Raw genomic sequence first — 144,179 nt, forward strand, 5'->3', positions numbered from 1 at the left:
TGGGATCATTTTATTTGTCGAAAGGAAATGCAACTTTTTCCGACCTTCCTCCTTTGAAGACAATGTTCTCTTGAGCGTCTTTCGCTCATTTTTGTGAAGAAGGTACGTTGAATATTTCTGACTAAATTCAACTATTGTATTTGCTCGCGTACACCTCTGAATCGGCTTCTACGGCGAGATAGAACAGGGACGACATGGAATCACACAAATACAGCGCTGTGCTTTTGTGCCATCCGTGTTCTATCTTGCGCTGCAACAAGTTAATGTAATGATGAATCAAGAACAATTAGCCCGGCTATCAGTTCTGTCGCTTGTATATTACTAGAACCTCTTAGCACTAATTGACATTGACGAGTGTTAACTAGTGTTGGCTAGACATGGCTGAATGATTCCTAACGTTGGCTAAGCGTTGGCTGACGTTCCCTAGAGGGTCTGTTCCAAATCTGACCACTACCGTAGACAGTCTACCCTGAGAGCTCAGAAGTCAGCATCGATCCCCCGTCGTAGGAGTAATGGAAGACGTATGCATGACGTCTGTGCCACGGGACGCCACCTCACTACGACTGAGGGAAGAATGAAAACAAACATAATCTTTAGCTCATTAACTTCTTTCGTGTTCGAATCTATGAAATACTGAATGAAGCTGGCTCGGCGAGTGTCTGCTTATGTTTCAAACGACCTTACCGGCAAAATACCCCCCTTTCCGCTCAGCCGCCGTCTTGTTTGGACGGCAAAATAGCCTGCATAGTATTTATCTCCGACGCTTTCTGTTTGGCTACTGCGTGATAGTTGTAATCGGACTTAAGATGGCCGCTGTCCGCTTAGCCGCCTATGTTGACGTCTACGCCGAATACTGAAACACAGTGTTGCCAAGTTTTGGATGAATGTTGACAAATACTGACTGATGCTGCCTGCATGTTGGCTAGTGATGTCCTTATGATTGCTAATGTCGGCTAGCGTTGGATAACTATCAGGTTATGTCGACTGCTGTTGCCATATATTGGCTTAAAATGTTTAAATTACGCCAAGTACTTGTTAATGAGAGCCGGACGCTGTTGTGACACCGGTGCATTCTTCATTTGACCTCAGTCCAATTCAGTCCAATCACTCAGTTTCAAGTTTCTGCAACCACTTAAGATAGCAGTGCCCTCGTGTGTGTTCCTTTCGTTCGTCTCAAGTTTGCTGCAACACACTTAACATGCAAGATTACCACCTAGCCCAGATAGATAACAATCTTTAATGGTATCCCCGTTGATGTTAACCTGGTTTATCGCCAGGTTTGCTACTCCAGGTGTTGGGTGATGAATATGGTACGGGAATCACATATACACACAAATAATGCGCACAGTCGCAAACACGCGTATGTACGCAAAATAGTAATTCGTGATGTATCTTTCAGGTGTGTACTTCTTAAAAAAACACCAATCCAGGGATTGAGTTGCAATAGTCTGCCTATGTTCTTTGTACACTCGCTGGTATAAATCTTTGTCTCCAAATAAGGTCGTGACGACCATACATAAACTTCATCTCTATTCGACGCGAAAACCCAATTTGTGTCGGGATTCTCGGTCCAAGTAGCCGGCGAGGCGAAAGGGTGCAATCATTTATTTGTCGAGAGAGACGTCGCTTTCCGGCATTCTTTTCTTTCTTTATTTTTGACTATCAGCATTTTTCTTTTCTTTTTTCCTGTTGTAGCGGGCTTAGACATTCCCAAACAGCCACGTTCGATATGAAGGGGTGGTTATTTGGCGAGCGTATAGTAGTAGTTCTCTCTCGCTTTGCTGCGCTCGCGTCGTCGTGTTCGTAAGGGGGCTGGGTCGTGGCGATAGAAGCGTTTCCGTACGTCACTCGTGCGATGGCACAGGCAGCACACACACAAACACGCACACACACACACACCCCCACCCCGTGCCCGGCGTTGTCAGTGCGGCGTCAATTCCTTCGGTCGTCTTTGAAAAATAGATTACGTGTTTTTCCCATTTCCGGGCGAAACCCCCGCGTGAGCGGCCGTCTCCGGCGGGGCTCGCGACGGTACAGGATATATTCTTGTGTCTGCATCAAATCTTTCTTTCTTTCTTTTCTTTCTTTCTTTCTTTCTTTTTCTTTCTTCTTTCTTTCTTTCTTTCTTCTTTCTTTCTTCTTTCTTTTCTTTCTTTTCTTTCTTTCTTTCTTTCTTCTTTTTTCTTCTTTCTTTCTTTTTTTTTCTTTCTTTCTTTCTTTCTTTCTCTCTCTCTCTCTCTCTCTCTCTATAAGATATGTCTAGAAAATGTGGAAAAGAAAATGAGTACTTGCGCACCAGCTGTGCTGCCTGCGAGTCTACTTTTTCCTGTAACGGCGGCTTCACCTGGCAATAACATTTACTGAGGGGAAGCTGACACAGAATCGCATTGTGCTGTAAGTGCGCTTGCTTGCGTTGTGTGTGTGTGTGTGTGTGTCTGTGTGTGTGTGTACTTCTGTACCAGCGTTTCGTGCCTGTGCTTGTGTCGTTGTTCGTATGTATCAATCCTCTCGTTTAAACAGGTGAGTTGTTAGGTTTAAGTTAACGTGGTACTTCTTCAGCGTCACGAACTATGATTTTATAGAAGAGAAGATTTTATAGGTATTGTACTGAAGCGAGTGGGAGAATGAAAGAAGAAGAAGACGGAGAAGAAGAAGATTTTGAGTTAGTGCTGAAAGCTGGGCTCTTGTGGTTTTTACCTGGATACATTTTATCAGCGAGACAGGGACGAAAAAACATGCACACAGGAGTAGCAAGTGTACTGTGGGCATTTTTTAGGGCTGAAGCACCTTATGGCCTCGGCTTGTCGGCGTGTCATGTCGTCGTCACGGTAAATCAAGTTGTCAAGCTATGGTCAAAGACGAGTGTATAATTAGTCAAACCCAGCTCAGAATAAACTAACATGATGTAAACTAATTTAAAATCGAGGAATAATCAGGATTTAATTGCATTAATTAGCAGAAATTTGTTAAATACCGTCTCAAAATTGGTTTCGAATGCCAAGTTTCTTTTTCCTGTAAAGCATACTTTGTAGCATGTTGCGGTGTGTAACACGAAGACAACTTACGGCAAGTCTACCTCTCATTTAAATTATTTTACGTTCCTGTCTTATTCTGGCTGGTAAAATGATTAAAGGAGGGTTTGGCCTGCAATTTTCTGTTGCTGCTAATCTTCTCGCCCGTCTACAGACCTCTGTTATTTTCTTGCTGTGTTTCGTTAACTCTGATCGAACTTATAAGAACATATATTCACATGTTGCGCACCGGATTCTTATCAGTGAGAGCTTTATCTTTTCCAAGTAAAGTAATCTCTAAGACTAATCTCTATATGTCGGAGCTATGTCCACAAAGAATGAAAGAAATAAAAGTGATAAATGAAGCGGTTTTTCGGTAAACGAGAACTCAACACGGCTGTTTCTGGAGGCCGAACCGTTTATCTGTACGCTTATCAGGAACTTGGGAGCCATCAATTCACCTGTGACGAATAAGGCAAAAAAACAAAAAAATCCTAGAAGATAAGCACGAAATCAGAAAACGAAATCGAACGCGGCAAGATGGGGAATGGGAAAACTGGAAGTGCGCTGGAGTTTCTTGCTGGTCTAACGACTTCCGGGCCGAGTAACTCGTTTCCGGTCTCTCATCTTCTTTCGTGTTTTTTTCCAAAAAAAGTTTTTCCCAAGCTTATCTACTCGTGTTTACGTATTTGCCGGGCGTGTGCTGTTCTTTGTGTTTTTCAGACTAGGTGGCTAAAATGTGATTTGCGCGATGATCCGAAAGAATATGCTGGAATAAAAAAGAAGGAAGGAAATCAAAGCAAAGCAAAACAAAACAAAAAAAAAAATTTCGAGACACAATTCGTCCGTTCGTGTAGCAACTTCCTTGTTGCGACTTTGCTTCCGGCGTTAGCTTCGCTCGATAAAATATTCAACGAGGTTTCTTTTTTTCCAAATCTTCGACAAATCTGCAGAGCGAGGAATGCTTAGGAAGCTCGGGCCAGCAGAAAAAATAAAAAAAGTAAAAAGAAGAAGACAAAGTTCGAAAAGGGAGGAATTTGAAGTTCGACGAATCAGAGCTCGCCACTCGGACCGGCATGTCTGCCTTGCCAAAGCTTCGGTCTTCCTTTGTTTGCTCTGAGCCTGTTTTGTTTGGCGTCAACTTCCGGAAGTATTTCTGCTTCCGGTCCTATCGATTCCGTTGTCACTCCCGATTCTCGACGCTCGTATTCTCTGCGTTGCTTCCTGTGTATCTTACTATTGTCCTTCCGTCCGCCGCGGTGATTACAGTGGTTGCGGTGATCATGCCGCCGATCCGAAGGTCGCGGGTTTGATCCCGGCCGCGACGGTCTCACCTCGATGGAGGCGAAATGTTGTAGGCCCGTGTACTGTGCGATGTCGGTGTACTTTAAACAACACGAGTCGTCGAAATTTCCGGAGCCCTCCGATGCATTGTGCCTCGTAGTGTTATCGTGGCTTTGGCACGTAAAACTCCGCAGATTATTTGCGTTTGTTTTTGTCATCTACTTAGCTGTGCGTTTGTGCCTAATTGCGTGGGTTTGTGTTTCAAATCGTTTCGTGTTGAGGGCTGGTGTATTGCGCGTGCATTTATGCATGGTCGCGAGGACGTGTGTTTGTACGTGCGTGCTTACTTGAGTACGTAGGATTGGTTGTGTGCGCACTTGCATTTTGTACAGTAATTATGTATGGTAACTTTTTTTGTTGCATGCGCTTCCAGGGAGCTAGACAGTAAGAGGAATTGGCTTAGTGGATTTGATGCTACATTTCGATACTTTGGACATTTATTTTCTAAATATTTTTCTGGTTTCCTGCATGATTTGCGAAGTCAGACGAAAAGAAAGAAAACAAAAAACGAATTGCTCGTCTGTGTATGTCGATGTATGTGCGTGACACACACACGCACGCGCGCGCGCACACACACACACACACACACACACACACACACACACACACCACACACACACACACACACACACACACAAACACATCACACACATATATATATATATCACACATATTCACACACATATATATCACACATATATTATATATATATATATATATATATATATGTTTGTGATTGTGTGTGTGTGTGTGTGTGTGTGTGTGTGTGTGTGTGTGTGTGGGTCTGTGTAGAGAGAGAGAGAGAGAGACAGACGGATATATAGATAGATAGATAGAGAGATAGATAGATAGATAGATAGATAGATAGATAGATAGATAGATAGATAGATAGATAGATAGATAGATAGATAGATAGATAGATAGATAGATAGACAGATAGACAGACAGACGGACGGACGGACGGACGGACGGACGGACGGACGGACAGACAGACAGACAGACAGACAGACAGACAGACAGACAGACAGACAGACAGACAGACAGACAGACAGACAGACAGACAGACAGACAGACAGACAGACAGACAGACAGACAGACAGACAGACAGACAGACAGATAGATAGATAGATAGATAGATAGATAGATAGATAGATAGATAGATAGATAGATAGATAGATAGATAGATAGATAGATAGATAGATAGATAGATAGATAGATAGATAGGATGGGGGAGTGAGGTGGACAGCTGCGTCGCATTACCTCGTCGACTGGCCGGCTTAGGGTGTCCGCGTTCTCCTGCAATATTGCATAGTAATTTCTTTTCTTCCGGTGTTGAAATTTGTTCCTCTGCGGGTCGAGTTGCCACACGCTGCCTTACCAATATTGTTTGCTTGGACTCGGCTTAGAGAGAGTCATGTACTACAGGGATCTTCTTGGCTGTTGCTTCTTATCTAATCTTTGTCGAAGTTGTTATATTCTTTCTTCCACTGTCCTTCCGTGCATCCCGCGTGCAATAGATTACGTGTTGCTCGCTGGGCCGTTCCCGCTTGTTTGTCGAGGAGTCCGGTAGTCTATGCGGGACACTAAATCCGGATCACCAGCGATGATAAGGAAACACGATGCAATCTCGGACGCAACGTGTTGCGCAGTTCGGCGCAGCACTGCTGTAGGTGACGGGGCTAGCAGCCGCATAGCTTTCAAGAGATGCGCAGAACAGAAGTATGCGTCAAATCGTGGTTGTTTTGAAGATCACGCTTGATTTTAACTTAATTTTCGCCTCCTGAATATTCCTGAGATACCTAAAAAAAAATGGCGTGATATCAAAAAGAGAAAGAGAAAATCATGGGCGATTTAACGGTAAGCGCGACGGATATGCGTTAGCGATACGCTTATTTGCCTCTAATAACTTTCAAATACATTGGAAGTAACGTTTATTGGCATCTTCATGTAGCATGCCACTCACACTTTATCTGGCGCACTAACACAACAGAATGTAATGCACTTTCAAGATAGCGTATCTTCATTCCGAGCAATACCCGCCATGGTTGTCTAGTGGTTATGGTGGTCGGCTGCTGACCCGAACGTCACGGGATCGAGTGCCGGTCGTGGTGGTCGCATTTCGATGGAGCTTGAGGCCCGTGTACTTAGATTAAGGTGCACTTCAAAGAGCACCAGATGGTGAAAATTTTCGGAGCCCTCCACTACGGCGTTCCTCATAATCATATCGCGGTTTATAGATGTAAACCCCAACAATTACTATCATTATCATTCGGAGGAATAGTACTGGGATATAAACGATGTTCACCGTCAAACCCATCTTGGACTCTGCCGGTTCTGAACGCTATCTGTGACATTGGTGGCATATGCACACAAAAAAAAAAGTTAAAATGGCGCCTCGAGTTGCTGTGCAGACGGTGTTCCATGATTTTTATACAAGAAACAGTGGAAGGAGTACTGCACCGTATTAAGTGAAGTGCCGGAGCAAAATGGTTACGGGGGACCGGACCTGTATACCAAAAAGGACTTAGCGTGGTCGGCGGATGCGCGAGAAAGGCAAATAAATACGGGCAGAATGAAAAACAAACATCGTGAGAGAAGTTGTGGTGTAGGGCAGTGGGGAGGTGGGGTGACCCCCTGTCCTCTGGAATGAAGTGAGACGACGCACCAGACTAGCATAGAACGTAAAAAAATAACGAAAACAAATCTGACCGGCGAGGACAGGATTAGGGGAGGTCTCAGCTGCGATGCTCCTTCGTTTCTTTATTGTCGATATTCGTGTTTGTTCCTTAGTTTTTTTGTTGCTCGGAGTTTGGACTTCGTGTCGCTGTCAGAGGCGAACACGACGCATAAAGAAGGTTCAGTGAGGAAGAACACGAAGAAGGGATCAGTCTTGGGGGAGCTTCGAAGGATCTGGGACTTTGCTCGTGGTGGGACGCGCCTTGCTCGCTATTACCGTGTCCACTTGTACAAGGACAAGCGCTTTGTTATCCCGGGGAAATAAAAAAAGAAAGAAAACGAAAACAAAGAAACTCTTGCTTCTGGTGTTCGCGCGACGTAGCGAGTAGGGTGTTGTAGCTGTCGACAACGAGGAAGGATGGCTGAACACACGAAACAAAAATGAAAAAGAAAAAAGACAGAACATGGGAACGAGTTGTGGGATCGGGATACTGCTGGCTTAATGAAGGAAGGAGGACGGAAGAGGTATTTGTGTCCTCGACTTAGTTGGGCCTAGCTGACTGAGTTGTGACTTAGTTGAGCTTAGTTGTGTTCGCGGTGGACCCGCGCCGCACAAGAAACAAGAACTGTACACCCGTGGAGAGAGAGAGAGATAAAGAAAGTGAGTGAGAGAAAAAATGGATGGATATAGACAGGTAGATGAAGTGAGAAAGTGTGAAAGAAGTATGTAGATGCGTAGCTAAAAGAAGTGCAGTCCCATGTAGATACAAGTGACTCTGAAAAGGGCACATGGGGCCGTGTTGTGGGGTTTGGGATAGTGCTGGCTTCATGAAAGAAGGGCGAGGAAGCTAGATTTTTGTCTCGACTTAGTTGCGCATAGTTGACTTAGTTGCGCTTTGTGGACTTAGTTGTGTTGAGTTGACTTAGTTGGGACTTAGTGGAGCTTAGTTGTGATTGCGGTGGAACTGGGGCGCAGAAGGAACAAGATATCTGTACACGCATAGAGAGAAGAGAGAGAGAGAGGAGAGAGAGAGAGAGAGAAGAGAGAAATGAATGAATATATACAGGTAGATCAAGCGAGATAAAGTGAAAGAGGTTGATGTAGCCAGATAGAAGTACAGTCTGATATCTAAACAATGGCACGCCGACGCATAGTTGCATATAGACAGACCAAGTGGCAGACGGGCATACAGCTAACTACGTACGGTATTTGCGGATTGAAACGCGAAAGTTTAGGGCTAGGTAATGCAAGTACTTTCGTTTCCAGCGTCGACCGTTCGTGCCATATCCGTGTAATTTTGACTCGAACACTTGCATCAGAGCCAGCATTACCTTTAGCGGCCAGATTTGCAGCGACATGACACTGTTATTGCCAGCAATTGCTCATAGCAGTCCTTATACTGAAAAAAAGAAAACCCTGAAATCCCGTTTCACTCTTTGAGTACTGTACATTTCGATAAGAACATTACACCCTCCGTTGTGACGGTTGCAAAACAGGCGTTATGGGTTTAGTGGTTTTTTTTTTCATGCTGATTTCGGAGGTCAGAGAAGTTACATCATTGGCGTACAACAGTGGTGGCTTGTCCACGTTTGTCGCTTCGGCCAAACAGGCCACGCGTTTTCTGCGTGAACTGGAATGACCGTACCGAATAATGGCAGCGGTGGGTTAGCAACAGATGCGTCGTGGAATTGTATGAGAGAGGTACAGTCGGCATAGAAAGTTTAGAGACCACTAGGTCTAAAAAACACTAAATTTTTCAGCAATTTGTGACTGTATTCGGTAGAACTGCACAGTACATGTCGTTAGCGCACTTTAGAACAGTAGAACAGGCCAGCAATCTAAACTCAAGGCTGCCCGCAGAAGGAACGGGAATATGCAGTTTCTTTTGTCTCGTGCTCCATCAAGTTTTGACGCTGACCTTACGTTATAGACGATAGCATATTAACGTACGGCTACGCCGACGGAAGTGCTGACGCAGTCGTCGCGTCGTGGTGGGAAAATGATGCAAACGACACCAAAATGAACGGAATAGTGATGATGATAATTCTGGGATGACTGGCACCTACCCACTCAAGGGGCTCGGCCCAGAGTCGGGCGTATCATTTAGTCCGAAATTTTTTATGTGCTGCTAGAAGTTACGGTGTCAATTAGAATGAAGAGTGAGAAGCCTCGTCTTTAATGAGAAGTAACAGACAACTAACAGACGGCGAGTGTTCCACACTCGCCGCCTTGGCTGCGATTGACGCTAACACTCCTAGGTTTAAATGCACATATATACCCCATAAAGTGGACGGGAGGATGACCGCCGCCGTAGCTCAGTGGTAGAGCATCGGACGAGTTATTCGAAGGTCGCAGGTTCGGTTCCTGCCGGCGGCAAGTTTTCTTTTCGTCCACTTTACTTTCTTCACATTTATATTCTAAGTACTACAGATAACACCCCTATACTTTCCTTGGCATAATGTCTGTTAGTTCTCAATATATTGTGTGTAACAAAGAAAAACGAGCCCTTAAGAGTCCCCTCATTTCCTTCAAGCCTCGTCTTCGTCATTTATGCTGCTACAGCGTTTAGTATCGATGCTGCTGTGACGAAAACGTTACGAAATATCTGGGATGTAAGCGCGACGGCATCGTGCGTCGGCGGCGCCGTGGAACACGGGAAAAGCGTTGTTTGCCTGAGTGTGTGGCGAGAAGGACCGGGAGGCATTGAGAGGGAGAGTATGTCGGGGACAGAGAGCAAGCAATAGCAGATACATTCGCTCTAGCTAGACGAGAGAGGGGGAGGGGCATAGGGGAAGACTTGTTTCGCAGTTGCTCCTGCTGTGCGTGGCACATGGTCTGCATGTTCGATGCCCCGCGTCGCATGTCCGCCCGTAGTGGACATCGCTTTGTTCTTAAGCACTCCCAGGGTGCCGGCACGGAGTACAGCGCGGGGTGACGCTTTTTCGTTTGCCGCGTTCTCGCTTCTGCTAATAGACTTTCTTGTAACGTGCTTAGGTCGATGCAAACTCTCTTCGTTCCCTTTCGTACATATGTGTTTTTTTTTTGTTGTAGGGTGAGACAAGAGACTGTGGTGCTTCGTTGACTACGGTGCATCGAGTAAGAGTGACTACATCTGCGCAGAATCGCCGCCGAGTAACACATCAGCATAAACTAGTGTTTTTGCGAGTCGTATCAGGCGAATGCATAAGGGACTCTGAGTTTTTCGGCACCCAGCGGTAGCGAATATTTCGACCGCACAGATCAGGCCATTTAGGGACTTTGAAATAAAGGACGTGGATGTGGCTTATAGATATGTGATCGGTTTATTTTTGTTTTCAGGTTGGCGGATATACAAATTTTATATAGAAGCTAACTCTAGTTGATAACCAGAGCAAGCACGTAGGCTTAGCAGGATAGTGTACGTCAGAAGTTCGAACTTTCTTGGCTCCACTGGCACCGCTATCCCGTATGGTGTTACACTGAACGAGAACGGCTTGCTGCACTCCCATAGTGGAGTACAAATGGTACTCAAAAGCGTTCACCTTATGTTCTATGCTCGGTTAAAACCTAAAGAAAAAAAGCTCTCAAGTTCAGCGTTTAATGTAGCGCTAACGTAGTTCTTGTGTAGGCCTTGGTGTAGTGCTAAATCCCACGCTACATCCTGCGCTAATGTCGTGCTTGTGTAGGTCTTGGTGTAGTTCTAAATCCCGCGCTTAATGCAGCTCCACTACCGTGAAACCACACGAAGTGCGTAGCGCGGGCAACTCAGTGATTCCCTTGGCAATCGCGCGCTTGCCACCGCCTCGGCATGCCGAGGCGGTGGCGCCCTCTCTTGCGAAGCGCGGGTATCAGCCGGATGTTTTAGTAGCGTTCTTCGCGGTTTCAGGTAAATTATTGTGAATCATACTTGGTTATTTCTGTAGTTTATATTATCTTAGACCTTGTTAGTTTATTTTGAACTGGTGTTGAGCATTGCTAGCCTTGTTTTATGCCGGTGTTGACAACTGCGTGATCATACGACATGCGACAGTGGATGGACGGTAAGCTAGGCCCCTTAGGTGCTACGCACTTAAATGTAGCGAGTAAACTGACACCTCACGTTACCAAAAAATATTACCGTAAGTACGTTACCCGTTGCAGTTCCGGAATGGTAACGACTGCGTTACTAAATTACCGAAAAAATGTAGCACGTTACCGGTAACGCATTTACATGTAACGCGTTACCCCCAACACTGGTACTTGACCTTCGTTCTGGGCTGTCTGTGTACTCGGTGCTTGTCCTGGGCTGTGTGTGTATTTGATGCTTGTCCAGTTCTGTGTGTATTTGGTGCTTGTCCTGTGCTGCGTGTGTCCTTGACGCTTGACCGTGTTGTGCGTGTACTTTGTGCTTGTACTGTGCTGTGTGTGCTTGGCGCTTCTCCTGTGCTGCGTGTGTACTTCTGTTTCCCGACCTAATTCGCTGTCTGCAGTTTTCCACTACCTTCAGAGGTGTCGATGTCCTAATCAGAACTAACGGGGGTTTTGTTGGGTGCAAAAAAAAATGCTCAGTACGTGACACGAAAGCTGCTTTTAACGCCGCTGTTCGTCCTTAAAAATAAAGCGCACCTGCGCACGCGAAAGGGTAGATATCGATAAGCTGGCGCAAGCCGAGGGAATTGATCGAGCATGCGCTTGTCCTTGTTCTTTTTACCCTAACTTTCGGAAACGGTGGCACCCGAAGCGAGGCACGCCAAGAAATTAACGGTGAAAGTACGACCAGGTAAACGTAATCATGCGGGCGAAACGAGGGCGAGGGGAACCAACGTTCCAGCTAAGAGAAGAGTGACGCCCGGCTGCGAGGGGAAGGGGGCTTAAATGACGAGGGCGTACGGGAGAGGGCTATGAATTGATGTGAGAGAAAAGAGAGATGTAGAAGGATAGACAATGGGGCAGGCAAGGCACGCAATGGGAAAGCCGAGGAGCTTTTGGGGAAGCCAGCTGCCGAGTGCTTCGCGCGCTGTGGTAAGAGGAAGAGGGAGATAGGGATGATGACCTGAATATGGAGAGGGGGAAGGGCGACGCCTCTAAATGGAGGACTGGATGGGACGCCGTAATGATGATGGAACATGCTAAACGACTCGGCCGTGTGCGGAGACGGGACAGAAGCCGGCTGTGAGGTGTGGGGAACGACGGAAAGCCCGGCTCACAGGCTTGACGAAGAAAATGAACGTCGGAGCACAAATAAATGAGGAAAATGGGGAGTAGCGACGTGCGGAAAAGAGAAAGGAACTGACGAATTCTAAATGCATGAAAGAAACGTTGGGGAAGGGGTGCTAAGCTCGACTGATAAAAAAAGTGCGGATCGTGCAGAAGAAAAGCGTACGAAGGAGAGATGGGCCAACGACGGCTGTTTGGGGATTGGGGAAAGACAGGAAGCGAATCCAAGTAAGAGGAAGGACCGTCGAACACTCAATGAACGAGGAATGAGCGGATACATTAAAGGGGAAGATTGGGTGAGGGGAAGAAGAGGAGAAAAGTATGCGGAAATAGGGAGTTACCGTCCACCGAATGTTTGCATGGGAGAATCGGGAGAGGCGATGACATGAGGGATATGTCGAGTGAGGGAAAGCTAGGGATAGGCAACTGCGTAGAAAAGAGTATAGAATACAGAACGAAGGTGGGGGGGGGGGGCGCGAGAAAAACGGAACCACAGAAGGGAAGTGGTGGAGTGTCCTCCTGCAATGCGGAAGTACTGCGTTCGATTCCCAGTGCCTCGGGACACCCACCGGTACCTTCAATGGTGAGAGGGGTATCCCGACACGGCACTCCGTGGTTATTGATACTCGTTTCTAAAGGTGGCCTTTCCCATTCTCCCTTTCTATCTTTCGCTCCGCTTCTTGCTGTCCTTAACGACGCTGCTACGTGCTTCCTTGTCTGTGTGATAGTTTAAGTTTTGGCCTTACTGACAGTGTGTGTTATAGCAATTAGCCTCTCTCCTGGCCTCATATCGCTCTTTGAAATTAGACATAGCTCTACAAAACAAAAAAAAAAACGAAAAAAAAAGGGGAGTTGGGAAATTCGATACGGGATAAACTTGTCGGAGTTCGGGATTCGGAGGATGAGAAGAAGAAGAATACAGCAAAAGGCGAGGCACTCACTGGGGCTCTGGTCGAAGCGAGACAGGAGAGGTGTGAGGAGGAGCGTGGCCGGCGGACAAATGAAAAAAAAAAAATAAAACAGGGTGAGTTGGTGTCGATGAGAAGAGGCAATGCAGGGAAGAAGAGCAGTAGTGAGACAAAAGATGAAGGAAGACACGTCGTCGTTCGTCCCAGTCGTTCACTTCCCGTCGGGTCGATGGCTCGTCGCCGCCTTCCGCCACTTCTTCCGGGTTTCCCCTCTCCCTCTTCCCATTCTCTCTCTCTCTCCATCCTTCTCTCTTGCCCGGAAGCTTCTAGCGCTGAAATGATGATGAAAGCGGAGAGCAAGCTTTGCTGTTTTTTGTTTTGTTGAAGCCGCTCTACGGATGAGGAGGATATCTGTCTACGCCTTCGCGTTTGTTTTCGCGAAAGATTATTCGTGGCCATTTTTTTTTGCTCCGTCGTCGGCTTCCCTAATGAAGATGGCGACATAGAAAAGCGCGCGTTGTCGTCTCAGCGACTTCCGGGCTTGTTACACATTGTGTATGTATCTGCCCATCTACGAGGCTGGTCGCATTAGTACCGTGCAGCGTCTCATTGAAGCGCTTGTGTTGCGTATTCGGAGGCTTGAGCTTTTTATTAGCGCGCGCCTTCATGTTGGTGGTAAGATGCACGATAGTGAATGCACGGAAACGAGGTTTTCTAAAAAAATGATGCGTAGAAGTAAGGACACCTGACTCGATCAAGGTATATCGGGTTGCCCGTTTTGCTGCAAACATAACCTAACCTAACCTAACCGAACTTAACCTGGACATAACTCATTTTACCAGTGAGGAACTCCGTGAGCGTTCGTAGATCGAGCGCTTCCCTTCAGAAACAGCGGCGTACTTAGAAAAATAAATGAAAACAAACAACACAACAAACTGCAATGGTGATCTGTCGTTCAAAGGTACTTATATACAGGCTGTGCCATTTAACATTATTCGCTAATGTTTAAGTGTATTCGATTGCGGTAGGGGAGCAACTTAAAGCATTCCTGTGACGCAAGTTGTGCTGTGTTTTTATCTGGATTTTGTGCATTTGTATAAGCAGTCAGGATTAGTTAATAAACTTCGCAAGACTTAAGCGTTGAGAAAACTTCCGCGTACATTTGCACAATGTTCGCTACTGATATACAAATGAGTTCGTTAAGCCCATTGTCGTGACTGCGCTAGAGAGGTTTTCCCATTTTTGAACATTTGCACAAAAATAACCACAGCACTTTACAGTTCTATTAGGCAATTTCTGGCTGTAAAGCTTATTATTTAGGCAGTCAGCGCAACTAAAAATAAATGTTGTCATAGTTGCTCCCAAATTTGGCTCACACCGTAATTTCTTCTGCCGGCCGCATATGGACGGTCCGGCAGGAGAAACCTTGTTCTTAAACCTTGAAAAGCGGTAGCTAGTGCTTTATCTCGCAACTTAGTTGGCACTGTCTGCTCACGCGACTGTAACAACGATACGACACCTTCCAATCAGACCTTTCCTTGTGAGCGCACGTCGCCGTGATTACGGTTCCTGATTAGTTCACATAGCTTGCTCAAATTCCGTCTTCGTAGCGTCGCAGTGAACTGTCCCGTATCGGTGTTTTGTTAGTACACTCCGTGGCGCGTCTCGTTCATCTCTCTATTTGCGCTCCTTCATACGAACACAATAGAAAGTGGGGGAGTTGGGTGTTGACTCATGCGTGAAAAGGCAGCGAAGACGACGACGATGACGACGACAAGGAAATATACACTGCGCAGCGCGTCCTGTTTTGTTTCTATTCTGTCATCGTTTTTTTTTCTTATTTCGTGAGTTTTTCACGTCCTCGGTGATACGAGCCCATATGGGAAACAAGTCCTTGTTTTTCTTGTTGGAAAGGTTTCGTAACCTTGGCGCTGTCCCGTTCGCGCCCAACACGCGATTTAATAGCCGGAGAGGCTAGATCTCGAGATGGTCGCGGTATTTGATTATTGAGAGACAGCCCTTAGCCTCCGGTTTGTAATACATCTTTTTTTTTTTTTTCGTTTTTTTCTTGTTCGGGCGCGTGTTTTCTATTCCTACTGATGCGCTGTGTCGTGTCAGTATTTTTTTCTCGAACGGAAAAAGAGGAACGGATCAGTATAATAGTAATTTGTGAGGCTTTACGTCCCAAAATCACGATATCATTATGCGGACGCCGTAGGGAGGGATCCGGAATTTCGGCCACCTGGAGTTTTTTTAACGTGCGCCTAAATGCAAGCACACGGCCTCTAGCATATCGCTTCCATCAGAAATGGGGCCGCGGCCGGTATTCGACCCCGCGACCTTCGGGTCAGCAGTCGAACATCATAACCACTTGTACCACCGCGGTGGTTGGAGGAATGATCAAGGGCTCGTTTTCTTTGTTGGACACGCTCTAATAAAACTAAAACTAACAGGCGATAAATCCAAGGAAGGTATAAGGGGCAATAATTGTAGCCTTTTAATTGCAGTGCAGTAATTACGACGTAATGTAAAGAATTTTAAGTGGACGAACAGACAGCTTGTCGCCGGTAGGGACCGAACCTGCAACCTTGGCATGCCGCCTTGTTCTTTCTTTCCTCTTAATACTTCCTGTCTCCAGCTCGTAAATTTCTATCATGTCCGCCTTCGGCAGGATAGGAATTACTTGCATATCCATAAGGGAGTTCTGTGTGGCGTCTTTGGAGGGAGGGAAAGGGGCTAGTGAAAGAAGTGAGTTGAAAGGACAGGCTGCCTTCCCGAGCTTAGTACCCACACCCGCGAGTGAGCGCCGGGACGCGCACCTTTTTTTTTCCTCACTGGAAACACTGGTGGGTGCCAGATTGGACTGCGAATCGAACCCAATACCACACCCTATTTGAGGCGGGGACGCTCTGCCATTTCATAACGTGGCAGCTTTCTCCTCCTTAAAACTGGAGGCAAGGTCGTGCCTCTTTCGCTAACAGTGGGTTTTTCGTACCATATCGTGGCTGTGCAGCGCAAAACAGGAGACAATAATACGTTGCTTAAGAAGAACCTAAAAACTACTAGAATAGAGGGAACGTATTTTTTCGTCTTCGAACTGCACTGCTCCGCCAGAGGCTTGGTTGATTGGTTGTTTCTCAGTATGTTTGGCGCAACCACCCTGGGGTGTCTGCTATAAATAAGGTGCTAGTACATTGTTCTAAAAAAACAAGCGTGTTTAGGCGATAATCACATTTAGAAATGAATACTTTCTAAAATAGGTTATAAATAAAAAAAACAAGGGTCCGTTAAAGTGCCTATCGTCACTGTCGTCAGACTTTGGCACACGCGGCAACGTGATAATAATAATTCCCGTTTCCTAAACATCACGCTTCGAGCGTTCCGTCTTCTTCAGGCTTTGCGAATCTCCGGAGAGCTATGATTAAGTTGTACGAGTTCTCGAAAATCGAAGCGTGACAGTCTAGAACGAAGCACGTCATTATCCCCGCCCCTTTTTACTTCCCCCATCGAAGACTGAGCTAAGAAAAATGGCGAGTAATTTATCACTGGTACTAGAGCGTTCCCTTCCAGACCGGTTTGATTACTGAACAGCTTTTAAATCTTGGGGAAAAAAACTCAGTGTGTCCCTTATGCATTGCAGCATTGGCCTAAGACGACTCGAAGACGAAATCTCATCTTCTTCTTCTCGCTCGATGTATTGATCGGAAAGCTGTCTGCACCTAACGTGGTTTCGAAATGCCTTCAGTATCGGGGACATTGCAAGTTTCCAGCACCTCACCTGGTTTTGCACGGCCTCCGTGATCGGCCCACCTTTGACCAAGCGACGATGTCATGTGACGCCACGTTGTGTGACGTCACAGGGACGTCATGATGACGTCACTAGTTTCTCGATTGGTGACGTCATCATGTCATGATCATTTTTTACATCACCGTCTTAACGCCGACGGCCAATTTTTGGAGTATGATGAGGCAAATAAGGCTTTTGCCTTAAAAACCTTCTTCGTTATACTGAGCAACGAATCGTTTTACTTCTCTCTTATTTTGCCCTAGGGGACTCAAGGAAGATGGCAATTTGAGCGTGCCCTGATGTGAGGACTAATTGTAAACCCTTACATTTCTTAGTTAGCGAACTATTTGGCTCGGAGGGGCGGTGGAGGCCTTCAATGCGAATTGAAGCAGTAGCGAGAGATGAAAAGCAACAAATAACCATTGCTTGGACAACGTTGAACGTAGTGTTTCTCTTGTTTGTTTTTTGCTTGTTTGTTTGTGTGTGTGTTCCTGTTCTCGTCTACGCTATGTCTCAACCTTGTATTCAGTACGAACTACCTGCTTTGATTGACTGATTGATTTGTTTGTTTATCACAACATACGTAAAAGGCGAAGGGAAAGTCATTCAACGATGGTTGGCGGCAGTCCTCCGCCCGCGTATCGCAAAACAACACCAAAGGCACAGACGTTTGTTTACATTGTCGTACGCATTGACAAAACGTCATTACAACATAACTTTTGGCATGCGCTTTGACGAAACCACCAAATTACCTCGCCTGAATCAAGCTATTGCTACTTCACAAAACCTCTTGCGCTCGAAAGGAAAGAAAAGGTAAACAACTAATTTATTACAATGAGATCGAATGACTGTACAATGTCACTTTTGATAGCGGATAAGCAACACTAGTCGACACTAGCCTTAACTTTGCCAACATGGGACTATATTTCACCATATTTACCATAATTAGTCAGTGTTAGCCGTCATTTACTTATCTTTAGCCGTAATGTTAGCCACTTCCAATCAGTGCTGCTAGTATGCGAGTCTGTACGGTGGCTAAATTCAGTCACGAATTATCGTTAACATGGTGCCCCGTTACAGAGCGTGAGTGGACGTCCACAGAGAGATGATGATGATATAAACTTTATTTGGGTCCATAGAAGACGCAGGGAGAGAGATACCATTAAAATAAATGTGCATTATCTCGCATTTCGTGCACATTATCGTGCGTCGCTTCGCAGCTGCCGTGATGTTCGCCTTGATATCGTTTCAACGACTGCTTCTCTTTGGGCATCCAACCACCGTCCTTCGCAGAAGCTCTGCGATCCATTACATTTATTTATTTATTATTTATTTATTTATTTTTTATTTATTTATTTTATTTATTATTTTGTTGGCTGGCTGCTAAAAGTCTTCGTCCGTTCAACTTGAGAGCAGGAACAGGTTGAGCCAGCAAGTATTGAAACAAAGAATCACAGAAACCTCACACGTACGGGCACTCATCCGCTATTCCTGGAAGACAGCCGCGCAACCATCGACGATTCGCTTCTCGAAAGTCGACGAACCACGATGGACAGCGGCAGAAACGGCTTTGACGCAATTCCATATTCAGCTCACCCGACACTCCCTTCTTCCGCACTTCTAGGACGAAGCGGCAGTCATTCTGTATGTTTATAGATTTCAAGACTACTCCCCCAACTCTCTTTCTTTCTTCCTTTTTTTTCCCTTTTAAAAGCATTGACTTGGCTTAGCAGAGGCATCGCTCATATTCATGCCTGAGTTATATATAGAGACGGGAATAACGCGAATTGGTTACCATAGGGCGAGAACTTCAATATAGCCTCGTAGCTACATAGGCACTATCTATCTATCTATCTATCTATCTATCTATCTATCTATCTATCTATCTATCTATCTATCTATCTATCTATCTATCTATCTATCTACTATCTATCTATCTATCTATCTATCTATCTATCTATCTATCTATCTACTCTATCTATCTATCTATCTATCTATCTATCTATCTATCTATCTATCTACTATCTATCTATCTATCTATCTATCTATCTATCTATCTATCTATCTATCTATCTATCTATCTATCTATCTATCTATCTATCTATCTACTACTATCTATCTATCTATCTATCTATCTATCTCTCTACTATCTATCTATCTATCTATCTATCTATCTATCTATCTATCTATCTATCTATCTATCTATCTATCTATCTATCTATCTATCTATCTATCTATCTATCTCTATCTATCTACCTACCTACCTACCTACTACCTACCTACCTACCTACCTACCTACCTACCTACCTACCTACCTACCTACCTCTACCTACCTACCTACCTACCTACCTACCTACCTACCTACCTACCTACCTACCTACACCTACCTACCTACCTACCTACCTACCTACCTACCTATCTATCTATCTATCTATATCTATCTATCTATCTATCTATCTATCTATCTATCTATCTATCTATCTATCTATCTATCTACTATCTATCTATCTATCTATTTGTCTGCCGTCAAATAGATAGATATAGATAGATAGATAGATAGATAGATAGATAGATAGATAGATAGATAGATAGAGAATAGATAGATAGATAGATAGATAGATAGATAGGAAAGGCAGATCAGCATGTTCTGACTGTTTGCCTTGGTTAATGCTCAAGGTGTGAAGTCCTTTAACGCGCATTGACCTTCTGTGCCGAGTTCGTCGCACCGTGTAGTCGGAAGCGCGTAAGCTCTCCTTGTGTGCTGCTCGAGTGTTACGGAGCATTACTGCTTCTTCGGAATCCGCGCAGTCAATGTTTAACGTTCCCCTATTTTGATCGATGAAAGTGGAGCTCCCTTTCTTTTCTGTGCCATTTTTGTTGTATCTTCTCCATACACCTCGAGTTCTCACTTTTAAAAGTGTCACGAACAACGGCTTCAATTGCTCTTTTTTCATTTCGTTTTTTAATGCCTTCATGTTACGTTGAATGAAATAGAGTGAGAGAGAAGAGAGAGTGAGGGTGAGTCACGCCCTCCGCGCGATGGCACTGCATCTGTCCCCTGCACACAGTCACAAAAAATATAAATGAATGTAAAGGACAGTGGCGATCGAGCACGTCATGAAGGTACGTTGACTTTTGCTTGTAGGGAAAATAAAGAGTGGGGGCAGCGTTTTTCTTTCTGTTTCTTTTGTTTCAAAATATTTGCTTGTTCTTGCGCCTCTCGTTGCCAAGTGCCTTTGACTTACGAAAGGACGGTACACTGTGGGAAGGATGAATTGAATGTAACTTGCACTCTAAGAAAAAAAAAAGGTGCCTGTTGACTCTTCTTTGCTACACTTGTGACTCTCACATGTATACTCTCTTTAGAGAGTGACGTTGACTCCCTTTAGGGGAGTCGCGGGATGCACGACACTCCAAAAGGGAGTTAGCGTGCCTTTTTAAACAGAGTCATACATCCCACGACTCTCCTAAAGAGAGTCAGCGTGCCTCTCTGAAGAAAATTATACATGGGAGGTCAGTCACTGTGTGGCAAAGAAGAGTCAACGGACATCTTTTTTTTTTTCTAAGAGTATACGAAGAAAGTTGGATCTAGAAGAAAAGTAAAAGTACAGATAAAGATGGGCACGTGAGGACATTTGGAGAACGAATGAACAGTGTTTGTAGATGAAAGGAATTAACCGGAAAGCATAGAGAAGGAATGCCTTCGTCATCGAAAAAATGAATTGCCCAGAAAAAATGAAATTAACGAAGAAATAAGTATGGTGTGGAAGAAAGTAAGAACGATTGGTGTAGAAAAACATTTTGGAAAGAACTTATGAAGGATGTTTCCAGGATCAGTGATGTAAAAAGAAAGAATACAATAACGAAATAAAACGCGCAACGGAGTGCGAATATGTGAACTTCACGAAAGCAAGCCATGAAGAAAGTAGGACAGCGTGAAAGCGGAGATATGGAGTTTAAGATAAAAACATGTAACTTGCCATTGTTAGGAATTGAATCAAGGTAGGCTTGAGCGCCGACGCCTCCTTATACCATGTGAATAAAAAAAAACGGAAAAGAAAAGGAGAGAGAAAAAGTTAGGCTGCTTTTCTATAAAAGCCTGCGCTAATGTTGCTCTTTTTATGTCTTGGTGTAATTCTAAATACTGCGCTTAATGTAGTTCCTAGCGTGAAACATGAGGAAGTGCGCTGCACGGGTAGCCCAGCGATTCGCTTGGTAATCGCATGCTTGCTGAGGTGGTGGTGCCTTCTCTGACGCGGCGCGGGTATCAGCTGTATGTTTCGGAAGCGTTTTTCGCGATTTAAGGTGAATTATTGCGATTACTTCTTGGTTATTCTGTTAATTATAATAGTTTAGACCTGTTAGATAATTTTGCACCGGTTTGGGGCACTGTTACCTTGTTTTAGGCCGCTTTGATTACTGCGTGACCTTGCGACATTGGACAGTGTATGTACGGCACGCCGTGCCCCAAAGTGCTACGGCAGTTAAAAGAAAGACCTAAACGAAAATGCGTTTGTTTCGTTGTCAAATGGTTGTATCTATCAGCATCAGTCTGGGTTATTTTGGTGGTTCGGTGAACTGTTCTGCGTTGAGAAGACTTCTCGTTAATTGTTTTTTTTTCTTTTTTTTTAAATCATCGCCTCATACTCTTTTGTATTCGTTGTTTCAAATGGAACAGCACATTCAAGGTATCTGTGTCCGTTGTGCAGCAGCTTTTGTGAACTCACGTACGAAAGCTTGTGTTCACTTGTAGACTGCTTGCGCTGTGTTACACACCTGATGTCCCATTGCGGGCCATATTTTGCGAGAACGCCTTCCTTTCGTACGCTAACCGCAATCATAATGGTCGGCAATCAGAATCTCCAACATCAGCTATGTTATCATGTTTATATATACTGTCAACCCCGAAGAAGGCTTTCACAGGATGAGAAAAAGTCACAAGGAAACTAGAATGTTTTACTACAAGTCGAGCAAGTAATGACCAGGCATTATTTATAAAAAATGACACGCAGCGAAGAGAGACAGATACTCTTACATTGTGCGCATTTGAAAGACGAATAAGAACGGAAAAACGGGAAGCAGCGTAGTTTGATCACAAGTCAAAATGCACTGATATTGCACACATCAGAAGAAGAAAATACGCATGCTATGACGTATTCGTATTTTGAAGAAAAAAAAAGAGTAACTCTAAAGCTCTAGTGAAAACGCGGATGTAGGAAGATATGACAACAAGGCTTGCTTGTTCGTTCCATTCTTTAATTGCCCTCGAAAAAAAAAGCTTAATTTGAATCTCATTCTATATACAAAAATGAGACAAAATAATTCGAATCGAGGTTACGTTATGGAGTGGAGAGTTTGTAAGCAGATGGCACCAACACCACAGCGCATACACATCCTGCGGCATCCCGGATGACGTTTTTTTGCCAGTGCGGCCTATAGGGGCGCTGCGTAAGTCACCGCATCAAGAGTAAGCGCGTGCGTCTTGCTGTCGGAAATGGCTTTCCCGTGTCGTGCGCTGCATCTACGTAACCTTTTTTTGCTTCTTTCTCTTCCTACTATATCTCTGCCTTCCGCCGGCTTTCTAACCCTTCCTGTACAGCGCCGGCGGGTTCGTTGATGTCGCTAGAGGGATTGTTGGAAGCGATCACACTGACGCCGAAGCTTGTGGCGGCTCTCGAAAAAGAGCCGCTCTCAGACAAACGGGCGCAGTAGACGCCGCCGTGCACAAACACGTTTTCATTCATTATAAGATTTTGCATAACGGAGAGCTCGCCAGTCGAATCTAATAAATAACTGAAGTAACATGCCAAATACCCAACATTATGCCCAATTACAACACACACAACATAAAAGCATCAGTGCACAGCGAATAATTCTGGGATTTAACGTCCCAAACCACTATATGATTATGAGGGACGCCGTAGTGGAGGGCTCCGGAAATTTCGACCCCCTGGGGTTCTTTACGTGCACCTAATCTAAGCACCACGGGCCTCAAACATTTTCGCTCCATCGAAAATGCAACCGCCGCGGCCGGATTCGATCCCGCGACCTTCGGGTCAGCAGTCGAGCGCCATAACCATAGACCACCGTGGCGGGGCAGTTACCGCGAATGGGTGTCACCTACGTTCGACTCACCGCATGAGTCCGTGGGACCGAGCCGCGGAATCGCCTCCACGGACCACGCGAGAGACGTCCGTCCACGAACGCTACCAAACCCAAAAGTGACAAAGATCACTCCCTGATGCGCCCGCATAACCTCGCTCCCCGCCAGGCTGCGCGACTGCGCGCCACCGCGCGAGCACAGCGCCATCTCTTGCTCGGCGGCGAGAAAGCTAACTACGCTAGCTAACTACCATGCGCGGGCGTCATGAGGTGCGAAACGACTTTACAGGGGGTGATAGCGCCCTCACAAGCTGGAGGGCACAAGCTTCGTTGCTTAAGGTTTGACGTCACCCTATACCAGCTCACGTCTCCCTCCGTCCCCCTTTCATTAGATTGATTAGTAATGTAGAGCATAGTTAGTGAAAAACTGCAAACACGACCGGTAAAGGCTTACAGCATTCCTTGTACATTCGCATAAGACGACTCGAAGGAGCAAGTCACCTTCTTCTTCTTTTTCTGCGCAGTCTATACAATAATACTTATAAGTACTAATACTTGAAGAATTTCAAGTTACAGAAACAGCATAACGTTGTATAGCTTGTGTTCACTTTAATCTTTATGTAGACGTGCGTAATGATATACATCGCCATACGTACGTAACGTTCCATCACCAAAGTATTCCACGCAGAATGAATTCCACTTACCCTCAGCATCTATTGAGTGTTCTAAGCTTTGTTATTTATAGACACATTTTGACTCAGCGCAAAGTCGCGGTGCGTGACGGAAAGCTGTCAAAGTTCGTAGAGTATATTTCGCGCATTACTGGAGCCCTCTCAAAGTGTAAAAAAGAAAAGTTAGAACCTAAACTCTGAAATATCGAGACGAAAAAATAAGAGAAAAAAAAGCGGGGCAGAGCGATTGTTTAATTATGTATTCTCTCTCTCTCTTGCTCCTCCTCTATTTCTTTCTCTCCTTGCGGCGCATTTCTCGCGTGTCCAGTCGCTAACTCTCGCGGGATTTAGAAGTTCAGAGCCGCCGGCGGCGCGAGGCCGGCGATTTGCAAGGCTAATTTGGCCACGCCGCGCGCACTTAAGACTCCGCACATATTTATGCCGCAATATGCGGAGCCAGGCGGCCAACCTTTAACGTATCCTTCCCTCCCCTTCGGCTCCTCCCGACTCCTTGCTATTCCCACACCATCTTTTATTGATACGTTATAAGATGGCGCAGAAACATGACGCCGACTACTCCTTGGCTCTTAAGTAGGTGGACATACAGCATACAGGGTTGAAGATAACCATCAAATTTACGTCACCAAGGTGGCATTCCACTTATATAGTTATCTGTTTACAGCGAGTTCTTAGTCTAACCTGTGCCATGTCGTCGTCGTCGTCGTCGTCGTCGTAGTAGTAGTTAGTAGTAGTAGTAGTAGTAGTAGTCGTCGTAGTAGTAGTAGTAGTAGTAGTAGTAGTAGTCGTAGTAGTAGTAGTAGTAGTAGTAGTAGTAGTATAGTAGTAGTAGTAGTAGTAGTATAGTAGTAGTACTCACGCCGGTCATGTTACTAGGTGGGGGAGTTAAAAGTTGATGGTGATGCTCAAATTATGATGATGATGGTGATACCGTAACTGATAGGGATGGTGATTCTACATGGTGATGATGGTAATGGTGACGCAAGTTATCTCGCTAGCCAATCACACATACTGAAGGCGCGGAAGTGGCTGAACATTTCCCTTCTTAAAATACCTCACACTTTAGAAGAGTTCGTGGTTACCACCGCACGATATCGATAGCATTAACTATAGCTGTGTCTAAGAAAACTTCATAAGGGGAGGGGGGGGGGCTTAGGCGCGTCGAATATTCAACTTTTTCTTCCACTTTATTCTCGCAAGTTTATTCCCTAGAGGTTCGCCAAAGGAAAAAAAAAAACACTGGCTGCCTTTTTTTTCCCAGGTAGGCGTAAGGCAATCCTCCTGTTTTCGCCGGAGCCCGCAGCGTCTGGAGGCGCGCGCTCTATCCCTTTATCCTGCCGAACGGGACGGAGTGGATTTCTTGGCGAGCGTAAGTTTTATCCGCGCAGGCAAAGCCCGTGGATCGAGGCTTCCCGCATTGCTTCGAGGGTCAATATAGCTTCGCCTGCGTCGCCGGCGAGAGGACGAAGGCTTCTGAATAAAATGAAAATATATGTGTAGGAAACACTTTGAACTGTCTTGCGTCAGCGGCATCGCGTGTTTATTCCAATTTAGTCCCAAGTTCTCAGCGGTGTGTACCATGTACAGCTTTTTTCCTGTGTCGTGCCGGACTTTTCTGCTGAGTCAGCAAGCGAGGACTTTAGTGATCTTCCGGAGGACTGGTATATCCACGGCGTTAGCGAGTCGCTGCGAATGCGAATGGAAATGTCCTTCTCTGGGTCGCTCGCAGTAGATTCGTGTATGCAGTGGCTGTTGAGTCCTTAACGTGAAACCTGTTTTAGTTGGTCGTCTTATTTGTGGAATTGTTTCGTTTGCGCGGCCGTTTGAACTTGTTAATGAGGGGTTGACTAAAGGGAGCGTGGTAGACTGTGACTGCTCACGATTGCCTCGCAAGTTCGTTCGTTCGTTCGTTCGTTCGTTCGTTCGTTCGTTCGTTCGTTCGTTCGTTCGTTCGTTCGTTCGTTCGTTCGTTTCGTTCGTTCGTTCGCTCGCTCGCTCGCTCGCTCGCTCGCTCACTCACCTCACTCACTCACTCACTCACTCACTCCTCACTCACTCACTCACTCCCACTCACTCACTCACTCACTCACTCACTCACTCACTCACTCACTCTCTCCCAAGAATGATTCAATCAATGAAGCTGTTACTCATTCACTCATTCAGGTCAATCAATCAATCAATCAATCAATCAATCAATCAATCAATCAATCAATCAATCAATCAATCATCAATCTCATCGGTCGATCAACTCATTCATGGCTCTTTGTTGAGGGTGCATAAATAAGCAATGTCGCTTACACGTAGTGCAAGGAGGGAATATCGAGCAAGGTTCTCCGGAATGTCGTTTAACACATTGTCACAATCTTATTTCTTTGCGCGCGGAAACAATTCGTATGTTAATCTCGACAAGTATACGCTCCCTTCGTGGGCGGAGCTATCGCAGTGAGGACAACAGAGAGTTTAGTGCCAAGGACCCGGTGCCCTAGCCGCCCTAGCCGTTAGGTCCCCGCGTCGTTACCTTCTTTCGTACTCTCAACGCTTTCTCCGCAAGCCTCATGTGGTCCTCGGCACTAAAGCTCTACAGTAAAAGCTCGTTAATTCGCCACCCTTTCACTCGGAAAATCGCATAATTCCGACTTCTTCTCTGGTCCCCCAGCATATGTACTGTTAATGGCATTTAACTGGTTAATTCGGTCATATTTGGCCGCACTCCTGGTTAATTCGGACGATCCTGGGAGCGCGCCGAGCGCGAAGCGCCGCAGACGTGCGACGCGAAAGAGCGAAAACGACATTCGTGCACAACCGAAACGGTGCGGCGCAGTTTCCGTCGCCAACGTCATCAGCGCTAACCGTACTGTAACAACGGTAACGACGTTTCTGGTTAATTTCGGGTTAATTTTAGTAACGACGTTTCGCGTTAGGACAGGGAGGTCTTGAACCACAGTCACATTCTGAACAAGGTCGCGAGTGGCGATAATTGCGAATTTCACCCCGATACTATGCAAATTAAACGCAGGATTTACGTATTCATCAGGGAAATGAAAGCGCATTGACGTCATGGACATTTGTTTACTGTTTTCTTGATACTTTCGATAATTCGGAATTCTGTTAATTCGGACACTTTTTTTCCGAATTAACGAGCTTTTACTGTATTACTTTATGAACGTAACGTTCTTACGTTCTTCTCCGCAAGCCTCTTGCGGGGATACTACTCTAAAACTCTCTAATACTTTATGAACGTAATGCTCTTAAATTTGGTTTCAAAAACTAATACATAAGTCTTCCTTAAGTGACAAGTACAGCATTGTCTCGACCTTGTCACACTGAAGCGCAGGTCATGTGTCATGGTTGCTGCTTACTGAATGCACAAAACCCGCCAAAACCTATCCATGTAAAGTTACATTCGGACGGGCGTGCTCGCCTTTTGTTAATTTTTCTGCCTTCTGATACTTCCTCGATTAAACGTCGTACTTCTTATTTCTTTGCACGAATCAACGAGAGTATCAAAGTGAAGCGTTCCCGACTTTTAATGCTCACTTCCGACAGCTCTTCGACCGGAACTCGTATCGAGTTTTTTTTTTATCCTACGCGTCGCTCTCGCGATTTCTCGTTACATTCGATGGCTCGACGACGCTCGATTTATCTCCTCGTATAATCCTCGTTTTACTGCTCGCGGCACCCGCGTGGTGCAGCGCTGGCTCTGTCGACGGTGACGACGTGTTTTATGGCTGTCTGGGAACATATTCGTTCGTACGGCCGCCTCTCTTGCCGTTGAAGCAGTTCACTAGAAGAGAAGGGGAAAGATAGAAAGAAAAAGGCGAGAGAAGAAAGAAGAAAAAAAAAGCAAGGAAACGCACGTAGATATAGACAGAAGTGGAAAGGATATAAAGAAAGAAAGAAAGCAAGAAAGAGAGAAGAAACAAAGAAGATAGATAGATAGATAGATAGATAATAGATAGACAGAAGATAGATAGATAGATAGATAGATAGATAGATAGATAGATAGATAGATAGATAGAAAGATAGATAGATAGATAGATAGACAGACAGACAGACACAGACAGACAGACAGATAGATAGTAGATAGATAGATAGATAGATAGATAGATAGATAGATGATAGATAGATAGATAGACAGACAGAAGAAGACAGAGATAGATAAGATAGTAGATAGATAGATAGATAGATAGATAGATAGAAAATTAGCCCTTCAGAGCCTCGAATGCTGCTGGACATCGAAGCTGTAAGCCGGAGTGTGTTCTCATTTCTTCCTTACTTTGGGTTTTGTCTTAATTAAGGTATTCAAAGGAGTATGGCAGGGTACTGAAGTAGAATGAAGAATGAACAAGACGACGCAATAGAATGTAAACAATTCAAATAATTTAGGATTAAGCTGGCATGAAGTAGAAGGAAGAAAATGTGCGGGAAAGGAAGAAAAATGAGGGAGAGAGAAATGAGGTAAACGTGAAAGGGGGAAAGAAGAAATGTGAAGTAAAAGAATCTCAGGATACGCAGAACGATTTATGGAAAAGAAGATTTATGGAGTAGAATGTCATGCAGATAATGTATTCAAAGAGAAATAACATTGTCCGTTCTGTGTTTTACAAGTACTTTGGCGGGGCCTGCAAATTTTTAGCGGATGGTCTCGAGCACCATATATACGCGTTCCTGCCAGCCTTCTGCGCCGATATCTTTTTATCGTTTCTATACACTGCGATAAAAGGAACGTCCTTTAGCGCTTAAGCGTGTGCCTAAAAATGACCGTAAAACGAAGCGATTCTTTTGCTTTCCCTCATTCTTTTGGGGTATAAAAAGGCCCGTTCTATGCCCCCGTTTTTGAAGGAAAGAAGACCTAACGCACATGTAGAACGTAGGCTCATCAATATAGAGTCGCGATGACTCAACACGCACACACGCTGATATATATATATTATATATATATATATATATATATATATATATATTATATATATATATATATATTATTATATATATTATATGTGTGTGTGTGTATATATATATAATAATATGCACAAGAAGGTTCCTGGTTATTCGGTTAATTATAGGAATAAAGATCACAGTGAAAAACGCCATGTTTATTTCTGACGAGAAAAGGGCTGGTCTCTAGTAACTCGAATAGAGCACATCAGTGCTGAATATTCTGCTCCAGCACATTAGTGCGCAGACACGCCAAGTCTGTTCAAACGCGAGTCATCTTTGTGAGACGCGTCGCTATTTGAGTTAACAAGTCTTCGTACCATGCGGGAACACGTTAACCTGACTAGCAATGCGTTTTCATGAGGTGTCGCGCGCCTATTCACTGTCTCTGCACTGCAGTGAATCGTCCTGTAAAATGAATCGCGTTGCTTATGAACACATCATATCCTTCCCTCTGACGCCGCTAGGTTATTCTTCTAGGTTATTATCTCCGCTAGGTTATTCAGTTCACTTGCGCGTTGTTTTGCATACGCTCTGTTTCTTCGCCTCTTCCGCGCCACCTCTCTCCCACGCTTTCTCTTCACCTCTCTCTCCCCAACGTCTCTTTCGCCCCTGTTCCCATCAAGCTTCAGTTTCATTTGAACATTGTATCATTGTAGCTTGTCCTAATTTCTTTCTCTTCCCCTCTTCCACACCCCTTCTTTGTCGCTGTCCCCCTGCATTCTTTCCCTCAGTTTTCTCTCTCTCACTCTCTCCCCTCTGCCTTTTCTGTGCCCATCTCTGTTACGCTCTCCTTCCCCTCCCTCTCCTAACATATCCTTCCCCTTCTCATGCTATGAAGCTGTTCAGCTCATTTGAGCAATGTGTCATTGTATGCATCTCCTCTATCTTCTCCTGTCTTTCTCTCGCCCTCCTCTCCGCCGTCTTCTTATCGCTGTCCCGGTCTCCCCCCCTCTTCCCCATCTCTCTCCTCCTTTCCTTCTCTCTGCTGTCCTTTTGCTACATATTGGTTTCCTCTCCGCCGAACCTTATTCACATCCCAGCCTCACATACTGCGCCAGAACGGCGGGTTTTGTTTGCCCCGGACCCCCCGTGCAGACAATGCATATGCACGCGCGCCTCTGAGTGCCTGCGCATTGTGCGCCTGCGTTTTGTGCTCATCTCGCCTCGCGTATGGATGCGCCGGTAATCTAAATCGCTCGCTGTTTGCAAAAAGAGGTCCCCGGTGATGCGCGTTCCGTGTTTCTTTTTTTGTTCTCTCCGCTAAAACACAAACGAGTATTCTTATAGGACCGAGTTTTCTTCGTCTCGTATTGCTTCTTTCTTCGTTCGTTTGCCTCTTTGTCTTTGTAACGCGTTGAAGCCGGGAACTGTACGGTACGAGCCCGATCTATGGAACGAGCACTCGTGTGCCCACATCTCGACGACAGCGTTTTTATCGGCTTCTCCATCCTCTCTGTCTCCCAGCGTCAGTTGAAGAAGTGCTTCGCGATTGTATCGGCATCTTTCGCGTTGCGAACACAAGGCGGAACTCTAAGGGAGACCGTAATGTACTGCTTTAGAACAAGGATACGGCGTGCGTTTGTGCTTGGTTCCCTTCCTCTCTCTTTCTTTGTCCTCTCTCTCACTCTCTTTCTCTGTCAGCGGAAGATTTGCTACACGGCGCTACCCTTTGTAAAGGAGTGGTTTTCTGAGAGTTGGGTAACAAAAGGACGCCACGTTCGTTCTTGAAGACCGGCAATCTAATTTCAGCGCCTCGACGCTTCCCTAGAAATGCGAGCTTGAATGAGAAATAGTATCTATCTATCTATCTATTATCTATCTATCTATCTATCTATCTATCTATCTATCTATCTATTCTATATCTATCTATCTATCTATCTATCTATCTTATATCTATCTATCTAATCTATCTATCTCTCTATATATCTATCTATCTATATCATCTATCTATCTATCTATACTATCTATCTATCTATATCTATCTATACTATCTATCTATCTATCTCTCTATCTATCTATCTATCTTCTATCTCTGCGGTGTGTGTGTGTGTGTGTGTGTGTGGTGTGTGTGATGTGTGTGTGTGTGTGTGTGTGTGTGTGTGTGTGTGTGTGTGTGTGTGTGTGTGTGTGGTGTGTGTGTGTGTGTGTGTGTGTGTCCGGCCGTCCGTCTCGTGGAACTTTCAAAATGCTTATAATCATATTGTGGTTTTCGGCGCCTAAATCCCCAGTGTTGAGTATTTTCTCACTTTATAAGTGTTTGTGTTTTTTTCTGTCGCAATTATAACTCGGCAAACATTTTTATTCTTTTTTCTGACCCAGCAATCGCTTCTGAAACCGAAGTTTATTTCCCGAAGGATTCTTCGGGCAATAAATGCACAGTGGACGGCACATGTTCTCTTCTGTGTGTGTGTATAGCGTGACACTGGCTACGAACGAAGGCGCGTGCGAGCGAATACTATTACGGTCGCCATCTCACGCGCGCATTGCGAATCGAAGCGCGCCCAGTGCGCCATAAACGAAGAAACAAAGTGATGAAGAAAAACAAACGAACAAAATGATTGAGAGCCGTTATACAAAGTGCCGTGCTTCGCGGCGAGGTAAGTGTTCCATCCTCGCAAATAATGGCCAGTTAGGCGGGACGCGCGCGTTGCCGGCACCTGACGCCGTTCTCATGTACCACATACAGCGTCGTGCGAGCGCGCACGCTCGCTCCAGCGCTCGATTCTAGCATTAAAGCTGTGCAGCGCTGCCGAAGCTTTGCACATTTGAATATAGGTTCGCGAACTCTGTATTCCTTGTTTCTGTAGATTCTGTAAACTTTGTATATTCCTTAGACTTTATTAAGTTTGTTGACTATAGCGTCGTGAAAAGAGGTAATAGAGTGTACACAACGGAAATTTAAATGCAACTTTATATCTGTGCATAGACTTTTAGTGATCAGCGTTAACTTCACAATAGCGTGGAGAATAAGAAAGGAAGGATTACAGCCCATCTACTACTCGGAAAATGGAAGCCAGAGGCTGCGCCTGCACGTTGCGCGGCAGGGGCTTCGCGTCATTTTCGCGCCTAATCGCGCTTCTGTGCGCGTCGGCGCTTCTTCATTTCCCGCTCTTCTTCCTCCGAGCGAACCACACGCATCCGTCCCATAGGGAGTCCAAAAAAAGGCAACTGCTGATAACAGTGCGAGCGCCATTTCTACGTCACGAGACAAAAGAGGCACAGCGATTGGCGAGAAGTGCCGCCGCCGAGTATCGCAGCGAACTTGCGAATGAGGCTCGGCGGTTGCGAGGGGCGCTGAAAATTGTTGTTCTACGCTTCGGTTTTCGCCAGAATCTACCCATATACAGGTTCGCTGTAGAACGGAAGACACGGCCGAAACTCTATTGCGAAGTGCCGCCGCCGAGTGTCGCAGCGACACTTGCAAAAGAGGTGTCGGCGGTAGTGAGGGGCGCCGAAAAACTGTTCTTCTGCGCTTCGGGTTGTCCGCGGACGCGAGTCGCCAGAATCTAGCCATATACAGGTGCGCTGTAGACTAGAAGGCACGGGCGAATCTCTACTGCGATAGTTGAGTGTTTGCGCTCGTGTCGTCTGTGTTGTTTTAATCCCCGTGTAGTATCGCAGTTTCTACAGTCGCAAGGGAAAAAGATTAGCACAAGTTACTGGTGGCCGGAGCAGCAATAATACGACACGTGGCGCTGTTGTTCTCGAGCGCGTCGATCGCGAAAGTACTAAGCACATTCCATTTTCCAAAGCAGGGGTTGCCGGCAGGAAGCTCTCCAACAAACAGCTTTTTCGAGCAACTTCGATACAGGGCAGTTGCTCGCAACTCCAGCGAAAAAAAAAAACAGAAATCATGTGCATAACCAGGTCTGCCGATAAGAAACGCAAAGTGTTTATCTAAGATTTAGGCTTTTGGAACGCAAAAAAAAAAAAAAACAAAACGGGCTGCTTTCTGCCAGTTAACCCTGCTTTGGAAAATGGAATGTGCTTGGCGCTCTCGCTATCGGCGTGCTCGGGAGCACCGCTCCGCGTGCCGCAATTTTGCCGCTTCGGCCATCAGTTACTTTTGCAAATCATTTTCTGCGGCTTCTGTACGAATTCGAATAGGCGACCTCACCTCCGTGTTTGCCCTCCGTCCTCCATACTGCCCTCCATACTGCCCTCCATACTGCCCTCCATACTGCCCTTGTCCTCCATACTGCCATTCTTATTGCATTGGTTATCCACCTCACAGAGTGTAATTGCTCATGTGTTTTTTTTTTAATATTGCTTAGGTTACCAATTCGAAGGTGTCTTCGCTCGTCAGCGGTCTTCGTTGTTGGCGGCAGCCGGTATTGCCACTGTGTTTATAAAGATATCGTGAGGATTTAGAGTTCCATGTACAGTGATCACGGAATGACACGCGACATGAAATATTTGTGTGTAAGAAATCGTCTACGCTATTGTTCGCTAGAAACACGTCTTGTCGAAACGTCGCACGCTAAAAAATTTTGTTAGAGATTATTTCAGCCAATCACGATGCGGGGCATAACGTTAGCGAAGCCAGCTGACCAATAGGAAAACGCACTTACGAAAGAGAGTTTTCTGAAGTCAGCCCCTGCCACTAAAGATATCGTTGGCCCTATCTAAGTGTACTCTCCAATATTATGCCGATGCGGCACGCAATGAAGAAGGTGGAATGGAAAGTACGTGCATTGCTCAACACTAAATTACTCGTTCCATTACGCGAGCACCGCACTCTACTACGGGAGGTGCGGTAAGGCGTCCCTATATATACGTTCACGAATAAAACTGATAGTTGAGTGCTGTACGTAAAGCCTCGGGATTACACGAAATTTTCTCGTGTACGAAGAATTCATAGCTTCAACGTTTCTGTGAATTCCAGCCCATGCGTTCGCTCCTCTTTAGGAGCACCTGTTTTCACCGCAGTTTCGAAGTTATTGCTGCTTCGTCATTATCCATCCAGGTGCAACAAACACTTCTTTTTTTCCATCCAGGTGCAGTACTTAGCTATCCATTCAAGTGCTTCGTATTTAAGTACTGCACTATCTCTGCCTTCATATTTCTTTCAGCTTTCAGTACGAGCTTGCCGAAATACGGGGGCTATAACAAACCAGAAGATTCAGAGCGCGCACGTTCGCGTGTTCGGACGGCATCTTATTTCGCCATTTGTGAAATCACGCTTTTTGTTTTTGCGTCGGAGTTTCCCATTAGTTAACGATTGCCGGCCGATTTAAGAGCACCCACTTAATGGGTACATATCGCTAAGCGCGCCTGTTGTATTCCTCGGAATTGTTTTTATTAGTTGTTTTCGTTGCAATTCGGAGAAAGAAGGTGATTAGGGAGCCATTAATATTCTCGATTATTTCTTTTGGAGCTGCGCACATTTGCTGCAGCTGTGGCGAACTACGTCGCTAAAATTAAGCTTGAATCTTTGATCGCGATCTTAAGTCCGGAGAAAAGATGCGAAGCGTGCTTTTATGGTGTTAGAAGTGGGGGAACGCGTTCACTAAAGACGCGAAAAGTGCGGAAAGGCGCTCTCTAGAATCGTTTTACACTCTTAATGATGTTCCGTTGTCTCGTGAATAAGAACCTTTACGCGTGTCAAAATTTTATTACACATAACGGCGTAACTCTAACTTTTGTGCGATGATAAAAAGCATCGTTAAAAACTTGTGAGGTCGCATTGATAATTGTGCGAATTTGTGAAATCCTAGCGTGCGTACTGTGCATTTCAAGTTCATCACCAGTAGCACGCATACGGTGCGCACCCTCATGCACGATCGCACACACCAGCGAAATGCACCAGATGACACACGGCGTTGTGATAGCATTGTATGGCAGTGCCGTAAGTAAAACGCTCTATAGAAGTTTGCAGGCATACTTGGGCTGCGCTGGATGTTTTATTGCGATAGCCAATATATGAACATTCTCGGCAGGATCTTTCTCGGCATTCTCGGCATTCTCGCCGTCGCTGTCATGGTTCCGTATAAAGTATAAAGTGATAACATTCCCCAGCATTGTATGTTCTACGCGCTGGTAAAAGCGCACGAGCGCTGGGGACGAACCCGGCTGAAGTAGAGATGAAACGAGCCGTCAATCTCCGTCGCACCAAGGGCGTATGTGATAACAACACCCTCGTATCAAGCTTGTAGTCGACGACTCCGAAAGGAAACACGACACCCGTCTTTCGTCAGCGGAAGGAGCATGAAGGGGTGGGGTGGGGGGTGGGGGAGGGCTGCGTCGCTCGAGCAGCAACTGCGAACTTAGATCGTGAGGGGCGCGGTCGCGAGAGGCGGCACGCGACCTATCTCGACAGACATCAGTAGATGGCTCGTATAAGTGCTGTGCTCTCACCGTGTACTTTGCGCTGAGATGACAGGCAGCACGAAAACCGCTTCGCTCACTGGGGCGGCCGTATTCGCTTACACCAGCGTATTGTAGAGTTACGCGAAATCGGATCCGAAAGCGTTAGCCGCTAGCCTTACCTCTTATAACATTCGAATTTCTCGCTATCGTATTCACTGCTTCTGCCTTGCGGGAAACTGATTTTTTTTTTGTGCCTCCGTCTCTTTATCGGCGTGACGTGTGAACGGCTGTGGAGGAGGCACCGGGCTGCCAAGTATCGCGTACTACGATGCCGGTTTCAGCACAAAGAGCAGCCGTCTTTGAACCGTGCGCGATCAAAGGGGGAATGAGGAACGCCTTCGGGCACAAAGGAGCTTTTAATGTTGAACGTGATGGAAATGCCGCGCAAAGGGACGCACGAATGTAAGTGAATTGGAATGCCGCTTCGAATGTTTGTTGTCAGGAAGTGGAAGTTAGAGAGAAAGATAGATTGATAGCTAAAGCGATTCTGTGATAGATAGATAGATAGATAGATAGATAGATAGATAGATAGATAGATAGATAGATAGATAGATAGATAGATAGATAGATAGATAGATAAAAAGAGAAAGAAGGTTTATCTTGAGCGAAACGACATCAAAAGTTTTTCTTCAAAAGGAAGAAAACTTGGCGGACTTTCTTTTTCCTCTTTCTTTTTCTTTTGGCGGGGCGGGGTTACGATTTTCTTCTCAGCAAGCGTTACGTTCTCTTTTTCTTGCCTTCTTGCCTTCTTTGTTTGGACGTCCACAGTCGCTTCTGTTGGGTAGATGACGAAGTGAAAAGACGAAAGGCTTCAGTTCCCCGGCGGCCTTTGCGGGCGTATTTCTTTGAAGAAGGCGTCTGCCTTACCCGTCAACAGACACTTTCTGTCTAAAAATTCTTTTTAACAGTTAAGGAAGGTTTTCCAGATTCTGATGTTGAGCGTGTGCATTTTAATGACGCTTATGTGTGCGTGATACTTTAGCGAGATACAGACGGTCTCAGAACTGGCTAACCTCCCTGTTTTCCGTCTGTTTCTCCTCCTTTGCGGGATACGATATCGGAGCACGGTAATCCTTCGAGGTGTTTGTAACTCGCCAAGAGCTTGGCGTTGGCATTATAGGACAATTAAGCAGTGCGCTTATATGAAGTTGCCAATTTGGTTTGATGAACGTTTCTTTTCGTAGCTGAATGTTTACTATGAGTGGAAGGAAATTATACAACAAGCATTCTCAAATTCTGCGTTTAAATCGCATCCCTGTTATGTCAGTTCGACGCAAGTTTTCCTAATGTATTCTATATCGTGCACATCAGTGGGCCGTAGCTGAGTCAAAGTTTTAAAATGTCGATACGCTCTTTGAGAACGAAAGGGCTTAACAAATTCGTAAAAGCAGGAAATATAAGCTCATTATCGCAAGAACAAAAAAAATCAAACCCTTATTCTTGAGACCTTCAGATTATACAAATAGCTCTTTCATAGCCGTACGTAAATATGCGCTCGATGTTGACGGCGCGAGCGCTCGTCTAAAAGGGCTTTCATGTTTGCTACCGATCGGTGACGCTTTGCCTGCGGTCTTTATTTTTATTATGTTTTTTTTATTACTAACTGAAATGGAAGGCAACACGTTTTCACCTGCTGAGGTTGGTGATGTTTAGTCAACGCGCTTTTTGCTGGTTCGCGCGATCGGCTCCTGGCGTGGCTTATGCCGACGAAGGCTCTTAAAATCTTCCAAATCCCCCCCCCCCCTCACCCCTCCTCACTTCAGGAAGCGGCGGCTCCAGATTTCACTTTCCCGTCTCGTCCTTGTTGCACGTGTGATTTGAATGCGGAACTTATCACGAAGCTTGTGTTTGTTCGGCAAATGTTATCATCGGCCGCATTCATTAGGTAATGTTGTGTACTTTGTCGCGAGTGGGTAAACGCCGCCTGCTTCTTTGAAACGCACTGAAATAGCTAGGTGTTCGCGGCGGACTGTGAGGCTGAACCTTCAGTATAACGAATTTTTTTTCTTATTTTGCGGTGGTCACTGAAAATTTTCAACGCAAATCTGTCCTTCCATGTCATGTCCGTAATAAGAAATCTGTCGATGCCCCCCCCCCCCCCCCCCGAGACTTTTCAGTTTGCATATGTACAGGGTCGACCGCATCTAAGAAGGTGAATACCTCATTAGTATTCAAGACGGCAAAGCTGGAACGTTTGTTCTACATGACGAGGGAAATGCTCGCTATTTGACTGCCAACTGTGTCGATAAACACAATAATAACAAATTTCCGAAATATGTATTAAACATTAGCTTCTAGAAGGGCTTGAATACTAATGAAGGGTTAATTTTAGGTGTGGACGAGCGTCTACATATACACGCACATACTCACGTTCGAACATACATAAACTGTAGTTGAACGCCCCCCTCCCCCCCCCCCCTCCAAAATAAATAAAGTTCTGGCTTCGCCCCTGCTAGAGTACCCCACTCAATCGTATGGCTCAATCATATCCTGGTTTTGGCGCGTAAAACTTCAGCGATGATCATACTTTGTTATATAAAAGCATCTCTTTTGTGTTTTTTTTCTTTTTAATTAGCGTACATAAGCGTGAACAAAAAATCAGCATGAACGGAAGGTTTCCATTGTGCTTACGTTATAACTCCTTGTAAACTCAGAGAAATTGCTCAAACAGCTGGTGCTGTATTGTATGTGCTGTCAGCATAAATTATGTGCTATAACAACATAATTGATGAGAACGCCACTTACAATTTATTACGTGAGATAACTTCTGGTCTTTTTGTAGCCAGTTTCCAGATATGTAGCCTAGTCTGAAGTCTATGCTTTAAAGGCTAAATAGAGCCGCTCTTAAATGCAGCAAAATACTTGACATGTATCAACAGGTTGAAGTATAGAGTTAGAATCATCGCCTTTTATTCAATGCTGACATTGCGTTTTGTTTAACGTGCAATTCCGTGCTAATATATTTGATGTTCTTTTTTTTTTTTCTTACAATGCAGCAACCGGGTTCCACGGTGGTTCTCGAGACCGACGCCGACGGCGTGGTCCACGTGAAAGTTGTCGGTGAGTGTTCATCGTTCTCCCCTTTTGTCTCCGGGCACTGCATGTTTAACAGTGAACCAATGCGTACAGTCTTCAGCGCTTTAGATGAGCTCAGCTCGTTCAAAGCCGATGAACTGAGCCTTGCCACTTGTAGCATTGTCAGAGTGAAGCATTGCCAGAGTGTGCACGAAGCTGAGCTCGTCCAAAGTAGCAATGCTTCGCTCTGGCAATGAGTTGGCAATTTTGGTTGCCACTAACTTCGCTCTGGCAATGAGTTGGCATTTTGAGTTGTCACCAACTTCGTTGTGCAATGCTTCACTATGGCAGTGCTTTGCTGAGCGCGTCGAAAGTTGCATTCCTTGTTTTGAACGAGCTAAGCTTGTCCAAGGCATTACGATAAGAGAGCGAAAGAGAGAGAGAAGGAGAGATGTGTAAATGATAACCGGAAAGTGAAGACGATATTGTCCATCTTAAGTTTCCAATAACTTTGCTTTATGAGAAATAGGACCAACGATTCAATGAGCAGGCAACAACGACGGCCATGCGTGAATCAATGAAACTCGACAATGAGAGGCAACAATGCAATGGGGCGACAGAAATGATGAGTGACCTCGATAAAACATCAGATTGCTATATCAGAGGCAGCTTATCGCTGACGAGCCCACGAGTGAGAGAACATCAATTATTCGGAAACGGAGCATACAAAATGCGCATGTGACCGGCTTACCTTAGCGGGCCTTATTCGTGTGCACCGGCATTTCTGCACACTCGCCTGGCGCCGGGTTTTTCGCGAACTATGCCGCCGCCAACCCCGCTGCCTCCACCGAAATCTGTAACTCGTAGAAGCTTCGCTTAAAAGAAAGCTTTAATAGTATGTGCAGATAATGTAATGCATTATCTTAGTCCTTATGGGTTGACCTAATATACATTTACACGACTGTTCATCATGAAACTGAAGAAGTTAGACAAGACTTTCAAAAGCAGATGTTATCTATTTAAATTTCATACCAAAAACTTAGCGTACCGTATGACACATCCAGTAGTACATCGTTTGTGCTGTTCTCCGCATAGGGTTACTGCTTGTCTCAGTATTCCCCAGCGCATAAAAATTATTCTCATCTCACACAGACACTGAGACCTATGTACTCGTCGTGGTAGTTTATTAGGTGCGATGTCGCACTGCTAAGCTCGAGGGCGCGGGTTCGATTCCCGGCCCATTTGCCTTGGGGGACAAAAAGCGAAAAATACCCTTGTACTTATATTTAGGTGTACGCTAAAGAAAACCACAGGTGATGAAAATTGATCCGGCGTTCCCCACACTACGGCACGCCTCACAAGCATATCGTGGTTCTGGCGCATGAAACAACTCGATAGTTACGTTATTACTGAAACGAATGATATGGTAGACTGTTGTAAATAGCATGGGCTTGCGTCTGCTCCCGAATAACATTAATAGTTTTAGTCGCATTGCAAATAAGCGTGTGTCTTGTAATGTCTGTGTTCGCAAAAGTTTTCGAGGCCGCTGCAAATCGTACTGCCTATGTAATCGCCTCGCGAGCATTTTCGTTCTTTCAGCGTAATTTCGTTTTCATCAGATGAGTGCGCGCTTTTTAGGATAGCGCGTAGCCATAACGCATTACTCGCGCATGCGCGCATAAAAGCCGTGTTTAGTCGTCGATGTACGGCTGGTGTAATCGGAAACGCTAACACGCAGTTTTGAATTTATTGTGAATTTATTTTTGCTAGTCTGTACGCCTCGATCCGAAACGAACTTACGGGACGTTAAGGGCGCCGGCTAAATGCATAACGCATGACTGCCGGCGTTCACTTTGATGACGTTGCCAAAAATCATCATAAACAAACAAAAAACAAAAACAAAAAGGAAAGAAACACAGCTCGCGGAGGCCTTAGAATGAATGAAAGAAAAAAAAAAATATATATATATATATGCGCGAGTCACGCTGTGATATGCAAATCAGAAGCGGCATCAAATTTGGAAGCCAAATATTTCGACTTGAATCTTATATGCCGCATAAATGTATACCGCATAAAAAAAAAATCTCTCAGACGGCGATCTTTTCATCCGGGGCTCTGTGTAAACTGAAGCCGACTCAAGGATCGCCGCCATTAAGACTATTTTATACCTCGCGGCTCGTTTCGTTACAATTCAAACATTTCACAGAATCAAAGCACATGGTGCGTTTTGTGTGATTTCGAGGATTGGTGCTGTGTTCGAAGATCCTCGCGACTTGAATCCCTGGCATGTTGATTATCGCTTGAAACTTCCACGGAAGTCTGAACTGCCCGCTGCGGTGGTCTAGTGGTTATGGTGCTCGACTGCTAACCCGCAGGTCGCGGGATCGAATCCCGGCCGCGGCAGCCGCATTTTCGATGGAGGCAAAAATGATTTAGGCCCGTGTACCTAGATTTAGGTGCATGTTAAAGAACCCCAGGTGGTCAAAATCTCCGGAGACCTCCACTACGGCGTCTCTCATAATCATATCGTGGTTTTGGGACTTTAAAACCCAACGATTATTATGTTATTACGAAAGTCTGAACTGAAGACAGACCTATCCTAAGATTGCCACCACTATGTGATGGGTGACGCGTTTGCAGGGGCTTTGCTGTTAGTTGTTTTCGATGTGAAGCCCAGTTACAAGAGGTTATTTGACGTTCTTTTAGTCTTCATACGCCTTGATCGTAATATCCTCGTGAATAAAGAATAAAGAATACAGAAAGACTTCTTGCGTGACGTAATTTCGGCGTGCACAACCGGGCTGCATTCGGTAGCTGATACGTAGCTGCGAAGCTGCGAACTTCCAAAATATCTACCTTAAATTAGCACCAATGATATTAGGCCGTGGGCCTCTCAGTCTAAGGAAGCTTTAGGGCCCTTGGCCAAAAATTCTCTTGCAGGAGTGCGCTTCAAACTCATTAAAAACTTCTCTTGACGACAGCAACATTCTTGATGGTTATGAATGCATCTAATATTTGTTTTCTTTTAACGTCGCAGTGTATATGTATGTGACTGCTGACTATATTGTCTTAAATTTATGTCTATACGTGGTAATTCATCTAAATTATGTATGTGGCAATGGCTGACTACAGAACTTCTCACGGGGGACATTATTTGTATTTTTGGGTACTTATGATAGTGTCATGGTGTTTTTATGCAGTATATTTCATGTGCCACGTATTTGTTGTGTTCTGGAGTTACTGTGAGAACGCTGTTTTACCTGTATATAATCCTTAAACCATGAGTGGCATATGCTCGACCCCTTCAAGAGCTAAGGAGTGACTGACGCCTTATTTGTGCGCCAATATCACGTTATATTATATCAATAATTAAAAAATTACACCATTTCCCGCTACAGGGGACCATGATGCGATGCGAAGCTGATGCACTTGCACGATCGCGTTCCGTTGGCGTTCTTTGGGCATGCTACCGACCTCGCGTCGTGGAACGCGAAGAGGAACGCTACGCGCGTCTTGTCTTCCCTCTAGCCTGGCCGTTAATTCTCACAGGGCAAGCGGGGAACGCAGTCGGCAGGTATGCGAGAGGGGGGCAGCGTAGGAGAGGAGAGAAGGGGAGGGGACGCGCATGCGCTGGTGCTCATCGCGGCGTTGCGCAGGAGAGAATTTCGGCATGTCTAGCCCGCGTTTCAGAGGAAGAGTGGAAAGGGGAAAGGGGAGAGGGAAAGTAGAGAGGGGAAAGGGGAGAGGGAAAGTGGTGAGGGGTATGGGAGAAGGTATGCGCATGCGCAGTAAGGGTGGTCACGCCGCACACCACCACCACCACCGGTTGAACTCCGCCATAAGATACTTCGCATCTAAAGAGGAATGGTAGGCAAGCTACCACAGTTAGTGTTAAATCACAGCATGCTTACAGTTTTGAAGATGCGGCTTCCGCACCTGCATCTGCAGGCATGGCCATGAGGGGCGCTGGCTAATACTCCCAGGGCTAGGTGTCTAGTACACGCACGCCAATGTCGGCAGAGTGAATGTTAAACAGTCGCCGCTGTCGCTGAATGCTAAAATATCGCACGCGTATTGGAAAAAGTGTAGCTTCGACTTCGTCATGTTTCAAGTTGCCTTTGCATAATCACGTCGCCCTCATAATCATAACGTTGCACTCATAACCATATCGTGGTTTTGTGAGGTAAAACTGCAGCAGTTATTATACTTAACGTTGTTTATCCTGTAATTGCGTAGCAACATTGTTCTAATTCAATTTTTATCCAGTGACTGAGGTTATCACCTTTTTTGTTTACGACAGAGCAGGGTGGGACAGGGTAACACAGGGCAGGATTTTTCTCGTTGCCAAGACAGCATCGTTACTTTTCATCGCAATTGCACAGTTGTGGCCAATTCGTTCCCTTGCGTAATATTCTAAGCTCCGCGCGAGCGTCTCAAAAGCGTTTTCTCTGCGTGTATTGCTTCCCATTGTTCCGCCAGCTCCCAGCTGAATCCCCAAATACATCGCCGTCTCGCTCTGTGTTCCTTTCGAATTCTATGAGAAACTTCAACAGTAGCAGCCCCGCGAATAACAATGACAAAGTACGTTAAACGCGCCGAATGACGTCAGCCAGTGACGTCAGCCAGTGGCGAGACGGGCCTCCCGCTTTCTTTTTTCCCCGAGTGACCTTTTCAGCTCGTCTATTTGCACGGCGCTCGGTGAAGATGTGTAGAAGAGGTCTCGAGGAGATAAAAAAATGCCACGAATGGGAAAGAATCGCAGGACGATAAAATGAAAGCTAAAAAGAAGGCACAAGAGAATCGATATACGATAGCCAGGAGAAATGAAAAGTGAAGGATTGGAAAGAAGAGACGACGGATTCTTCGGTAAAAAATTTTTCTTTTTTTTTTCGGAAAGCAATGTGACGTCTAGAACCTCGTAAAAGCTCGTTCGAACGTTCTATAGAAATCCCGTAGGCGGGGCCCCGAGTTGCTGCAGGCTTTCTACACACATCCGGTAAGCTTCAAAGTTTGACCAGAATCTTTGTACAGAAGCATTCTTTTCTTAAGCGTGGCAACTTTTCTGGAGAGTGGACAAGCTGGTGACGAAAGAGGATCCTTCGCTAAAATTTATTTCTTTTTCTCGGAAAGCTTGACCATGTCTGTAATCATTAAAATGTCCTTGCAAATTATCTATAGAGACCCTGTAGATGTTTCAACAAGATGGCGAGATGGGCTAGTTGGTGGGCAATAATGTTTAAAGCGAAATCTTTTTAAGCGCACGAAAAAAGGGGACAGAAGAACACAGAATTTGATAGGACAGCGCTTAACTCACAACTGAATTTTTATTGTACAGATTAACATTTGAACTTTAACATTGGTTCTGTATTGCTTTTATATGTTAATCTGTTCAATGAAAAGCGCTGTCCTGTCAAATTCTTAGTTCTTCTGTCCCCGTTTTCGGGTGCTTAAAAAGCTTTGCTTTAAACATGACTGTATATGTTCTCGCGCTGTTTCTATCGACTCTACATACGCATCTCTTCTGCTTTTTGTTTCACATAGTAGGTCATCGGATAAATGTTCATGAACTATGTACGAACACTCTTTTCGCTAGTCTGCGGACTTCACGGTGTTGCAAAGGCGTATGACTCTTTGTAAACTTTTTGATATTTTATAAAAGTCGTGGAGTCATGACCCTATAAAGTCATAGAATGTTTGGTTAAGAAAACACACTTCAGGACGTGAAGACGTCACGCGATGGCGTCATGATAATGTCATGCGATATTGTCAAGAGGCATGTACGTCGGAATAATACGGACGTCGAAATAGTCGTCATACACAAACAGGAGGTGTTGTCGCTTTCAAAGGGTGTTAAGTGACTGAAGAGCTTCTGTGACTCTTTTGTTATTCCGGCTGTCAATATCAACTACGATTTCTTTGCCGGTAATGTAAATAGGTCTTTAAAAACTCCCGATGTTTTCTTCAACAGGAGTACGATATGTCAGGTTGTTCATATTATGTCAAAAGCCTTATTCATCTCATGCGAAACTGACCCTGAGGGAGAAGCCAGCGTCGACGTGAAGACGCACAGAAGGTCACATGACCGCCCGCGCGCCTCGTAGATCGAGGGGCGCGATCACTTCATCTTTGCTGCGTCCGTCTGAATACATAAATTAAAAAAATTGGCTTTCGTGTGATTTAAATTGCGCGGTAACATTTAAAGTGCACGAATCGAAGGCAAAAGTCTCACCGAATGGCTTATGCCTTCGATCCTTCTTCGGCAAATGTGTGGCGCAGTGAGGTTTCTTTTTTTTTTCTTTCTTTTCCGGCGCCACGCCATAATGCATCAGCTTCCCACGTGTGCCAACTTCGTTTGATGTTGCTGCGGATTCCAGCGTAAGCTAGCAAAGGAGCCTAGGCCCTGTTGTAGTGGTCTAACCGCAGCTTGTCTGGGTATGTTTTCTTTCCCGCGACTTTCTTCATCTGTGACTGAGGCTGCTTCAATTTTCTTTATACCTTTATAGATTTTTCGGGAATTCAGGAATATGAATATCTGTCCTGACTCCCTTCCAAGTCGCCGCCGGTCCCCTTTCTTTCAGTTTATGAGCTTATCTAATGCGAGAAAAGTATTAGGGAGAACAAAGCACTCGCGAGGCGCAAGAAAGGAGAAAAAGGGGTAAAGGAACTACTATAGACCCAAGAACTCTCCACGGGAACTAAGTTTAGGGAATGATCCATTTTCTACGTCAAGTCGGTGCTGGAATGTCTCGAGCGACGCGTTTTTATGAGAGCCGATAGTTCGGCGCCACGTGGAAGCAGCTCGAATTAGCGGACCTAGCGGGCAAGTGAGTCTGACGGGCTGATCGATATGACGTACTGCACATAGCGATGAATTATCTCATACACCTCACAGGTGCACCTTGGTTGCATTTGGTACTCTATGCTTCTACGCCAGAAAGACGCAAGGAACTATTGGGGGTACACCGAACTTTCGAGATTCGGTTAAGGCTACGTACTTGGCCTAGGCTTCCCTGCGTATCGGTCTCCGCGCACAACAGAAGTTCAAGGAAGATGCAGATATTGTAGTAAAAAACTCGCACGGTTAACGCTCTTATTCACTTGCCTAAGACGACTCGAAGGCGAAAGCCATCTTCTTTGTCTTGAGATTCGGTTGTATTGATTCCCACCCCAAACTTTCTGCACCCACCGTGGCTTTGCACTGCCTCCGAGATCGGAGGCATTGGGAGCTTTCTGCACTTCACGTTGTTTTGCAGTGCCTCCGGGATCGGCCCACTTTTGGCCAATCATTGACGTCTTGTGATGGCATCATCACGTGATGTCACATTGTGACGTCATCGCGTGATGCCATGATGTCGTCACGAATTGTGTGTGGCTACCTGTGACGTCGTAGGGTGACGTCATCTTGTGGTGATGATTTTTGCATCACTCATGTTGACGCCGTCGACGCCGACGGTCAGTTTTCGCGTTTGATGAGCTTCTGTTGTCCCGTACTGCTCCTTTTCAAAGGAAATAAAGTTAACTGATTGATTTATTAATTGATTTATTTATTGGTCGACCGAGTTAAGGCTTTCGCCTTAATAAGACGTTGCTGATCAGGGAATGTTGCTGGAAGTAACGTTTCGACGAGAGGTATTGCTCTCCGAAGGAGACAAGTCCTCTAGCGGAAACGTTTGCTCCGTGACTAATAGCCTGTTCCACGGTTGGCCTGCGTATTAAAGTTTGAATTTATATTTGCCGAGAAAAATACTCATGTGTTAGAAATACACGAGAAGCGTCAGAATTCTTCACATCATGCTAGTACGCCTTCATACAGATAGAGATACGTGTATGAACAAAATAGCTGTAATATTTTCTTTTTTTTTATATTCATGCATGCAGGCGACGTCTTGCGTCTGGTTAACTTTCAGCAGCTTATTAGGTCTTCATGATTGCACGTGAGCTGAACGAGGAAGAACAACGAAGTGTTGATAACGTTTTATGTACATTTTTTTTACTTATGCGAGAAGACATTTATCCCAAGAGCATTGCACTTTCCTATTTGGCTTATGTTGAATATGTTTGCCAGTGGCATTGCTTTTCATTTCGTCCATGTGCTTGGACTCTCTGGTTGTCTCGGTCCTTTCGTTTTCTCAGTATATCTTTTAGATGCGAAGCAGCTTATGGCCGAGTCCAATCCGGTGGTGTGCGGCGTGACCACCCTCACTGCGAAGGCGCAAACCCTCTCCCCTCCCTCTCCATTATTCTCCTTTTTTCCATCTCTATACTAAGGGTAGCAAACCTTATTATATACCACTTTGGTTTAACTCCTAGATTACCTTTCTTGCCTACATCTCTTTCTCTATCTCTCTATTGACATTTTTTTCCCCTAATAGCTTAGTTCGTTTGCCTAAGCATGCATCAAATATCGAGATTACTCGTTGTTAATGCTCTTAATCTTGTTTTTTTTTGACGTGTGCAGAATGCAGCGAGGAGGACGCGACGCAAGCCGCCCTGAAACGGCCGGCGACACTGAGCCAGTCGGAGTACAACCTCCTGCAAGGTAAGACCGATTGATTGGTTATTTGATTGATTGACTGATTGATTTGTAGCGAAGGGTAACGCTACAGTGGGGCACCCTCTCAAGTGCTTCCAAGTGGGTCTGTCTCTACCGTGCACTGCTCGTGGACGCCGCTCGTATATGGAATCAGTGTATTGAGTCGTTGCTCGACCCTCACGCCAGCGTGCAATAAACGCCTTTACAGATTTGATTGATTGATTGATTGATGATTGATTGATTGATTGATTGATTGGTTGATTGATTGATTGATACCTATGCTCTTGATACCATTTTCCGTCGTCGCCTTCCCCATAATTCAACTTTATCTAGTCTGACTACTTTTGTTCCAAGGTCAGCCAGTCATTTTGAAGGCTGTGTCATTATATTTAGCACACGTGGAAACGTCGCATTTGCAGGGAAAATAAACAAATCATTAGAGTGACTTTCAAAGCTTGAAAGTGACAAAGAAACAAAATGTTGATATTAAAAGAAAGAACACAAAAGAAAACGAGCAACATTGGCACTCTAAGTGATGACGCATGATATTACAGCTCCTAGCTCCTGCATAACGTTTCAAGAGCTGTTTTCATGGCGACTTTAAAAAGGCTAACCAAAATAAGATGAAATGAAAGAGAGAGAGAGAGAGAGAGAGAGTGAGAAAAATGACATATTGCACAATAAATAAATAAATAAAAATAAATAAATAATAAATAAATAAATAAATAAATAAATAAATAAATAAATAAATAAATAAATAAATACGAGGTGCCCAGATTTATAGAGTTTGCGGAATGCAGAAAGTTTCGCTACATTTCTCGGCTTCCCGAGGGAAATGATTTTCTTGCACTTTTTCTCACAGACACGCTACGCGCATAACGCGTCATAAATCGCGCCATCGAAAAAAAGAAAATAAAAGTGAAGAAAAGTTTATTTTCCCGCACTTCGTCGACGTCGTCCAGCCGGGGACGGATGCGGGGGAGTCAACCTCGTGGGGACAGGATCAAGAGAGGGAAAGGGTCGAAATGGCTATTTTGAACAGAATGCATGTGTGGACCGTCTCGCGGAATGGCCACTGCATGGCTGCGAAAAAAGCGCTGTTGAATGGCCGTGTCAAGAGGAATATATGGGGTCACAACGCATACGGAAGACAACTGCAGGTGGAGCCCGTCGTTTATCTGACGGATATCCTTAAAAAAGCAAACAAAATACAACGTGCTGCACTCCGTGAAAACCGTCGAAATAGCGAATCTTATGCCCCTCTTCGTCCGGCTGTTGCCTTTCTATTGCCTATGTCGGGCGGATTTTTCCTCGTGAGTACGGGCAGTCTCGACAATTCCGAAAGAGCGAACTCTCGTAAAACCGACACCCTTCTTTATGCTCTACCGAGAGGCTCCCAATGACCTACTGCTCGCAAACAGCTGGGTCCTGACGGGCTTTCCGCCGAGGCTCACCCTCGCCCTTCTTGGTGCGCCTCCCATTGGTTCCCCCTTTCCACCAAGCTTCACTCTCGCCTCTCTCGGCAAGGCACTGCCTTGCACCCTTGTCCCCAGGCCTCTTTCGAAATGGTGCAGCCCTCCGCCCCTTCCTACCGAACCTCATTTTCGCCACATTCAAGGCCACGTGACCAGCGCTACACCGGCGTTGGCGAAGGGTCGACTGAAAGTGCCTTCGCTGTTAAAACTCGAGACTATTCCACTCGGTGAAGGTGGAATGAATGAACAACTTTATTCTGGCATGGAATTCTCCCGGCGAAGGTGGAGCCCACAGTCAAGGGTATTGTGGCCTTTGCCATCTTGCGAGCTCTGTCGATCAGCTTGAGCTGTTCTTCAGGCTTTGGGCAGGACAGCGCGGCCTCACACTGCTCCGGTGTTGGTGTGCTGCTTATTGGCGGTTGACCAGCGGAGATGACGGGTGCCTAATCTACTCTTGGTGTTCACTGAGGAATGCTAAGCAAAGGGTTACATTGTAAACTGCGGTCTTTCCTGTTTCCATGCGGCATCGGTATTGCGTCTTCTATCCAGCGTTCGTCAGCATCTTGAGCGGGCGAGCGGGTCAAGGGTGCGCCGTGAAACGCATGTTTGGGATCAAATTTTCGTAAAGCCAGAATTTTTTCTGATATATGCAATTCTCCGCGTCGGCTTTACGTGTTGTCCTGCAGAAGCTTTTTCCGTCGCCAGTACACCACTGTACCACAATGGGCAGCAAACGCGACAGGCGCGCCGCCGCAGCGGCCGATGGCTAGACACAGCCACTGTTTTTAGACAACTGCTGTTTTAGTCTACGGGCTCGGTCTATTTTTAATACACAATCAGCGATCCACTGGAAGCTATAGCGTATAGACAGTTTTAACGGTTTTGCGATTTCGATAGTAGCAGATAGCGTTCGGCCCCAAGAAACGTCCGGTCACTTCATTTATCATTCTCTAACAGTGTAGCGGAGAGCGTGTATTTAAGTTGTCTAAAAGTAAGGAAAGTCTCTTTTTTACGTTTTAGGATAAAAGAGAAGCGCATGCAATTAAAGAGTACCGCTTATAATCTTCCGTATAGCTTAGAAGAATATTTATCTTAGATATTTGGTAGGGTTGTGCGAATAGTGATATTTCATCTCGAATCGAATTCGAATAGTGCCGAAGAGTGGTCAAAATTATCGAATCGAATAGCTATTAGACAAAATGTGTACCACCAGTTACGGCAGGACAAAGCAAGTCAACGGCTACGGCGTGCTCGCAGTTTTATTACGCACTTGTTCGGTGTGGCTTTTGTTTCAGTTTTATGGGCGTGCAAGCATGTTGATCGAAGAGCCTCCATTAGTCAGCAGCGCCACTCCAAACCTCCTAACGACTAACAGACGGGGGTATGGTATCTAATGTTCTTTCCCCATGGTCGCACAATACGGTTCATCTGACAACGGTAACGTGTTTCATCGCCGTGGGTGCTCCGGGCCCAAAAATCTTCGGGCTCCCGTTCACAGCAGCGTTTTACCTGCGCGTCGAAACGATGGAAGTGTCTGAACGAGCGGTTCGGTGCGGCAGTGGCGACTACCCAGCGTGAACAAATTTGTACATGCAAAGCCAATGACCGAGGGTTTCGCAGGCCAAAAGGACGTTTTACGGCGCTTGCGGCATACGCGACCAAACTACGCAAGAAGACCGTGCCTTCGTTTCTCGAACGAAGTTGTGAAGGGCTTGAAAGTTTTCTCATGTGTTTTTCTACATGCGGAAATGACATAATCTCCTTTAAGATCAGCATGCGCTCGCTTTGAACCAGGAGATGTCAGTGAAAGTTTTAACGAAGGGCCTACTGTAAGGATGTTGCGTTAGTTTTGGCCACCCCACCCTAACCAAGCTGCACCATTGGCCTTCGTGGCGTTTTACATATTCGACCTGTCGAATTATTCGAAACTTCGAATACTAGCAAAGCTATTCCAAAGTCGAATCGAATTATTCGATTAGGTACTATTCGATTCGAATTCTAAACTCGAATATTCGCACACCCCTATTAGTTTTGGCTAAACACAGGAAGCAAAGAAGTTGAAAGTCTGCGGAATACTCGCCAAGGCTTTTCTTCCCCGTCAATGCTAGTATGCTACGTTGGTGGACAAAACCGGAAGCCGTCCGGTTCATGTGTTTGTATACACTGAAAGTAAAAACAAGAACAACAAACAAACAAAAACAAAAGAAACAAGAACAGCAAGCAATGTGATAACCGCAGGCAAGGGACGGAATAGACCTTTGTGTAGATTAACCACCAAAAAAAAGGAATGAGAAAAAAAAATAATGGAATTGTCGCCTTTCTTGCCCACCTCAGCGGCTTGTAAATTTATATTAAAGTACGCCGTCTTTGGCTCGACCTGTTTGTGAATTTTCTTCTTCTCTTCTATACTTTCTGTTTACTTCAATCCAGCAAGAAGTGACAGGCAAACTTTCTTGAAGCATGTTTGTTTGGAGGGTGGGAGGAGCCTACGAAAAAATAAAGTATGCAACGGTAATCTAATACAAAGTTTTTTTCAACGAAAAAAAAAAAGAGACATAAACATACCTCGAATCAGGGAAACCTACGCCGCTCTCGCTCAAACACAAGCATATAACTAAATTCGCTCGCGCCTCGTTTGTTGTTGGTTGCCGTATCGGCGCGTTAGTCTTGTTTGACAGCATTTGTTCTTTAATTTACTTTATTTTTTGCCTTTTGAGATAAGAGGTTTACGCAAAAAGAGAGCGTGTCTCAATCGAGCTCAAATCACCGAATTCGCAGGTTTCGTTTCCGAAAACTCCCTTGGCAACCAACAGCGTTGTCAGGGTCCTGTATCGTGTTTCTTTTTCTATACTCTTCATAGAGCGTGAGGTTTATGAACAACAACAACAACAGCAGCAACAACAACAACAGCAGCAGCAACAGCAGCAGCAGCAACAACAACAAAACAACAAAAAATGCCTGCGCAAACACGACAACGGGTGGCTTCGCCCGGCTTCTTTCTTTGTGTATTGTTCACGAATCACTGTTCAAATGTACTGCGTTGCCCGCATTTATTCGTTTCACTTTGTTTGCGATAGATGGTTGTTTATGCGCAAGAAGGAACCATACACCTTAACGGTTGTGAGCATTCGCGTCTTAAGTTTTCCGCCATACATTCTCAGACGGCGGCCGAACGCCTTAAATTCGTATTACATTACTTTTGTTTCGTTTGTATTGTTTTCTGAATTCCAAGCTCTTTTACTAGCTAAGGATTTATTTAAACAGCCCCCCCCCCCTCCTTTCCCCTAGGCTTATGTGTTCGTGCACGTTATATGTTAGTTCGCATGTTCCGTGCACGTTTCGGTGCCGATTGAATTTCCCGCTCTCCCTGTCTGCGCACTTCGCTTGTTTATTTATTTATTTTTTGTTTATTTTTACATACTGCAAACCCGTTGGGGCTATTGCACGAGTTGGGATGTGGGGATCATACATAACATCAAGCGCCGACAAAAAAAAGAAAGAAAAAGAAACCTCACGATACGGCAATTCACGAACACCTCCTGGTAAAGTATTCCAGTGTTCAATTGTTGATAGAATGCCTCGCTGAGACCTCATTCCTGGACTTTATTTCTTTCTTTTTAAGACAACCTGTTTTCCGGCTATGGATTTATTCAAATTTCCTCCTGTCGAGCATACGTGTTACAAATATGTCAGTCCAGTTTTCCCGTGTCTCGTTAACTTTGCACCCGCCCGTGTCTGCAGACGTGAACCCACCCTCGTCTTCTTCTCGTCTGCTTCGTTCGGCTGTCGTCTGCTATTTTCGCGCCACTGATTCTAATGGGGAGCGACTGTTCTGACAGATATGGCGCTGTAGTCGAAACTTCGAGAAACGTAGGTGCGTTGCGTAGGGCTGCTGGAGAGATGATAGCGCTTGGATCCAAGCTTTGTTCAACTGCGGACGCTGCTTTGTTTTCGCGACATGCAAGCAAGGTGGCGCCGGCAGTGGAGATTCAAGCCGTCGCATAACCTGGCGCCTATGTGTCTATTTATTAAGGCGAAAGCCTTAGCTGCATTATTAAACGCGAAAATTGACCGTCGGCGTGAACACGAGTGATGCAAAAAAAGAGGAAAGCATTAGACGTACAAAAATTTTCACGGTCCTTCAAGCATTCACGCAAGGCGAAACGAAGGCGAAAGCCATTTTTGTTTTTCTGGCAGGCGATGTACTAAAAATTCGGCAGATCCCACGTACCGTGGGAATCGGTGTTATGCGAAGCATGCGTGGGATGGTGACTGTGGCGTAATTTTTCGCATTGAGCGAAACTTTACGGAATGACGCTAGAGAAATGTGGAAGTGGTATACGCACACTCATAAGTTGAAGAGTCGCATATGTATTATATAACCAGTTGTTTAGAGTTGCGTAAGGATGCCAACAGCAACTTGGGTGTTACCAACACCAGACGCGGTAAGCTGATATGTAGTGCTTATATTCGTCAATACTGGATAGCGCGAATCCGAACAGCACAAAGCAGAAGCACAGATGTACAGGACAGGCGTTACTCGCAACTAAGTTTCATTAAGGAAAGTTTCCTTAGATATATGGTACGCAGCCGAGTGGCATGTGCAGGCGCACTGCACGTAATACGTTAAGTCACAGTTGCAGTTGTTACAATTGCGTTACAGTTGCTATGCTTATACTTGTCCTTTATGACGGAGAACGCACGCACGCTTCACGAACCTGTGTATGTGTAGGAGAGGTTCTTGACAGCTCTTGAACAAGATCATCATCACCGTGATCAGTGAGCACCAGCAGCTGGACTGGACTTGTTATCCGATCCGTTCGTGATCGCGGCTATGACGGGTCTAAGTGTAGTCAAGTGCGAGGTATAGTACAGCTGGTGGAAATCCTGAATGCCTCTTACGATGAAATGATCTGTGATTCCTCTTGTCCTGGACGTGGCAGCGAGGTCTTTTGATGCCCTGTCCACATCCAAGCCGTCTTTCACACACTATAAGGGCCAGGCGTTGTTGAGTTTTGATATGTCAATGTTGAAGTCCCCGGTAATGATGAGAGGCCTGGTTCTCTCGGCAGATTTATTTAGGGAAGCATTCACCCCTGCTTTTTGTAATCCACGTATTCCACGTTGCGGACAACGTGGACGAGTGGAGGGTAGTTGATTCTCTTCCAGGGATGTTCTGTCTTCAGCTCCCTCACTTTCCTTGCATCGGCCGCGGTGGTGTAGCGGTTACGGTGCTCGGCTGATGACCCGAAGGTCGCAAGTTCGATCCCGGCCGCGGCGGTTGCATTTCGATAAATAAAATATGCTAGCTGCCCGTGTACTGTGCCAACTCGAAAATATGCTAGATGCCCGTGTACTGTGCCATCTCGGTGCACGTTAAAGAATACCAGATGGTCAAAATTCCGGAGCCCTTCGCAACGGCGTCTCTCATAATCATATCGTGATTGGGACATAAAACCCCAACAATTGTTATATTATCACTTTCCTTGCGTGTCACTGTGTGTGTTTGCGTTCACTGTGTTGGTTGAGACTTTGTATCACCTGTGGCACATACCCGCATAACATTAACTCTGATATGCGGGTATGTGCCACACGTGACTGAGAGAAAGGGTTTGATGACGTACGCGACAGGTGTTTTGCGTTATTCATGTCATGACCAGTGAATCGTGTGCGTCATACGCTAATCCACTGCTATGCCAATTTTGGTATATTACAAGTTATGGAGACGGCCAGGAGAGCGCCCAGACGTAGGCGGCTAGATAGATAGATAGATAGATAGATAGAGATAGATAGATACGTAGATAGAAACGGCCAAAGTGCTTGAGGTTCGCTAAGAAATGCTTCGCATTTAAAATCATCGCCACGTGATGGCGACAGGGATCGCCAAAATTTGTGACGTAACACAACGTGACGTCACGTGATGACGTCATCACATGGCATCGTCGCTTTGTCAAAGGTGGGCGGGCAGATCACGGAGGCCACGCAAAAATTCGTAGAGGTGCGGAAAGCTTAACAATGCCTCCGATTGAGGGAGGCAGGCAAGACCACGTTACGTGCCAGAAGCTTTCGAAGGGGGGCGAGGGAGGATCAATACATCAACTGATAAGAAAAAAAAAGAAGACGCATCTTTTGCCTTAGAGTCGTGTTAGGCGACTTTTTACATGTGACTTTTTACCGTAGTGTTTGCCTATTTGACTGGTGCGTTCTTCACAGTCGCAACCACGTGACTATGTACAAGGTTAGACGCGATTCTTCTTTCTTATACGTATGCGTTTCCGTTTAATTGGTAATCTCGTCAGCGCGCGCCGCTTGAATCTCTAATCAGTCGCCGTTGCGAACTTCGAGGTGCGATGCTCAGTATGACAGGCTTGTCTCCGCAAACAGGCGCGGAGTGGGTTCCACCGGGCGGCAGAGAAAACGAGCTTTAGGCAAAGCGCACTACGTCTTCACGGTCTTTAAAGAAGAACGCGACTGCAGGAAGATATTTGCTGGGAGATAAGTGCTGGTATCTGTGTTTAACAATACGGTAACAATACCGTATTTAACAATACAATAACAGGTAACGTTCGGTAGTTAATTAGCGGTCGCCACGTCTTTCTGGAGTAATGAAAGTGCACTTCGGTTTACGCGACCGTAAGCGACGGACACATTGTATAGATTGTCGATATTAGTTTATAGGAATTTACAGAAAAATTGATTATGGCGATATACGTCTAAGCGCCTGTGTTCGTCAGTTAAGGTGTACAATAAAGACTATTGGTCGTCGAAAATAGTGCGCAGTCCAACACTCCGGTGTGGCTTATAACCGCATCGCGGTATTGACACGCACAACCCGAGAATTAGATTTGAACGGTACAAATAAATGTGTTTCTGATAGGATGCGGATTCCGATAATACATATGACATTCCATGCTTGCGCACTTTCTTTTCTTTATGCCATTTCATGAAGACTTAATAGTTGGCTGTCTGATACAAGACGAACTATAGTTTGGGTGCGACATCTTGTAATTTTATTGTTCATGTCTTTGGCTTACATTAGTTCGTACTTTCTGTGAAAAGCTGCAGTTGGCGCCATTTTCATCACACATTAAAAAAATGTATGTGAGTGTTGAAAGCGATCGAAGGCGTAACTTCTATTTCATCGATGTAGCGGCCAGTGCCCACTACGCGTACCTTTTTTTTAAATACAGAAGGTAAAAAGTGCATCACTTTAGAGTAGGACAAGGTAGACACACTCAACTTGACTACAAACAGGATTACGACGGGCTTGAGTAAACATAGTGCCTCTTCAAGTTTCAAGGTAAAAAAAAAAGGTAGTATAAGCCGCTTTGGAAAGTTCATTACCCGAAAGGTTCCAAGGAAATGGTTTTAAGCAGTCATTCTTGCAAAAGTGAGTTCTGCATTATTCGAGCGTTATTTCGGACAGTATCTTTGCCTGTCACGTCCTTCAACCTTAGCAGGAAAGCGTTCGCTGTGATTAAGTTTAAACGCTGTAAATGTATTTCCCGGACGAGTTAGTACTCGAGAACTGACTGAAAAATGGATTTAGCTATTGGACTTATCGTAGTCGCTTCAGCGTCGAGGGTGTGTGTCCGCTGCACGTTGCATTTAATATACGTGCATGCTCAACACAGAATAATTTGTTATAATCCGGTCCGAGTAAGCTAATAAAGTTGGGGTGCATTAAGTGGCACGGAGTACAAAACTACGTTCTTTTTGCGAAACGACGGGCTTCACAAGCGTGAAAATCCTGGAAGTTTCTTAATTACGTAGACATTTCTTACGGGAGTACAGTGAAACCCGAACACAACGAACCCGGATAAATCGAATAATTCGCTATAGCGAACACATGGGCATTTACCCGACGTCTGTGTAAAACAACTCATGGTACCGACATGGTCATTTCAATACCTTGAACTCCGGAGACATTTCGCCTGCGCCATGGAACTGCGGGCGTGTCGCCAGTAAAGCTCTTATGAAATTTATTTTTACTGCTGATTTGAATGTTTCTTTTTTTGAATTATTGCGCGAGAAATTCGGGAATTGTGCCAGATTTGTATTAAAACATGATACTATCCGGTTTCTTGCACGTTTTCTACATAATCACCTCTGTATCATCACCACCACCACCACCGTCATCGTGATCATATGCCTTACCCGCCGCGGTGCTCTAGTGGTTTTGGTGCTCTACTGCTGACCCGAAGGTCGCGGGATCGAATCTCGGCCGCGGCGGCCGCATGTCGGTGGAGGTGAAATGCTAGAGGCGCGTGTGCTCAGATTTAGGTGCACGTTAAAGAACACCAGGTAGTCCAAGTTTCCGGAGCCCTCCGCCATGGCGTCCCTCATAATCATATCTTGGTTTGGAACGTAAAACCCCAACAACTAATATTATTATTATTATGTCATCGTGTACCACAGTCAAGCCGTACCTCTCGCGTAGCTCATGCCCTGTGGCTCAAGATGTGACGACAACGCGCTCGACATCTTGGCCAGGACCCCCCCCCCCCTGCCTCCCCCGCAAATTCGCATCCGTGTAAAATGTAGCAAAGAGGACACAGTTCATAAGAGGCACCCGTCAACTTTCACTGCATACAGCCCCATCAAGAAACATCACAATTCATGATGTCTAACAGCGCTACTAACGCTAACGAAGAAGGATTCTCACGACACGCGACCTTCTTTTTTTCGTCCGTGTTAGTAGCGATGTTAGCCACCATGAATCTATATCAACTCGGCCACAGTCAAGCGCTAAAGGCTTGGGCGAAAAGACACGGATTGGAGCTTCCTGTATCTTTTCGTTTACTCGTCCAAACTTCTTGTGCTCAACGGTGTTCAGGTACGGAGTACTAACTAGCTCGAACTCACACGTTGTTAAATTATACTAACTATCACAGCATCCATTCCATTCTTTAATATTGACAAAAGTAAAGCACTCGGGGACTGAAGCGCGAAATATTAGGGCTAAGTACTGCACCTACTCTCGTTTCCAGCGTCCACATTTCGTGTCGTAGTGGCGCATTTTTCACTCGCGCACTCGAATCAGGACAAACATTAGCTTTAGCGGCCGGATTCGTAGCGACATGACGTGGTTATCATGAGCAATTGCTCATACTAACAAAATTAATGTCACGTTTCAATCCGCGAGGGCTGCACATGCGCAAACCTACCGCGCGCACGGTAGTTCTGTTTCTTAATTGCTTCTGTTCGTTGAATGAAACGATTCCTTGGGGTCAGTAAAGCTTCAAAAGTAATAAAGGCATGTTTGAGTTGGGGCGTGCGTGAGCAAATCGAATCACCCGTTATATCGAACTATCCTTGGCACGTGAAACTGTTCGTTAATGTCAGCGTCGGACTGCGCATTCACTTAGGTTGGATCTTTCCAGCGTACTTACTTCCCGATAGGCCTGACTTTCTATGTGATTTTCGTTCCCTTTGGTTGTAATTTAACTAAAATATAATAATAATTGTCGGGGTTTTACGTCCCAAAACCGCGATATGATTATGAGGGACGCCGTAGTGGAGGGCTCCGGAAACTTTCACCATCTGGTGTTCTTTAACATACATCTAAATCTAAGTACACGGGTCTCTAGCCTTTCGCCTCCAGCGAAATGCGGCCGCCGCGGCCGGGATTCGATCCCGCGACCTTCGCGAGAGCAGTCGAGCGCCATAACCACTAGACCACCGTGGCGGGTGCGTGTGGAAATCGAATCACCCGTTATATCGAACTAGCTTTAGCGCATCAAACTGTTCATTGATACCAACGTGGGACAGCACATTCGTCTTGGTTGTATGTTCCCTCCGCAGCGTACGTTTGGACAATGCCAACTTTGTTTCCCTTCTGCCTTCATTTTTCTTATAATTGATACATATGGCACCGTACATTCTGATATCTCTTTCTTGATCTCTCTGTGTTTTGGTTTCATGATCTTATATTTACCGTACAAACATTACGATGAGACGTTCAGTACTGGTCCAACTACGCAATCGCCTTAATTTCGCCTTGCGAGTATAGCGACGTTTCATTTCATTTTCGACAGGGACGGCGTTTCTCTCCACGTTTTGTTACGCACCGCTGCTTCTTGCGTTTGCTGTGTGTCTGAGGTCACGAATCTGAAATGAAACTCGGCACGTGTGTTTATTCAAAGCGTCGCGACCGCACTATTAAATTTCTCCGCCTGTTCCCTCAAAAACCCGAGCGTAATGTACCCCTACGTAAGCCCGCATGCTCGACGGCGATTTCGATATCTTCGTTCGTGAGAACACGACTGTGATCGTGACTAAACTTTTGTCTCCGAGCGCAAATATTAGTCGCCTATCGTGTTTATTTAGGGATAGATTATTTTGATGATGAGAGTACTTGATGACCTTGGGTTGCGACAGGGGCCATCTTAGTGTGGGAACTGCGAAATGTCGTGCGACGGGTTATTTCGAGCCGTCGGCTTTATCAATGTTCTATCGGTCTGTCGTCTTTACTTTTCCTATTTGTCCTTCTTAATCGCATGTTTTTCGACCATTTATTTTTCGTTTCCTCTTTTCAAAGGCCTTATTGGGGTTCGTATCTCGTGTTTATGCAAGTGTCTGTGCTCCATGCCACAGCAGCACCACGCCTCCCAGCTCAAACCAAGCACCCGCAGCACCATACCTGAGCAGGTACACCGAGCATAACCATCTTTGACCTTTCGACTGCGACCCCACGATGGCTTCTTTAATGAATTTATTTAAGGAGAGGTTGGTGCCTATATGTGGCGAAGGCTACTCCTCATATGCTATATGTCGCCATCGTAAAATATTTAGCAATAACAAACGTAGGCAAGTAACACACGAATGCACATTTATACACAACTAATGAAACCGACAGAATATTAAGCCAAGGAAGCCATAGGGGACTTTATTTGTGGTTTCTTACCTGTATTGAAATGATTCTCACTTAAAGTGAAATAAAGGGAAGTGGACGAAAAGTACCCTTTCCGTCGAATTCTGAGGTTGCGGGTTCGGATCTCACCGGCGGAAAGGGTGATTAGTTGTGTATATACAGAGAACGAGCCTCTCGGACAATTTTTCTACTAATGCACATTTACATACTTAGTACTAAGCTATAAATCACGTAACAGGGGAGCTCTGGAATGTAGACGTTCACACACCCAAAATGTACTTACGTAACAGAACAGTTCACCGAGAAATTCACACACAGACACTGGGCACTTGTAAGTTATCTCCTAATTGCTTAAATATAAATACGACTGTCGTTTCGTAGAAAGATGTGCTGCATAGACGGTCCTGCCCGTAACGCCTCCTCAGCACTTGATTTTTTTTTGAAATTCAAATTATTTATGGGCTGGAGAAATGGAGTGTCAGAAACATTCGATGAGTCATCGTCAAGAGATATTTCCTGCATGCATACAGAAAGGAACGTACTAGCTGCATAAAGTAGAACTTACACACACTTACACTAACCTATAACCAGGACGAAATATGCACTAGGAAATTAAGTATTTTCCCAAAGATTTCACGGAATATGTGAGTATCACTGTACTTACTCGCACGATAGCAGCACTGGCTTGCCATTGGCTACGGTCGGCTATTCGCTGTAATAAAAAAAAATGCAATACTTAACTGTATTTAACTTGTCTTTACAGTTCTTTGTCTATTACGCATTGTTGTACACCCGCTGTTATCTTGTTAATACCGTGTATCGTTGTTTAAGCCGGATTTTACGTAACTTCGTGGACATTGGTAATTCACCTCTTTTTGTCCTTGTTGTTGTTGTACTTGCTGTAAACCTCCTTTTTCCTCCTCTGAACTCATATGAGAGTTTGGGACTTAAAACCCACAGAATTATTATTAACTCTTACGAGATTAGCAGTACTTTTAAATAAATAAAAAATAACAATACACTCTTACTATTCTACCTATCCCTCGCTCCAGTAAGCTCTTGGCTCACTTCGACAGTTACGTTTAGGAAACTTTGACACTTTTTTCTTTTTCTATATACTCGCAGTATCCACCTCTCTAGTGGACATGGTCCTGCCTTGACAATGCCCGATGAAAAGGGGAGAGAAGGAGGAGAGGAGAAGGAGGAAAGGGGGGGGGGGATCGCAGACACAGTGCCGCCCGAGAGATCGACGCCATTAGCGGCGGTGTTGCGTTGCGCTCACGAAAAACGCGTGCCTTCGTCGCCACGGGTATCCGCGCATCGCACACCGCGCGCTTAACGACGCCTACGAGGCGCGACGCCGGGCGCGTGCCCCGCGCGCCGCGGGAAAACGTTTACCGCGGCTCGCTGTTTATTTTTTCATCCCACTTCCCTTTCACTTTCCTTTTTTTTTCTACGTGCACCGAGGCGATTGTCCGCTGATTTTCGTGTCTCTCTCTTTTCACCCTTCGAAGCTTCAATTAGTGGCCCAGAAGAATGCGAGTACGGCGCGTAGGAGCACTTACCGACAGACTACGCGTCCCGGGGCAACACACTATGCGCGAGCGGTATGCTAGCCCAGAACGGTGCCTGCCGCTCCCTTAACAACGCCTAAAAAGAAAGAAAAGAGAAGCTAAGAATAATAGAAGCCTGTTTGTCGAGATTGAGAGAACGAACGTGACGGTAGCCGCTGACTGTCGCGTTAGGAAAGTTTAGTTTGCGAAGTTCGTCCGCACAGGTGACGGGGGGCGGGGGGTGTCTTTTTTTTTGTGCGCTTTTGCTCCTAAGAATGCTTGAATATGTGCTACCCGCTGTCCTGGCAGTCCTGCGCGTGTTCACTCTTAGTCGGCCTTGTTACGTTAGAAGTAGTGCATACCATCCGTCTTCAACAAGTGCGCTTGTCGCGAATCTGACGAGTCTTTTGGTGCTTTCTTTTCTTCCGGTTGCCCTTGCCTCACCACTTTCCTCTCCCAACCAAGTGCTGGCACTTCGCAGTCACAGGCAGGTGCCGTGTAAACGCGAAATTAACAACTTTCGGAGAGTGAGTGTCCCCTTTCCCTCGCACCTGCTTCACTAATGTCTCCAACGGCGTTTGCGTTGCCTCATACTCTTCTCTTGTGCCTCTGTCCCGCGCCTTGCTGTACTCTGCGACGACGAATACCTACTTTATAGCTCTGCTTTTAGTCGTTATAAGTTTCCAACACTTCTTTTCATCTTCCAATTATTCAAAAGACATGTTGACTTATAGTTTCTAACACTCCTCTTATCCATCTTCTTGTTGTCGAACTTCCGGGAAAGAATATGTTAATAATTTCAGTGGGCTTTTGTGCTCACCGCCCTGCGTACCTTTTAAGGTCTTTCGTTTGGTAATGTTCGGTATTTGACTGAAATAGAAATAAAAAGATGCGGTATTGCCCTTCTCTAGCGACTGTACTACATTTGACTTGGTTAATAGTATAGAGTGAAAAAGTGAATATAAATTATATTTGCTTGTTTACCTTAACTGTAGGCATGGATTGTTTCGATCAGGGCCAACTCGCTCTAACGAAACAACTTAAACTTTGCTGTTTGTCATTTATCTTAAGTTTAAGTTATTTCTAGTCTACTCTCTTCCGCGTTATTGCTTAACTGGAATGTTGTCTCACCGCTCGTGGTTATTTGCCTGTAAAGCGTGCTCCGCCACTTGTCAGGTGTTGTTGCGGCAGAGCTGCTTTTGTTTTCGATTGCAGTGTCACTGGACCGTTACCAGCAGTGTCACTGGACCGTTATCGCTCCCTAGTACCTTAGGTGACTCCTCTACTTTTTATAGTGGTACGAGCAAGGAGTGACCCTCGTTCTACTACCAAACACTTCCGGTCAAGCGTTTACTTCCGGTTTTCCAAATATTGAGAAAAAGTCTTCTAAAAAATTAAAGTGGTAGAGATCGATGGTTCTGATTTGAGATCAAAGTTATATTTGATGTGATATCGATGCATTAGATTATTTAAGGGCCAATTTACTGTCAGGGATTAATGTAATTCAATTGAATAGGTTCAGTGAAAAAGCAGACGGTCTTCCTCTGATCGGCTGGAATCGTTTCGCCACCTAGCAGAGCATCTCAGCCAAGCGCTTCTACATGGTCTCAGAGATCCGCTTCGGAGCGTGACGAAACACAAATAATCCATGGAATACGTCAGGGCACACGAACGCGGAAGTGCTAGCGCCTCTACCAGACACCTAAGTCAAGGATTTAGGTTGCCTCCAAGCGTTGCGACTTCGTTCGCAGTTGTCTGCCTGTAAAGCGTGCTTCGCCACGCACGTGGTCTTGCTGTGGCAGAGCTTACTTTGTTATGGATCGCAGAGTACGCCACAGTGCTGCCGGTTGAGAGTTATTGTTCTGCAGTTATTTTTATGTAGCACTGTAGCTGACTCCCCTCTTTTGTCACGTTAATGTATATCTATCTTTCCTCTATCTCCGCATGTAGCGCTGGACATTGGCATTGACCGCCCCCTGACCACGACGCCATTTCTGACGCTGTACCGGAGACGCGAACGACAGCCTGTCCTTCAGCCGTGGAGTCACTTGATGAATGTTCTGGATGACTCCTACCACGGTGTATCCGAGGTACGCTTTTCATTTGTCCACTAGTTTATGAACGTACGCACTTGTTGTCTCCTCACGTTGTTCCTGTACGTATATGCAATTTCGTTGGAATGCCGTAATCGTCGCTCGTATGGAGATTTCTGTACATGCGTGTACTTGTGGTCCTTATGTATATGTAGTTTTTATGTGCTTGTGTATACTTTTGTTATTTATGTTCAATAAGAGCATATCTTTCTACTACTACTCTATAACCTCTCACTGCATTTACTGTCCATGCTGTTGCGTACATAGTCATCGCCTGACGCTTGCATTCGGCAACAAGTCGTGCTTAACTCTGCCTGATCAGATGCCGCTAGTTGCGATGCATTTTCTACTCTGTAATGTTGGTTCTTCGACATTTTCGTCGCTGCCTCTCTTTTGTGAACACTGCGGTTTACAGTGCAGCTTCGGCCAACCTGAATGTAGTACTGGCCCGCTCTTTCCTCATGCGTATTCTCTTCTGTCTACTACTACTCCTCCCCTCCTCCTCCTCCTCCTCCTCCTCCTACTACTACTACTACTACTACTACTACTACTACTACTAACTATTAACTACTACTACTACTACTACTACTACTACTACTACTACTACTACTACTACTACTACTACTCTTCCTGCAGGTGATTGTGTTTTAAGTGTAAGTGCCTTATGTAAGGCACCTTAACACACTACACCTCAATCAAGCTATTCACATTTTGTTTCACGCTATACTCTTTCATTTATTACGAATTTTACTTATTGTAGTTTGGGCATTACTACTCATTACAATTAAGTAATTATACTGTATTTCACATTTAACTAATTTATGCTTACCAAAACATTGCCTGCTCCTTCTTCATTTACTACTACTACTACTACTACTACACTACTACTACTACTACACTACTACTCTACTACTACACTACTACTACTGTACTACTACTACTATACTACTACTACTACTACTACTACTGAATAGGGTGATTGAACAGCTCATCTTCCCTCTCCTCGCGCAGCGTCTTCTGGCGCGCGTGGACCAGTGGGCGTTCAACACCTTTGCCTGGACGCGTGTTCGGGTGGCCGCTCCATGCCACTCCTGTGTGTGCACCTGTTCCACGAGTACGGCTTCCTCAGCACCTTCAACCTAGACGCCGTGCGCGTCTGGCACTGCTTCAGTGAGTACTTCGCTCAACGGCGTTAATAGGAATCGAGGCCCTTGAAGGCCGATTGCAAGAACATTTTAGACCGTATCTAAGCTTAGTTTCAAATAGCTTAGACGTGGAAGAGCTTCCGTTTAAAAATTACCCTTTAATGCGAGGGTGAACGTCACGAAAACCTCGTGAAAAAACAAAAAAAACAAAAAAAAAACCAAAACAAAAACACACCGTTCGCCATTTCAAAACTAGAAGAGGGGCGCCACCGTAACGACTCGTCCGAATTTCAGGGTTGAAAAGCTGCTGAGTATCTTATATGGGAATGCGGACACGTGTCCTTCCCCACTTGATTCAGAATTCAGTAGCTTTTACAATCGCTGGGCGGCGAGCCGAATTTTTAATATCAATTGTTGTCCTGAATTATTCACGACAATATGCTTCGTAATTCTTTGCTGAGCCAATTCAAAGCGCATTGTAATTGAGCAAAAAGCGTTTAGAGTCGGTGAACATTAAACCAACTTTTTTGAACCAGCTGTCTGGAAATATTAGAATTCGGAAGCAACTCACTTTGAGCAGGCCAACAACGCTTCTGATTTCAGTACGCGATGATGCAGTATCGCGTTTATATTGTAAAATTTATGCGTAATGTCGAACGCTTGTGAAATTCAACATGATCTTTGTTCCGAATTCGCTAGCTTCGGTATAACTGGGCAAAACGAACTCGATTTCTTGATTTCGATGTTCACTATCATATGATTCTAAACTTTTTGAGAATGACAGAAGGGTAAACTAGTTGGTAGGGTTTCGTGATAGCAGATGGTAGGCGTGAAGACACCGGACGCAAGTAAGAAGGCAGGGCTGCGACGGCGTTGTCCGGACTTTTCTCTTGTGTTTGCATGCGTATCGTCTTTACACTGAATACATTTTGATCTCGTAGCCGGAAGGCCCGAGAACTTCAGTATTGAAGAACGCCTTTACCCACGCCGGCGCGAACGTGAAGCAACGCTTCCGAATTCACTCTTCGCTAAATTCTGAAAATGTGGAAACTTTCTATGGAATGTGAGCGGCCAGTCACTTTCTCAGTGCACTCAGTTCAGAATGTGCCCTTTCTTTCGAGTTCGCTTCGCGAAGTAGGAGCAACAACTTTCTGATTTCACTCGAAACTAAATTCGCAATTCGACGGTTCTTCTTTCAGCCTATCTTGAAGGCTTTGCTCCTTAACAAAGTTATGGGCTGTCTCTTCGACGTTGTCTGTTTCGGCGCTCTCAAAGAAGCCCGGATGCAAGCGTAAAACTGAGCAAGCGAGATTAGCATTGTTCTTTGCCCTTTGGGTGTTTCCTAATATTACCGAAACTTTCGGCGAGGCCTTCGCGTGTCCGACAGCGACAGCCAGCATTTTTATTGTTTTCAGACTTCTTAAAATGTGCATGTTCGTGTAGTGACAAAAGCGTAAGGCCACGGACATTGTCAAAGTCTTGTAAAAGCAAAAAGAAAAAAATGGAGGAGGGAGGAGTCACGTCAAGGTTAACTCTTGGTCCTCCAATCTCTCGCGAGACGCGTGGGGCGTTCATATCTCCACGCTTGCGAGTTTGCGCAGTGATAACGTTGAAACTTTCGGAAGCTAAGTTCGCGTTCCCATTCTTTTCTTTTAAAATCTCTGTATTTTGTGTGTGTCGCGTCATTCGGCTTTGATTGTATCGCGAAGCCGAGAAGATGAAATTCTTCATCTCTCTGTTCGTTTGTTCGTGTGCTTATTTCTTCTTCTTCTTCTTTCTTTTAATCTTTCTTCCCGGTGCAACGAAAAGGCCTGATTGACGCCGGTTACCATAGCAACAACCCGTATCACAACTCCGTGCACGCAGCTGACGTCACCCAAGCCATGCACTGTTTCCTCTTAGAAGACAAGGCAAGTTTCTTTTACTGCTGTTCTTACTCGTGGAAACTTCTTTATTTATCCCTCTCCTCTGTGCTGCACAGAATGATTGCCTTCACATGCAAACGCCACTCCTTCCGTCTTGATTCCACAGTCGTGTCCGCGCATAATGGTTCACTTGAAATAAGTAAGGGAAGCAGATGTTTAGGACTGGCAACAACGAGGAAAGGAAATAGTTTCCTTCCTTGTTTATGAACGTATTACTGCTTTTTTTTGTTTTAAGTTCCTTCTTATCCTTCGTTCATATTCATTGTGGTGATGACACACTTGTTTGAAGGACATTTGTTCGAAGTGGTTGATTTAGCTAGTTGGTAATTCTTACTAGAGGCAATATCGCAAAACTAACATGACGAAAAAGAAGAGGTGGGGTGAGCGTTGTCCTGTCTTTTATTCTTGGTCCTCGTGTCTGTTTCATGTGTTACCTTCAGTAAGAGAGAGAGAGAGAAGGATGTAGGAAAGGCAGGGAGGTTAACTTTGTGTGTGGTGTGTGTGTGTGTGTGTAAAGTGGCAGTAAGAAAAAAATCTATTCAAGTGACCGAAAGTTCAAGACATCGTACTACCATGTGAGAAGAGGCCCATCTGATGGTGCAGGTTCCTTCGCAATCCCTCCCTTAAGCCAAGAATTTTTTTAAGTGCTCTTGCAGCGACCGTGTACATATATCTTTTCTGCTGGAAACACATCTGAAACATCGCCGAAAAAAAAATCGAATCCGATCCATGTCACGAAGTCCACGTCCTCGCAAGAATGAGTTGTTGCCGGCATCGACCTCTTATAGATGTCGCATTACGTCCCGAAATAAGGTGAAGTGCTTCTTACACATAGATTCGCTGGTTATTGTTGAGTTGAGGACGAAAATTGTTTCGTTCACTGATCCTTTCGAGACCGAACTTCAGAGTGACGTTCGTACAGAGTGCGGCCAACCTTGCGTAATACTCACTCCGTGAAACGTGCCGCGTTTGAAAGACCATCCATTGAGGATCCGGCAAGTCTCTTGTCCTTAAGTTGCCTCGAGTGCCCGTGCCATTTATAGAAGCAACCCACGCCTCATTCGCACGTCTACACAGTTTTTGATCTATTCCTGTTGCAAGCCAACGCTGAAAGTGACTGAGATAGATGGAGATAGAGAGTTGTTCAGTTTGATCGATTTCGACAGGAAGCGGCAGTTGGCCGGTGGGCGGCACCGCGTGGGGGCGCTGCAGTTCCATTACACTTACACGACCGGAATACAATCTCCGTCTTTTGTTCTACGGTCGTGTTCGGGTATAGTGTGGGAGTTACATTTCGCCTGGAGAGCGATGCGTCGACGAGAAGTCTGCGGGAAAAGCTCTTCGCGTAACATTGTCGGTAAAAGAGAAGTTACTTCGACTCTCGATTTATCTATCTATTTGTACTCATTCATTGACGTCACGTCTATATATATGTCTCATGACGTTAGCGAAGCTTTCCGTATTGGCAGCTGCACTGCCTTTATGCCATGTTGGTTCTCTTGCCCGGACATAGTGGTTTTTTTTTGGGTACGGAGGCTTACGCTAGCAAAGAATGTCTTTTAAGGATGGGGCCTGTGGCAGATGCTCTACGTCGCAGTCTGCGGCGGAAGTGACGTCATAATGGCCTGACTTACCCCGCTTTATATTGAAAGGAACGGGGAGTGCTCCTCGTACGGCTCGTGCGAGTTTACTTATTTAATTATTTATTCATTTGTTTGTTCGTTTGTTTGTTACGCCTTCAAGTCCATGGATGCTCTAGAACGGAATAGGAACGGAAAATAGAAAAAAAACTATGCCGGTAATATAGCTTAGCAAAGTGAATTTTGGGCTAGTTGGTAATCCATTGATGCTGCCATAGCGCCAACTTCAGAGACGAGGTACGAAAGAACACAACACACACATAATATAGACAGAGCATCAACACCTATATAGACACAGCATTAACAGCATAATATCATAACGACAAATTGAATTAGATGGCACAATAATAATACTTGGTTTACGTATGAGAATTATACGGAGTAATAAAGGCGTACTTATACAAAACATACACAATTACACCTTTGTACAGACCGTAAAGGTGTAATTATATGCCAGTTTCACTTGCTGATCTCTTTATTCACTTCCGGTTTCAAGTGCCAGTCTGTACGTAACTTCCTTCTGGTCTTCACTTGGCTTCCGGTTGCAGCCTAGCCAAACGAAGGTTTTTGAGACAAGTTCGGTCAGAGATCATAGTTGCCATTGTGGACATTGTGCCTCCTTACTTCAACTATTGGGAAGCGGCGTAGGCTGATACATTGCAGGGGGTTGATAGGCGGGCCAGTTGGTAGAGATTCATTGTAGGGTGAGCCGTCATGACGTGCGTGTGTGTTGGATAGACCGGTGAAAGTCTAGGATATAAAAGTGATGTTAAGCAATGCAGAACAACCTGTTGACAACTGTATAAATAAGGGGGTTTGTTTTTTCTCTACGGTATCTGCATTTACTACTCCGCCTAAATATGAAAGAGAAGTTTACTATGGGTGGAAAATTTGTTGAACTATTTCTTGGTTCGAGCGTATCTACTGCAAGCAGTCTCGTTTTTTTTGTAGCTTTGCACCTGATGCATGAAACGGAGTATATAAAATTACGTGTTCTGAAACAAAATGGACATATTTAGAAGCACGGACACTAAGAACAATAATGTGTTGAGAGAAAGCTGAGACGATTTCAAACACTCTGTGAGCTACTATGGAGGTGGTGATTCACTCATAAAAATCAGAGCCTCTACGCGTATGGAGTCGATCGGCGGAGTTCCAACACTATGTTCTTTTGTTTCAGCATCAACTGGGGTGCAAGTTTCTCCGATACCTTTTTGCTGAAAGTGTGCGCTTAAATTGAAAGTGTTCCGACTATAAAAATGGAACAAGGCTATTTTTCGCAAGAGACACCAACACTTATCTCGAACTAATCTTTATGACACCTATGCGCCGCTACAGGAACCGATCTATGACTTTAAACTCTTACCGCTCGCGCCCGTGGCATGGTCACTGCTGATTTGGGGTAGTTGAGCTTCAGAAAAAAATCACAGCATATCCACGGGGTGAATGATGATGAGTGGGGAAGCTACGGAGGGAATCATCTGTAAACCGTGAAACTCTTCCGTGAAATGCGCCCAGTACATAATATAAAGAGTGTGAAACATCGTGTATATATTAAACATCAAACTTTTATTGTACTGTTGGTTTTACGTGGTCCCTTCATTATCACTTGTGATCGGTGAAATGCAAGGAAGAAGTCCGCTCCCGAGCGAAAGAGTGCCAAGAGCGACCGCATTCCCCGCTCGCCCTGTGCGAATTAAAGGCAAGGCTAGAGGGAACAGGACGCGCGTTCCACGACGCGAGGTCGGTAGCATGCCCAACGAAAGCCAACGGAACGCGATCGTGCAAGTGCTCCGGCTTCGCATCGCCTCATGGTTCCATTTAGCGTCCCAAAACCAACATATTGCTCAAGGTGTGCCTTGCGTTTTCGTAGAAATAATTTCTTTATCATGTACATTAACGAAAAGTTGAAAGCTCACTAAGTGTATCGCCCGCAAAGTATGTCTTTTAGTGTGATTTAAATCTCGTACGGCAGGGTCCTCGCGCCGTTGCCGGTCCACCTCGCCGTTGACGATCGGGCGAGGTGGCTACATGCCACTACTACTACTACCCTTTAAGAAAACATCTGGCGTTCTTTCGTTCTGCTTTTACAAAACATCTGGCGTCTTTCGTTGGTTTATTTCATCAATCAACGGCGTTTTGAACAAAATTTTTATTGTTTAATCACGCACAGAGAAATATCACCAGGCACTACCTTGGAGGTAAACAATGGCTGCTAATGGCAATGAGAGACAGAAGAAGTCGGCTTTAGCTAACACTTACACTTCTACTTCTACTAACGTTTCCTACTGGAACATGCCAATGGCTGCTAATGGGGAATGAGAGACAGAAGAATTCGGCTTTTAGTTAAAGCGCACGCTGCGAATTTTTTATTGTTCAACAACGCACAGGAGAAATCTCCCACCGGCACCACCTTGGAGGTCAAAGCGTAAGACTTGTTACTCACTACTACGACCACGACGACTACGAGGGACGACGGGTGCCGCCTTAAGGAGCTTCGCCCTAAAAAAAATTGGCCGCGTATCTGCGTGCTTCGCTGCAAATGTCGTCTAAAGACGAGAGAAGAGGCGCTGCGTGAGATATGGACGCCATCTGGCAATACGTCGGGAAACATGAGTGCTGTTTGCGGGCTAGTAGTCCCGGCGCAGCAGCAGGCGAAGACCGACGGTGAGCCAGCCAGCCAGCCCGAACACGCGGTTTGGCGCGAAGCGCTGAAGCAGAAGAAACGTCCGCACTCAAAGAGTACTCTCCACACATTCTTTTAGATGCGAATATCTTATGGCGGGTTCATCCGGTGGTGGTTGGTGGTGGTGGTGCGGCGTGACCACCCTTACTGCGCATGCGCATACCCTCTCCATCACCCTCTCACCTCCCCTCTCCACTTCCCCTCACGCCTCCCCACTTCCCCTCTTCTCCCCTCTCCACATACCCTCTCCCCTCCCCCTTTCCACTCGTCCTCTGAAACGCGAGCTAGACTGCCGAAACTCTCTCCTACGCAACGCCGCGATGAGCACCGCGCATGCGCGTCCTCTCCCCCCTCTCTTCTCTCCTACGCTGCCCTCCTCTCGCACGCCTGCCGACTGGCGTTCCCCGCTCGCCCTGTGAATTAACGGCCAGGCTAGGGGAAACAGACCGCGGAGCGTTCCTCTTCGCGTTCCACGACGCGAGGTCGGTAGCATGCCCATAGAACGCCACGAAACGCGGTCGTGCAGTGCTCCGACTTCGCATCGCCTCATGGTTCCCTTTAGCTGGAAATGTGTATTTTTCTATTTACACATCGCCTGGGTAAAACAGGAATGCCAGCGGCGCCCCATGGCATTCGTACAGTGCAATACAGAACCGAAACCGAAACACAACAATGAGCTCGTGCAGAGGGCATGGAGAAACGAAAGTTTCAGCGCAGTCGCATTTTCAGCGCGCTTAAGAAACTAGGTCTTTAGGTTACGTATGTATGCATTTCTATTAAAGGAACCCACCTGATACTTACCTAGTGATGTTTGCGCCTCAGATATGCGTAATGTTTGCTTTTAAAGGCGATAGTCTTTTTTGGGATACTTAAACGGAGAAATCTTGGTCTGTCTGTCTTTCTGTTTGTCGGCACGTCACTCGATTCAGCCACTCGGCCAAAGTTGAACCACTTGCCCAGGGCCACCAGCTTGAACGGCTCACTAGTTCTACTTGTGTACATTGTCGTCAAAAGCAACATTACGCATATCTGAGGCGCAACATCACTAGGTAAATATCAGGTGGTGTTTCCTTTAATAGAAATGCATACCGTACTCTAAACCCTAGTTTCTTAAGCTGCGCTGAAAGCGACTGCGCTGAAATTTCCTTTCTCCATGCCCTCTGCACGAGCTCATTGTTGTGTTTCGGTTTCGGTTCTGTATTGCACTGTACGAATGCCATGGGGCGCCGCTCTGGCATTCCTGTTTTTAGCCAGGCGATGTGTAATAAAAAAAACACCATTTCCCGCTAAGGGGACCATGAGGCGATGCGAAGTCGGAGCACTTGCACGACCGCGTTCCGCTGGCGTTCTTTGGGCATGCTACCGACCTCGCTCGTGGAACGCGAAGAGGAACGCTCCGCGCGTCTTGTCTTCCCTCTAGCCTGGCCGTTAATTCTCACAGGGCTAGCGGGAACGCAGTCGGCAGGCGTGCGAGAGGGGGCAGCATAGGAAGAGAGAGGGGAGGGGACGCGCATGCGCTGGTGCTCATCGCGGCGTTGCGCAGAGAGAATTTCGGCATGTCTAGCCCGCGTCTCAGAGGAAGAGTGGAAAGGGGAGAGGAGAGAGGTGTGAGAGGGGAAGGGGAATGGTGGATGGAGGGAGGGGAGAGGGTATGCGCATGCGCAGTAAGGGTGGTCACGCCGCACACCACCACCACCACCGGACTGAACTGCGCCATAAGATACTTCGCATCTAAAAGAATGTGTGGAGATACTCTTTGAGTGCGGACGTTTCTTCTGCTTCAGCGCTTCGCGCCAAACCGCGTGTTCGGGCTGGCTGGCGTCCCCGCCGGTCGCGTCGGTCACCGCCGGTCTTCGCCTGCTGCTGCGCCGGGACTACCAGCCCGCAACACAGCACTCACGTTTCCCGACGTATTGCCAGATGGTCCATATCTCACGCAGCGCCTCTTCTATCGTCTTTAGACATTTGCAGCGAAACACGCACATACGCGGCCAATTTTTTTTGATCGACAATGTACACAAGTATGACCCTAGTGAGCCGTTCAAGCTGGCTGGCCCTTGGGCAAGTGGTTCAACTTTGGCCGAGTGGCTGAATCGAGTGACGTGCCGACAACAGAAAGACAGACAGAACAAATTTCTCCGTTTAAGTATCCCAAGAAAGACTATCGTCTTTAAAAATAACTGATTAGTGGAAGTTTGTGGGCGACTTCATAAGCCATTCTTTGCCGCTAGTCGACGACCAGAATGGGTTTCCAAAAACTGGGGAGGGGCGAAGCATGTAGGGAAGGTTGTTTCAGCTGCACTAACTCGAAACCTGGGAGGGGCGAAGCATGAAGTGTTGCGCCGGTGTTTCCCATAGCAAAATCGCTGCTAATGGGCAAAGAGAGAAGAAGAACGGCCTGACCGAGTGATCTCGCCACATTGTTTTGAGGGAGATTTCTTTGATGAGTTACTGGTGGTGCCAAACCTGAAACCGGCATGTAGGAAGGGTGTTCGTCGGAAAACTGCGCTGGAATGCAGTTTACCGTAGCTCCGTCTCTTCTTCCCTATATGCCCGGTTTCAGTTCCCTATGCATGTAGGGAGGGTATTTCAGCTCTTCTAACGTCGTCGGCTATTTGTTGGTTAACTGTTGCCTTCTTCATTTTTATTGAACCGGTGGTGAGCAAAGCACCATCACTTTGCAGATAATTTCAATAATTGGTTTCAAGTAGATGACTTTACCGTAGAGATCCACGTTTGTGTACCTGGTTTTAGATAAGAAACTTGAGCGCCTTGGTAAACTTCGTCGGGGATTCTGACACCGCTGCTAAGCCAAACATAATGTTTTAGGCGGTACGACGAACCTTTAACTCATAGTATGCATAGTATGGACCGGTGGCGAATAATGGGATTAAACCAATTTTTGTGGCGCATACCCCTTTATGATGGACCGTGACGACGACATCACACGCGGACAAGCGCAGACCCTGAGGTGCTTCGCCCCCAAAAGCCCTTCGCCATTGGCGTAAACGGATACAACTTTAGAAGGCAGCGACATTTTGAGATAAAGGGTGGATGTACATAACCTGCACCAATGGGCGCGCACTTGAGACTGACGTAATACGCCGCATGGGCAGTGTTCATGCCAACGGAGTCGGACTACTCCATCAGTCGGAGGCAACTGACTGCCATGCTTCGGTCATCTAGGGCCTCTCCTGCCTTGACTTCTGAGCGCGAAGAAACTTTTTTTTTTAGGGGCGAAGCTCCTTAAGGCGGCACCCGTTCGTCCCTCGTAGTCGTCGTGGTCGTAGTGAGTAACAAGTCTTACGCTTTGACCTCCAAGGTGGTGCCGGTGGGAGATTTCTCCTGTGCGTTGTTGAACAATAAAAAATTCGCAGCGTGCGCTTTAACTAAAAGCCGAATTTTCTGCTCTCATTCCCCATTAGCAGCCATTGGCATGTTCCAGTAGGAAACGTTAGAAAGTAGAAGTGTAAGTGTTAGCTAAAAGCCGACTTCTTCTGTCTCTCATTGCCATTAGCAGCCATTGTTTACCTCCAAGGTAGTGCCTGGTGATATTTCTCCTGTGCGTGATTAACAATAAAAATTTGTTCAAAACGCCGTTGATTGATGAAATAAACCAACGAAAGACGCCAGATGTTTTGTAAAAGCAGAACGAAAGAACGCCAGATTTTTTCTTAAGAGTAGTAGTAGTAGTGGCATGTAGCCACCTCGCCCGATCGTCAACGGGCGAGGTGGACCGGCAACGGCGCGAGGACCCTGCCGTACGAGAGTTAAATCACACTAAAAGACATACTTTGCGGGCGATACACTCTAGTGAGCTTTCAAACTTTTCGTCTTAATGTACATGATAAGAAAATTATTTCTACGAAAACGCAAGGCACACCTTGAGCAATATATTTGGTTTTGGGACGCTAAATGGAACCATGAGGCGATGCGAAGCCGGAGCACTTGCACGATCGCGTTCCGTTGGCTTTCGTTGGGCATGCTACCGATCTCGCGTCGTGGAACGCGCGTCCTGTCTTCCCTCTAGCCTTGCCTTTAATTCGCACAGGGCGAGCGGGGAATGCGGTCGCTCTTGGCGCTCTTTCGCTCGGGAGCGGACTTCTTCCTTGCATTTCACCGATCACAAGTGATAATGAAGGGACCACGTAAACCAACAGTACAATAAAAGTTGATTTTATATATACACTATGTTTCACACTCTTTATATTATACTGGGCGCATTTCACGGAAGAGTTTCACGTTTACAGATGATTCCCTCCGTAGCTTCGCCCCACTCATCATAATTCACCCCGTGGATATGCTGTGATTTTTTTTTAACAAGGGACGAAATGTATGTGCAGACACATATCACCCTTGTTAAAGAAGTTTTTTTTTGCGTTATGAAGAAATCTTAAACTATCTACTAGCGCGAACATGCACATTGCTCTCCTGAATTCTTAAATTGTATCCGACTATAGAGTCAGGCAGGGTTCGCTCGTTAAATATCTGCAATTCTTTTCGTAGGAGAACTTATAGCTAATGATGAATAAAGGGAAGAGTTGAGACATGGAGTGAACGTGAGGGAATAGCCAGCTGGAGGAAGTTTGTCCCGACGGAACGTAGGGAGCCGACACGCGTCTTAATACACTACGTCTCAAGCTTGCGTCCTCAACGGCTGGGTGAACTTTGCTTAGGCGGCCAGACGGGCAGATCTAAGCATCTCGGCACGCTTCTGAATTTCGCTGAGAAATTGAGAACCTGCAGAGGACCCGACAGGTCCTCTGCAGCTCGTTTTAATGGCCTCATGTCTTTGGTGTGTATGTTCTTGTGCCTATTTCGCGCGTCCTTATGCGCTGGGTGTTTGTTTCGTGTAATATTAAGGCAGAAGCCTCGGACGCCTCAGCAAACGTGAAAATTAACCGGAGTCGCGCGTTGGCATCCCACCTTGGCGGTATCAATTCGAGTGACGCAAAAGATCATCATCACGTGATGACAGGACCGTATGACGTCATCATAACGTACGAGACCGTTAAAATTCGTGACGTCATGATGACGTCTCTGTGAAGTCACATAACGTCACGTCACATGCTGATCATCACATGACATCGTCGCTTGGTCAAAGGTGGCCGATCCCGGAGGTAGTGCAAAACAAGGTCAGGTGCAGAAAGCTTACAACGCCTCCGATCCTGGAGGCATTTCAAAACCACGTCAGTCCGCAGAAAGCTTTCGGAGGGGGGGGGGGGGGGGGGAGTTCAATTCATCGGCTTAGAAGAAAAAGATGATGGCGTTCGCCTTCGAGTCGACTGAAGCGTATGCATAAGGGACCCTGGGAGTTTTTTGATAGCACTATATGGACACCGCGGGCGCATTTTAGCCGTTGGCGTCGGCGTCGCCGTGAGGTCCCGTATAAAGTCCTAATCGACAACATCGCCCCGCGCGTCGTACGTTCTATGCGCGAGTGAAAGCGTGCGATGGCTGCCGACGATCGCGGCTCAAGCAGCGAGAAAACGCGTCGGTCGTCTCCGTCCCGCGAAAATCGTGACGGGGACGACCGTCGGCACTGACGCAGTTCGGCAGGGACTGCGTACATTGACCGGCCGCGGTGGTGCGCGCGCCCCATCTTGACTGTGTTCAGTAGTCGACTCGTATCATTGTCCGTGTTGTGTTCTCATCGCAAAGTATGCTTTGAAGCCGTAGACAGCACGAAGGTCGCTTCGCTGGCTGCAGCGGCCGCGTTTTCTTGCGCCAACGTTTTGTTTAGTTAGTAAGATCGCATGATGAAAGAGTAGAGCTGCTAGCGTTGCTTTGTTATAACATTTCAATTTGTTGTTATCGAATTCATTATTTAGCCCTTATGGTGGAACTGCTTTCTATTAACGTTTCTTCGTATTTAGTTTTTTATGTGGCACTTTTCTGTATGTTTAGATTTTATATATCTGAAAGGTTGCTTGAAGATCTAGCGCAATTTTTGTTAGCTGGATGCTGCCCTTGAAACCAGAAACGATATAAATTCCTTCCTGTAGAGCGTGCTTCACAGCACGTAGGGTCTTAAGAAGGCGAAGCAAACTTGCGGGAGCAGGAAGCACATTTTATTGCTGGGTTGATTATTTTTTTGGTCGATTAGTTAATCAATCTGATTCATTTATGGAAGGGTGGATATTTTTGGTACTATTCAGTTTTTTTTTAAATGTTCACTGGAAGAGGGTAACCGTGCACCATCTTTACTTAAGCCTTGCGGGTCTTGAACCCAAGAACGTACTTTAATCCTGTAAGCGTGCTTCACAACATATTGAATCTTAAAACAGCAGAACGTACTTGCGCGGGCAAACACGCACGATTGATTGATTGATTGATTATTGAGAGATTGATTGATTGATTGATTGATTGATTGATTGATTGATTCATTCATTCATTCATTCATTCATTCATTTTGAAATCTGTTGAGTTGCTTGTCACATGATTCAATTGTACTTGATTAGCTCATGTCCCGCCCTTCATACTTTTGTAAGTTGCAATATTCATTAGTGTGATTGATTGATTGATTGATTGATTGATTGATTGATTGATTGATTGATTGTTTAGGCATAGATATATGTATAATCGTGCGTGAATGTCGGGCAATGGCAAACACAGCTCCACGAGTTCCCTCATAGGGAGGAATACCCTTTTTCACACATTCGCCCAGTCCAGCAGATGATTGTGCGGATAGACGTGAAACCAAAATGTTCCCTTTCCTTCTTTTATCTAACTTGCGTGTGTCGCATCTCGCGTTATTAATTCGACCTCTTTCGCACGACTAATCATGCTACGAACGGACTCTTGTGTCACACGTGTGTTACGACTGAAATCGTTGCCGTCTTACTGATAGCGGAAGGTTTCTCGCAAAGATCATCCTAGCGTGGAGTCGAATGACTGCTGTCTACACGAAGAATCGCTGTCGAAATCCACACGTGCCGTTGGACGGAATAGCGCTTCACCTGTACTAACGGGCAACCAGGCCGCTTGCCGTTAGCGTTCACTTTAAGGAAAACAGCATCCTCTGACTACCCTACTTTGGAGAGACGTGTGTCCCACGACTCTTCGAAGAGAATATAAGGATCGACAAAGAGTCTTCACGTGTAACTATAAAGATAGTTATATAGTGGCAGCCAGGATTGACAAAAAAGAGCCAAATGATTCTTTCTTTTTCTTAGAGTGTGGCCGTTGTTCGTTGCGAGGCGAGAGAGTTAAACAAGCTTTATTGCGCGACCAGGCTTGAGCCCAAAAGGCTAAGAAAGAAAATTTCTCTGTTGTGGATCACAGTATCAATTTTATGGCACTACAGAAAAGATAAATTACCGAAAAAGACAACTGTCTGAAAGGAACAAAGACAAGTGATAATCCTTAATGCGAGACCGACTGGCCTAACAGTTAATTTCTTGAAAATTAAATAGGAAAGCCGCAGAAAATAAAATGTTTCGTTATGAACGTTTTCCTTAAGTGTAAGGCTTCAGTTCGCATTCAAAAGTTAAGCACAAGAAGTCTTTCTCTGTGCTTTTTCTTTGCTGCATCATTGTACTGTATACTGATTCCTCCCATTCCAGTCATTCTTAACGGATGTAATTGCTGACACTTTAGCACCAAAATAATACAGTCAGTACCTTTTACTGTATATTGAGCGTGAAATGCATCGTCTTATGTGTGAGGTTGCCGTTGCTTGTTTTGAACCGCTACTTACAATGGAACGTTTCTTTCCAACGCTCACTAATGCCTTAGAGATAAATATTGCCTCTTGTAAGTCTCGTCAACCGATGCAGTATCGATATATTATTGTTACTTAATGTGTTATTGAACGTTAGTGGTGTGTAGCTAACACTTTCTTATGGAAGATTTGAGTAGGCTTTTTCAAGATGCCGAGTCGCTATTTATCGCATTCAGATGAATCTCTACAGTTTATTTATTTATTTATTTATTTATTTATTTATTTATTTATTTATTATTTATTTATTTATTTATTTATTATTTACAACACCTGCTACCACAACTTTGGTCCGACCAGGAGGGGCTATATTTAGTGCACAAGTGCAGTTTTGCCAAACATGCCAGCAAGACCCTATAACAATTTATCTAATTAAATTGAACTTTAGTCTTCAGGGCATAGACATCAGATGTAAAGTACAATGCACTGAAAACATATGGCTCAATCAGTGAACGATTCCATCACAACAAACAGCGACACAAAAATACCAAATTGAATATTTTGCGCTAAGTATACGGCGTCATGATTTACAGGTGTTCTCCAATATCGATCAATCGTTTAAAATCCTCACTGCGTGTCGGTTAACCTCGCGTAATCGATTGCAATCCTGTCGTCGCGAATATCTGGCAATGGCTAAACACAGATCTTTTTAGACTGTTTAAAAAAATTCAGTCTTTGCGAGACGTCTGAATGGTGGGGAAAGGGAGGGGACTGGTGAGATCCTGCGAACTACGTTATTTTCGACAGTCCGAGTACTGTACGACCAGGTTTCAAATTGAGAGCCCGTATATCGATTTCAAGTTGAGCGCGTCAATTAAATCTTCGCGATTATCGGAGGGCATTGGACTGCGAATCTGCCAGAACGCGTGAGCCCCTCTCCAACTTCGCTCAATTCTCGCAGCGTGGCGCGGCGGCTTCGTGGAATCCAATTCTCAATCGACGATTGCGCCATGACCGTACATACAGCGCCGGAGGATTTGCCTACGATGCTTTCGTTTCTCTATAATCATCCCTCCATGCTCCGCCCAACCAGATTCCGTGCAGTGCGCAAAAAAACTCTTGCAGGCCAATCAGAAAGTACAAACGCTGCCGGTTCCAGAACTGCTTTTTACAAGATATGCGACAGCACAATTTCGATTTCTATTTGCTGGGATTGAGCTACATGGATGCCTGTACTTTATTTTAAAGCAATATTATTGAAACAGAGAGACTGCTTCGATAAATTTTGGAACTCAGCTGTCGTGTTTTTTAGCTTACGTCGTTTTAATTACATTTCATCTTGAAATTTTCAAATTTCTTCTGATTCTAGCATTTTCTCTCGTTCTCTTTCGTTCTCTAACCAACACTTTAGTATTCTTAGTTGCATTTTAGTTCTGACACCTTCCCATATACGCTGTTCGAGTAGCTTGTTTTTCAGTCGATCCGCAGCCGTGGTATTAAGATTCGTCGTTTCTGAAAGAAAGAAAGAAAGAAAGAAAAAGAAAGAAGAGAAAGAAGAAAGAAAGAAAGAAAGAAAAAAGAAAGAAAGAAAGAAAGAAGAAAGAAAGAAAAAAGAAAGAAAGAAGAAAGAAAGAAAGAAAGAAGAAGAAAGAGCTGTCATATAATTACACGCGAATGCCTACAGGCTACTCTAAAGACAAAGGAATCGTGGTGAGAAAGTTTCTTGGAGGTTGAGGGAGTCAACGGAAAATAATGTATCTAACGTTAGTATTGACAGCTGAAATAAGTGGAGTGGTCGTTTTATAGCCATGTTAGAAATTATGAATTCAGCGAATATTCTTGAGGAACACGAAAAAGGAACACATCGATGCAGTGGATCTGAACGAAAAGACATAAATCCTGCAGTATGTTTACCAAGTTCTGTTGACGCTAGCGGAGCTGTGCTCATTATACTGCAAGGACAAAAAAAAGATCAATGAAGCAGTCGTCTCATCTGTATCATGTGTTTTAAACTCCTCAGAGTAGCGCATACATAAATAACTAAGAAAAACATGGCTGATGCCTCTGTCATAGGAATCGGTATAACACGAAAGTAAAAAGTGTCTTCACAGATGTAGTTGAGCGTTTGTTGTGCATTGTTTCACCCCGAGGGCGAAGGAATGAATACTATAGCAAGTTGTAATGTCACGCGAAGAACGGCAAGCAACTCGAAACTTGCAACGCGCTGCTCAAGCAAAGGAACGCACGGAACGAACATACACAGGATGAGCGAACTAACAACTGTCACAGCTCGACAGTTAAAGCGTGCTGTTCAAATACAAAGGAGGACGAACGAAACGAACGCACAAGTATACACAGGATGAGCGCGAACTGCCACAGTTGTAACTTATTTGTTTGTGAACAGCGCGCTCCTTTCGCAAAGCGGCCGCTGCAGTGAGCGAAGTGACCTTCGGGCTCTCTGCAACTTCAACGCAAACTTACGGTGAAGCGCAAGACGTAGAAGATAAGCGCGCGCGCACGAGCGAGCACACCCTGTAGAGGCGCACGCTCATCTCAACGCGTGGGGTGACGACCTTTAAAGCGCGCCCTTCGAGCCCTTCGCGCCATCTCGCTAGTGATAGCGAAAACACGCTGATGTACCACCGATCTCCGAGTACCGCCACCGCCAAATGGTGTTTATAAATAGCACGCCGTTAGTATGACGAAGAACGTGCCTTCTGTGGAGGAGTCGTTTCGCGCTGCGCGCTGGGGATCGATTGGTCGTAAGTACGACTCCCGGTGACGGAACTCTTTCTTCTAGTTTTTTCTTTGCCATATGTTAGTATTTATATTTTACAACGTCATATCCGTGACAGAAATGCGTCAGTGGAGCCGTGGTGGACCCCGGCATAAAACACTTTCGTGTTAAAAAGTTTACAAAAAAAAAAAACGCTCGCCACCGTACTTCACTTACTATGGCGTTGCATGCCTACTGCCAAGGTTGTGGATTCGATCCCTACTGGCGGCAAGCTGTCTTTCTTTCATCCAGTTTATTTTTTGTCTCATTATTACCGCACTTGAAATAACAACAGCAAGTAACACCTCTCCCCAGTGCTCCATATGGTGGATTCGTTTTGTTATGTCTAAGGAAAACGGGCCCTTCGATCTATTCTTCTTTCGTTCATTTCTGCAATCTGGGCATTTTAAGAAATTATGTCGCAACACTACCTCGCTGCGCTCAACTGATTCTTGCCGTGACGTAGCCTTCCCTTCGACCTGTTTTCGCGTGAACATCGAACAAAAGTCTGTACGTGTGACAAGTCCCTCGTATTCTGGCTCTCCATCCGAGTACGCTGTCGACGCGATTCGCAACTGTGACGCACTGCACGGAATTAGTCGTCGAGAACTCGAGTGCGTACGGTTCGCAATTCTCGCTCGCAGCGCGAAACAAACGCGTGCGCTCGCTCGCTCAAATGTCGGGGCCCTTAATTCGGTGGAAATCGAAATTCAATCTAAACTCCAGACAATGTATCGGCCAGATTTAATCAGTTTGCGGCGTAATTTCCTTCCTTTTCTTTTTTACCTCCCGCGTTACACTCAAGCGATGTATAGTCGTGCGAGAGATGAAAAGATGGCAGGGGGAGTGTATTGGCTTGTGAGGGGGAGTATTGGAACGTGGGAGTGTGAGTAACTGGGAGGGGAGTATGGGCTAGGGAAAGGGAGTATTATGAACATGGGAGGGGAGTAAGTTGAGTGGGGGAGTAAGCTGGGAGAGGGAGTATTGTGAAGGTGGGAGTGGAAGTACGTGCTTGGGAGAGGGAGTATTGTGAGCATAGGAGGGGGTGTAAACTAAGTTGGGGAGTGAGCTGGGAGGGAGAGGATGCGCTGGGGAGGGAGACTATTGCGATTTTGGGAGTGAGAGTATGCTTGAAAATGGAGGGGGGATGTGGAGGCAACGTGCGAATTCGGAACTCCATTTGAAAAGATGGCTACGTCTCCTAGATAACGACCGTGCAGAGAGGAACTCGTTTGTTCTGTTTCTATCATTATCTCGTATAACCTACGTAGATGAAAAGCGGCGGCTAGACGGCTGCTTGATTGGAAAGTGGGTAATTGTATATGCGACGCTGGCTGTCTGTCATCGCGCTTTTTTTTTCTTTTTGAGAGCGTCGCTGAATCCCCGAGCTTAATTAGGAACTCGAAGCAGCGTGACAGCTTTGCGAGTGCTTGCTGCTCGACCTTTCGCGTCGAAAATTATTTAGACGTGTTGTGACAGCGACTTTGGAGGAATTGGGGATGAGATTCAAGCGAAGAGCCTAAAAGAACTTGCCCCGGGATTAGAGACGAGCGCGTCGCGCTTCAAAGAATGTTTTGTGACGGCGATTAAGGAAGAAAGCCTCCACCCCCCCTTCCCTACTTACGAATGGAATGCGACACCCGCCGTCTCCGAAGCGGCGAGATAATTGCGACAATTCTGTCGAGAAACTGTTAGAAATAGGGTTACACATTTAAGCTCACATTTGTCGTACCTGGGAAGATAAGGACTGACGCGATGCGCGGTTGATTTGTTAGGTGTTTTTGTAGGAGTGTTTTACTAATAGGCATGTTTTTTCGAAACAGACTCAACGAGGAATTTCGCTGTCAAACAATACGCTGGTTCTGCGACACTTGCGGGTTCTGACTCTTGAACTACCCAGGGATGTAGCGGAGATTTGTCCTATTGATGCTTTCATATTAACTCTTAAAATCTCTCTCTCTCTCTCTCTGTGTGTGTGTGTGGGTGTGTGTGTGTGTGTTGTGTGTGTGGTGTGTTGTGTGTGTGTGTGTTGTTGTGTGGGTGTGTGTGTGTGTGTGTGTGTGGTGTGTGCCCCCACGTGCGCGCGCGTGTGTGTGTGTGCGTGTGCGTGCGTGTCCGTTCATTCGTTCGTTTTACCGATAGAGAGAGAAAGCTCTTTAATGAAAACAGAAAATTCTACCGGCGCATATGAAGGCACCTACATGCTACTCTGTATAGGGAAGGGGATTGAGAACAGAAAGGCCGATGGTTTACGTATGCCCAGTTGGCTTTCCTACAAACACAGTTCTTAACCTAATAAAACTGCCAGCGTTGGCAAACGCATTATGCGGAAGTTGAGGCACTTGAATTCAATCTGAAAACAAATGACACAAAGAAAATAAATGAGATTGAATATTCAAATTCCCGTGCAAACGTTTGTTTTCTAATGAGCTGCGGGAAATATCGCTGCAAGTGTGACCGCGGAGATGCCACGAACAAAAGAAGGGGAATTGATCGACAGCTCGTTTCCTTTGTTAGACTCAACCTAATAAAACGAACGGGCAATCAAGCGAAGGAAAGTATAGGGCACAATGTTTGCAGTCTTTAACTGTAGTGTATTAATTACGACCTACCTGCTGACAACACGTTCTCTAACCAAGTGCTCACCTGTTTCCCTCCTTTGCAGATCCGCGAGCACATGACCCCCGTGGAGGCGATGGCATCGCTTATCGCGGCCGTCACTCACGATCTGGACCACCCCGGGGTCAACCAGCCGTTCCTTATCGCTACCCCAACCACCTGGCTGCACTATACAATGTGAGTGTTCTACTTGATGTGACTTTCACTGGGAAGTTTTACCGCGACGATTGCAGCGGCGCTTACCGTGACGTGTAATTTCAGGCTTGCTGTCAGGCTTACTTTGACGCTGACACTAGTGCATGCCGTGACTTTTCATTTCACGCTTACTTGACACTGGCCGTGACGTTCGCCGTGGTAACTACTGTGACGCTTGCCCGTGATACTGTCGTGACGTTTCATTTCAGGCTTCCTGTGCAATAGGTAAATGACTGACGTTCTGTTAGGTCTTTAGGTAGTTTTGCGGTATGAGTGAATAATTGTTGCGAGATAATTGGTGCGAGATATTGGAATGGTGAAGTTCTTAAGGTCACTGATCGCAATGGTGTGGGTATTTTGGTAAGCAGTTTTTACCGATGCACACAATATAATGGTATGCGCGATTGTGGATAGCAAAACGAGAACGGGGTAATCAGCGCAGCGTTTCACGGAGGTATCTTAAGTAATGGGTAAGCGAATGTAATCGAATTCGTTCTTTTACGCAAACTTTCAACGTAAATATGACAATTTCTGCAAAGCCGAGCTTACTTTAGTACAACTAGGTCTAGACTTTCACCAGCGCAACGTGTGACCATAAAGAAAGAATTAAGGAAGTCATGAATTTTGGAATGCCTAGCTGCCTACCGCTCTTTGTCGGGGAAATAGATGTCTGCCTCTTCGGGAAGCTTAGAAGCCTGAATAACACTCTTGCAGTCGATATTTAACCTTTTGAGACGCCACCTATAAAGAACTGTCTTTAAATGCGTCAAATTTACACAATTTCAAGGCACTCTATATTCTATTTTAACAAAAAATATGCCATAGTACATTGATTTATGTGTGTTATAGTAATTAATCCTAATTAAATTGTAGTTAAATAACTATTATCCTGAAGTCATTCATGCTCTGTTTTTTGCATAAATAGAATCAAACCTTTGGCTAGATATTCAGCGCAAATTCGTGTTCGGTTATGTCCATTTCGAGTAAAGAAAAATTACACTTTTGTCGTGGTTCGCGGGAAGGGGCTCGTCGAACTACTCGTCGACTTCAGCAAAGTGATTTCAACAAAGTACTTCAACAAAGTGACTTCAGCAAAGTACTTCAGCAAAGTGACTATATTCCGCAGTGCACTGCACAAAATGAGGACACATTTATTGCGCAGGAGGTTCAATTTATAGATAGGTCAATCTATCTTGCGCTCTCTCAGCCACTAGTCGACACAATTAGCAAAAATAAGTGGTGTAGACAATTGTGCACAAAGCGTGTCAAAGGGTTAAAAGAATGTTGCAACAACATTTTTAAAAATGCGCATTTTAAGTACCCGCGGGTTTCGCTAACGACAACACGTCCCACGGCTTACTTGGTACTCCGATTCTTTTTTTTTTCCTGTCTTTAGAATTTCTCGGTGCTAGAGAACCATCATTGGCGTTCTGCCGTGTCCTGCCTGCGTCAGTCTGGGATTTTCGATCACCTGGCCACTTCTGTATGGTGAGTACCCTATGCACGTTACTTATCGTGGTTGTCTGCAGACTAAGCGAAGTCAGTTGCAATTTCCCACGTCGATACGGAGGTCGCAATGCGTCAGGGTTTCCTGCACGAGCTGTATAAAAACTGGAGGCGACCCCTAATTCTCTACTTGGGTTTCTGGGAGTGGGACTTACACCTGCGCGTTCGTGTGGCCTGGTGTATCCATTGGTTAAAATTAGTGTTTCGTCACACTGCCGAAGCGGATCTCGGAGTCCATGTAGAAACAAGCGCGTGGTTGGGATGTGCTCCGCCAGGAGCCGCAACAATCCGAGCTGCTCGCAAGAAAAATGTCTGTTTTTTCAATGAACCCATTCACCTAATTTTCATTACTTATCCTGACAGTTTATTGGCCCTTATCTTAAGTAAACGTACGCTCTCATATTATATGTATCCAATATAACTCCAAACTTGAACGATAGCATCAATTTCGTACCAGTTTTATATTCCAGAATTTTTGTGAATCTTCGGAAAACCGTAAGTGCTTGGAAGGGAACCAGGAGTGTCACTGATTGCTGGAGCCGCTTATGAAACACTTAACATAGATCATATTTCTACTTGCACCCTCCAGCAAGCGTGCCGCTGCGCATTAACTATCGGTGTACACTTTAACGCTATACTACAAGAATTTACGCGTTCAAGTTTTACGATGCAGACGCACGCATGTTGCAAATGTGGTGTTCTGGTGGCTCATCAGTTAGTATAAGCAGTTGATGTTTAGTGTCCGATGCTTTGCTTCCTACTCGGTCTTTTTCAAGTCTTTGTTTCTTGTTTTTACTAACATGAATCTCTCAAGCTGTCCTTTTTGCCACGTGCAATTGCCACGAGCTTTCCAGGTCTTCACAAGACCTGTCAATAGCAAGGACTATCATTATCATTATCATTTAGCAAGGCCGCTGCCAGCATGCTTTCTCGATTTCTTTTTCTTAACTCTGTCAAGCTTGAACTCCGTAAACGGAATCTGTGATGTATGGTGTCGAAGCACGATGTATTTCTCATCGTGATCTAATTCCGTGCAGGGATGAAATTGAAGAACAAATTCGAAGCCTCATCCTGGCAACGGACATCACTCGGCAGCAGGAGTTCCTGTCCAGGTTCAAGGTAAGACTTTCATTGCCCCTTTAATAGTGCTGTTATTTTTAATTGCTTCGCCCCGCCACGGTGGTCTAGTGGTTATGGCGCTCGACTGCTGACCCGATGGTCGCGGGATCGAATCCCGGCCCCAGCGGCTGCATTTTCGATGGAGGCGAAAATGTTTGAGGCCCGTGTACTTAGATTTAGGTGCACGTTAAAGAACCCCAGGTGGTCGAAATGTCCGGAGCCCTCCACTACGGCGTCTCTCATAATCATATGGTGGTTTTGGACGTTAAACCCCAGATATTATTATTTTTAATTGCTTCACCTATTCAGAAATATTGCGAGCCACTAGCTAAGCCCAAGCCAGAGGGGCTGCAGTACGAAATTAAAAAGGCAGAAGTGCAGTAGTGTAGATAAAAAAAGTACTCAGCTTGCGCTAGTGGTGCCAGGCTGGAACCAGCTGCGGAGCTAGTGTTCGACCTAGCTACGTTTTGCTAGCAATGCCAAGCTTTTGCTAGTGATGATAAGTTTTTGCTAGTAGTAATAAGTAAGGCTAGACTTAGGGTGGTTGAGACACAGTTTCAGTTAAATTCTTTTCGCCTAATTTCTCCGGAGCTGTCAGACATGCCTAGCTATTTGCCTGCTTGAAGAATTAGTATGAATGGTTCTTTTATGCAATTTTTTACGCCTTGAATTTACACAGCGATACTTGGAGAACAACGTGCTCGACATGGCAGACAAGGAATACCGTCACTTCATTCTCCAGGTACGTACTCATAGACCAAAGCCAGTGTTTGCGCAGTTACTTCCCATGATGCTCCCATTATTGTTTTTTTTAATACCGTGACTTGAGATTGAACTTGTGTAAACAGAATCTAACCTTTAGAAATTCCTGTGAAGTTTTGTGATGTTGATATGTCGCGGTTTTTTAGGACTTTTTAAAGGGACACTGAAGAGGAGCAATGAATTCGTTTGAATTGATAACGTGTGCTCGGAGAACTCTTGTGTAGTTTATTTCACCACCATAGGTTTATTATTAGAGAAGAAAACCAAGTTCAAAGTTTCGTTTTTAAATTTCGCGCCAAACTTTGTAATTTGTGACGTAAAAGATTTCAAAGAGCATTTAACGTATTTTGGCGCCACTGGCTCGACGAAATTTCCACAAACTCGTTATGTCAAGTCTCTGGCCCCCTCAGAGGACAATGTACTTCGATTTAACCGATTAGGAACTACGTAGGCCCAAGCAGGTGCCGTCAAAATATGTGACGTCACGGCAAATGGTGCGGGAATTCTAAGGTGGCGTCGCCACCTGTATTTTCTTTTTTCGCGTCTTCTCGCAGCAAGCGTGCTGTTTTTGGTATCGTGAAAGACTACTTTACTAATGCGAGAAAAATTGTTTTGCTCTTTAGTGTCCCTTTAACCGTCAATCATTTCACGGGTATGTTCCTTAGAGAAGTGAAGGCTTTCGCTAAACTAATCAGAGGCACACTACATAAATCCTGACATACTTACGGTATGCGTCGTCATGGCACGTGTCTGCCTTGTTTGTCTTAATTTTTAAAATGGGCATGCCATGTGAACAGGCGGTGACAGATGCGAACGCACTGTTCTATTTGTGTTGGCCACGGTGTCTAGAATTCTGGTATATAAGTTATCCGCGTTACTTTAAAAGCGATCGATCGTTTAATCTTGGAGCTTTTATGCCATGCACAGATTGCTCTGAAGTGCGCCGACTTGGGAAACCCCTGCCGTCCCTGGGATATCAGCCACCGGTGGAGCCTGCAAGTCTGCAAAGAGTTCTACAGGCAAGGTACGATGACACACCGAGCTTGTAAAGTGACCGCGTGACCTAAACCACTGCTTCATCGCTCTGGTGCATGGGACGACAGTTTTAGTGGACAGATTGGTTACGAGTAGCAGCATCTACCTTGTCACATAAGCTGAATAATTGAACAGCTTGAGAATGGTTACGAGCAGTAGTGGCATTTAGACGTTGTCTAAATAGAGGGGATTTACTAACTTGTAATTATTTATCTCCACGAGCGCTATAACCGCCAGAGACATATTACGCAGGAAAAAAAAAAACGATAAACACAAGAAAATAAGAGGAAGACAGGAGCTCTCTAGCCAGTTGCGTACGACCGAAAAGCCCAACAAATAATTCTTTTAGAGCGCTATAACCATTTACTAGAATTCGACGATAAAAGTCCAGTTTATGTAGTAAATAAAATGTTACAGTTGACATGAATTATGATAATTTCATCCTCATGATCTGGGACAAACAAAGTGCCCGGTGATAATGCAGTGCTGATAACTGTTCAGCAGTACATGATATGTGGAAGCTTCATTGAATATTTGTCAATATGAACAGAAAAATATTTCTTCAACCTGGGACGAAACAATACGTGCTGGCTGCCTAACCACATGTATTTACTTGAACTTTGTGTGTTTCTTCTCAAAGCTTTCGCAATCAACCGAGTTCAGGCTTGTTATAAAGTTAGTGTTACCGTTTTTGCACTTGTCTCCCCATTAAGTTAGGAGGCTGACGCGTCACTTCCGTGATGCTGCCTTACATGGCTATTACTTCTCCTGCTAAGGTGACTTTTAGCCATGGTACTCAGGACTCACTAATCACTCGCCCTTATATGTTCCCAGGTGACTTTGAGAAACGGCTGAACATCCCAGTCACTCCAATCTGTGATATAGAGAGGACTACGGTAGCCAAGATACAAGCTGGTGAGTTTAGCCTGTCGCACATTTGAGTGAGTTACGCATGTTGCTCTCCGCGAAGTGACATTGTTGTCTAACGGCTTCTTGTTGAAGGCAATGCCCTTCTCCATTTTCGGTCGAGCACTGTTCCTAAAGTAAGATTTTTCTAAAATATGGTTACCTTAAACTGATTGCAGTAACATATCTTGTCAGGAAATGCACTATAAAAACTCTGACTCTCTTTTCATACATGTGCGTGTCACGTGTGTAGCACTTTAGAGAGGCACGTTGACTCTTTTTAGTAGAGCCGTGGGACGCACGACTTTCCAAAAGAGTCAACGCACGACTCTCCTAAACAGAGTCAATGTGCCTCTCTAAAGGAAGTGCTACACATTGACTCTCACATGTATAAAAGTAGAGTCAAAGGACACCCCTTTTTTAGAGTGTGGTGCTAGAGGCACTTACGGTTTTGTCAGTGTCTCTCTAATGTCAGTGGTAATGAGTTTAGAACCACCGATGTTACGAGGGCATAATTTGGTTGTTGCAGTTATTTAATATTCTGTTTGCCTTTGCTGAGGTTATAGTTGCAACGAGACTACGCGTATTCATTCTGGTAAGTCGCTGTACACTCATGGGTTAGAGTTTCAATGTCTCATAACAAATAAGGCATGTTATACCTTTGTCGAGTGGTGGAGCATAAATAGACGTGAATTTTTTCTTGCATCGCGTACGTAATTTCAAGTAAACGCGATCAGAGTTCAGAAGCGCCGTCACGATGAACAGGGCCAAACGTGGCAGCGCTACACGCCGCGGGCGCGACACAATAAAAAAACACTCCCATGCTCCTTTCTGGGTCTTCGGTAACCCCAGCGTTGGTTTGACGTCACCAGGAGAACCTGTGACGTCAAAGGAAGATCGAAACGAGCGACGGCCTCATTTCGATCATCAAACGCGTGTAACTCCGCTTCACGGCACCATTTCGAAAAAGTCTCGCGGCCACATTTCGTTGTAAACTTGTGCACAACTACAACACACAGCTGAATTCGACCTCTGGGTGGTTTAGGGGCCCTTTAAGCTTCAGTCGGAATAGTGCATTGATTCCTTTCTTACTCGCTGTCACATGTCACCCGTTTCAGACTTCTACAAGTACGTGGTGAGCCCGCTGTTCGAGATCTGGGACCAGTTCCTGGACACGCCTCTGTCGCGCGAGCTGCTGCGCAACCTGTGGCTGAACCACGTCCAGTGGGAGAAAAGGTGGCCGCGGCCGACGACTCGGCCGCTTCGGCGTCCTTCGAGACGGACCTCAACGCTCCGCTTGCTTCGGAGGAGGACGAGGGCGACCTGCTAGACTTCGACGACGAAGACGACGAAGAGCTGCCGCCGCTTCTGCGGCGCCGCAGCGCCACGGTGGCCCGCTACTCCTGGATGGAAGAGACGTTGGGGTCGAGCGCTTGGGGACGACGCCACAGCATGCCGCTCAGCGTGCCCAAGCTGCCGTCGCGGACCGTCATCCGGCGCCGAAGGCAGTCGCTGCCCCTCGCGGTGGCCAAGGGCGCCGACGCCGCGGCAGCGACGGGACGCCTGCAGCCGCCGGAGGTCAGTCACATTCATTCCGAGTCAGTCACATTTCCCAACTCAGGCGTGTATCCGATTGGAGTTGACTGTGATGGTGATATGATTGGTGTTAAACGGCATATCTACATTTCAACGGGAAGCAGGAATAAAGGTAACAGAAAGGCAAAAGGCACGGAGCTTAACCAGATAAGCTTCCGGTCGGCTACTTTCCACTGGGGCATTGGAGAAGGGAAAGATAGACAGATGAGAGGGAGAGACAGGGAGAGGGAGGGAAGGGAAAAAGCGGGATGTTTAGGTAGTCCATAGGTAGACAGCACAAGACGCACCACATTTGGAGCGAAAACCGCAGGATGAGTGTTTTTTCCTTGTGCTTTCCTGGTCTTTTGCATTCCTTGTTAGTCGACTGTCAACCTAGCTAATTAATTAGTTAATAATTCAGTTTTACTTTTCGTCTGTAAACAATTACGCAGGCATTCCGTAGAGCCGTAAACGATGACAAGTATTGGGTCTATATTCAGGTTGTTTTAGCAAGTAACCGCCAAGGCATGAGGAAGTTACTGCCACTGACCATTGTCAAGGTGAAAAGATGCGCCGAGACGTTTCGGGACTCGTTCGGTGTCCGTGATCGCGGTCTACAAATGTCTCTACACCGTGACTTGTTCAGTGACCGTATCCTCTTCATCTTGTTGCTTGAATGGATAGACATTCAAAACTTACTGTGTACTGGAGGCCTAGCTCGCTGTACATGATCTTGAGGACAACATTGCAACATTTTAAGAAACGCGGACAAACGAACAACGATACCACAACACAGCGCTTGTGTAGTAGCACTATTTGTTTTACCGTGTTTACGCTACTGTCCTCATGTTCCTCTATCATTCTTCCACCTCGCAGGAGAGGCCCTCGTCGCCGGCACTGTCGGCCGAGAACCTGCAGCCGACGACGAGTCTGCTGTCGCTGTCCAGCACCCACGAAGGGCGCCCATCAGCACGGTGCTCCAGAGGGTGTCCCGGGAGAGCGAGCGCCGCTTCCTCGTGCACCAGCCCATCTCGTACCCGCCGTACCGACGGACCTCGGAGCCGTTCGTGTCGACCCCTTCGAAGCGGGCCTTCCCGCGACGCTCCGAGTCCGTGTTCGCCTTCTCCTCATCAATGGAGGTCGAACTTGGCGACGGCGAAGACAAGGAAGCCGGAAGTGGTGACGAGAGTAAGGAGAAGCAGACGACGGCGAAGACGAAAGAGCAGACGACGGCAGCAGGAGGACAGGACGGCGAGGACAAGACTACGGCTGAGGAAGACGGACAGGGAGATCGGGAACCAACCGCTGCGGAAGAGGAGCATGCTCAAGAGGATGACACGTCGGACCGGGCGCGAGAAGGTGACTCTTCGGGCTCAAAGACTTGCGAGAACGGTTGCGGAACGCCCTCGCCGCCGCCGTCTGGAGTGACGTCGCCCGCAGGAAGTGACGTCATGACGCGAGCGAACGCTGGTAGTGGTGACGTCGTGGTGGTGGTTCGCGGTCTTCCACAGCCGTGGTTCGGGAACGCGGAGAGGGCGACTTGACGTCGGGGAGTTCGCGGGCGAAGCCGCCTGCTCAAACGAAGCGAGCTCGCCTGCAACGCACTCCGGCGCAACTCGCGAACAGGACGCGTGGTGAGTAGGATAACATGGTTACACGAATGTTTTTTTAAGCACTCCTCAGACTTTCTTCGTTGACAATTCAAAACGCACTGATCACCTGACACCTTTTTCTGCACTCATGCCGACGGGTTTTTCATTCTCTTAAGACAATCACAAATAACAAATGTACATTTATCCTGTCTAAGAGGATGACAAATAGGCATGGATGCCTGACAGAGCGTCATACCCATTTCTATACACGCATCACTAAACAACAAAGGAGGTTACATAAGCTTAAAAGGCAAAATGTATGCATAATACAAAACGACCATACTACACATTGGGATACGTTGTTCACTGCATCTGGCTACACTGGGTCTTGTGGCATTTGCCTCGTTAGGTAATGTGGTTGTGCCAACCCACAAAGCCCTGCACTGCGTCCTGTTAAGCGTAGTATTATAGAAACACTCAGTGGGAGAAAAAAAACAGATTTAGTCAGCTGCCTCTCACTGGGATGTGGGTGAATACGTCAGATAGGGAGGCAGAGATGCTACAAGACTAACGATGCTGTAATACAATGAGCTACAACACATTGCAAAAACGTAGGCGTTGTGCGCAGGCAGCACACGCAGTTCGAGTTATCCGCCATCACTTAATCCAGTGTTTTCTTTTTCGTATTTGTCCATTATGACTACAAACATTTTTTCCTACCCTCAGCACCGCCATCGGTCGTACCCACCACGTCGTCACCCAAGGCGACGTTCACAATCGAGCCGCCGCCGAGCGAGGGCACATCTTTGGGCCGAAAGTGCAAGGGTATGGAGGCGACCACGTCGCTGGACGATAACGAGGACGTACCGATGCCGTCGTGGTCGCATCGCTTCAGCCTAACCAACGAGCGAGAAGCGCACCAGATCGAGTTCGACCATCCGCCCGAGGCCTCGTGGAGAAACTGCGCAAGGTGCGAGCTTCCGTCTCTGTATTTTATTGCGATACTAGTTATAGGGACGCTCCATGAGAAAATTTGTCGACGCCGTCGTCGTCGCCGTGATGTTCTGTGAATGGATGAAGTGCGATAAGATCCTACTGCGTCTCTCGTTCAGTACGCAGTGGAATTGAGAGAATGCATGCGAGAGGGTATGAGGGAAGAAACGCATAGCGCGCCATCGTGGGGCATAGGAGCAGCAGAGCGTGCGTCTCTGTTAGTGATCGCGCCATGTGGAGGTCAAGTCATAAAAGCCAATGCCCTCTGCGCTGCACAGGTAGTGAAAGACGACGCGCGCGCCCACTCTTCTGAGTAATCAGCAGTGGCTTCGAGGGTTCAGCTATAAGTTGGGTCAGTGAAATGTGTAAGTCCGCGTGTCTCGCGCTTGGATTTCGTCGTTGTTTACGTGGCCTCCATGACTCGCTCCGGCAGCGCGCTACCGGAACCAATCGCAGAGGCCACGATACGGAAACAAAGAGACGCCTAGCCATCCAGGACAACCTTTTGACAACCGTATATACTACGGAGTTTTGTATATTCCTAAGGAACGAAGCGTCTTCATTAATTTCTCAGCCTAAAAACAAAAAAAACCACATTACGGGTAGTAATAATTCAACTATTTCTTGGCGCTAACGCATTTACTGCAAGAAGTCTCGCTAGCTTTCACAACGTTGCACATGCTGCATGAAACGGCGTGTAGTCTTGGGCGCCGGTGGATTTGTGCGGCTAATATCACACAAATCTACCCTCGCGTTTTCTCAAAGCTCGCGTTATCTCGAAGAAGTGAGATACCTCAGCACGTTCGCTCACTTCTGTTTGCGCTCTGCGTAACTTCAGCGTTGTGATGCTCGGGGCCGTCGAGTTAGTACGTGTCCGTGTCATACACCGTGGTCATTAATTTAATTAGCGTGCGAATTATTACTACGCGGTACAGGTCCGGTAAATGTTGGAACCTTTTATACTTGATTGAAGGATTAATTTCTTTCAGACAGAGGATTGCATGATATTCGGATCTTTCTTTTTTCAGCCAGCGAATTGAAGTTACAGACGATATGTCGCCTAATGGGGATTGTTTGCTGTATATGTTAACAGCTGCTTATAGACAAGAAAATGTAACAGAAAGTGCAGAACCAGTATGAAAATACACTTTAGAAATTAATACAGATGTGCAAATATAATACCTCGTGCACATAATGCAAATCTACACAAAGGTCAGAACACAAATTCGTAACAGAATAATACAATGCTCTGTTTGGTGAACTTATAGAAGTTTTTCATCTTTATAAGTCAAGTTAAGCCTTGCTGCGCCGTCTGCGGTGTACAAGAACGTGTATATTTTCGCTTAAAACACTTTGAAAAGGGCGTTTTGAGTTACGGGTTCTGTGTTCTTGCTCATTTTGCCGAAAATATAATTGTAGGGTTGCAATTGTTAACGTTGCAGTTCGCACTATACCGCGCGGTTTATACAAAACTAAAAAAAGGAACTTCTATTTCGTTTAGCGGAAGCACTGTAAGGAACAATAGTCAGTTGACCCTTTATGCGAGTCCGAACTGCCACGATATATCCTTTAAGGGACACGTGAACTCACTCTGTGAACGTTATACTCTCGTCGGAGAGTCGTGGACCCTAAAGAGATCCCGTGCCTCTTTATAAAAAAGTCACATACGTGAAAAGCCGGGACTCGACAAAAAGCGTAGCTCATAATCTTGGTTTTCCTTAGAGTCAGCTAGCTGCCGCCATTAAAGCCGAACTCACATTTGCGTCGCCATCTTTACCGGAACAACCGGAGGAGTTCGGCACCGACTTCACTGGGCCTCGAGCGACGGTGTCTTCCTGGCGACCCCGCCATGTGGCCGGCGCGTTTCCGAGACCGAAGTGCTCTTCCGGCTTGCGGCCTGGTCGTGCACTGCGGCGCCGCTCTTCCATGCCGTCCGAGATCAGCAGCTCATTCCGTAAGCTTAGTGTTTTGTTTTTAAGCGAAGATTTTATAACTCACAGACATCACTGGCGGCGTCATCATACGCGAGAACCCAGTGCCGGCAGTGTACAGAAATGGCGCCCTGAAAGGAGCGGCCGGTCACGTGCACGTTCTGTATGCACCGTTTTCGAGTACACACACACCACAGATTTATATATATATATATAATATATATATATATATTATATAAATATATATATATATATATATATGTAATATATAATATATATAGTAGTGTGGAAAAGAATCACGCGGACCCCGATAGAATAAGTAAGAAAACTACACTTTCGTTGATTCGGCACTGTATATTTTCACTAACGTTTCGTCTGTGGAACAGACTTTGTCAAAAGTCTGGTCCACCAGACGAAACGTTAGTGAAAATACAGTGCCGAATCAACGAAAGTCGTAGTTTCTTTCTTCACTATATATATATATATATATATATATATATATATATATATATATATATATATACACACCACACAGACACACACACACACACACATACGTAACATCACAAACTTTTTTGATCTGTGGCGCCATGGTGAAGTCATTGTGTGAAATCATCGCTTGCTCGGAGGTCACGTGGTTCTTTTTTATCTCCGTGAGCGGATGCGGACGGACGCCAGAAAAACAAGGAGGTGTGCCATTTACGGTTGCGCTGAGAACTCTGGTACTGAGGTCATTTGATAATTACGATTATTCGCAAAAGTGTTTCAGCGCCCGTTTAAGTTATTCCTGGGCCAGGTCATAATCAAGCGGCCGTGGTAGCTGCCGGGAGACGCGGTCTCTCCGTTAGTTCCTAGGTGGGAGCCCAGCCCAGCAGTGTGCCTGAAATAATTCAAGTTGTTCCTCTCTCTTTCTCTCTTTGAAAGGGAGTTCCAAAGTTTTGCTGTACAGCGGTAGTAATGAAAGCTGTGGCCCAAAAATTTGCAAGGAATTTAAAGATAGACGCTGGTTGCATTGGAGGTCAAAATTAGTTTTAAATTGTATTAAGTAGTTTTTGTTTGCGTGTTTTTTTTTTGATACTATGCACTTTTTGTTGAGATCTCTCTGAAGAGCATTGTAATTTGCGCGAAGATAGCTATTAAGTTCTTACAGAAGTGGAACTAAAATTGGAGCGTACAACAAAACAGATTTGTTATGTTTTTTCTATGTCTTTCGATGTACAAAATCGCCATTTATGAGCGGTTTTCTTTATACTAAAAAAATACAGATGCTTTAGGGTACTGATTCTAGTTCCAATTATGTAGATGCCAAAGTTACCATGTGTAAACTTTTGTTTGCTTTGTCCTATAGTTCCCCAGAAAAAGTACACAAAGATCCAAAAATGTTTTGAGAAAAACGCAGAGATCACCTAGGGGGGCACCAACATTGCCTGTCGAAGAAAGGACCAAAATTATTTTTGAAACCACGAGTGCCCAAGTGTGATAAATTTTTGAAAGATAAGCAAGTCTGTACGTATCGGATGATTGCACATCCCAAAATCGAAATTCTCGACCAAACGAAGTCTTAACCCGTTTTAAGTTGCAACCGGTATATAAGTAAAGTGAGGCACGAATGGAGAGCCTGCCTATTTACGGATAATAGTTTCGGCCAAGCGAGGCCTCGCTCATCTGTTGAAAGCTTTTCGACAAAACTTAAGCGCTTGATTATGAATGTAGTCTTGTGGTTCAAATGAATGTAATATGTACGCAGTTTACAAGGATAGATCAAAAGAAGTTCAAAGAACCTTGTTCGACTTGCGTGCCTGAAACGAAAGAACCCTACTGAGGAATCCGCGTGTAATTGGCTCCAATAGCATGCATTTGCAAAAAGAATGTAGACCGTTGAACGTAGTAGCTGCACAGGGCAGCTTGCTGTCCTCACCATAGAGATTCCTATAATTAACTAGGGGACTCTGGCGCTGCGATCGTTCAGCTACCATGGGAATGATGGGTACTACACAAATTTGCCTAGTCTTCGTGCTTGCGGCTTCAAACGTACTGTGGCTTTGTTTATTGCTGTGTTTGGCGTTCGTTTTCGATAAAAGAATAGACCGTTGTGAACTTCGTGACCAGGTTTGATTTGGTGAGCCTAAAAAAGTTAAAGTGGTGAAGTGGAACTGATGACTTTTGCTAAACTTCGTTTTGCGACAAAGCGGATGCAGGCGACGCGCAGCCAAACGGAGCCGAAAGAACGAAGTTTAGACAAATCCGTGTACTACCCATCATTCCCATGCTGGCTGAAGCGTCATTCGTTGCAGCTCCCAGACACTAGCGCCAGAGTTCCCTCTAAGTATTGTAGGAAACTCTATGGTTCTCACTAAATTGTCTCCATATTAAATACGTGAGTCCGTCCGTCACATAAGACGATCGAAGTTATAAAGAAAAAAAAATGCAAAAACATTCACCGACGATAACCATACTGCCCAATGCATATTCTGAGCGCAGCTGCTTAGGTGCTTTGATTTGCCATAAGTTGAGCAAATGCGCATGCGTCAAGGCAACGCGGCGCGGCACGGCGCGGCGCTAGTTGCAGTATAGAAGGCTAGGTTTTCGCGCCAACGTTACCTCGTGAACCTAGCGTCGCCAACGTCCGCCGCCGCTGGCTGACGCGAACGCTGCGCTGGACTATAAAGGGCCCCTAAAGGGGTATTCAGACGGGGGAGAAATGCTCGGGGGATAAGGCGCAGCCTAGTGACGTCAGCTCGCGAGGAGAAGTCTCCACAAATGCCCCCACTCACACGGACGAGGCGAACGGAGGGGGAGACCAGTGTTACTAGACTACTCTGGTGGCTTGCACCACCCGTTTGACGAGCTGCTGACGACCATGCGGGTGCAGACTGTACACCCGCGCCGCTCTCTGCAGGAGCAAGTGCAACAATGTGGCCAAACAAGCCCGAAATTTCGCCATATCCACCGCCGGGGGATCGTTTGTCCTTTCGGGGAAAAGGTCCCCTTCTCCCTCGAGGAGGCGCGGGGGGATCACACCCACTCGCTAATCCGTGACGTCGCGGTCACGTGATCCGCAATCCCCCCGTCTCCCCCGAGCATTTCTCCCCCGTCTGAATACCCCTTAAGAGTCCGCTCGAGCGTTCCACACACATAGTGCCCCTTCGGTCGACGCACGTATTCTTCTCCCAAGCCTCGCAGGTCAACCTACTTTCTCGTGCCCGTGCGCGAGAGCATGAGTCGCGCTGTCACAAGAAGTGCGAGCAGGCACGAGGCATTTCAGACGCTAACACAGCGGCTCGCTGGGTCTCATGGTGGAGAACTCCTTGGAGCAGCCTCTCTTTCATCCTCGTTCGCTCTGTCGGTTACTCCGACAACAACGGCGACGCCCCTGTACGAGTAACGGGTGCCTAAGAGCTCGCTCTAAAGATTCATGACCACCCGTCGCTAGAGCCGATGTTTCGACAAGCGGACTTGTCTTGATCAAGGCTGCAACTGTCTTCAGCTGCGGCTGCAGCCTTGAAGAAGAGGAAGACCGCTTGTCTAGACGTCGGCTCCAGCGAGATCTCGCGTTCACGAATAGGCAGTGGTTAAGACACTTGTCTTCACAGGCTTGGGTTCAGACCCCAGCACCGGCAAGAAGATCTACTTTGTTTTATACATTTCTTTCTTTGTAGCGGCGATCGTCTTACTTGACGGACAGACATAGTTATCACGTTGGGTCAGCATAGAAATGCTTACACATTTGAAACTCACAAGGCCCCGTATGCATTCGCAAAGGCGTGCGCAGGATTCCTCATTAGGAGAGGTGAAGTCTCATCGCACCGCACCCACCCCCCCCTACCCCTGTTTGTCAAGTTCGAAAAAAAAACATGGCTGATCCCTCCGTCATAGGAATCGGTATAACACGAAAGTGAAACGTGTCTCCACAGAAGTAGTGCTTATTGTGTAGTGATATATGAGAGCTTGTACAAGTCTATTCGTGTTTGGCAGCTATAGCAGCGTTTGACGTGGATGCAACCATGTTGACAGCATGTCTCTATCGCGACGACTAACGCCCATGATCATTATTAAACCGTTGTGGTAGCTGACAGTGTGAACATATATTTGGACACAGCGAATCGTGAATCCCGCGTAAGGATGATATCAACAAGCTCGTAATCAACACTGGTACCCGGTATGCGCTTCTTCAAAGCGTCGTCAATTAGGGAGAGAAATGGCACGGTGTGCGCTTTCTAGTAATGGGTAGCCGACGCCTGTGATCATGCATACATCACACACTGCGCTTCAGCAATACGGGAGGTAGAGGTTAGTAGCCTAAGCCGCAAACGCGTGCGTCCCGCTGGCCCCTGTCTCGCAGGCGTGGCTCTCGCTCCACCAAGTCACGACATTCGTCCGTCGAAATCGCGTCCTTTCTGCAACGCATATTGCAGCAGTTTTGTTAGTCGGTGCTCTCGCAATTGAAGCAGTCGGCCGCGGAGAAATCCCGTTGGTGCACGTGGAAACTGCACTACTCCGATGAGCCGACGCACGCTAACACGAAGCCAAAGGCAAAGAACGTAACTGCGTCAAGGGTGCCTCGGCGACGCCAGCGCGGCCAGTCTACCTCTCTGGTATTGAGACGCTTTAACCATTACCTCCGATATCGCGTGCAATCTCGGAGGAAGCGCTAGTAAGTGTCGATCGTGAAGCATTACTTCTTGTCACACCTCACAGACGGCGGCACCGCCCCGCTCCGCCCGCCGCGAAAGAGAATGTGTGAAAGATATAAGGCGCGTTCGCGCCGTGTCTAGCATCTCCCGAGTTAGCTTACTCGGTATAGCGTCGGGCGCTTGCCGTCGCGGCCGCAACGTCGTGGGTTCGATTCCCAGCGGGGTATCTTTTCCTTGGTTTTTTTCTTTCTCACCCGTTGGCGTCCATATTATCAACGTCATATCCGTGACGGATGTACTTGGTGGACCCCGGCATAAAACAGTTTCGTGTTAAAAAAACAAGCTCCGCAGTGGAGGTGAAATGAAGTTGATGCAGTGACGTGCTTCGCACCGCGGCCTGCCTTCGGTCTCCGGCTTTCCAGGGCATAGATGGGAGATAAACAGTTCCTGGAATGCGACATCAGGGCTCCTCGAGTGCCATTATCGTCAAAAACTTGCATGGCCATAACCTTGCACTGTACACAATGAAGGAACAGGCGCGACTGGATAAAGGTATGGGGACTTGGCGCCCCCCTCAGATTGGGGGAGGGGGACGCCTCCCCCTCCCCCGCAGCCCTGGTGCGCACGCCTATGTGGATTCGCCTAAAACGACTCGAAGGCGAAAGCCATCCAGTGTGATTATATTACGGTGCACTTTATATCACGCGATCGCCGTTTCTTTAGTGGAACGAGCACTGATTGACACCCTCGTTTCCCTTCTAAGCACTCCCGGTCAAGCAGTTACTTCCGGTTTTCCGAATATTCCGAACAAGTCTTCTAAAAAAATAAACAGCGATGGTTCTGTTTCAAGTTCATAGTTACGTTGGATACATATCATCGTGGCATAAATTTACTTAAGGTAACGGTCAGTTAACAGTCAGGATATTTAACGAAAACGAATTGATTGAGTTCCTTGGAATATGGTGCAGCTTTGATCGTCGTGGCACCTGGCGGAGGAGGTCTCAACCACGCGCTCTTTTTCTAAGTGGCCTCTAAGATTAGTGCAGAAGAACGCCGGCGTGCGACTGCAACTACCACACAACGAAGTCAAGTATTCGTCGTCTCCAATTCTTTTAAATGCGAATGCATTTCTTAGTCGGGCTATGTAAGGCATCCGGCGTTGTCCGCGCGCCTCTCCGCTCTCACTCCCTCTCCCATAGCAACAGCTGCGGGCGCGCGCGCTTATCCTCGCCCCTAGCAACCGGAGCAGGTGGTGCGGGCGGAGTAGCGGAGAGTGAGTGGAGAGGAGGAGCATGCTCTGGCGTCTGACGGCGCTCGCATCGCGGGAGCTCATCGGAGCTCCCGCGCGTGTGGAGAGAGGGTAGGTGCAGTGCTTCGCCGCTCCTTCTCTCGCCGTTCACTCTCTCTCTTTCCCTGCGCCACAGCCTCAATGCAGTGCGTTTGAAACGCGTTTGTAGCGTTTGTGCTGCCTTGGCACAGCCTGAAAACAGCGCGTTCTAAACGCGTTAGTGCTGCATTGAAGGCGGTGGCAACATCCCTGAGGTGATTACGAACGCACGTAGGAAGCGTTCGTTGAAAGAGGCGCCCAAAAGGGAGACAGTTGAGCGCGTCGATGTGTCCAGCTTTACGCCATTAAAATTACTGCGCCGTGTACTCTCGGCGCAAGAAATGCATTCGCATTTTTTCACGATTCCCTTCGGGGAGGTGGGGGCACTTTTTTTTGCTATAATTACGCGAACGCCTTAAAAACAAAGTTAACGCGCAACCGCGCGTTTCCATCTACGATGCTTGTGGGTGGTCTTGTGACTTTGTGTACAATTTCGCGTCGACGTTACCTCGCGTTATTACGAATTATAATCTTGGGCGAACGAGGCTCTGCTTACGAGCCAAACGTTTTTCGACCAATAAAAATGTGTTTGATTAGGATCGCAGTCTTTTGGCCTTCATCAACGTAAATATATTCGCGGTTAAGGTGGCGAGATCATAAAGAAGTTGAAAGAAGCCTTGTTCCACTTCTGCGTCTGAAACGTAACAACCCTACTAAGAGATCCACATGTAATTGGCTCTAACGGCAGGCAGTAGTTCTTGCAGTTTTACCAGTTGCACAACGCTGTGCCATAGCACCATCAGCGGTAGCGAGTATGACGAGAACTCGTCGTCTTATGAATGCGTAAGAATTTGTCAGCCTACCGAACGGGGAAACCTTCTGTCCGTCCTTCGGCAACGTAACAAGAAGCGCCCTTTACAAAATGGCGCACCTTGCACTAATGGTGCAAGGCTGGTGCAAGGCTGGAGCAAACAGCCGAGGTGGGCGGGCTTCCTTGTTTCCCTTTATTTTCCTCTTTCTTTCGCTTTCAGCCATTCATTCTCTCTGTCTTTCTCTTTATTTTGTCTCTCGCTTCTTTATATTTCGTTCTTTATCTCTATATCTAATCCTTTCAGTGTCTGTCTTTGTTTTTCTGTCTGTCTTGATCTCCGTTCTTTTTTCTTTTTTGATCTGTTTCTATGTCTCTCTGTCTTATTTCTTTGTCTTCTTATATATATATATTCTCTTTCTTACCTTTGTATGTCTTTACTTCTATTTTTCTTTCTCTCCTTCTGCGCTCGTTATCTTGCCCATCCGAGTTATTGCATCCATGCCGAAAGAATCAGCACAGCGGGAGAGCGCGTGCCGGGCGCCCTGTTCGGGGAACGAAGAAGAGGACGAATAGAGAGCGCGTTGGCAGAGATGATAGCTGTCGCAAACGCAAACCGGGGGTTTGCCGAGCTTAACAGCTCAGCTGTTTAAATCGTGTATAAACCGAAATAAATTCGTAAGGAAATACATTGGCGGCGTGGGGTTGGAATCAACTGCGAACGTAAAGGTCTAGCAACAACGCGTGGAGCGCTCTGGCCAAATTCGAAAACTTCCCGACTCGTGAGACATATAAGACTTTTTTGGCTTAAAACCCGCTCTAAGCTTTTCACTCTTGTTTCCGCCTCCGCGCAGATCTAGTCGCGCGGAGCTGGTGCGGCTGGCCGCTGCGTCGGCTCCGCCGCGGCTGGCTGGCTCGGCGGCCCGTGCAGCGCGAGCTCATCCGGCGCCACAGCATCGGATTCCTGGAGCCCGTGGCGCCAGTCGTCCGAGTCCGAGGACGGCGGCGGGTCGTGCGCCACCTCCACGGCGTGCAGCACGCGCCGCGGAAGCTGCGCCCCCCCGCCACAGCAGCACCCGCGCAGGCACTCCAGCATCACTCGAGGACGAGGACGAGACACGCGACCTGTTTTCTGCCTTTCGCCCGGCGCCGGCAGCCGCGTCGCCCGGATCGCTCAGGTAACGGATAGGATGGGATAGGGTAGGACAGGCCAGGACAGCAAGTATATCATAGGACAAGTTAGGTTAGGTTAGGTTTAGTATAGTAGGGTGAGATTATGATGGGTAGGGTAAAATGGGATATGGTATCGTTAGATAAGATAGACGGGCCAGGAGAGGCAAGGATAGGTAAGAACGGTTAGGTAAGGTTAGGTACGATATAGTGAGATATGATAGGTAGATAAAGGAGATAAAAGGGATTATAAGAGAGGACAGGTCAGGAGAGGAATCTATAAGGACAGGTTAAGATAGTGGGATATGAGTGTAGGAAAATGGATATGTATAGGATGGACAGGCCAAGAGAAAGATATGAGGACAGGTTAGGTTGGGTTAGGATAGATGTGATTATAGGGTAGGATAAAATGGGATATGTTTACATAGTATAATGGGACAGGCCAGGAGAGGAAAGGATATAATAGGACAGGTTAGAGTAGGTAGGATATGATAGGGTGCGATATGATAGGATAGGACTATATAGTAGCATCAGGTTTGAATAGGATGGGGTAGTTTTATGATATGGTATAACGAGATCGAACTGGATAGAATGGGATTGGATAGGGAGGACATGATATGAGCTGTCGGCACATAATAAGAAAGGATATGTTAGAATAGGATAGAAAGCAAGGATACGATAGGACATGGTAGGATAGGAAAGGACATATGATACGATACATTGGCATAGCCAGGGAGGGGGGAATTGAACTCTCGCCCCCCCGAAAATTTTCACTTTCGCATGTGTATATTAAACACACACATATACACGCACGTACAAACACACAGAAAGGGTGGTGTAAAACCCCCCCACCCCCGCTCCGTGAAAGATATTTCTGGCTATGCTCCTCATACGAAAGGATAGAATATAATTGGATACGACACCATAAGATAGAATATGATATTACATGGTGGGAAAGGACAGATACAGTAGTGAAGGATTGGTTGGCTTAAGATATATGATATCGAAATTTATGATAGGATAGTATAATAATAGGCTATTTTACGATATGACAGGACAGAATACTAGAGGAAAGAGCACTGTGCTCCAACGAGAAAAATTGCTTCAGGGGCCATCAGCCTTGGGAAAACACGTTAAGGGACTGAACGCTCTTGTTTTAATGTGCTATGACAGAAGCGGCAACAATGTTCACCAACAATTGAAGAATTCCTACTTGGAGATTTTCTCTTTTTTTTGTAGAAGCAACGGGAGCGTTGCAAAGAAGATTGTAAAAAATTAAAGTTGAACGCTCTAAGCAGAAGAAAATTGGCTGGCGGAGATTCTGATGGTTGTACGGCTGTACTTTAAACCGGAAAGTGTTTCCTCCCAACAGCATTCCTGCGAAGCATGGTCCTTTGCACTCAGTGTGTTAGGAATGCCTAGCAGACATGCGTGGGCAGGCATCGGTTTCGTGCGCGCCCCTTTGCCGAAGCAACTGGAGTCGGTGCACCTACGTTGGCAGAACAACGACTCTTTTCTCTCCAGTCGCTTGCCTATCCCTATAGATAACTGGAAGACGGAGACATATTCTTGTGCCAGACGATGCTAGGCCCCTATAGCGTATTCTTGCAACTGCGTTCCTGTAAAGCGTACTTCTTTGCATATATGCTATTAGGGTGGCAAAGCAAACTTGCGTGGGTAGGTATGTTCTCACGCGTGCGCCTTCGCTTGATAACGGCAGTCGACGAAATGCTATTAAGAGTCCGATGACTATATGCTCCGCAGTTGTTAGCGCATCCCGATAAATAACTGTAAGACGGTCACTCACCTTTCTGGTTGCCAGGTAATGCTCGGCGCCAGTAACGTATTCCTGCAACTAACTTGCTATAACGCGTGCTTTTTTGCAACGAAAACTTGCGTGGGCATGTGTTTTTTCACGCGTGCGCCTTCGCCTAGGCAACGGAAGTCGGTGAAATATTGTTGAGAGACCGAAGACTATATGCTTCGCAGTTTCTGCATATTCCGATCGGTATCGGGAGGACGAAGACAGCGCGCTTGTATATTGTCGGGCAGTAATTGACACCAATAGCGTATTCTTGACGTTACGTTCCTGTAAAGAGTGCTTTTCTGCATGCGATCTCCTTCCGAAGTGCAGCGAACATGCGCGGACAAGTATCTAGGTCGCAGACGCACCTTTCTCGCTGTGTGCTTAAATCTGTGCGTTTAGTTCTAGGACAGTGGATTACATGACGAAAGCAACGCATAAGAGAACTTATGCAAAACTGCTTTAAAAAACTCACAGGGTTTCTTACACGTTCGCCTAAGACGACTCGAAGGCGAAAGCCATATTTATCTTCTTTTTCCTCTCACTCGATGTATTGATACTCGCCGCCCCCTTCCGAAAGCTTTGTGCACCTCACCTGGTTTTGCACTGCCTCACTAATAAGCCCACCTTTGACCAAACGACGATGTCATGTGATGACGTCATCATGTGACGTCACGTTACGTGAAGTCATGACTTCATGAGGGCGTCTCAAATCTTGGCGAATTGTTATGTCCCGAGGACGTCATCACGTGATGGTGATTTTTTGCATCACTCGACGCCGCCGACGGGGAGTTTTTCGCGCTTGATGGGGCATCCAAGGCTTTCGCCTTAAAAGTTGTTGCATTCGTTCCATTACTGCTAGTCATGCAATTAATCAGCATAGTGACAGATGTTCACACGTTCAAACTGATGCAGTGCACGTCACGCTGTTTGTCGCCTCTGCGCCGAAAGTTTTCCTTGTCCGCAACCAACCTTTTTCTTTCTCTCTTTTAGACGACGTCGGGGGTCGCTGCCAGCTGACGTGCCCCTGCCGCTCATGGTGTGCACTGCGGAGAAGCCGCAGCAGCAAGGCAGTCGAAGGGTGGTCTCGAGAACCGGAGGTGCCAGCGATGCGTTGGACACCACGAGGAGGCGTGGTTCGACAGCGAGATACTGAGCGCCCTCATCGGTCCCTACGGCGCACTGCACGCATTGCAGGTGATAAAATGGTCTCTGTTACGTCATTTACTAGGAGAGTGTTCGTTAGCGCGATCTTGGATGCCGTATCACTCTGTGTTGGCACATTCCTTATGCAAAGCTGAGCAACGTGAGATAAGGAGTCAACAAGATGGCAGTTTGCAGCCTTTTTTTGACACTTGCAGGCATTTTATAAGAAAAAAAGGAGTCACAGGGTCCTTTATGCATTCTTCTAAGATTAAGATGACTCGAAGGAGAAAGCATCATTTTCTTCTCATTTGATTGCATTGATTTCCCCGCTCCCGAAAGCTTTCTGCACCTAGCGTCGTTTTGCACTGCCGGCGGGATCGGATGCTTCGCAAGCTTCCTGTATCTCACGTGCGTCCGGGATCGGCCTACTTTCGACCACGCGACGATGTCATGTGAGGACGTCTCGTTATGTGAGGTCACTATGACGGCATGATGACATCATAGTCGTCTTAACATATTTGCTCATATCTTTGCGCATACTATATTTACTCTTATGATCTCTCTGTCTTGGTGACACGTCCCATCTGTTATTGTGTTAAGATTTCGGATATAACTCCCGAACTCCTGTTCTTGAGGATTGAATATAACCTTAGTCGTGCATCGCGTTTGAATACACCTAAAGAACCTTACACTGCATTAAACACATTCAGTCATTTCCCTGGCTTACACAACAAGATTCCGCCACTACGCTACACATGTCCGAATAACTGTTTCCTCGCTCAGAACCTTCCTCGGCGTGGCTCGGCGGTGGTCTGGAACTGCTGAGTGGCCTGTGGCGTTCGCGCACCTTGCTTGGCTCGGACTGGTCGCCCACGCGCGCCGCCTCAGCCGGTGTCGGTGGCCGGTCGCTTCAAGCTTCAGCGGCAGGCCTGCTCCCTCGAGTCGACCGCGTCCAGTCGACGTGCTCGTCGGCCGCTGGCAGCGTGTTCAGCAGCCAACGCAGGGCTCCTTCCCGCAGGAGTTCTCCCTCTTCTCTTTTAGTTCGGGTGGGTTGAGACGTGCTCTGCATGCCTTTCCTGTCGTATCACTCGAGGTGTTATGGTCTACACTCCTTACGACTCAATGAGTTATTTTCTTCACCTATGAAAAGACTCAGGGGTTTTCTCATATACAGCAGCTGCCGTATGAATCGAGGAGTTGGGTTATAAACTTATAAAAAAAAGCTGATAGGATTTCTTATAACAGCTGTGTAGTCAGCTGAGCCATATCACTCAAGGAGTTATGTTATGCACCTATGAAAAACACAAAACGTTTTATCATACAACAGCTGAGTAGACAGCTGATCCTTATGGCTCAAGGAGTTATGGGCTTATGAAAAATCTAAAAGGTTTTCTCACGTAGCAGCTCAGTAGACAGCTGATCCTATAACTTGAGGAGTTGTTTTATACTCTTATAAAAATTGAAGGGTTTGCTGAAGGGTTTATAACAACAGCTATATAGTCAGTTGAGCCATATGACTTGAGGAGTTATGCACTTATGGAAAGCTGATGAATTTTCTCATATAACAGCAGCTGAGTAATCAACTGAGCCATATGACTCGAGGAGTTATGCTAGGGACTTATGAAAAAGCTGATAGATTTTCTCATATAAGAACAGCTGAGCTATGTGACTCAAGGAGTCATGTTATAAACTTATGAAAAAGCTGATGGGTTTTGCTATATAACAACAGCTTAGTAGTCGGCTGACCAAGACACAAGATGTTGTAAAACTCTGAGGGCTCTTTTCGTACAACAACAGCTGACATACTACTCTCCTGACACACTGGTGACATGTGTAATGCACCAACTGCTGCTCTTCAATCGTTGTTTCAAGCGTCCATTGACAAATTTACGCTGCATGGTCCAAATGCTATGCTTCTTGATGAGGCTCCCAGCTTAAATGTTTTGAGACAACTCAAGTGCGATGTGGATTTGAATCTGGTTTTGCGGCAGCACTGCCTCCGGTGAAGGTTTGTTGAAGGGCAGAGGAGCTTCACCTCATTAAAAACTGGCATTTCCATTAGCCACGTAGGCTTCCTACAGTACTAGCGGTCTGCTTTCATAATAAATGCGGGTTTCTTTCGACGTGGTTTCAGTGCTGTAGAAAACATTGCCTTGAAACGTTTTGTTGAAGAGCAGTGCAGCCTTAAAGCATTACAGTTAGTATTTCTAATTATTGGTGTGGTGTTGTGACTTGCATTTTGCTTATCAGTGTCTGGCTTCCTGCTGATGTTTGCACTGGCTACATTCGCTCTGTTTTCTACGCATTGCAAACTGCAAGTGATTATTCTCGTTGGTTAGCATTCCATTTTTTTAACCAACCGTTACTCTATGTGGTTCATCTGTCATTGCATACAGCTCGTGAGTGTTAAGTTAATATCTGCTTGCTTTCAAGCCATACAGCAGTTAGGTGCTTCTTTCCATGTAGGGTAGTAACCCACTTTTGCATCCATTTGACACCCTGCCATCCCTTTGCCATCAGGGTTAATATTTGTGCATACGCACAACGAAATTACATCAACATTTCTAACCATACATGTGCTGTCTTTTCTTTCGTGGCTAAAACAGGAGAGCTCTACTGCTGCGACGATGGTGGCGGGGTGACTAAGGCCACGCCGCACCAATCCTTGCAGGAGGAAGGAAAGAACAGCCAAGCTAATTCATGTGGCAAAACAACCTTCATGCCCGCACCTTTTACAAACGAGTCATCCGCATCACGTAGGAACACGAAACAAAAAAACAATATACATATATACATATATCACAGAGCAGCAACACACTGCCGAACAATGAAAAAAACACATCCGAAAGAGCGCCACATCCCTGGCGTGCTGTCACGTGGCAGTACAAAAACTATGCAAGCGCGGGAACAACGCGCGTCGCCGCCACTGCCGCCGCCAAGCCAAGCGACTAGCCAAGTCAAGCGACTAGCCAAGTCTTCTTCGAAGACGCGTTCTTGCCACGAGAGGGATTTCACTGCAACCAATCAACCAAGCCCAGTTAATCGTTCTACTACTACTAGTGTGTGATGCTCGGATCGTCGTCAGTGGCAAGCTCGGAACAGTGCGCGGAGTAGCTGCCGCAGTGGACTCGCGACCCGTTCGCGACATCCGGAGTCGCCGCATGCCACGGTCCGACCTCGACTGTGTGTCCTAACCCGTGACGCCGACTACTAACCGTCGGCGTGCAGTGGTCTGTGTTCTAATTTTCATCGTGTTTTGTTTGTGACGCCATATCAGACAAGAGACTGGATTTCGACTGTCGTAACGTCCCGATCGTTTGTGTTTTTTAACTTCCTTTCGTCTTTCGAGATAGTTCACATCCTCCTTACAGTATGTGTTTTTCTTTCTGGAGTGTGCTTGCACGTCTTCCTTCCTCGTATCCAGAGTGTGTGACCAGTTGTGACGTCCAGTTTTAACACGTGTATTGGTGTGTTTGAATAGTGACCTTCAGCACGTGGTGTCGTGTGACCTGATTTAAAAGTTTTTTTTCTTTTTCATTAAGATCAACAGGGTGTGTCAATGTGCTAGATTTGGGGGGGATCGTTACCTGCGCACTTTATTTCAAAATATTTTGTTTTCCGCTTCTTAGAATGAGACGGTTGTTGCGCTCCAGCCGAAATGCTACGATGCGGATTTTTGCGCGGCAAGCGATTCAGCGCGTCTGGCTTTGCCTGCTAGCTTTTCGTTTTACAATGCACATCGTAACTTTTTGAGCATGGGGTCACGTAATTCTAGGAACACAAGTAACAGTTGCACTTATTTTACGCCAGAGGAATAAGCACATCCCACCTTAGTTATTGATCAGTGATGTTTGTTTTTCATTCTCATAATTCATGATTTGTGCAGAGACGAGTACCTGAGCTTCAGCCATCAAATTTAAATCTTCATACTTCTGCATCGCGATAAAAACCTTGTGAGACGAGGTGTTTAGTGGGCTGATCAAATCGAGTGCTTAATCGCACTACGTAAAAGGAAAACACAGAAAAAAAAAACACAAGAGCAATTTGCAGGGTGTTATGCTAATGTCGTCTATGAGTTTTTCTGTGTTACGGAGGAGCAAGCTACAAATTCTAAAAGTGCTCCGCATTGATGATTTAGTACGAGGGGTAGTCTGTGGCTACAATTTTTGGCATGCTGAATCTGTAAAAAACTTTCGCTGTAGTATCGCCGATCTATCATCGCCAACACAACTGGTACTATGTTGCATCTCTTCTGGATTCAGATACATTGCATCGAATTTTCCCCGTTTGCTCAAAGTCTAACATGCATGAGTGTTGAAAAGCTCTGCAAAATGGTCCTTGGTCCACTATGTTTCACAATACCATTATTCAAGCTCTTCTTATTTCTTTTTGTGTGTGTTTATGTGTTTTAAGTTTGTTTCCCATTTCGTGGTTTAATTATTACCTTTTTTGTTCTTTCACCACTGTTCTCATATTGTGTTCACTTCAGTTGGTGCATTCTTACGTTATGATGTGTGTGTCTTTTTGAGTATTCTGGGATGCCCGAAGCAGCTCCTTTATAGAAGGTATGGGTTAACGGGTCACGAAAACTTTGTGCGCAAGTTTTCCTGCAGAATCACCAAGTTTCTTTCGGACTTTTTAAGCTGCCGATGACGTTGATACGACTATCGGTGTCGTTTCAGGTGAAGGAAATCTGCTAACATAAAGGTCACTTCTAGAAGATGCACATATGCCCTCTTACTTCAGGTGAAAAGGCCAATCACACAGATCGTGTATAAAGTGTACCACTACATCACATGCCCCAATTTGGCCATTGGGCTCACATGAACAACGCTTTCTCTATTCAGGTGAAAAGACCAATCGTGTAGTATGGCCCATTAGGCCAATGACGCGTAAAGTGCCCTGCTAAATGACATGACCGATTTCAGCTCTTTTCGCATGAACAATGTTTTCTGTATTTAGGTGAAAAGGCCAATAATGTGTAAACTGGCCCATTGCGCCAATTTTGCATAAAATGGCCAATGTGGCCAATCATGTGTAAAATGTTATGCTACATCACATGCTCCATTTTTGACTCTTGCGCTCAGATGAACAAGGCTTTCTCTATAAGCTTACAGGCGGTCATCTCTGCATGAAAGATGCAACGCGACCGCCCTGGAAAAGCGGGGTTGTAGGGACAGAGTGGCGGATATAGCAAAGAACTTCTGCAAACTAGAGTTGTCTTAGTGCCATAGACACTGTATCGAAAAATGTTACTGGGAGCTTATCTCTTGCTGGACCACTTGAGCATGAAGCTTTCCTCATGACCTGTCAAACGTTTTGAGATTTCATTAAATACAAAAACCTACCTCTTTAGAGATGAGGCGTGTCTGTGTGTCTTCTTTGCTATGCGCTTGCGTCAACATAATATGCGCACTCATTAGCATATCTCACAGAGCTGCGCAAGTGGCAGATATAAAAAAGGTGTCTCAGCTGCACTTATGAAGTATGGTATTTGTGCATTGCCTTTTTTGTTTTAGCAATGCTGCAATCTTGACAAGCATTTTGGACATGTGTTTATAATGGAAATACTCGGATATTGAGAATCCTAGCCAGTATGGAATTGTCTCTTTGCCAAAGGGTGATGTCAAAGTACTACCTTATTTTCATGCATAAAACTGGCGCCAAAAATAAGCAAACTTTAGTGATATGTTGAGACACAACTCTAACTTTGGCAAACTTTTCCTTTAAGAATGGTTTCTTGTACCAAAAAGAAATACTGTCACAAATCCATTCTCTTTTGTAAGTGGGCTTCATCTGATGAATGCATGGACAGTCTAGATTCTATATCTATTTGGCTTGCTAGAATTCTGCTAGAACGTGGTACGACTTAAATTGCGTATAACACTTGCGTGCACTTGTCACACATGACACAAAACTACATTATATCTCATTCCGCGGTGTACAAACAAGGTACAAGTTTAACTTAACTTTTGCTGATTTTCCTTAGCTAAAGCAAGACTTGGATTACTGGATTATTTTCTATATCACTCTGTCTGATTAACACATCACTGCACTCTTCCACAGCTATTTGCACATTCATCCCTCAAGTAAAAAAAGTTATTCATCTTTTAGAAACCAGTGGAGAGATATCACAAGAAATATATACGTAAAATATATTGGTGCTGAAGGACAAATCTGTGTCATAATGTGTCAGTGGTAGTGATTCTAACAATGTAAGACTTCCAGTAAAAAGCTTTTGCAGACTCTGAGTCTTTAGAAATAATTTTTTTATTGACAGTTTAGTACAGATGTAAAACAGAGTGTTGGTCAGACGCTGAACACTAACTTCTACAGGATGGCTGGTGCTTGTATGCTTCACTCAAAAAGTACCACATTCTTATGAGCGTCGGAATGCAGGAATTTTCAGGTGATATGTGCTGTACATTAAAGAACCTCAAGTGGCCAAATTGTCATAGGGTCAACCCACTTCACTGTCTTTGATAGCCGTGGCCTTATCACTGAAAGTTGATCTCGGGCAATCAGAATGAAGCCAAATATTCTGAAACCTATGGGGTCAATGTGTTTGCTAGAATCATCAATTTGTCTAGCACACCATCATAGGATGGCTGCACTGCGCTTTTTACTGCAGTTGCTGCTTCTTCCATCTCTTCTCTTCATGCATGCTTAGCTTATGTTGTAATTTTTCATCTTCTGCTTTATTTTGCACCTTTGGTTGCTGTTTGTCTTTTCTATGTTCTTTAGGTGCAACACAGTTCACTAAAGCTGAAGCAGATCCACTCACGGTTGATCTACGGATCAAAATTAAAAGCAAACGTCGGAGTTCAGTGTTCAAAATGGGTTAACTGTCTATCAAACGATTAATGTCGGCGTCCTGCTCCAGTCTCAATCTGAGAGCTCCTCTCGCTGTGGATAAAATGATTAAGATACATTGAAATTGAAATAGCGGTACCAGTATTATCGATACATTGCTTGCGATGTCAACTTAAAAAATAATTTCTCGTCTAAGTTTTTTGGATTACAAATTACCTTCTTAGGCAAAGGATATTCAAATAGAGCACGAAGTGGTTGCCTACCAATTTAAGCTCATTTGCTGATTGGGTAATTTGCCTATTGTGTTTAGAGACTTCTTGAATATATTGGCAGGGATGCGACAAAACTTAGCCATTCAATATTTCCGTACAACTGCTCAGAAGCTCACTTTTACCGTACCTGTGGGATAACTGCAGTGCTAGTTGTACTGTTGTACGAGATTCTTTAGTCATATTTACTGGATTTCTAGTAGCATTTACGTTTTAACACTGTTTCCTAAAACGTAAATTTGGACTAATTGGTCTTACCTGGCAGGTGAGCTGTACCGCATTGAACAACAAGAGAGTAAATGCAAACTCTGCTCCGCACGTTTTTTCTGCATTACTCCCCTGTCTCTTGCGCTACCTGTGGTTCCACTATTTGCTCATACTGTTCGCGCTTAAATCTTCGCACATTTTGCATGCACTGCCGCTTCATGTCGTGCATCTAGCCGCCACTTGGACCGAAGCAGTTCATTTTTGTTTACTAGCTGGAACATACCACCTCTGCTGTACTTTCAAAAGCACCTGCACATAAATGATTTCTCCGTGAGAAATGAGCTGAAGTTCACAAAACCTGCTTTGGGTACGAAAACAGACCCTAGTACCACTCGTTCATGCATACTTACTTTTCGTTATATTGAGCTTTTGCAGCGGTAGTATTTTCATGTGTTGTCTTTCGAATTGTTCCAAATTTGCTCAAGGCTGACCTGGCTTTCTGAGTGTTAGCTGCTTACCGCGGAAGCAAAATTGTACTAGGTTTTGGCGAATCTGGGAAACCGGAACACGTAAAGGAAAATGTTATAGCAAGAATTGAGGATGTGGGATTTGGTGTTAGTCACTGGTTTAGGATCTTGAAATAGAACGTAGTAACAATGTGAAATGAGCCACTCATTGCACTGCGTGTTCGCGTACATAAGAGCACATGTTCAGGTGCCTCTACACATGTAAGATACTCACGGATTGAAACACAAAATTGTAGGGTAAATTGATGCATGTACTTTCATTTCCAGCATCTACGTTTCGTGTCATACTGGTGTAATTTTGATTCGAACATTTGCATCACAGTCAACATTACCTTTACTGGCCATGTTTGCAGCGACATGGTGCGGATATCACGAGAAATTGCTCATAGCAGTTGTTATACTAGCAAAAAAGAAACGATGTCGCGCTTCAGTATGGGAGTTTTGTGCATCACTGTTACACACTGCAGTTAACAATTTCCAGGATGTCCTAATTATTCAGCACTGATATGTCATCACATGCATATGTTAGTTTTTGCTAAATCTCAGCTGAAAGGAATCAAGACGAACATTGATTTTCTTCTTGAAAAACGAGTCACAGATTTCAAACAAAAATCCTTTGTGCAAGCGTTCATTTAGTACTGATGCTATGTACCCTCTCAAAAAGTCAATGGAGTACAGGTGTCCCCTGTAGTTGACCATGGGATCTTTTCCAGTGACTCCAAATTGCACAGGTTTGCTATGCCATATTCTTTAAACAATCCTTTTTTATGCTACTCTTCAGAACTCTTGTGTGAGTGCGCGTGTTTTAAAATTGTTGAAATTCGGTGTCTGTACATTGGAATGCAGGAAGAAAGAAATCACAGTTTCAAACCAAACAATACGTAACATAATTCTGCTTTATTTGTGTTGGGAAAGGTACCTGTTCATACAAGGCATAGAAACGTGCTGGAGCCTGCGAATGCGAGTATGACTGATGAGCTTGTGTGTGCTACCTTGGTGGATGACCCGTTCGCGTGTTCATGTACGGGTAGATTTAGAACAATGTCTGAAGGGACCCTCAAACATACTGCGTGACACTTTCAAACAGCTGTGCATCATCTGACAAAGCACCTCTTCATGACCAACAGAGCTTGGTGATTTCAGAACTCTATGCGTGCGCATATGCGAGGAAGACAGCTCACATTCAAATCGTAACTGGAAAGAAAGTCTGGGGAATGCGTAAAAATGTATCATGTACCCTTTCTTCACGTGTTTTAGAGAAATTCAGTGAGCACTTACACTGCAACAAAAAAGCTAGATAGGGAGTTTGACTAAACAAAGTTCAAGTTCTCGATCTCTTGGCCACGATGCACAGATTATACCTAATGCACCAAAGCCACAGAAGTTTGAAGTTTATTTATTAATTAATTTATTTGTGTATTGTACAGAAGGATGTGCAAGATCCAAAGGCTGTGGGAGATGACCGAGGGTCTAGCTCTTATTGCGTTCGGCATGCATGTACATGATTTACAATGCAGGAAATACAAGTAAACGATTACAGGTAGCACATTATACAAACACTCTATTAAGATACATTTCTTAAACTATACATTAAAATTATTTCTATAAACTTCAAGCTGCCGCACTAATTGAAACATACTTATGCATTGGTTATCGAAATGTTGACCCGCTACTTATAGCAAACCGTTGTTCTCTTGCAAGACTGCTGAACATTAGTTTTCTGCGTATTAATCAGGCCTACTGTTTTGCTTTATCTGTCAAATTCAGCAATTATGCTTTTCAATACATCCGTAGAGTTACTCATTAGAATGCTAGTGTATTGCCACTTTATTCATAAATGATCCGATAATTTGACGAAGCACGGGCGCTGAACTTATCTATCAGACAACGTAAACGCCATTTGTGTGGCCTCGTTCATTTATCTTGAGTACTTGTTCACACGCCTGACTTTCCTTCGTGTCGAAAAGTTTGGATCGATACTCAAAGGACAGAATTACCATTCATTCTTTTTAACAAATACATTCTACACCAATCACGCTGATAAAATCATGTTATATAACGAAATTCCATTTTCCAAACCAAAGCGGAATTGAATAATCTTGTGCGAAATTATTTCGGACAATTGCACAGAATACCTTGAGCCCGTTCCGCAAGGTTTCAGTGGTTCGTCGCCGTAAGGAATAATAAATTGGTGTAAGTGTATCAGAAATATGTGTACCAGCTGTAGCGGGTACCGTACGTTGACTGTTGTTGAATAGCAGGGCTACTTAACTACGTCGGAGAAAAAAACAAACAATGTTTTGGTGGAACTTATGTTACCCATTCACACATTAGACAATACACATCTGACCCTGGTTTCTTCTTAACTAGACCTTAACGAAGCACGAGACAGTTTTTTTTAAAAAACCATGGGCCAGAATTCACAAAACTTCTTTTGCAATTGCGTTTTCTCATTGGTCACCCGGCTTCACTAATTATATGTCCCGCATTGTGATTGGCTGTATATTTCTTGCGAACCATTTTTATCGTAAGACGTTTTGGCGATACTGGCCCATGTAATGGCAGTGTTATGGAACAAGCAACAAACTTCTTACCGCAAGGTCTAATGGTCATGATGGCGCGCTTTGTATTGACCAACATCGCTCATCTTTAATTACCTACTGCGAAACGTCACTTTCTACTCCGCATTGTAAGTGTGTAGATGTCTGTGCTTAGCGTTTCTTACCCCACGTGCGTATAACCAACGCTTCCTAATCGCACACGTAGTATCAGTAGGGCTGTACTGCTAGAAAAACAAACAAACAAACAAAAAGACGTTCCAACACTTACACACACGTATTCAGGTCACAAGTTTTCATTTCCACGCGAACCACTCAGCGTGCCGGTTTGCGGCGTGCGTCAGGGCTCACGTGGCCAGACGTCAAACTGAGACTACAGTCGAAGCTTAAAACGTTTATGCTTAAAACGTTTTCATCAATCGTGTATCCGTTGTAAGAAAACAAACCCCGATTTCACATCGTTCGTGTAATGTCTGTGGACGCGTCGTGTATCTACTCTCTCATTTCCCCACCATGGTTGTTCTTTGAGCCGGCTGGCTAGTCGCGAAACCAGCATGAAGGTTAGGATGAGAAATTTGAGATAGTTGGTAGGGATTCATCGTGAAAGAAGATATTTCGTTCAGACACAGACACAAAGAACCGGACAACACGCGCAGCACCGATAAAACACAACACAAAACATTCGACGCTGACAACGCACAACACCAGACAACACACGTTACAGCTCTGCTACACACCAGATAAGACTCAACACCTATAAACAATACCAGACAACACCAGAAGATAAACACAACCCCAGTAGCACTCGACAGCGGTAACACCCAACACAAGATAGCATGGAACACTGGCGTGTGTGTTACATGGTTCCCTTATTTTTTGCCTGTGTCTGCAGGCCTTACCTTCTGCCTTGGGCAGTGCAAAGATCTGTGAATGAGGTGACTACGTCTGCAAGGTGTCGAGTGCCCTCCGTTGTCTTTCCTTTCTTAGGCTTATTAAGTAGAGGCGAACAGATTCGAATCGATGTTAATTAACTTCTTTGCCGTAGCCTTCTTCCAGTGGCTTCTAAGACGTTCTCCAATAAAACTCCAAGGTCATCGCTTGCCTAAAAATTTAATGATAAATCAAATCGTATTTATTGGTATGGAATTATCTAGCTGTAACCCTTTTGTTCCTTTTGATTTCTCTGTGTCACGTGAAATAACGAATCTAAACAGAATGGCCAACTTCGTCATCTTGCAATGGCAGCGTGCGATTGAGATCATCATTCGGTATCACAAAACTCAGGAGATGTTACTCATTGATTCACTAATTGATTGATTGATTGACTGATTGATTGATTCATTGATTGATGCCCACCACGCCATCTTCTTGCAATCGTAGCGTGTAAGGTTGCGATCGCCCTTCGGTGGGACGAAAACTGGGAACATGGTACTCATTGACTGATCGATTGATTGAGCGATTGATATTTGACACCTCGTGAAGAGTACGACCGCCTGAAATTGTGCATCGTCCTCTACAACAAGGATCCGCTACTTTCTATCTCATATGCTTACTTCGAAGCCTATCGCACCGCCAAAACGTCTAAAAATTACGGTTATGTCACAAGTCACATGAATGGAGTGAGAACCCAGCACAGAGTAACTGTCGCGTCATAATTTGTAGCCCATTCACCCCTCAGCATATTCTACCTACCGAAAGACCTACGACAAGGATGGCATGTATCCAGTAATCCCGTGTGAACTTCATATGAATATATGTGTTCTCGTATGATCAAATGGGCTCTTGGATATGTCATATGAGATCTTGTAATAGGATTTCTATTACGAAAGAAGGGAAGTTTCACTTAGTCGACGTTGTAAAACACACTTCTTGTAAATTGTGAGAGACCGTCTGCTCATGCACCTATCTATTTGGCGGTTCCTTCATTCTTCGTTGGTGAGCCTCCGTCATTGACACGCCATCAAACGTTTGTATAAGGTGTTAACACCGTTATAAAAAAATGCTCACACCTCCGATTTTCGAAACTGCCAAAAAAAAAAATATCAGGACAGGGTCAGCACACAACCAAGGCAGATTCTTGATTCTCGTAGACGGATTTTATCCTGTGGCAGAATCCTTCCTGTAACGTAGTTTGCACGACGTTACATGCAGGATCTCAGTACGCGTAGCTTGCAGTTTATACTTCCATTTTTTGCGCCGGTCTTAGAGAAGATTCGGAGTCGCTTCAGCCATATTTGCCGATTAACATCTTTTTACTCTGTGATAAGACTTCAGGTAAAGCTCACAAACTTATCTGCCCTCTGTGCTCAGGGAGGCGGATACTTTAATTATATTAGTTGATTAATTCTTATCGTTATCTTTAAGCGATGCGAGAGTAGAACGTAGTTGAGATCATCGCTCACGTGTCTTTTTTTCTTGTAACTTTACGGTGTGCGGTTTACTGAGATGTTTAATTTCTGAACAGTATGCTATGTTTATTTATTTGTTGATTTACCGGAAAGCGCGTACTTTGTAGCGGTTCAACTAACTGAACTTCAGGGGAAAAAAGAAATGAAGTAGAAAAACCTTTGCCTGCCAATAGTCGATACTGACTTGTGTTAAAATTCAATTTTATGTTGGATTCAGAGATATCTAAGGAGTATTACATGCAGTCTACAAAAAACTTCCGGCTGTCACCTGTATTTTTGACGCCCCAGGTATCTGGGCCGTCAGCTGTCTGGGGCGTCAGTTAATCCGTTTTTCTAATAACGTGTGAAAAAAATTTTAGCAAATAAGAGTCGAAGTACTGAACGTTCAGAACGAAGTACTGAATTATATCCTCCTCGTGGATATGATTCAAATCGTTTCTAAAGGATTAGATGGCACATTTTCATCAATAACCGTACTTGTTCCAGAAGGCTACATTTAGCTTGGGATAGCTATTTTGGAAATATCGCCAAGGCATTCAAGCGCTCCACGCGAACTGATCGCGAACTATTAGCTTTTCATGTCAAACACGCTTACCAATGCGTGCTGACACAAGATTACTTGCACCTGATTGACTGATTACTGCGAGCTCATTGCGTGCTTGGGAAAATAGCCTGCAATCATAAACATGGAAATTTACTGATATCACAGAGAAGTCTCATCAATTACAAAGCTAGCTCGAACAGATGTGGGCCTAGGAACTTGACTCTCTATTGTCTTTGCACGCTGAGCTCTTGCAAGCAGTCAATCGGCTCTTCTCGCCTTTGAGCTTGAAACTACTGGATCGTTAATATAAAGCTGAACCGCCACAACATACTCGCTCACTGGGCAACTTTCTGTAACTTCGCCACTGGCTGTCTTCCATGTTTAGCATTTTACTTTCGTTCGCTTTGCTACTACTGCCATTATTGGTGCAGACAGCCGCACATATTTTATCATGCACACAACGAATTTGCATTAGTATTTCGTGCTATAATCAAAGACATCAATGACTGGAAAGAGAGTGCTTTCCTATCTTTGCTGCTCTTCTCTTTCTGATTGCTCATCCTTTCGACGTTGTGCATCGTGCGTAGATAGACCACAAGCTTGTTTTTTGTTTTTTTTTCTTTGCGCGGATAAGCTAGGGTGGATACTGCACGCGGATACTAAACTGCTGCCACCAAGTTGCGAGTGTTCTTCCTTCTTTTTTTTTGCCACGTATTTGATATTTGTAGATAGTGTCATGATTGATACTCATGGTATCCTTATCCGGCCGCGTGTCGCTTTAGTGGCGATTGGGGTTTTCATTTTACTGTGCGCCGTGGCTCACTTGATACAGATAGGCAAGCTTAAAATTCACTGCACCGATATCTATACTTTTAGATGGAATTCATTTCTACGAGGAATGCTAATCCTGTTCTCACGGCAACGTCGTTTACAAAGTATGAGAGTAATACGTTAAGATGGAAGAGTGTTAGCCAAATTGAGGGCTTTTTTGCTTTCTTCACAGCATCTTGAAAAAATGGAAAAAAAAGGTAACAGGATAAAACGCTCAATTTTCTGCACGAACATAAAAATGCAGCGGTGCGTCTCGTCAAGGCGATTTTTCTCTAGGGGGTGTGTCTAACGGATGAAGGGTGCTGTTTTGTAAAATACACAATGAAGATCCCTAAAACATCCACAGGCGGTACCGACGACGTGTGGTTCATGAAACAGCGAGCTAATAGTGGAAGTAAGGTTCTTCATTTTGTGCATTTCTTCGGTAAAGCGCTCGTGAGCAAATCTGACAAATTTCAGTTATTTTCACTTTTTCCTGACCTTTATGCTATTTCTTTGAGGATTCTTTCTTATGTTTCTCTTCATGTCACGGCTATTGACATTTAGAAAAAGTGTACTACCGATGGCAAGCGACTGTATGAGCAAAATTCATTCTGGTTCACTGACTGGGAGGTCATTGATATGGAAGGCACCTGAGCAGAAAAATATTGGTTTGAGATAGCTGGTATCAGTTCATCACTGAAGAAACTTTTCGGCGCAAATTGAACGAGGCCGAACACATAAACAACAAGACGGGCGACTCAGTTATGAAGTTTCTTCAGCGGCTCAACAGAAGTTTCTTCAGTTATGAACCTAAGGAGGTAGCGTTTGGAGGTAGCGTTACCTCCTTAGGCTACCTAAGGAGGTAGCCTAAGGAGGTAGCGTTTGTAGTATCATGCACTTGAATGGCTGAAAGCACGAACGTCTCCGCAAAATGCACTTGAATGGTGAACGCGCGAGTGTTTCTGGATAACAAGAGGGCAAACACGGTCGCTCGTTCGTGTTGGCAGAGGCGGTGTGGTTAGCAGCGCCACACGACGGCGAAACGCGAAAGCCGCAGTGCTACCCTAGGCCTTGCCATCGACAACCAACCCAGAGTTTCTCGATCGCGGGCGACGGCACAAGTCACAACTGGGATTATCTCCATCATTTCTTTTTTCGGTCAAGGCCAGTAGAGTCGCAGCGTGCTTTCACATTCTATCACACGTCATGACTGCGGGTTGCTGTAGTCTTTTCGATGCTTCGGGCACACATGTAATATAGACTCTTCCCCTCCCACACCCCACGTGATTCCTTGAACGTAACCCTTACAAGTTCTACGCTGTATTGGAGTTTTCTCACGCGCGGTTAAGTGTGCCGTGTTTGTTCTAAGTGTCTGAGTGCTGATGTTCACGTCTGTTGGGAAGCATATTACGCGTGTGTGTACGCCTAGAGGCGTTTCGATTGGTCGTGTGTGTGGAGTTTCTTTTGTGATGAGTGTGAATATTCGTTTAATTGAAGGAAAAAGGAAGAACGAAAACATAAAATCAGATGTTCACGCTGTCCGTACGTTCCTTAGGCTCGAATATTTGTTTGTTTTTTTCTTCACGGCGAGGTCGCCGCGTGTATTCGTTTTATCTGTGTGTTTCAAGTGTGGGAACGTGTGCTACATTGCTCAATTTTGAACGCGGTGCCGGATGCGTCCGGCGGGGTAATATGCACGAAATGTATCGCGCCGTCACGTGACAACAGCTGATCACGTGGGTTACTGCAGCCACCGGAAGGTGGCGCGGCACAATGTTTGCCACGTGTCGCTGGCTTCCGCTTCGAGCAATTAAGATGCTTGACATCATCAATTTTCGCGCTTTACCTCAAGCGGCAAATCGTTAAACACATTTGCAACATTCTGTTTGGCATCGACATTAGCTGGAAAGCTGCTAAACCTCATGGCTACGTGCGTAGATTTTTGTTTTGTTTTTCTAGCCTTGGTACGTGACGATTTACGCTCCAAAGAGCTGCAAAATGGCTATCGTTCGAGAGGCAGTACAATTACGTTATTGGTGTCATTTTATTGGCTGAGGTGTCGTTCGCTCGCTTTGTATCCTGAACAGCTGTACAAATTTGAGTGTTATACGGTCAAAGTCCTGATTACGAAGTCGCATCTGACACGGCAATGGCTTCGCTATTTTTGAAAAGTCGTTATAAGCGTACATTCATAGCTCTGCAATAATGGCAGGACTCTGCTTGGTTCACTTCACTATAGCCGATTGTTCGTTATATCCGCCTTTGTTATACCGATGTTTGACTGTATACACTTGAATGATATACAATTGGTGCTCTCCAAAAATCACTTACCTACGTTTGCATGGGCTGAACTTGCGACTTGTTTAGTTTCAGGCACAGACACTCTCACAATTGTGCGTAAGGGACAGCCACCGAAACTAAATGAGCAACGATTTCTCTTCGCCTCACAATTAACATGCTGTGCCGGTATAGCGTGTTGTTTCAACGCAGATGTCGACTGTGACGTCGTCAACGTTGGCCACGCTGCACAGCCAATAGAGTGACACCACAACGCGCCTCTCAAACCGGAAATCTTTGGTCACGTGCTTTATTTCTGTGCGATATATTTCCGTAACGAAGTGTGGCCACTGTCATGCTTTTCATTCAGGATGGTGCGAGTAACGTCACCACGAGCATCGCTATCGTGTCTTGTTTGTGCAATTGTTTTATTACGGAGTGATTTTCCGTATTGTTCCAAGCTCCTTAATAGAGTATATAACGTTCGTTTGAGTATGTCCTGGATATTCCCCAGGAAACATACAAAGAAGCTGCCCTTTTTATTGCAAACAGGAACAAATGTTTGCGTGAGGAGGATAACATTTAGACTCAACCGCTTTACTTTCGTAGACAATCCGCAAACTTGAAGCGTTAATCGCTTATACGTAGCTGCTGGTTTTGTTCGATTTCGCTTTAGCTTTCTTTCGTATAGCTGTATGGTTCCGCGAAAAGCAATAACGGGTGACAAGTACACAAGAGCAATTGAGTGGTCTAAGCCACAGTTTGCCAGGATAACTGATGTCTTACGTTCATCCTAACGATGAAGAACGAACAAAGAAAAAGTAATCAATACTGGGAATTGGACAACTTTATAGGAAACGTAAGAGTTCACACTGACTTGAAAACGAAACTTTACGTTCCGTTCGCGTAGATATCCCTGGCTTTCGCCTTTGAACACTAGAGGCCAGAAAACATGGAGGCAAGAAAGAACTTGGAAGGGGCGTTCTGTTACAATCTCGAAGCCTAGTCAGACGCAGTCGCAGTCTCGAAGCAGACGCAGTCTCAAAGCCTGTGTCTGCTGAGGAGGCCTAATCCTCCCAGGAGGCACCGCGTGCTGGTCGGGGGAGTGACGTCAGAGGAGTCTGGCTTGCCGAGGCTAGCTGAATCACGTGACGCTCCCTGCCAGATTGTTTTTTTCTTTTCTCCATGCGAGAAATGTTCTCTTGTTTGTGTTGAACACATAAGTGACATGTCACCCTATGCCGTTTACAATATAGCCCCTAACTGGAGGATTTCGTGTACATGTTTTTTTTATTCCGCGTATTGCTAGAGCACATTACTTCAACAAGCCGAAGACGGTGCTCCTCAGTGAAGTGATCAGACGGACACAATAGACTAGTTGCAGTGCATATGCAATCATGGTGTTTGGTTGAATGAGTCAAACGAATACGCGTCTCTGAATGTTATTATTTAAAATAAAATACGCGTAAAAAATTCGCGTATTTTTGAATAACCAGGCGCATGGAGGAAGCTTGCTTTGGAATGTAAGATCAAGGGACTCAAAGCCTGAACCGCACAGCTTACCCGTTTCACTCGCGCGAGAAAAATCGAATTAAACATTGCTTGTAAGAGACATCGTCATTGTGTGGTCGACAAAACTACCTTTCAAAACAGGTGACTGTTGGCTACTCCTCAGCTTTTCTTCTTAGTGTGTTTTCTTCTGTCAGTTGTTTTTCCAGACACGTGTTCTGACTTTGAAAACGGCGTAGCGATTGTGGTGCATTTTACTACCAGACAATGCAAAAAAATAACAACAAACAAAAAAAGTCGAGATGTCAATAAAATGAGTGATGTGTAAACGTGTTTGCCTTGCGTCGTGTCTCTCGATTCTTCCTCCGTGATGATGAAGAAGGATAAGCTTTACAGAGAAAAGAATTGAAGGCTACAGGATAAAATGTCTTCGTTTTCGCGATACGACGTGATGTCATATGTGAAGGCTTTCGCCTTCACGGTACTGTGCCAGGTATTTGTGCGAGGCCTCGCAGGTAAGGGTCTCTCAGTGGTGAGCACAGAAATGCCTCGACGAGGCTGAGCACAAGACGCACGCATGGTAAAACCACCACAGGTTTCACGATGCATCCACATCCAACAAGCAACAACGTATAGTTTACTATGGTCGGTTTGAACGTAAGAAAAGTTTAAGCCCTACCCTCAGCCGTCGCAGTGTCGTACCCAAAGAAAATGGCAGAGATGCTGTGTTTGAAGGAAGTAGTTAAAAGGGGCCCTGAACAACTTTTACGAATGTAGTGATCCTGTGTTAAATAGACAGCATAAGCGCGTAGCTTAGGAAATACGGGTGTCGTCCTCCATTTACTCCTGTTTAAAGCTTCTTCCCCTCTCTTCATTCCTGTGCCCCTTCTTCTTACACGTGTCACGTGCAGTCTGCTTCACTAAGTAATCATCGAATGGCCTCAGTATCGAAGTTTATTGTCTTAGGAATCGATTTTCGCGAAAATTTCTCGAATCTACCAAGCACGAGACGAGTTATAGAAACCCGTTGCATGATTTGAGCGCTTTCTCTCTTCTCTCGTGCCTACGGACGCGCTGGAAGCTACACAGAGAGGGATGACACGTGGCAATGAAGCTACGACAGGGCGCGTCATGACCATGCACGCGCGTCATGAAGCGCGCTGCGCTCTCTCCCGTCCGTTCTCATTCCAGGGAGCGCTAGTGTTGCTACGCCGGCACGTGGCGACATCCTGTGGCAAGAAGCGGATCTAATCCACACGCCGCTGCCGATTTCTGTCAGCTATCATACAATAGCAGCAGTCTGCTGTTTCACGGTATACAGCTCGCGTCCCGCCAACCGGAGTGAGTGAGCAAGAAATAGTTAGAAAAGAAGACAGTACTGAAAGCCACAGCTGCATCGGTAGGGAATTGTGCTCTATACTCCATCAGCTAAGATTCTACATACTTGGTCTTGTCGTGTGTTCCTGTTTCAAGCAATTAGCCGGTTCTATCCTGCGAGGATAGTCGGGCAGCGACGCTGTAAGCGCGCGAGTGAGTGCGATTAACTAGCGAGATCACGTGATGTTGTAAATCCGCCTCTAGATTTGAAGTTCACGCGCTTGCACCTAAAGCGAAATGACGTGACCTGCCGGCTCAGCCAATGTCGTTGCAGCGAACGCCTCGCATCACGTGATTTCTAGTGCGATCACGTGGTGTCGTAAATACGCCACAAGATTTTAAATAGGGACCGACAACCAATTTTTATGGAACCTATTTACCTTAGAGCAACGGAAAGCTTACCGGTCAGAGTGCCTAACCAGGGAATGGTAACGTGGAAAACGCCGTGAAACATTTCTAATCAGAATTTTTCTGCGGCGAATATGAAGTCGTATACACACGTGACAACACATGCTGCAAACCAAACAGTGAGCGCAAGAGCGGTTCGTGTTTGAGCGCGGCGGCTGACTGCGCAGGCGTGCACTCCGCGCGCATGCGCCGCTGCTTGACATGGTCCACTGGCTGCCGCGAAAGCAGCGCCGCTTCTCCCGGGCAACTCATCTTACCTCGTAAGCAGCACAGAATAGAGCGGTGATAGATAATAATATACATACTCTAATTTTAAAGACCAATTATGACGCACATGACAGCATCAGACTACGTGACTACGTACAGCAAAGTGATCGACTCCATAATCCAGCTTCAAGTTTCCTGGTTTTAAACACGATTTAAAAATATAAAACCTACTCACAATGCGAAAAGGATGCTGGAATATGTCACTGTATTTCACGGTATTTTCATTTCTACCAAGATATAGTCACACGTTCTGGCCAGTTGTCGATGCTTTTAAATGCGCGTGCTTACACCTCATTGGTCAAAGCGAGATCACGTGAGCTGCTGGCGTAGGCAATGTCGTTTAATACAATTAATGCAAGTCTGTAAACAAAGTGCGAGTTGCTTTCCCGGTATTTTGCACCGAATGCACCACTACGTTTATGCCTTTATCTTAATTTTGAGGAAATAGTTAAATCAAGCACCCATAGCAAGTGTTCTCTTTTTTACACGAAAGTGTTTTATGCCGGGATCCACCACGGCTCCACTGACGCATTTCCGTCACGGATATAACGTTGTAAAATGTAAAGACTAACATATGGCAAATAAAAACTATAATAAAAAGTTCCGTCACCGGGAGTCGAATTTACGACCTCTCGATCGCCAGCGCGCAGCGCGAAACGACTTCGCCACAGACGGCATGTTCTCTGCTATGCTAACGGCGAGCTATTTATGTACACCATTTGCCGGGTGGTGGTACTCAGAGATCAGCGGTAAAGCGTGTTTTCGTTATCACTAGCGAGATGGCGCGAAGGCCTCGAAGAGCGCGCTTTAAAATTCGTCCCCCACGCGGATTAGCGCGCGCCTCAACAGGGCGTGGTCGCTCGGCCGGGCGCTTATCTCGTGATCTCGGTGGTTTGTACGTCTTGCGCTCTGCCTGCAAATTTCCGTTGAGAGCACGAAAGTCACCTCGCTCACTGCAGCGGCCGCTTTTGCGAAAGGAGTGCGCTGCTCACACAGAAATAAGTTACAACTGTGACAGTTCGCGCTCATCCTGTGTATGTTCGTTCCGCGCATCCTTTCTGATTGAGCAGCGCATTGCAAGTTTCGAGCGGCTTGCCGTTCTTCGCGTAGCATTACAATTTGATGCTGTAGCATTCATTTCTTCGCGCTTGGGGCGAAAGAATGCACAACAAACGCTCAACTACGTCTGTGAAGACACGTTTCACTTTCGTGTTATACCGATTCCTATGACAGAGGGATCAGCCATGTTTTTTTATTTTTTTGTCGCAATCTTCGGTACAACGCATTCTTATTCTTAGGGCAAAATACAACTCGGAAGGCAGAGAAGCACACACGCGCGGTGCTGTTTATTTGTCTCTCTCCTTTGCTCTCTCTCAGCAAGGATGAGTTCACAGAGTTGTACTCGCGTACAAATAGCTCAACATCGTTATATAACTGAAAATATCCATTGCACTCATATGAATCCATCTCGATAGCTTCAATTAGTAGCCGCTGCCATTGTGATCGACGGGCAAGCTTATTGAATTACATTCCGAAAGAGACAATGTCCGGCTATTCAAAAAAAATTTTACGTATCGTTAAGCATAGCTAGTAATGCGCTGTTTAGTGTGTATAGGTCATTTTAACACTGCGAGATTTCAGAGACATGTGATGTCGCGTAACAAGCACCCGATTTTACGGCACACCAAAAATTTTTGACGAATGGCGAAGAACCAATGAGCAGAAATATGCCGTATTGAAAACTGTACTGTCTTATTTTTATGTAGTCGTGTATGAGTGGTCATTACGCGAAGGATCATTTTGGGGTCATTTGTTGCATCGCGTTACGACCAGGTGCTGTGTGTATGATCCAGAACACTTCGACCAATCATAAACAGCTAATGGTCAATGCGGAAGGGAAGAATGCGGGGTAGTTAACGTTGTAATCACCCACAATTTTGCAAAGTAAATTTGCGCTTACACCGTTTGCATAGGCGTATTTACCAGGAGGGGCCGAAGGGCCTTCCAAGCACAGTACAAAACAGCGCAAATAACGAAGACAAGAAAGACCAAACAAAACCAGTGCTGTTCAGCGCTGGCCCTGTTTGGTCTTTCTTGTCTTCGTTATATGGCGCCGTTTTCTACTACGAAGTTCGCACGCTCAAAGCAAAGTTGCAAGTACAAATACGATGAGTATAAAGGATTTACTACGGCCCTAATACCAGAAATTCCTACTTGAAAAGAACTTGTGGTTGACAAGGTAAGAATAATGATAATAATAATAATAGTAATAATAATACCAATGCATTAGAAACACTATTTCGACCAGCAGCGAACAAGACGAAATATAAGATACGCAAGCCTGAATATCTGCAAGAAAGTGTAGCACTAATTACGGAAAAGAAAAGGTGCAGTCACTGCTGTCTACACTAAAAACACAATGATTAGTGAGTAGCTTCTAGACGTTGTCGAAATTTCATTGAATCATACAAATCTATACTACAGGGGAGGCCGTTATCGGCTTTATTGTTTTCATGCATAATGTTGCGGGGATAATGTATTAAAGTCATTGCTTCCTTTGCTTGCAACACTATTACATGCATAACACGTATATGTGGTTGTCCCAGTGTATGCTCCGGAGAACTGACTGTACTTTTTCTGTAATGTTATTACATACTGGTAACCAAACTAGATCTCTGTAGAAGAAAACTCACATCAAATTGAATGCGATTGAAGTTCTCTCTGCGTGTATATATATATATATATATATATATATTATATATATATATATATATATACGTGTGTGTGTGTGTGTGTGTACGGCGGACGAAGTGAGGGCTTGCTTGCACCCTCCACTTGCGAACTGTTATTTTACGATCACAGCGCTAGTTTGTCTCTGTGTGTTCGTTCGTCGTCTTTCGCGCTGTTATTTTACGATCATGAGCAACCAACTAGCTCGATTTACCGCCATTGCGAATAAGTTGGTACGCCGCTGGACTCGGCTTGTGTTCTGATCACGTTCGTTTCCTTCCGTCAGTTGTTTGTTCCAAACGCGAGTTCTGCTTTCAATAATGGCGTAGCGATTGCGGTGTATTTTAATTTTATTGTGGGTACTTATTTATTCCGTGGTCTATGTTAAAGTACCAGACGACGATATGCTCATTCATGGCCGCACTAGAACTCTATGGTAGTGTTCCAGTACGGCCGGGGCCCATTCCAAACGCCCGTTCGCTTAAACGTGTGTTACTGTAACGGCTACATTGGAACGCAAGCAGCGTTGCAAGCGCTGCTGCTGTGCATAACATACCCTTCTCGAGACTCCCTCCCGAGCCTACTCCTAACAGGCAGCTGCGTTCTGACGCACCTTGCCACTCTAGCAGACAGCTGCGTTCTAACGCGCATTACGCAATCATCACCCTCGCCACTCCAGCGCACGTCCCCCGAGCAGATATGCTGAACACTTCTTGCGCTAAATTTCTTACACAATGGACCGCCGCTCCCTAAAAATGCACCCTGTGCACCGCGAGCAACGGCGACGACAGCGGGCAAAAACTCTTGCAAAGCGATTTTCTACTTCTAAAGAAGTGCTTTACGTCGATGCTGCCGAATACAGTACCGGTCCCTTTTTTGCCCTCTCAGTTGTCAACACTGAAGGCCAGATAGCTACTGCTGCCTCCATTTGTGCTTCATCCTCAGAGGAGGCGGAGGAAGCGGCTATTGCTCTAGCACTTACCATTCCAAATTATTCACTTATCACCAGTGACTATAAAACTGCCATCTACAATTTTGGAGCGGGTAGGGTGTCCAAAACAGCCCTCTCCCTCCTCCTGGCCCATCTGCCGCAACAAGATACCGCTTTAATATGGACTCCCGCGCACGCGGGCCTTGCCGGTAACGAAGCGGCTCACGCCAGCGCCCAAGGATTTACGGTCCGGGCGCAGGCATTAGAAGAGTCAAGCTCCGTTTCCACAACGGCTCCGTTTGCTGCGCGGGATTGCCTTCTAACATTTCACGACATCCGCAGCCACTACCGCCTCGGCCGTTTAACCTTTCCGCCGCTAATAGCTAAATCCCCGCGCAGGCGCGAAGTGCTGTGGCGACAACTGCAGACTCGCACCTTTCCCTCTCCTCACCTTCTTCACCTCATGCACCCCTGTCTCTACCCGTCCTCTTCTTGTAAATATGCTCCGCATCTCAGTCATATCATGTGGGGTTGCCCTAAGCACCCCCCTCCCCTGTCCCTCCGAAACATATTAAATAATGAGGAGCAGTGGGAGGCTGCCTTGCGCAGCTCGAAACCCAACGTCCAGGAGGCCATCCTGGGTTGGGCAGAGAGGGTTGCGGACTACCGTGTGTAGTAACCTCCCCCTGTCTCTATCCCTTTGCCCCTTTCCTTTCAAAAGGAGAAATAAAGTTTTTACCTACCTACCTAACAATGGACGAAACGGACACGGCCGGGCGCAAACTTTCAACTGATTTTATTATCGCAAATTGTGCGCAAGAAGTGTTGGTCATGGAGTACCAACTAGCTCGAACCCACTCCTTGTTAAGCAGATACACGCCACGCACGACGAAAGGTCTCCTAAGAACAGCTTCGCTGTTAAGGTATATTAGATGCGAAGTATCTTATGGCGGAGTTCAATCCGGTGGTGGTGGTGGTGGTGGTGTGCGGCGTGACCACCTTTACTGCGCATGCGCATACCCTCTCCACTACCCCTTTCCACTCTTCCTCTGAAACGTGGGCTAGACATCCCGAAATTCTCTCCTGCGCAACGCCGCGATGAGCACCAGCGCATGCGCGTCCCCTCCCCCTCTCTCTCCTCTCTTACGCTGCCCCCCTCTCGCATGCCTGCCGACTGCGTTCCCCGCTCGCTCTGTGTGAATTAAGGGCCAGGCTAGAGGGAAGACAAGACGCGCCTAGCGTTCCTCTTCGCGTTTCACGACGCGAGGTCGGTAGCATGCCGAAAGAACGCCAACGGAACGCGATCGTGCAAGTGCACCGGCTTCGCATCGCCTCATGGTCCCCTTTAGCGGAAAATGGTGTAATTTTTCTCCACCCACACGAACCGCTGTCCCGTCCGAAGAGAATTTGCGTAGATTTTTTGTTTAGATCAAAAGGTGAATGACTTTGAATAATATATGTGATTGATAATGGGACCGCATTAAGCATTCCCTGTTGAAGGTAACAAAAAATTACACCATCTCCCGCTAAAGGGGACCACGAGGCGATGCGAAGCCGGCGCACTTGCACGATCGCGTTCCGCTGGCGTTCGTTGGGCATGCTACCGACCTCACGTCGTAGAACGCGAAGAGGGACGCTACGCGCGTCGTATCTTCCATCTAGCCTGGCCGTTAATTCTCACAGGGCGAGCGGGGAACGCGGTCGACAGGCGGGCGAGAGGGAGGCAGCGTAGAAGAGAGAGAGAAGGGGAGGGACGCGCATGCGCTCGAGCTCATCGCGGCGTTGCGCAGGAGAGAAGTTCAGCATGTCTAGCCCGCGTTTCAGAGGAAGAGTGGAAAGGGGAGGGGAGAGGGGTATGGGAATGGTAAGTGGAGAGGGAAAGTGGAGAGGGAAGGGGAGATGGAAAGTGGAGAGGGAAAGTGGAGAGGGAGAGCGGAGAGGGAAGGGAGAGGGTGAGTGGAGAGGAGGTGTGGTGAGGGTATGCGCATGCGCAGTAAGGGTGGTCACGCCGCACACCACCACCACCACTACCGGATTGAGCTCCGCCTTAAGATACTTCGCATCTAAAAGGATTTTGGAATACGGCCCTGTAGCCAGCTGTCCCTACACTGTCGAAAGCTTAATGCTCAAGCAATTGTGTCTCGAACGGCTTTTGTGTATAGCCATGAAGGCGTCCCGGAAGAATTCATGAAGAACTGTGAAACCACTAACGCCTCAGCGACCGTCTCGTCCCTATTGAAGGTAACGTAGAGGATCTCGGAATACAGCTCTATAGGATACTGCCGAAAGGCTAATGCTCTTGAAAGTGTGTTTCGAAAGGCTTGTGTGTATAGGAATGAAGGCGTCTCGAAAGAATCGACAAAGAACTGTGAAACCATTGCGCCTCGGCAACTGACACGGTACTGCGGTTGGAGCCACAAACATAGAGATCGCAAAGTGGGCACTTTGGATTCAGACACAGCAGCAGAACAAGTTTTGTGCGTAGCTTTTCTTTATTGTATGCATCTAAACTTTGAATGAATGTTTGATGGATATTGTCCGTGTGACTACTTTCCTAATCAAGCACCGAAGTTCATCAAGAAAAAATCGTAACAGGTAACCAAGGCCTCACTTAAGCCAAATTTTTGTCCTGATATATAAAGCATTTCTTATACGGATATCTTATACCCACCGTCGTTTCCATCCTAAACAACAAAGAAAGGTCCCTTATGCAGCCGCGTAAGACGATTAGAAAGTGATCTTGCTCCTCTTTTAGGGGCGAAGCTCCTTAAGGCGGCACCCGTTCGTCCCTCGTGGTCGTCGTTGTCGTAGTAGTAGTAGTAGTAGTAGTCGTAGTCCGTAACAAGTCTTATGCTTTGACATCCAAGGTGGTGCCGGTGGGAGATTTTTCCTGTGCGTTGTTGAACAATAAAAATTCGCAGCGTGCGCGTTAACTAAAAGCCGAATTCTTCTGTCTCTCATTCCCCATTAGCAGCCATTGGCATGTTCCAGTAGGAAACGTTAGGAGAAGTAGAAGTGTAAGTGTTAGCTAAAAGCCGACTTCTTCTGTCTCTCATTCCCATTAGCAGCCATTGTTTACCTCCAAGGTAGTGCCTGGTGAGATTTCTCCTGTGCGTGATTAAACAATAAAAATTTTGTTCAAAACGCCGTTGGTTGATGAAATAAACCAACGAAAGACGCCAGATGTTTTGTAAAAGCAAAACAAAAGAACGCCAGATGTTTCTAAAGCAAAACGAAAAGACGTCAGCTGCTTAACGAAAGACGCCAGATTTTTCTAAAGCAATGGTTTTCTAAACAATGAAAATTCACAGCGTACATGTAAAATTAAAGTGAGCTGCAAGTCGTCATAACTCATCGAACCTTTAGTATAAACGCGCCCGATCTCACGTCGGTGATGATGTAGTGGGCAGAATTCACGGAAGATTCACGGTTTACCGATGAACCTCCGCAGCTTCGCCCACTCATCATCATTCACTCCGTGGATATGCTGTGATTTTTTTCTTCTCACTCCATCTATTGATTCCCCTCCCACCACCCCTCCGAAAGGTTGCTGCACCTAACGTCGTTTTGCACTGCCTCCGTGATCGGCCCACATTTGACGAAGCGACGATGTGATGTGATGATGACGTCATATTGACGTCAAGAATTTTGGCGATGTGTGACGTAATGAGGACATCACACGGGTACGGCATCAAGTGATAATTTTTCGCATGCCTCGTGTTGGCGCCGCCGATGCCAACGCCAACGTTCGATTTCCGCGTTTGATGGGGCAGCTAAGGCTTTCGCCTTAACAAATAAACTCCGCCCACAGCGATAAACCCAAATATATCTTGCCCAGACCGTCCAATACCGTCGGTGTGCTTTCGTGACGTCACGCCCTGTTTGAGTGTTTAAGACAGCATATTTCATCATGCACACGTAAGTTTGTGTGACTGGCTCTAGGTGGAATACTTGAAAGGCCGAGCAAGTTTTACAACAAATCCTGATATCAGTACTAAGTCAAACATAATATTTCAGACAGAAACGATCAGCTTCATTTTCTGTTAAGCCTAGTGCTTAGATAGACAAAAATAGCCTTACTCTACGAAAGGAAATGAGGTGGTACGACTCTCTGACTGAGGTGAAAGACCTGCGTACCTCGACTCTGTTTGTTGAGCTTAGATTAAAGCTAAGGCCTTAGAAGCCTCATCAAACACGAAAAGTGACCGTCAGCGGTGGCGGCGGCGTCAGCACGAACAATGTCTGAAGTCACCGTAACCATGAACTTCGTTCAAGTTGTATTTCTTTTTAAAAAGTTTTCTGAATATTTGGAAAACCGGAACTAAGTGCTCGACGGGAAGTACTTGGAAGGGAAACGAGTGCCACTCGTTGCTCGTGTCATAAAAAAAGAAGAAAAAAAATCAAATCCACTTCAGCCCCCAAAAAAAGCAGTAGGAACTGCGGAGCTCTGCTTCGCCTGTGTTTTCCCTGTGTTTATATTGTGTTTACCTGCTCTTTTGCGTTTTTATCGCGTGATTATGTGATGTTTTGTATCATTTTCTGAAATTTTTATGTCATTATCTCGTTTGTTTTCTCATTAGCTATTCTTTGTTCTATGGTCTTCTTTCTGCTGTTTTTCTACTGTATTTCTATTGTTTACTGCTCCGAGCGCGGTGCGTCTAACTCCGGCGCTGGCATTTCGCTGTCGCTTGACTGGCTCGGCCGGACGAATTTGCCCTTCGGTGACGCAGGCGTTCACGAGCAAACAAGCACTGGCTCTCCAGAGGTGCAGCCTCCTCGGCTTATGTGTATCAGACGTGGGACCTCAATGACGGCAACACGAAGCATGAGAGCACGGAAGGACAGTCGCTTAAACTGCTCGGCAGTTTAAAAAAAAATCGCCGCCATATCCACAAAGTGAATGATGTTAGAGGAGCTTGCTCGGAGAGAATCGGGTAACCCGCGAATCCTCCGTACACATTCCTCTACCATCATATATAGACGTGACAACGTTGTGCAGCTGTGGCCGAACGTGTGGTCGAGGAAGTCGCGCTTGAAGCGCGCGTCGGCGCCGCCAACCTCAGGTAGGGACCGCTTTTGGCGCTTGGCCGCGGCATCCCGCGCCCGCACTTCTTCGGGGTTCTCTTGCCGCCGCTTCCGTGCTGCCTCTGCTTCGCGAACTCTCACCGCAGGGTCCGCTTGACGGCGCGCCCGCTTGTCTTCTGCTTCGCTGGCCCGCACCTCCGGGCTTGCTTGACGGCGAGTCCTCTTCGCTTCTTGTTCACTGAGTGAGCTCCCGGCGAAGAGAAAAGGAAGCGCGCCAAACGCGAGCGCTAAACGATAGGCACGGCCCTGTAGCGTTCACCTATCTAACTACGCACCCGCCGAGGGTGACGTCCGCCGCCCTGAGCGGCGGCGCGCCATCTAGTGAGCATTCTTGAAATCACCGAAGAGAGCGCAGCTGCGCCTATGGTGGGACCAAGGAGAACTAGTGTACACGCCGCCGACAACGGACAAGGCGCGAGCAAGCTTGGCGATCAAGCTCCTAAAAGTGCGTTGCTCAGGCGTGACGACACTCATCGTCGGAGCCCAGGGGGCTGGGTTCGAAACCCAGCTTCGGCAACAATACTTACTTCGTTTTACACTTCGATTTCCTGATAATGACCCTTCTTGCGTGTCAGTCCGATGAATGCACAGCTTTCTGATTGAGTTGGCATAGAAATGATGACGCATTTAAATTGAAAGTGGTACTGAGTGCGTACGCAACAAACAGTTCGCTACTGTGGCAGAGCTGCAAGGAGCTGTCCCTGCGAGGTATCACAGTTCAGGCCGTGAGGTTACCTATAAACAATGGGCTTTGTTTAGAACCAACTCTTAATGATTTATGCAGGTCCGTAGCCGGGGGGGGGGGGGGGGCTAGGGGCCCGGGTACCCGCTCCCGAAATCTTGGTGAAGTATGTGTTTTTACCAAAATTAAATAATAAAATAGGTGTTTTTCTCAAAAAGTCAAGGTTTTCAGCAAGTGCCCCCCCCCCCCCCTCGAAAAAGATTCCTGACTACGGGCTTGGATTTAGGGTACTCTACGCACCCTTCTATGGGACAGCAGTGAAGCTGTCCCGATAATAGAAAACGAATATCTGCATGTTTGTCATTCTTTGACCGCTGTTGGAGGCGCTCCCATAACTGTTCCCAGAAGGGGCCTTTTGCTTCAGACACATCAGTAGAACAGGTCTCTACGGTAACTTCTCTCTGATGTAATGATCTACACTTCGGAACTAATTTTATTTGTATAAATCACGAGGCTACTTTCCTAATGCTGCACCGAATTTTATGTAAAAAAATTGTGAAACAGGCAACCAAGGCCGCATTAGAGGCAAATTATTGTCCGCGTACACAGAAGCTCCTTTCATATGTTTAAACTATGCGTAATGTTTTCGAATTTTGAGCGTGATACTAAACGGTTTCCGCCATTTCAAGTTATCCAAGGAGGCTGTCGGATAAGACAGTTGCCTGCTTACTTTATACAAATGTTGCATAATTTTACTGATCTTCATCATTACTGTTAGTGAGAATCGGATAACGGCGACGCGAATACACTCCCTCGGCGTTCTGTGCAGACTACACTTCCGTCGTTGTTGCCCGTAGCAGCTGAAGTGTTGCACTGCTAAGCACGTGACTGAAGAACCTATTCCCGGCATGGAAGAAGGAAAAAGTTTGACGGATCACTGTACAACGCCAGAGAAACAAAGAAATAAGTTTAGTAAGTTACGCACCCGCACGCCAAGCTTCGGTTGCCCCCATTTTCCCGATTGAGCAAGAGCTCCTACAATTTTCTTACTTTTTCACCAAATAAAATAATGAAACTGCATTTCGCTAGGCAACAGCATGTTGATGGTTCCTGCACCCTTACATATTTTCATGCGCGAAAATGAACCGTTCGCAAGTAAGCGCTCTCCATGCACCGTTACAGAACACCTAGCTTAAAGTGGGTAAGACTGTATCACTTGGAAATGAGGGGCGTGATAATGCAATGGTTGCACTGTCTTTGCTTTTCCTGAACATTTAGTTGCTGCTTCGGTATTGTTCTTCATGGTCATCTTATTGCATATATTCTTAGAATAGGAAATTTGCACCTCTTAAATAAAATCCATCACAGCTTCATTGTCCAATCAAAGAAACTCACAGGGCCTCTTAAGCGTTCGCCTAAGACGACTCGATGGTGAGAGCCATCTTCATCTTTTTCTTTTCACTCGATGCATTGATCCGCCCACGCCTCCCTCTTAAAAGCTTCTACACCTAACGTGGTTTAGCACTGCCTCCAGGATAAGAGGCAATGCAAGCCTTTTGCACGACACCTGGTTTTCGCTCTGCCTCCGGGATTGGCAAACCTTTCACGAAGCGACGATGTCCTGTGTGGACCTGATGATCACGTCGTGATACCGTCAATATTTCGGTGATCCGCGACGTTATGATGACGTCATATGGAGCTGATGATGAGCTGATGATTTTCTGCATCGCTCGTGTCGACGCCGACAGTAAATTTTGACGTTTATGAGGCATTTAATGCTTTCGCCTCAGAAGTGAAATTGGCATAGAGGCTGTGGTTAGAATTAACAGTTAATAGTACTCTATGTACCATAATATATGAGATCAGTGCGCTGTCCCTGTTAAAGATAACAGAGCAAGTTGCGTCTCGTAATAAGGCCCCGGTATGGAGCTGTCTCTCGATATGTTAATGCTAATTTAATTGTGTTTTGAACAGATGTTGTGTTTTAGAACAGAAGGTAAACGATTTAAATGCTACACGCCATGGAAGAGCGATAAGCTGCAGGTCCCGCAAGAATGCTAATGCAACTGTAAATACATAAAGGCAGGTTTATTGCGCAAGTAACTTGTTGGACGTAAAGCAAAGACAACAAACAACACCAATGGGCACGTTTCACAATGATGCGGTAACTTTAATGCCACTGCTGACATCGCGCACACCGCAGGTTTATCGCTGTTGTAGCCGCGAACATCAGGAGTTCGTAGTGAAGCAGTTTAGTTTCTCAAACAGCAGTAGAACAATTTTTCTCTAACTCTCCTCAAGTGTAGGCATCTAAAATGGGCATGTAGAGTCGCGTCGCTCCCAATATGAGCTGGAATTTGCTGCCCGTGGTCAAAGCGGCGCCAAGACTGCACGGTGGCGCGGCCATAATGCCCACATGCCCACATGGGTGATGCCCACACTCTTTCGACCGCTCGTATTTATATCACAAATTTCGCGTCAGCCAATGTTATAGCGTAGGCTTAGAGACTCTTTAACTATGTCTACCGTATTGGAACTCATATTGAGGACCACTGTATGTTTCATTAACGTATTCCATGGGACTAGTTTCTTTACCTGGCACCGAAACGGATGTGAATTAAATTTGGAACAGGTAGCCGAGGCCCCACTCACGCGAAATTGTTCCCTTTTATTTGGACGAAGACCATTACCTTCGTCCAAGTTAATGCGGCGACGACGTGACGCCGGCCTTCCCTACAGTGTTAACGCAATTGCGTTTAGAAAGCTCTGGGTTTAAGTGCTATGAACTGAGTTGTCCCCAGTCAGGTGTACCGGAAGAACCACAAAGGAACTAAGAAAGCACTCTCAACCAAGAGGAGCACGCAGCACTGTGACTGGAGCCGCCAACGTAAAGGTTCTGAAGTAGGGCTCTTTTGCTTCAGACACAGCAGCACAACAAGGTTTCTGGGTAACGTTTATTTGTTGTGGACATGTAAAGTGTTTATGTTTTTTTCATTTATACAGTCCGTTCGACGTCTTTTGTAATCGAGCACCGAACTTTATGTTAAAAATTTTGGAACAGGTAGTGAATGCTTCACTCACGCCAAATTCTTGTCCCTATATAAATTGTGTCCCTATGACCCGAAAAATTGGCGACGCTTGCACTAAGCCGCGCAAGGCTTGAAACAGCGAAAGTGGACGATTCTGAAGACTATAATCTTATTGCTTCAATAGTTCTTTCTAGGCTTTAGCTAGGTGATGGAAGTTGTTTCTAGGTTACGTCTAGATCGTTGTTAGGCTTTAGCTAGATGATGCTAGGTTGTTTCTACGTTGATTCTCAGCGCAGAGAGGTTTGAGTTAAACCAGAGACAGTCAGACAGGCACGAATGTCCAAACCCCAGAGACAAAAACGCGTGCTGAAACCAAGCGTTCGCTCCTCTCATAGATCTACGAGCACGTCGTCGTTGGCGTGGGCCTTCCATCGCGTCGGTCTTGTCGCAGCCACCGTTGCCTCTCCCAAAGCCTAGTATTCTCTCGTTGTACGTACTCGGGGTCTACGGCTCGCCGCCGTCGCTTCGCAGCCGTTTGTTGTTCGGCTAAGTTTGTTTGTTTCTTTCTTTCCTCAAAATTGTGGCACTTACCCACTCTGGGGAATTGGGCTAACTGTTGCCTTCTTCGGTTTTAGTGGACCAGTGGTGTTTAGTGGCACTCCCCAATTTCTGTGGCACATTTGTTGGTCTAACTGTTGCTTTCTTAATGTTTAGTGTAGCAGCGATGAGTAGTGGAATTTGCCGAATTTGTGTTGCACATACCCGTTAATAATGACGATAGATTTTGGTTCGTCGGAGAAAAAACGATTTGCTAAAAAGCTTCGCTGTTGAAAGTATCAATCCAGCAGCTCCACTACGTGAAAGTCGTCGGAGCAGCAAAGCTGATGCCCCCTTTCGTCAGGTTATTGCCTTTCTCTGTTGTTTCCAAGTCTTTCCAAGTCTTCGTATGTTTTGCGAGGCCTCTCTAAGTATTTGTTGTTTCACAATTGCTGTTTATTTGACAATTCTATGTTATTCTAAGGGGCGGCGATATGCTCATTCACGGCTGCGCGGCGACGCTACGGTAGCGTTCCAGTGCGGCCGTGGCCCATTCCACCCGAGCACACGAAGAAAACGCATATTACATTCCCGGTTGCTCTAGAACGCAAGCAGCGTTGCAAGCGCTCCTGTGCAACAGGTGCCCACGCTCCTTCTGTTGGTTATCATCGCCCCACCTCAAACCTTTTGCGCCAACCAAGAGCACTGCGAGAAGGAGAAGGCATGGGAGGTACAAGACACCTTTGTGAAGCCTCGTGCATAAAATACTAAAGCGAGAAGACTTCGTTCCGTTGAGGGTCGCACGCCAATACCGCGGTCAATTGTTGTCTACAAAATTATTGCTAAAGTATTATCAAATCGGTTACAGTTTGTGATGTGAATCCGCAATGGCCCTCAAAGGGGTCGCTTCATACAAACCACTGTACACATCGCTTGTATAGTTCAGTATTGCTACGGCTGTCTCGTGCATCTTGGTATGCTTCAGGTAGACCTTGCGAAAGCCTTTAACCGTGTCACTCATTCATTTCTGTTTTGCCTTCTGCAACATTGTTGGCTCTACTGTACTTGAAGGCGTTACACATTGTTAGAAGGACTGTTCGACTCTTCCTAATTATTGACTGCCGCCTCTCAAAGCTGTACCATTTGGTGTTCTGTAACCAAGGCTCTGCATTGTCCATTCTTGTTTGCACTTAATCTTGAACCACAATGACTGAGCAAATTCGAACTAATAGTATTCGTGGGCTTCCGTATATAAGGCAAGGTGGTTGGGTAGTTATCTAGATGCATAGGGTAAGTGTAGCTTTCTTTTTTTGGTCCCACAAATCAATGTAAGTTTGGTATTTACAAGAATGAAGTCGCCATTGTATCGCTGCTCCTTTGAACTCATCCAAAAGTTTAATTATATGTTTGGATCATGGGGTACGCCGGCAAGTTCGCAGGCAGTAATGGCGTCGTATTCCACAAACGTTCATTGGTGAGCTGCTAGATTACTATAATTCATGCATGGTACGGAAAAGAAGCGCGTCCCTAAGCTTCGACGACAGCGCAGGTATTTCTCTCTATCGCCTTTCCCGATCGGGGAGCCGAAGATTCCATAACTCTTTAGCTACAAAGCTTTAGTATGTATGCAACTTAATTCACATGTACCGCTCTGTTTCACATCAACGCTTTCATGGATTTTCGCAACTTTCGTGTAGTCTTTCGGGCTTGTCGAATTAACGAGACCGCAACGTATCAGACCAATGAGGGGGGAGGCCTGGGATCATTCTTGATATCTATGGCAATAGTTTTTCGTGACAGTTTCCCTTCCCATAATTGTGTCATGTCTTGGAGGTTAATTCGTCAATGCCTAACCGACTTGCTTGTTTCTTCTTCAAATTTCTCTTTGGTACACTGTGTTTGTGGGCATTCATGTAGGAATTTTTCCTTCAGTCCCGGTCCTTAAAGAGGTTTTCCATCGAATACCCTACCATAGTACACGCAGGACATTCTAGGAATTTTTTTCGTGCTGTCGCCGCTCCGCTTTCCCGCTCATTATATTTTCTTTTTTTTATTTATTTGATTACATACTGCAGACCCTTAGGTCAGCAAAGGTGGGGCAGTTTCAATAGGACATAGTTGACACAGAAATGATATAACAATTTGTATAGGGGTTGTGTGAAACAGTCATAGTAAATACAAAGGTGACATGGAAAACTATTTCAAATATGCGAATAAGGCGTACTGAAGAAAAGAAAGGATACTACATGGCAATTTTCCGAACTTTTCCGGACATGATGTACTAAACGAGTTGAGAAAGCGTATAGTTTCTCCTATACAAAGACCATCTTTGATAAACTTGGCACTGATACACTGTCGGTGAAATCATGGTTACAAAGAAACGGTGTTGCTGTTAGTTCAGTCTATATATACTGGTCTCTCAGCTGTACTAGAGCAATAGAACATTGTCTTATTAGCTCATTCCGTTTTTGAAATTTCTATGAGCGAATTAAAGAAACTTTACCGTTAATTCTCATACTAACCTTCTCCAATGGGTCCTGATGATGTCCCTTTGATGTGTTTTCCTTATAGGAATGCAGTCAATAGAAACGCGTATGCAATATCGTAACGCAGAACTAATCATTGTTTCAGTATACATTTCATTCGTATGAGTATTCATCCCAAGGATATTTATGAAGAACTTAACATCAGAGCGGACTAGTGTTCGACCTTGGTTAGGTCTCATCCTTACCAGCATCCTTGTACAACCGATTTTTATGATCTAATCGTATTCTTCTTAAGTTCTACAGTGCGTGAATATCAGATTTAAATGCTTATGTGGTGAGCTTGTGCGATTTTTGTCGCTAAGTGAATGCAACGGCGTACCATAATGTTTGTGATAATTCAGGTAGGCATTGTAATAAATACCATAAAGGAAAATAATGTTCCAAGACCAAGTGCTTACGACGCTCGCCTTTCCCGGGTGCCATTCCCGCCCCGCTAAGAGATTTGATTTAGTTTTTCATTTCTTCTCTCCTCGTCTCCACTATTATCCTCTCCTTCTATTTTCCTTCCTCCTCTCCTACTTCGGCGAAGAGCGTTTGCGTTTAACGCAAGCCTCCCTCCTCCTTCCCTACTCATTGCTTAGACGTCCTTGTTTCAACTAGTCTTTAGACTCTCCCACCACAGGCTCCACCATCTTCTCTTACCGATCTCCCTCACTCTCCTTCGCTCCGCCCTCTCCCTCCACTGTCTTAGCTTTTCCTCGCACCTGCTGTACTCGTTAGTGGGGCTTTCCCCATTTCTGTGGAGCCTGCCCGGTCGAGCTTTCTGCAAGGCCGGCTTTACTCTCAGCTTAAATAGCTCCGCTGTTAAAGTGTGTTGTCCAGGCATGATGACACTCATCAACGTAGAGTGGCGGCCTGGGCTCGAATCCACCTAAAAATTTGCTTTGTTTCCCACATTCATTTTTTTTTGTGGCGCCTTGTCTTACGTAACACAGGGATGACACACACATTTTTTGTTAAGTCTTCCTAGAACGCTTCCACATCTTTAAAGAAATTGATTTAATTTACGCACACAGCTATTTGTCCGCTACTGTGGGAGCAGTAGTAGTGGGTGTGCGTGTACCTACTGCAACTGTCGTTGAGCCACTTCTAATACGGTTCCGAAGAGGGGCCCTTTTGTTTCACACACAGCAGTGGAAAACCGTTCCCATAACTATTGTTTCATGTAATCATCTAAATTGTGGGCCTCACTTATTTGTACAACTCACGAGAATACTTTGGCAATCGAGCGCCGAAATTTTTGTCAGTAAATGTGAAACAGGTACCAAGGCCTCAATTGCAACCAAATTATTGTCCCCATATTCAGAAGCTCCTCCCATATGTTTTCACGTATGCCCAAGAAGAAGAAAAAAGTCACAGTTTTGCCGCATGCCACCATAGCAAGGGCGAAGCAATGAATGCGATTCGCCGCGAGATCGGGCTAAAGGTGGCAGCCCCGTCGCCGCGTTTGTGGGATAGGCGGTCGGCGGCGCGTATACAAATGTACGCAGCGGCGCTTCACCGTAGGCAGTTTGAGTCGATTGTCGGTGAGTAAAGGGCGTTGACTGCAGCCTAATGGCGATGTGTACGTCCTCCATCGCCACATGAATGCCCGAAACCGGCCTAACGTTCCTATTACGTGTGAGAGAAGCGCAATCTGCCATGAACGGGGTACTGGCCTTCGGTCACTTTCGGGTTTGGCACTGTGCTCCCTGTTTTAGATGCGAAGTATCTTAAGGCGGAGCTCAATCCGGTGGTGGTGGGGGTGTGGTGGTGGTGTGCGTTCTGACCACCCTTACTGCGCATGCGCATACCCTCTCCACACACCTCCTCTCCCCTCCCCTCTCCACACCTCCTCCACTTTCCCCTCTCCCTTTCTCCTCTCCAATTTCCCTCTCCCCCCCCTTTCCACTCTTCCTCTGAAACGCGGGCTAGACATGCCGAAATTCTCTCCTGCTCAACGCCGCGATGAGCTCGAGCGCATGCGCGTCCTACGCTGCCTCCTACGCGTCCTCCTCTCCTACGCTGCCCCCCTCTCGCCCGCCTGTAGGCCGCGTTCCCCGCTCGCCCTGTGAGAATTAACGGCCAGGCTAGATGGAAGATACGACGCGCGTAGCGTACCTCTTCGCGTTCCACGACGCGAGGTCGGTAGCATGCCCAACGAACGCCAACGGAACGACGCGATCGTGCAAGTGCTCCGGCTTCGCATCGCCTCATGGTCCCCTTTAGCGGGAGATGGTGTAATTTTTTTCCTGCTTTAATTGTACGTGTTTTAAACTGTGTTTTGCATATGCCACAAGAAATAGTGTTGCGTGACTGAGCCAATTAAGTATTTACTTCTTGCTCTAGCGGCTACAAAGAAAGAGAACCTGTATTTCTGCGTGATTAGATGAAGTAGAACTTTGTGCACTGTGTTTCCTCTTTGCATGAATACGCGTACTGCTATAGAAATGCGTGGCTTCAGGTTTTTTACCGCTAACCGGCCTCTGCAGACGCTGGTTCATGCTTTCCGGCATCACAACGATTTCCAAATCGCCAACACTCCCAAGATGGTGTCGCTAAAATTCTGCATTCACACATCGACATTTAGTACTTTATTTAAAATTTAGGACGGCGTGAAATGCACTATGTGATGTGCTTGAACGACAAAGTGGTACCCACATTGAAATAATTTTGGCGAATGGACGGTACGACGGTTAGACCTAGCGCCATACCGACACGTACATGCGCTTACTTATTAAGTGCATACAAGTCTCGTAAGGCGAAATGCTTATGTATATCGTGTAGGCATACGCACAAGCATTTGATACTCAAACGGAATAAGCTCTAACCTGAGGACGTGCATGACGTACGCACGCATGCGAACACGCTGCGGCTAGCAGACGACGCTAGAAGCCATGCACACCACGGGGTTTCGTCCGCTCGCCGCTAGGTGCCGACTCTGCTCGATCTCGCAGCCAATAGCAAGAAATTGAAATGTCACAGCGAAGAAACAGAAGCAGCTCGATACTTGCAGCGCGCCGCTGAAGCACAAAGACACCGCCCTAAAGAACGAACAGGCATGCACAGGCAAGCGTAGACAACACTGTCCAGATGTTACGTCCGTGTTTTGAGAACGCGCTGCCAGTGGTTGGTTGGTTGGTTGGTTGGTTTGTTGTTGGTTGGTTGGTTTGGTTGGTTGGTT

At 45.7% G+C, this 144,179-nt stretch overlaps 1 non-coding gene and 1 pseudogene across 1 annotated transcript; both read left to right on the top strand.

Annotated features, from left to right (window-relative positions):
- Nucleotides 1-9,336: 9,336 nt before the first annotated feature.
- On the top strand, nucleotides 9,337-9,408 carry Trnat-agu (transfer RNA threonine (anticodon AGU)). The gene has a single exon. It is a non-coding gene; the product is annotated as a tRNA-Thr (tRNA).
- A 28,585-nt stretch (nucleotides 9,409-37,993) lies between these two features.
- On the top strand, nucleotides 37,994-91,570 carry LOC119377707 (cAMP-specific 3',5'-cyclic phosphodiesterase 4A-like; annotated as a pseudogene).
- The last annotated feature ends 52,609 nt before the right edge of the window (nucleotides 91,571-144,179 follow it).

Source organism: Rhipicephalus sanguineus, unplaced genomic scaffold (genome assembly GCF_013339695.2).
Source record: "Rhipicephalus sanguineus isolate Rsan-2018 unplaced genomic scaffold, BIME_Rsan_1.4 Seq550, whole genome shotgun sequence".
Lineage (NCBI taxonomy): Eukaryota > Metazoa > Arthropoda > Arachnida > Ixodida > Ixodidae > Rhipicephalus > Rhipicephalus sanguineus.